This window comes from Staurois parvus, unplaced genomic scaffold (assembly GCF_062004578.1).
Source record: "Staurois parvus isolate SC_StPar_1 unplaced genomic scaffold, SC_StPar_1.0 ptg000401l, whole genome shotgun sequence".
NCBI classification, from domain to species: Eukaryota; Metazoa; Chordata; class Amphibia; order Anura; family Ranidae; genus Staurois; species Staurois parvus.
The window spans coordinates 4,743,697-4,887,875 of NW_028318197.1; the positions used below are offsets into that span (position 1 = coordinate 4,743,697).

Genomic DNA, 144,179 nt, shown 5'->3' on the forward strand with positions numbered 1-144,179 from the left:
ATTAGACCTATGGAAACCAGGAAAGCATACAGTAGTTCCTATTACATACAGCTTGGGGAGCATGAAGGCAATATAATTATTCAGGTTATTTTATGTATATATAAAGCTGAAAATAATTTTCATTTATGATAGAGGAGAGGAGGGTTAAAAGGGCTGTTCTTTTTTCCTCCATTTTTCCAATCTCATTATGGAGATTTCCTTTTACTTCCAGTCCTGTAGATTCAACTGGGAGTGAGAGGATATTTTTCCAATGTAATGGAACAGGTGTCCCCATTGAAATATTTCCTCTCTATTTCTGTTCTGGTGGTAACCGAAAAAATCATACCCTCATTTTCATTCCAGTTGACATTGGTGATCAGGACAATTAGAGAGATTGAATCTCCCTAAGGGTACCTAACAGACAGCAATAAAAGCCTCCAATGAAGAAAGATAGCATCCAGTAGGAACTGGGACTTTGATGTGAGTTCATACAAAGTAAAGAGGACAAAAACATCCAGAGAGCTCACCGGTTCAGGTTAGGTGGCTCACAACAGACAGAGCTACCCTTCTGTGGGTACTTAGTAATTTAGAAAAAAAAGTCAAAAGAGTTAAAATTGATTTATTGGTTTACACTAAAAAGTATCCAACATGTTTCAGGAGCTAAAACAAACTTCCCCTTCATCAGGGCTACAACAAAACACAATATAATATAAATTTGAATGTGACTGGTTTAATCATAGCTCTAAGGTTGTGAGACCTTATGGAAATCAGGAAAATATGGTTCCTATTTCATACAGCTTGGGGGACATGAAGGCAGTATAATTAGTCAGGTTTTTTAAGTATACATAAAGCTATTTTTTTTTCATTTATGATAGAGTAGATGAAGGTTAAAACAGCTGTTCTTTTTTTTTTCTATTTTACCAATCTTATTATGGAGATTTCTCTTTACTTCCTGTCCTGTAGACTCAACAGGGACAGAGGGGACATTTTTTCAAGGTGATGGAACAGGTGTCACCTTTGGAACATGTCCCCTCTATTCCTGTTCTGGTGGCAACCGAAAATGTATACCCTCACTTTCATTCCAGGTGACATTGGTGATCATGACAAATATAGAGAGAGTTACTCTCCCTAACGAGGGCACAGACAGCAATAAAGGCCTTCAATGAAGAAAAATAGCATCCAACAGGAGCTGGGGCTTTGATGTGAGTTCATACAAAGTAGTGAGGATAAAAACAGTGAGCTCACTGGTTCAGGTTAGGTTGCTGACAACAGACAGGGTTGCCCTTCTGTGGGTACCCAGCAACTTAGAAAATAAAAGGGTCCATATGGATTTATTGGTTTACACTAAAAGGCATCCAATGGGTTCCGGGGCCAGAACAAACTCCCCCTTCATCAGGGATAAATCAAAACACAATATAATATAAATCTGAATGTGATTACTATAATCATGAGTCTAAGGTTGATAGACTTATGATTATACCAACTGCATTCATATTTATATTATATTGTGTTTTGTTGTAGCCCTGATGGACGGAGAGTTTTTCCTGCCCCCTGAAACACATTGGCTGTTTTTTTTTTTTTTTTTAACCATTAACTTTGCACTCTTCTACCATTTGATCTGGGGCTCCTTCTGTTGGTGCATGCTCAGCAATACAAACCTGATAGTAGTTCTAACCCTTCACCTCTCTATCCACATCTAAAAAAAATGTTCGCCTTTAGTTATGCTTTAAAATGAGACACAATGAGGTAGATTTACTAAAACCGATGCACTTAGAATCTGGTGGAGCTGTGCATGGTAGCCAATCAGCTTCTAACTTCAGCTTTTTCAACTAAGCTTTGGCAATAAAACACGGAAGTTGATTGGTTTCTATGCAGAGCTGCGCCAGATTTTGTACTTTCCAGTTGATAAATAAACCCCAAAGAGACATCTAATAACATATGAAGTATGCTATTTGTTTTGTAGTTTTAAACAGAGTATGGAAGGATTAAAACCCTATCAGATTATTATTGTTAATATTATTATTATATTTTTTTTCTTGCTGCCTTTGCCCTGTTTGGAAGATTTCACTTACCTTCCTGTCTTCAGCAGGAAGTGAGAGGAAGTCATTGAAAAAGTGAGTGGCATTCCAATTTTAGACAGTTGTCACCAGGATATTTATTCCCATTGGATGAATTCCCCGTATCTTCCTTCATTTTCTGTCCCAGTGACAGTGGTTACTAGGATAAATAGAGGGGAATCTCCTCATCAAGGACACAGACTATAAAAAATGCAAGGGTTTAACCCTTCCCCACACTATCTAAGGCTAACAAAAATGCCTTTAGACAAAAAGCAAAAAGCAGCACTCACAGGAGAATACACCTTAAATTAAATAGTGGAATCCAGATACAGGTGCTCAGTATCTATAGTGTTCTCCAGCCACTGGATACAATATACTGTATAGAAGTAGTGAGAGCCGGCAACTCCAAATTCCATATGAGAACTTTTATTATTTATACAGGAGTGACATAAAAAGCACACTGACGCATTTTAGCGAACAGCCTTTTTCACAACACTATGCTATTTAAAAAATATTAATTGGAGTTCATCTTTAATTCATTAGTCAACACATCTAAATCTGCTAGTGCATTTAGCTCTACATTCTCTCTCCAGAAGGACAATGCTGCTGTCCAAAGGTGTCTTTGATACACCTCCATGGAGTGGAGACACCCTAAGACAGAAAGTGCATTACTGGCAAGATCATCAGGTGAAAATTAAGGGGAAAAAAGCCTAAAAAAGAAAATGCAGCCACCACATTTAAGAATCAGTAAGCTGCAAAATATTACATTTTTGTTTTTGGGGTTGGGTACAGGTTAATGATTGGACCAGTTTAAGCGCATAAACAAAAACACAAAAACTTAAAGGTGGTGTGTAGGGACATAGCACTGGATTTCTGTCTCTGATAGCATTGTTGCGGCAGAATAGAACAACAATTACTCTTCACATGTATTACCACTTTACAATATAGCACAGCTCAAGCTATTGACAGTGATGTATATATGGCATTTGTACTCCTCTTGAGATGATACAACACTGAGATGGTCTACCTGCCAACTGCTCCAGTGCTGAAAGTGTATGGCGTTTATTTACTAAAGCTGGAGAGTACAAAATCAGGCTCACTTCATCATAGAAACCAATCAGCTTCTAGTTTTCATTGCCAAAGCTTAATTGAACAAGCTGAGGTTAGAAACTGATTGGTTTCTATGCAGAAGTGAGCCTGATTTTGCACTCTCCAGCTTTAGTAAATAAACCCCTATGTGTTGTCTCCTGTCTGAGTACATATGAATACCAGACAAATTATATGAGCCCAACATCTGATATTCGTCTATAATAAAAATTGACAATGCCTTACAGAAGCTCTACTGTCTATTGTGACATGCAATATTTTTCCAAAGACTAAACTAGTCCATGTAAAGAGTGGTAACAATGGCACACCTGTGAATGTCATAATGACATGTCATAATTCATATACAGTATTAGAACAAAAAAAAGAAAAAATCCCCGCTGTTGACTACTATAGCCGTAATTACGCCGTAATCATCATCTCATCATTTCACTCACTAATTATGTTAATTATGTGCCAAATTTGTTAATTTTTTTAATGTGCTTTGCAATGGCCACTGACATAGCTGAATACAATGATTGTAGATAGCATCGTGATTCTAACTGTAGCAGTGAAAGCATTTGTTAACAAGCTATAATTATATTGAATCATTTTGTGTTTACACCAGGTAAAAGACTATTCTCTGCTGCAGTTGTGGCTGCTTGTGTATCTGTCTCTAATTGTCTTTGAATCAATATTGACACCATACAAATGTATCTCCTTCATTCATTCACCCTTTAGTGCCCACTCCAATCCAACCAGAAGATGGCAGTATAGACCATGGTATGGATGCTGCATTACATACTTAATATGTGTAATATCTGCCTGTTGGTCTATAAAATGCTATAAAGTGGTTCTAAAGGCAGGAGATTTCTTTTTTACCCTTAAAGTGGCCCTAAAGGCAGATTTTTTTTTTTGTTTTTTTTTTGTACCTTAACGTATTCTCATTACAGTAAGAAAAACCTTCTGCAAGTAGCTCCCCTCACACTTACTTGAGCCCTATCTCGATCCAGCAATATGCACTGAACAGAGGATCTCTCCTGTATCTCTCTCCTGGTTCAGAGACAGCCATTGGCTCCTGCTGCTGTCATTCACAGCCAGTGAGGAGAGAATGAGGGGGTGGAGCCGAGCCACACTCTATGTGCCAATGGACACACAGAGCCAGCTCAGGAGCAAGCATGCACAAGTGCCCCCATAGCAAAGAAAAAAAATTAGATTTACAACCGTTTTAAAAAGTACCAGTTTTCATGTAACATATCTAAAACACTAAAGTATATCTAAGCCATCCAAAATAAATTTAAGCCCAATTACCAAAATCCCATATAAATGTCAAAGCAGAATTCTAGGCAGATTTTAAATCTACAAATTAATGCAGCTCCATAAATCTTACCACATCACTAAATGTATTTTTAAATACAAGCAGCACCAGTATCTGAATTTGACCTGATATCAGCCTCCTTTTTTCAATGTACAGCAGGGCTGGAGTGTACAGGTGCTGAAAAGAAGCATGCTGATGGGAGGAGAGGACAGAGTGACAGAGAGATGAGTTCATTAGTGTGCTGCTTCTCCTTTCACTGTCCAATCACAGGCTGGGGTGGGCTCAGAGGAACTGGGTTGAATGATGTTTAGCCATCAGATTGAGGACATCCTTCAGCACAAAAAAAGTACTGCAGGGGAAATCTCTGCAGTGAAAGTGAATGCTTTTGCTACTTTTTGCTACTTTATATTTTAATGGTTTATTCATTTTTATCTTGTTGTTTTTGGATGGAGTTTTTAACATTTCAAATAAAACCTGGTGATCTTGCCATGAGTGTTCTTGCTCAAACACTGTTTTGGGATGACAACACTTTGTTATCTACCTTCATCACTGTCAGGACATGAGCCTTAGGCATACCATGCAGCCCCCACTGTGTGCAAGCATGCAGTCAAGAAGTGGCTGAAATATTCTGCAGTAGATCAGCAGCACTAAGATACAAAAAAGGATAAAAAATAGATAATAGGTACTGTATAATTTTTTGTTTAAGAAAAAATGTAAATTGTTAATGATACACAGTCATTTAGAAACCTAAATGTCATTCAGTTAGAGTTTACATCTACTTTACTATTTTCTGTAGTACCTTGAAAAAAATAAAATGTGGATGTAAGTTTTCTATGCCACTAAAATGTATTTGTATATTATGTAAAATGACAACATATTTTATATTTAGTAATGTAACTTTTTGTAGCAAAGACATTATGGGGATGATTTACTAAAATTACAGAGTGCAAAATCTGGTGCAGCTCTGCATAGAAACCAATCAGCTTCCAGGTTTTATTGTCAAAGGTTAATTGAACAAGCTGAAGTTAGAAGCTGATTGGCTACCATTCACAGCTCCACCAGATTTTGCACTCTCCAGTTTTAGTAAATCAACCACGGTACGTCTTGTGTGTTGCTTGTAATAGATGTCATTCTTTATTCTACTGTATTTATATTATTATTTGTATCAGCAATTTTTACTCCTGCATGTAGAATATTTTGAATAAATTAAGCCCAGAGGAAAGCATAACTGGAAGAACAGGCTACATGAAGAGAATTTTTGCCTGGGAGGGGTTAAAAAGGCTGCAATTGGGAATAAGGATTTATGAAGGTTTACCTGATTGGATGCCACCAGTCAGATGAGATGAGGAGCCTCAGGGGATGGTTCTGTAAGAAACTGTTCTCTCCAATCACCCTTCTGTTTGTTCTATACTGATTAGGTTTTGATACAGCAACTTATATGTATAGAGAGTCTTTGGAGGTCAGGAACATAGAACGAGAATTGGGAAAAGGCAAGCCCCTCTGCCAGTATTGGGACCCATGTTGTGTGTCTTAGCAGTGGGTATTCTCTGGGCTCGGTCTCAGAAGGACTTGAAAAAGTGACCATTTAGATAAGTATTTTAAAGTCAGCGAGTTGTAATGTAGGATATGAAATGTGGTTGTAGTTGTACATAAGGTATATCCCTGACTGTTAGTATTAGATAATTGCTGAACCAGATAGGTTGGGGACTGTTGAGGGGCTCACCAATAATACATTCACATAAGTGCTAAAATGTAGCCAACATTTATTGAATCACAAAGTTAAAAGTACTATTTTATTATTTCATGACTAATACTTTTTAACTTTGTGATTCAGTAAATGTTGGCTAAATTTTAACACTTATGTGAATGTATTATTGGTAAGCACCTCAAAAGTCTCCAACCTATCTGGTTCAGCAATTATCTGTTACAATGGGATGTAGGTGTAGATGTGTTCATATTGACAACCCACATTGCCAATCTTACTGTTAATATTAGGGTAGTTTGTTATATTTTTGTTCTTGTCAATTCAATAATTGAATAAAAAAATTGCTGCTGTAACTAATTTTGAATCTAAAGTATTGGCTTTATTTTTGGTTAGGTTTATTAGTAAGGTAAGGGGAAAAACAAGGACATATCTTAAGTAATTGCAGACCATTTGAATACTATGGAGCCCACAAGCACAGGGGGCCTGACCTATCTAGCCACACAATGTTTTATAGCAGCAGCATTTTACAAATATTTGGATGACATTGATGTAAATAAAATTTGGCAACCATTATACAACTGCTAATAAAACAATGAGTATTCTGTAGCTCTAGAGCGGAGTCTCAAAACTTTCAAAATATGGGGTGGGTTTACTGCCCTTTAAACTTTAAGGGAGCCAGACTGTGGCCAGTGGGAGCAGAAAATGCCCTGGCATCAATGAGAGTAAACAATGCCATAGGTTTGGTAGTCAGTGGGAATAAAAAAATGACATCATTGGTGTCAGTTGGAGGAATAGTGCCCCATCACTTGTGTCAATGGGAAGAATAGTGCCCTTTCACTGGTGTCAGAGGGAGGAATAGTGCCACATTATTGGTGTCAGTGGGAGGAATAATGCCACATCATTGCTATCAGTGGAAGGAATAGTGCCCTACCATTGGTGTCAGTGGGAGGAATAGTGCCCCATAATTGATGTCAATGGGAGGAATAGTACCCCAAAATTGGTGTCAGCAGGAGAATTATTTCCCCATCTCTGGTATCAGTGGGAGGATTAGTACCCCATTTGTGTTTCACTGAAAGGAATAGTGCCCCAAGGGCCAGATAAAGGCAAACAAAGGGCCACATCTGGCCCATGGGCAGCAGTTTGGAGACCCGTGCTCTAGAGAAATTGCCTTGAAATGGAGATTAGAGAAATAGTGGGCTCTTTATTAAATTGCTTTGGGTCCCCATTATACATAGCTTAGGCCCGGGGAACAATCAATTACCCTAGTCATGTTTTAGCGCATTGAAGGTTCATCCTCTTAGTCTGGAGCTATGTATATTAAAGGACATCTAAAAACTGTAAATACATATTTATAAAAATGATTTCATAGATTTCTCTGGCCCGTGTTGCTGTTATTTAGCCATCCAATAAACTACCTATATATTATAAATATTGTAATAACAGTTATTTACAGAATATAGTGCTTTACATACTGCATATTCACATTAGTCTCTGCCACACAGGAGCTTACAATCTAAGGCCCCTGTCTCACATGCACACACATACTAGGGGCAATTTGGATGGGAGCCATTTGACACACCAGCATGTCTTTGGAGTGTTGGGGGAAAACCAGAATACCCTCACAAGCATTGCCAAATCCATGTACATAGTGTCTTGACTGGGATTTGAAGCAGGGACCCCCGTGCTGCAAGGTAGAAGTGCCTCCATGATTTATTTGTACCTAAAACTAATTTTGATAAATATATTTGATTGAAATGATTATAACATATGCTTAGGTGTTTACAATGCTCTTGGATTCAATTATTTAAGGCTGATTGCAGATAAAATGCATGCATTGCCTCACTACAGAGGGCTATAGGATCTGCACTGGGTTATAGCCAGGTTAGTGTTATTCAATCAGCCATTTTTGCTGGTATAATTTTTCATAAATGACCAATAGCAAGCAGCAACCTTTAAAAGATGTAAGCAGGCACAAAGAGACTCAATAACCTGCAGAATATTGTAAAATTAAAAAGATACCGGTAATTAAAAAAAGATGAGAAATAGGAGCTCACCTAGCAAATCTGTTGTGAAGGTAAATTTGTATTTTAAGGACTTATATAATAAAGTTGTACTTTCTATTAAGTGGTGGTGGGGTGCAGTACGCATATACAGAGGATGTGCTGTAGATACGTATGATGAGCAAAAGCTCACCTAGTCTTCACAGGAGAGTAGCAACTCTGCTCAATAGCCAATCCCTGTACAGCATCAAGGCTCCTAAAACCCACCTGCCTGGAGCCTACAATAGGTTTTCCCTCTCAGAGCCAGCACACCATTCTCTTTATTGTCCTCCATTGATACACACATGTCCCCCTCCTATTTCAACGCCCATCCATGTCTCCAGGCTCAACTCCAAGAGCTTCCTTCCACCAACCACTGCTCATATATAATTCCTATGCATTTAAATACTTTCTTGTACATGTAAGTAACCTAGGCACGTAGGGATTACCTATCATCTTTTTTTCTGTACAATAATAAAACTGATTCAATAGCATCCACACAACTAGAACAATTTCTCAAATAAATGTTTGAATATAAAAAAAATAGATACAAATAAAATGTAACACTTCTAACAATTTTTTCATGAGTTAAAAAAAAAGAGTGTTCAACATGCGCTAGTGGTAAATGAAAATGTAAATTGCATTGCACATTTAAACACATTAGCTGCTATATTCATGAGCACCAACATTTTATGTTGTCTATGTTGTCCTAGGGTCCTTGCTGAGATCTTTGGGTGTTTATTGTGTGAGTTTTAGGACATTATTTATTCCATAATGATATCTGTTGAAAATCCATCACTTTCAACAACTTCACATACCGCTAAACCACCATGTCAGCAATCTAACAACAAAAGTCCCCATTTATTTATTTATTTTATGGCGTACTGTAATGAATGACCACATACTGTGAAAAGGGCATAAGAGCAGGGAAAGAAGAAGCAAGAGATGAAAACAAACAAAATATATTCCTGTCTGTTTTTGCTGATATTAAGAAATATGAGATCTAATAAGTTTATTTCTGAGTTGCCAGGGCTTAAACCTACAGAGAAAATAGAAACTGGGAACCTTTTGTTTTTCTTTGTACTTTAAACACAGATCTAGCTATATATATTTATCTTTATGTACAGCTCTGGTGCGTGGATTTATACAGCTGAGAATGGTTTGATAATTTGACACCAACAAAAATGAAAGTAAATAATCAAAAGAACTCATAATTTTTTATAAAGGAATCAACATTTTGTTTGCCTCAAAGGCATGTATGGATTTTAATTGGCCATTCGTAAAGATTGTGGATGATGGCTCCATTTTTTTTTAGCATAGTGAAGCTTGTCAGCGGGGTTGGGTATCCAGTAGCTGTAGCTATTTCTCTTAAATAACTTTGGAGCTGGGTCTTTGCTCACAGAAAGGCGTGCTTGCATGTATCTGAACCTAGCTTTGATGTCTATGGGCAAATCAGTTAAAAACAAAATATATCAGCCATTTAATACAAAGGCCTCCTTAAGGTAAACATATGATCAGTCTATGAAAATTAAGATAGTTACATATTCGTATTAAGTCATAAGTGAGCTTTAAAACAAGCACTCACTGACCTTTCTAGCTGTAGGTACTTTGGAGCAATTTATCTTTAAAGTTTAAAGCAGAAGCACTGTTAATGTTGTCCAAGTAATTCTTCCAGTAGCTCAGCTGCAGCTTTCTAGTCTTTTAACACAGAACAGGTGCTGTGGAAGGCAACAGCGAGAACTGAGCTGCTAAGAGAAAGGTTTGAAATGTCAGCGAACTTTGAGGAATAATTGTTCTGCGGTGCCTGCAGCTACAAAAGGTAAAATACGGCTTGATTTAAGGGTTATTTACTGCTTGTTATGAACATGCAAATACTTGAATGACCATAGCGTGGCTGAAGGTTTCCTTGCGTCTTACACTTAGCAGGCTCCCTGTAACCCTGATGTGTCACTGTGGACTAGATATTGAGCATGCCCCATTCCCTAGGTGCCTGACCTGGCCACTGGCAACTCAGGCACCCAGAGAACAATTGTGAGAGGCAAGATGAAGTGTCATGTGTACCTCATTCCTGGATTTTCCTTGGGCATTTGTAGGTCATTATTGGCAGATGGGATCAGTAAAGGAGTGAGATAAAGATACCAGTAGGCAGTTTGCCTGCCACAAGGACTCAGATTTAGGTAACTAAATCCATACTAAGAACTTGTTTACTTTAAAGGTGCCCATGCTCAGAAGGGTCCTGCTGTGTGACACAGAACATAATATATTTGTATAGTTGCTTGTAGGGCGGTGGTCCAATGACATGGAAATGATAATAATGATTTAATTGTGTGAGGGATAGTTACTGTAAATAATAGTGTGCACATTGCTCTGGTTATCATATATAGCAATAGGATGACATACATTTTTTCTTACTTGATGTAGATCGTGGGATTTGTTAAACATTAGGACTTTAATTTGATATACAGTATATATATATATATATATATATATATATAAAAAATATATCAGCTGATTTTTGGGTTTTTAGTTGGTGTAATGGCATGGTGTTGGGGTATATATAGACTTACACACTATAATGCCAAAAGTATTGGGACACCCCTTGAAATCATTGGATTCAGGTGTTCCAATCACCTCCATGGCCAAAGGTGTATAAAATCAAGCACCTAGGCATGCAGACTGCTTCTACAAACATTTGTGAAAGAATGGGTCAGTGAATTCAAGCGTAGTGCTTTGGTAGGTTGCCACCTGTGCAATAAGTCCATCCGTGAAATTTCCTTGCTACTAAATATTCCATGGTCAACTGTTAGTGGTATTAAAGTGGAAGCAACTGGGTGCAAGAGCAACTCAGCCACGAAGTGGTATGCCACGTAAAATGACAGAGCGGAGTCAGCGCATGCTGAAGTGCACACTGTGCAGAAGTCGCCAACTTTCAATAGCTAAAGACCTCCAAACTTTGTGTGGCCTTTCGACTAGCACAACAATAGTGCGTAGAGAGCTTCATGGAATGGGTTTCCATGGCCAAGCAGCTGCACCCAAGCCTTACATCACCAAGTGCAATGCAAAGCATCGGGTGCAGTAGTGTAAAGCACACTGTCACTGGAGTCTAGAGCAGTGGAGATGTGTTCTCTGGAGTGAATCACGCTCCTCTGTCTGACAATTTGATGGACTTGGCTGGGTTTGGCGGTTGCCAGAAGAACGGTACTTGCCTGACTGCATTGTGCCAAGTGCAGAGTTTGGTGGAGGGGGGATTATGGTGTGGGTTTGTTTTTCAGGGGTTGGGCTTGGCCCCTTAGTTCCAGTGAAGGGAACTCTTAAGGCGACTGCATGCCAAGACATTTTGGACAATTTCATTCTCCTAACTTTGTGGGAACAGTTTGGGGATGGCCCCTTCCTGGTCCAACATGACTGTGTACCAGTGCACAAAGCAAGGTCCATAAAGACATGGATGAGCAAGTTTGGGAAGGAGAAACTTGACTGGCCTGCACCTCAACCCGACAGAACACCGCTGGGATGAATTATAGCGGAGATTGCAAGCCAGACCTTCTTGCCTGAGATCAGTGCCTGACCTTACAAATGCGCTTCTGGATGAATGGTCAAACATTCCCATAGACACACTTCTAAGCCTTGTGGACAGTCTTCCCAGAAGAGTTGAAGCTGTTATATCTGCAAAGGGTGGGCCAACTCAATATTGAACCCTACGGACTAAGACTGGAATGCCTATAAAGTTCATGTGCAGGAAGGCATCCCAATACTTTTGGCAATATTATCACGTACCTGGTGATGGAGGCCAACGGAGAGAGGGCTTCCTTTGCGGCTAAGTTCCGGACTCCCCTGATAGTGGGACAGCGGGAGTCAGGCCCAAAGTTGCACAGGTCGCCTGTAGGAGTGCTGGTTGGTGGTCCACTCAGAAGCACAGCTGGTGCACGGAGATTGGTCTGCAGACAGGAGGCGCCTGTGAGTGGTATGCAAGCCCTTCCGGGATTTGGATGTTTACTGGGTAGTCTGTTCAAGCCAAGGTCAGGTACCAGGTGGGAATCAGAGTGGACGTAGTCAGATGGGAAAGCCGAGGTCATTCATAGAGGAGCGAGAGAGAGAGAGTATCCATAAGCCAAGCCGAGGTCAGAATAGGGGTAAATCAGATTAGACAGGTCCAGGAGCAAGCCGAGTTGGTAACGGGAAATCACAAGTCAGAAACACGGGAAACAGGAACCAGGAACAGGGCACGAGGAGCTAGAGATCATCCAGCAACCAGAGGAAGTGATGAGCCTCCTTATAAAGGCCATCTGGCACCAGACTGAGGCTGATGTGTACTTCTGCGGCCATGTAGAGTATTGGCAGAAATGCCAGATCTTCCAAATCTCCTGCCGTGGACAGGACCCTGCCAAATATAGTGTATGTTTATTTACCACTCACTTTCTTTGGTGAATGAGTATGGTTACTATATACTTCAAATGAAGGTCAGGGATTGTATCTAGCGTACCCCTTAATTTTAAAGGGAGCTTCCAGATTCTGAAAAGCCTACATCCACAGACCCTCACATCCACTGGGCCAGGGTTGTGGGGAAGGGTCCCTTGCCCTCATCAACAGGGGAACAAGATGTTTTGCCAGAATGTTCACCCAGCAAGTACCACCCCATGTTGAGGGCATGTGGCCTTGTATGGTTCAGGGAGGGGGCTGCACTCCCTTCCCTTCTTTCCTGACCATGCAAACTGCATACTTGGATAAGGGTCTGGTCTTGTTTTTCTGTGTGTGGTTCCTTCTTAACATTCATACCAGGCTCCACTATTTAGTATTGATTATGGGGGGATCCCATGTCATATTTGTTTTCATTGGATCCCCCATGAAAATCCAAAACAGACCCAAGGAGCCTGATATTAATTTTGGGGGGACATCATAGCTTTTTTTTGCACTATACCCGATGTCTGTTTACAATCACCTGTCAGTCAGGAATCCTAGGCTTAGATCAATAATAGTGCCAGTTCTGGAAAACCTATAAATATTTCAATAATGAAAAATTATGAAGAATTGTATATAATCCCAAACAATATATTGTATAAACAGTCCTTTTGTTAAAAAATGTGCCAAATATCAAAGACCTTAGTTCAATGTACATGTATTCTTCCAATCACTTGATAGACCCTTTGCATAATAAACCAAGGAAAAATTCTCACCAGATGATAAGATCCTTTAAAGTGTTACTGAACCCACAACAGTAAAATCAGTCTGTATTTGCAGTAAAGAAGGCTTATTATACTCCCTTGAACTCCCTTACAAGGCTTGCGTAAAAAGGCTGTTTGGTCCTGTTTTCTGTGCCCCTTCTCTTGTTCAAATGTCCACCTGATAAGACAGACTGAACCCATAGTCACATGCACATGCTCAATTTAGTGTGTATTGCTAGAGAGGATTTTTTTTTTCTTGGGAGAGTGCATGTGATCAGCACAGGGCCAATCAGCACTGTCCAGACAGAGGGTCAGGGGTGTTGCATCCTCCTAGAGCAGAAAGAAAACTCCTCCTACAAGCTTTAACCAGTGCTCAGCTGAAGTCACAAGACAGCTCTAACTGCTGATGAGAAAAGATATTCAGCAGTTTATATTTACTAAAATAATTGCATTTCCATGTTGTGTGTACTGTGGAAGACTAGATATAGTGAATGCAGGGTCCTGGGTTTAGTAACACTTTAACATCAATGGATCATAGCAAGCATGATCTAAGTACAACAGTGGCCACCAGATGTCGAACTCCTTCTTCCAAGTCCCTTTTATAAGTGTCCATCTGTGCCATGAATCCTCCAGACAGTATTATAGGGAAAGCCCCCCCCCAAAAAAAAACAGTAGTACTTACGTAATTGCATGTGTTTTTTTTCTATGGGGTAGTATGGAGAAAAGAACAGGTAGCGATTGTGATTTTTTTTTTCTTTTTATGTATATCTTGGGTGCATGTGGTGTTCAGCGATGGTGCCTGGGTTCAATCCTACCAGTGTGCACGGGGGTGATGCTGTGTGCTGTCTCCTGCTTGGTGAGCCATTTGGGCACCCACAAGCTGGGGGGCTGTTTTTCCCCCACCTGGAGGGAGGTGGGTGATGCAACCACACCTGTGGTGGTTCATTGATCCTCCCCTCTGCTTGGTTCACCATCATTTGGGAGGTGTTTTCCAGCATATGTGTCTTATTGCCCTTGCAGGAAGTGATATCATCGGCACCATTTGATGATACTGGTGGATGGACCCATGTCGGAGTATACAGTATATTGGCCAGTCTTGGGCTTCATTTCCTTTTCTTCTGACTATGTTGCATGTACCTGATGGTGGTGGAGGTTGAACATCTCCCTGATGTGTAGGGGTTTAAAAATCTGTTCTTCCTGGTGTGTATAATTTGTTCCATCTTGTTTTTATATCTTAGTACTTGTCTCTGGGGTTGGATGGTTATCATACATTTTATATATTAGATTAAGGGTTAAGCTATTAATGTATTGTTTGACTTTTGGTGTTATTGTGTTACAACCTCAGGCGTTGCTATTGTAAGTTGTAGATAAATATTATATTGCTTGTAATTTTATTATAGACAATGTATATAGTTAGATATTAACAGTCAGCAATGGAATTTGGATAGTTTTAAGGGGATATTACTAGTGTATTTGGTGCATATATTATTAGTAATTATTGCCTCCAGAGACTGGGTATAAGTGGTATGACATGCTTTTTGAGTTTTAATTAGGGATGTACATATCACAGTATTTTTCTGGATATTATATATTTATTCCACCATGTAGGGTACACTGCAAGTGTTGGAGGTTGGTGAGGTGGTGGCCCAGTCTGCCCTACTATACTCCAGTGGTCCCCCTTTGGGGATGGCGCACGATTCCAGGGTGTCTCACCCCTGCTGGAGGGTCTAGGGCTGATAGTCCCGCTGGATAGCCACATGCACCTTGGGTAAGAACATTAAGTAGTAAAGAAAAAATGTGATGTGTATTTGTATCTACATTGTTATACTCTGTCATTTTATACACTTTCTGTTTTTTGTTATATAGCTTGAAATATAGATTCTGATATGTACTGCTCCTTATGAAGCAGCTTGGAACGCGTAGAGCTCATCAGTGACCCTCTTCTCCTCCCTCTTTGTATAGAATTTATTTACAGCATTTGGCTATCTTGACTTACAATTGTAATAAGTTTGTAGAGGGCTGGATGTTTGTTTTGAGTACACCTATATTAATGGTTCAGAGTCTTTTCTTATCCTTTTTTAATGTGTTTATGTACAATCTTTTTTTTACTGTGTAAAAATAAAATTATGTATGTTGATATGTGGTTGTCATTTTTTGATACCTGGTGCCTTAAAAGCAGAACTATACTCACCTCAGTTCCAGCAATGCAGCATCCCTCTGCTCCCCACCTAACCGCTGACATCTTCGAGTAGCCGGCTTCCGGGTCTCGATTACTGGCTCCTGTCATTGGCTGGGCAGGGAAGACTCCACTCCCGCGCATGTGCAGGCGTTAAGTCAGATTTTGCATTGCCAAATTTGTACAGTGAGCTGCGCATGCACGTCTCACTCTACAGGGGCGGACAGGCAGGTAAGTAAGTTTAAGTTTGCCCATTTTTAATATTTTCCTAGTTCCACTTTAAAAGCACAAGCATTTTAGTATTTTGTGATTGTAACTTTACACAATCAAATGATAAATAATTAAAATTGTGCTTACATAAATATTATGGTGCAAAAACCTAAATCACCAGTTGAAATAGCTCCCTGCCCTACAATTTACCACTGTGGTGGAAATGATTTATAATAGGCTATTTTTCTCTTAGGATGGAATACATTTACCCTGGTGAAAGGCAACAAGAAAAATATTGCACCCATTACAAACATCATGGGTATTGTTTGTTACTCTTGCACAAATGTTGAGATGTTTGCAAAGAACATTTTTTATACATAGACCCCCACGTCTTCAGTTTGTGAATGAACAGGAAGCCTCTGTACAGTGAACCTACTGTTCATTCACTGAGTGCAGCTATGGCTGCAGAGGAGAAGAAAAAAGACTGAGGACTAAGAGTCCTCAAAATCTTTATCTTAAAAGTAAAACATCAGAGGTCTAGTTAGAGCCCTGATATTTTACCAAAGCCCACCTGACAGGATGCTGAATAAATGTAAAAAATAACAGTTTAAAAAAATAAAAAAAAATTAAAAACATAATAAAAAAACATATTTAAGACCTGCAGACAGCAACCTGTACAAATCAATGCCAGGTAGACAGATGCCGTGTCTGTAAACCACTCCCAGTCCTGGATACAAATTGAGTCATACATCCCTATATGCATGTAACCACTAAGATGTAGAGTTACATTTGTAGAAACATGGCATCTATCAGCTTGTCAGTAATTTGTACAGTCTCATATACCCATATTATCACTTTTGGACTTAGTTATACAGTATATTTTTTATACTTGATATATGTTATATCACACTTACAGTGCTCTACATACATGACTACACCTAACAGATTTTCCTTTCAGAATCAACATTTTCTATGGGGCACTATACTACAAAATACTCCCACAAATGTGGGCAATTGATTGCAAACAAGATTTGTTAATTTGCAGACACAAAAAAAGTATTTTTTCTGACAAATTCATTGAAGACCATGTTGCAAAAATGAATACACCCCAATAAAAGTCTTAGGAGCAAAGCTAACTTGTAGACAACAAAATCCTAATTAACAAAAATTCAACTACAGGTGAGTCTAATTATTCCATAAACAGGCGTCTGGCTGACAGCTGATTGTAAAAGGGCGTTACTTAACAAAGAAAACACCATTCCCATTTCATGGTGTCAGCAATGGCACCATATGGAAGAGAAATGTCACAAGGCCTGAGAAGGAAAATAATTTCTTTACACAAGAAAGGTGAAGGCTACAAGAAGATTAGCAAAGCTTTACTTATCAGTCAGAATACTGTAGCAAAAGTTATACAAAAATTTAACAAACATGGAACTGCAACCATCTCACCGAGACATCCAGACCTCGACAGAAGAGTCTTCTGATGAGAAGGGTTGAAGTAAATCACCATGTAAGTTCACTGCAGTTAGCTTAAGAAGTAAAAAGCCAAACTGGGGTGATTATTTCCTGTGACACAATACGGCATACACTGCCCACCTAGAACTTGCCAGGGCCCATGCTGAAAAAGAAGACTAACTGGGACTCTGTACTCTGGAGTGATGAGACCAAGATAAATGTTTTTAGAACTGATGGCTTCAAAACTATGGCATTGCAAAGGTGAGAAGTACAAAGAAAAAGTATGGTGCCTCCAGTGAAACATGGTGGTGGCAGTGTCCTTCTGTGGAGCTGCATGAATGCTGCTGGTGTTGGGGAGCTACATTTCATTGATGGTATCACGAATTCACAGATATACTGGTCTATCTTGAAAGAGAAGATGCTACCATCACTCCATGCCCTTGGTCGTCGTGCACTTTTTCAACATGACAATGATCCAAAACACACATCTAAGGTCACTTTCATTTCTAATGAAGAACATGGTGAAAGTGATTCAGTGGCCAAGTACGTCTCCTGATCTGAACACCTATGGGAAATTCTGAAGAGACAAGTTGAGCATCACTCTCCATCCAGCATCCAGGTTCTAAAAGAGGTCATTCTTAAAGACCTCTTAAAGCTCCTTAATGCAAACTAAGAACCCCTGTCTCTGAAGAACGCTACTGTGTGTGCTTAAACCTCTATATACCCTGCCTGCGGTGACAGTGGTATACAGACGATTATTCAAACATCATAGTGTTATTGCTGATATTGCCGAGTTTCCTCTTTCTCTGTACAAAAAGGAGGTGGTGGCAGTGTGAATAGTGTACCACAACTCCAGTGTCTGCCAGATCTTTCTGGAGGGATCGTGCAGTCAAACGTGGGTTTTGAATTGTTTTTCTCACAATCCTGCAAGCTGTTCTGTCTGATATTTTTCTTGGTCTTCCAGATCTTGCTTTAACTTCCACTGTTCCTGATGACTGCCATTTCTTAATTATATTCCGAACAGAGGATATTGACATCTGAAAACGCTTTGCTATCTTCTTATAGCCTTCTCCAGCTTTGTGAGCGTCAACTATTTTCAGTTTCAGTTTTCTAGACAACTGCTTAGAAGAACCCATGGTGCTGATTGTTGGGGCAAGGTCAGATGAGTCCGGGGAGTTAAAACCTTTGAGATTGACATCACCTGGTCTTCCCAGACGATGATTGAGAACAATCCATGACACTGGCAGGTCTCAGCTTTGCAAAGGGGGCAGTGCATGCTATAAATTCTGCAGGGTGCCCAAACATTTGCAGATGCCATTTTTTTGTTTTCTGTTATTTTGAAAGTGTAAATGATGGAAATAAAATCTAACTTTTGTTGACATATTATAAGAATGTCTAATCTGTAATTTGATGCCTTTTGGAGATTTTTCCATCTTTCCTTGGCTTCTTTATGCACATTAATGCAAATTTTTAGCTGGGGTGCCCAAACTTTCGATCCCCACTGTATATATATTTGGGGGTCTTTTACAAACTCTTAAATCTGTAAATGAAAAATAAAAAAAATTAAAAAACTGCAAAATGATTTGGTTGCCTTTGCCTAAGATTAAAAGTGAAATGTATGTAGGGAGGGCATGTAGGGATCTGCTGTACTCCACTGTCTGTATATTTCTCTTATTCGTAACCTCCCTAGCGGTCTGATTATGTTCATATTTCTGTGCTCAAAGCGGTACATTTTTTTGCATGGAAATATGTTTTTTTTTTATTGTAGGCCTGTAATTTTTTAGGAATAACTCACTGAAATCTGTCCGAACAAGAGTCTAGTAAATATCCCAGGTAGGATAAACCTTTAAACACGAAATAATAAATTATAATTTAATAAATAATCATAAAAAATAATAATATAATAATAATACATTTAATTCAATAATATAATCAAACCAAAAACACTGACATTTGAAATATAGCGCCAAGTTCACTCATCACTGAGCAAAGTCGCTAAATCGTTTTCAGTGTCTGATGATGAATTTCCCCACAAGTCATTATCATTCAATTCTGCAAGTGGTTCTAATTTACTATCGCTGTTCTCTAGCTGGTCTAAACCTCTTTTGACCTAAAGGGACGCTTTTTGGACGCCATGGACGTTTCTCAGTTTCCAGGCAGAAAGAACAGTATAAATGCAGGCAGGGCACAGGACAAAGCACTAGGGACAAAATGTATGTGAAATGGTTTGATACAGTAATGTTTTACTATGTGATTTAGTGAATGTCACTTTTTGTCATTTTCAAATTTCCTGCTGTTCTGTCCACCGTACGTCCCGATGCTCGCAGGGAACGGAACCCAGAAGACAGATGCCGGCATCCGCCAGATTACATTGCCGGGGACACTGCAGGAGGGACATCACGGGAGCGCAGGACAAGGTAAGTGATCGAGGGATCAAGGGATCGCGGAGCAGCGCCGCATGGTAAGCCCGAGTCTACTGAAACTTTACCCCGAGCTACACTCGGGAATACCTCCAGGGAGGTTAATGTTCTCCAAGATTATTTATGTACATAGTAGCAATCGTGCGCACAGAGATGGATGGGAACCTCCATTTTGGCAAAGGCCTCCATCTTATATCATTTCTACTCCCAAATCAGTTTCCCTCCAATTCCCCCTCCCTCTCTGTTGAGTGACATGTGGTCTGTATGATGCAGAGATCACAGGCAATCAGGTTCAGCGGGAGAGCTCCAGGGTTATAAATTCCACACTAGCTGGTGCCCAGGTGTCTGTTAGCTTCTCAATCTGAGATATCATAAAGCCATAAACCAAGTCCTTCACTGTGCTTCAAAGACATTCCAGATAAGCAGTAAAATGCACTTTCCCCTATAATTTTATATCTGGAGATATGGAAGACTTACATAAAAACCAAGCATAAATTCAGATCGGTTACTTTAATACAAGTCGCCTGTTATATTACACCCCCTAGTTGGAATCTACAGGAGAGCAGAAAATGATATCTCCTTAACAGTCCCAAACAGGTATGTCATATTTCATATCTAAACATTCAGCAGATGCTTCTGCATATTAATCTACTAGTGGCTAGGCTGCTACATGCACCGGGGGTAAATTATTGATCATGATATAAGTTGAGAGAGATTTTGGTGCTAGCTTTGGTCTTCGTCTGCAACACCCTCCCCAAATGAGGCAATTGGTTCTCTGCTTCAAGGAGACACCCTGCTGAGTTCCTAGAAAAGCTGTTATGCTTGGAGCAGAGGTTGAGTTGAGCTAAGTTGAGTAGGTCGTGAGTAAAGTTGAAGAATCCTCTCTTTTAACATCGGAAACCAACTTTGGGAGATAAGGCACCCTTTTGGCTCAGGAAACTTGATCTGCCTAGCCCAGGACTTTTGGCAAGTACTCTATCTCTCTAACCTTCTTTCTGTTATCTATTTTCTGTGTTATTGCTCTCTGTATATTTATATATATATATATTGGCTACATCTTTTTCTGTAAATATTGTTATTGCACCGTTTTGACCTTTTTAGTAATAAATCCTATTATCTGAAAAGTGTTGAACTGTTTCTAAAGCTCCTTAATGCAAACTAAGAACCCCTGTCTCTGAAGAACGCTACTGTGTGTGCTTAAACCTCTATATACCCTGCCTGCGGTGACAGTGGTATACAGACGATTATTCAAACATCATAGTGTTATTGCTGATATTGCCGAGTTTCCTCTTTCTCTGTACAAAAAGGAGGTGGTGGCAGTGTGAAGGGTTAATTGCGTAATTAACCTGACCCAGTAACAATCGCTCCCAGGCTGCAGGTACACAGATTGTTGTCCATTAGCTGGAAAATCTTTGTGCAGGGTGCAGCTGGGCGTGGCATTGTTACGTGCGGTTTTTGTTTGGCTAGTCCTTCGGTCACGAGTTTGGTGAGAAGGGCTGTGGTCTGATGCCGCGATCGTCACATACATTACTTTCTGTCTCTTTGTGTCTGGGCAGAAACCCATGGAGGACAAGTGGAGAGGGAGACACAGTACTGAGCCTCATGACCTTACACACCAAGGAGCTGCTGTTGCTGTTGTATTTCACCCAGACTAGAAGCAGAGACTATTAGGCAGGTATTCCTATGTTCTAATAGTTTAACTGCAGCTGCCCATAGCTACTTAAGTGTGTATCCTTGACACAGACTTATCTCTGCCCTATTCCTATTATCTCACATGCACAGTGCTAGATAGATCTGTGCTACTGTTTGTGTGTAGTGGGCACCTTTCAGTATATTAGCATGTAAACCTGTTTATCCCAATAGAATTTACATGCAGCTTCTGCTATTTTAGTTACTAATGTCCCTTCTGGTCTGGGATTCCATAGCTTAGGACTCAATAACCAGCATAGGCTGAAGCCAGGTTAAGCATCTGATGGCCAATTCTGGTAGTTAGAGATCCAGTGGCATTATGATACTAGGGACTAAGTGCAGAGTAGATAGGCTGAATGTGACTTCTAGTGCCAAGCCATGGTTTCTGCTGGCCAAAAGCTGCAATCTAGGTGAGTTGAAAAATGTCTGTTGGGTCTCCTTATCACCGCTGATCTTGTCATCAGGTCTCCATTCCAAGATGAATGTTGCATCATGATCATCCTCAGGGGCCGCTACAACTGGACTTTGCTGCAACATTCATCACACAATTCCACCAGGTTTCTTGTTGGGACCTTTGCTGATAATACTTGTTTGTACATTGGATATACATGTATACGCTTGTATTATTTCCATACTTGTGTGCATCTATATACTTTTATACATGACTGATGTTATATGCTGGTTGCAGTAGTGCTCCCAATTACTTTGATTAGAATACTAGTTAATTTACCAGGAAGGGAATCCCCTCTGTTCACCCTCTCCTTGGTGGAGATACTGCCAACTTTATTATCAAACCCATTCTTCCAATTAGCAAAGGTTCTAGTTCTCCCATTTACCTACAGGTTTAGTGCAGTATCCTGTCTGAGGAGGACCATTTGTCATACCTCCTCCTTCCCAAAAGAGGACTACGAGTACATAAACTCAAACGTTTTTTGTTTTCTTTTTAAAGAAAGGTGTGGGGTTGGAACCCACTGTTTTTTATTGTTCTCTGGGTCTTTATTAGAAAAATGTACTTTGATTTGTCCTCTGTCTATGAGTAAATTTTAGTGAATTTGGAGAGATTTCACCTCACTTTCTATTTTGCCTATATGACAACAAGTAAAAGAAAATCCCTCCAATAGGATGAAAAAAGGTTTGGCTTTAGATATAATTTAAAGTACACACAGGTTTTCCTTACAAATGGCTCTGTAAAGATCATGAAAGGCAATTTATGCTCTTTGTCTTCTAGTTGTTTATTGTTATCACTGAAAGTCAAAGTGAATTAACATCCCAAAATTTGGGTTTTCCCCAGAACAGTAATAGAGGGTAAATCTTTCAATGGGGACACATATTCTTGTGACCTTGTTGACAACCAGGGTTTCCCTCACTTTGGTAGGATTTCATCTCTCTTGACTTGGCTAAGGGGCAAGAAATTAAGGGAAATTCCTCCAATGGGAATGGCAAAACAAAAAAGCTGACAGGGGTTATAACCTGCCCTTGCTGTATCCAAAGTGCATTTAGTTATACTTTAACTTTCCTGGTATGCTGAAGGGTGTTATCACGCAAGTCATTGAGTTTATTTACCAAATGCAAATAGGTTGTTCACTTTGCAAGTAAATGAGGTGGAGCCCTGCTGATTCCCATCATCCAATCATGTGCAAGGAAAAATAGAGTGTTCTTATTTTCTTACATGTGATTGGGTATTCTTTGCAAAGTGTACAGCCTATTTGCCTTTAGTGAATCAGACCTCTTGTCTCTAGGATGCCTTTTACTACAGAGGTATATTTTCCAGCTTGTAGAGGACCATGGCAAAATATAAACCCATTGCCTATTCAAAAAAATTAATTGGGCGGTATACACATTTATATTTTCTTTAAATTATCTAAAAGAAGAATTCTGAGTTTGCATTTAGGAGAGCAATACAACAGCGTAATCAACAACTCTATCTAAATCAACTGTCAGAAGTATTTAGACTAGTTTGAATGTTTGAATCCTCTCTGTTACTTGATGGGGTTGGGTTTCTCAAACAGTAAAGATTGGTAACTTTGAAAGTGAATGTTTGCTGAGCTTAGAAGATTTGATGAAGCTGTGTTCATTTCAATCATCCAATCATGCAAAAGGAAATAAATTGTATTTTCTCCTACACAAGATTGGGGTATAAGTGAAACACCACTTTTTTTTTTTAAATAAGCTCAATGAACATTCATATGTGTGACTATGTGTGACAAAGAAAACAATCACTGCCACGTAAATGTCAGTTTGCAAAGTAAAACCATTCAGTTGAACATCTACACAACAAGTAGCATTGCAAATGCCTCTGAGCTAGGTGCACAGAATTTGACCAACAGCTGCCTCTGGAAGCACAAGTATCCTATTTGGCACCTTGCCTGGTGAAGATTAAGGATGAGCTTAAAAAAGGTGAACTAAATAGCCAGATTTGGTCAGTTTGCGCACTCTTCCATCCAAATGTTTGGCTGCTGCAGCTGGAAGTCAATCAATTAATGAAAACATCACGATGGCCACTAAATGACAGCTTCCAGTTGTCTGCCCACTGGGTTGTTTTATATTCAATATTTGGCAAATTACATCAGCCAGCATCCCCAGCCAGTTTGTTGACATCAAGCTGCGGGCCAGGGAGCTATCACTTATGGCAACAGCCCGGCAAGACAGGATCATTGCCATGGGTCTTTGTGTTTTTGTTGGTTGTTGTTGGGACATTGTTCATTATAATTAACACTGAATCTACATCACTGGGGATGTGATTGATGTAGGATCTACATTGTGGGACTCTTTAATTTTGAATAAATTATTTTTCTACAGTGTGTGTGTTCATTTATTTTGTCATTTTCTTGTGAATGAGTAACAGGGGGCATTTAGGATAAGAGTCTGGTTTGGATTTTAAAGGGGACTTCACACCATTAAGAGAAACCCTGGCCATGGAGCTGTGGGAGCTCTCATTTGTGGCAAAAACCCGGCAAGAAAAGATCATTGCCATGGGTCATTGTGCTTGTTGGAATGGTTGTCGGGACATTGTTAATTGTGATTGATGCTGGACATACAGTACATCGCCAGATGATGTGATTGATGTTGGTTCTACATCATGGGACATGTTTATTTTGAATAAAATACTTTTTCTACAGTATGTGTATGTTTATTTACTTTGTCATTTTTTGTGAATGAGTAACATTTTGAATAAAATACTTTTTCTACAGTATGTGTACATTTATTTACTTTGTCATTTAGTATAAAGGACTGGTTTGGATTTTAAGGGGGGCTTCACACCATTAGGAGAAACCTCATCCCCTTACCTCATACCAGGCCATGCCCTGAACACCAGAAGTGTATCTTGTGAGGTGAGCCCCCATGGCATGGTACTTTGCCCCATGTAGGTGGAGACAAATACCTCATCCCCACATTCCTGGCCTAGTAAATGTGGGGGTCTGTAGTGAGATGTATCAAAATATGCCCCCTCCACTGCAAATGACTAAGGGGATGTATCCCTTGTTACTCCTTCATGAAAAATAATGACAGTAAATAAATACAGAGTCACCACAGAAAAAGTATTTGTTATTACAAAACATAAACAACAATACTAATAGTATGATGTCACTTGCTGTAGTGCATCCTACTGGTGTGCCAATTTACGTGCAAGCTTACGGCATCCCCACGCACGTTATCCAAAGGAATTGGGTTTTTTAATGTTGCCTTTTAAGCCTTTATAAAAAACCCATTCCCTGCTGAGCAATATTTTGAAAAAATGTATTTTCCATTGGTACATGTCCGATATAACAGTGCCTAACTATTCATGCCTTTTTTCCATAATTTTGTATTAAATTTAAATTATTCCAATGAACATAAAAGCATTAGCAAATGTAAGTTCTTTACAAAAATCTAAGATTAACCAAATATAATAAGCATTCAGTTTACAACAAATCATTATGTTAACTATCAAGAAAAACATAATACAGACATATTGTAGAAATTATCCTGTTACCCCACATGGGCTTAGACTGTAACAGGAGTTGTAAAAAAGAATAAAAATATATGTTCACCATAACAAAGATAACCAGAGTGTGAAGCAAAACGCTGTGTTTATCAGTACTTCCTAATGTTTGAGGAAGATTAATAATAGGAAAAATCTTACAAAGCATTATTTTTTTATCAAGCTCTCTTAAATAGATACCTGTTTTAGGGTATGTTAACCATATTTGCCATTGGTGTATTAATTTAGAAAATCGTATAGTTTTAAAAAGCTAGAATAATTTCGTATTGGCCTTTAACATTTAGTTTACTTATGTCTACTTAAATATTTGGAGTATCAGAAGATTTCCATTTATTAGTCAAAGTGAGTCTGGCTGTAAACTGAATATGAGCAACTATGGTTCTAAATGGTGCAGCATACAAATCTAATCCTAAATTTAGGACTGCCATTGCTGGTGTTAGAGATACTAAACAACCTATAAGTTCCAAAAACTACATATATTTTTACAATACCAAAAAATATGTAGTAAATTTCCTGCTTGATCATTACATCTCAATCAGAGTGGGGAAGATGATGAGAATTTTTTGAAAGTCTGTATGGTGTTAAATATGCAGTATTTTTGTGATATTTCCCTGTGATTTATGCAGGTTTATGCTTTATTGTTAATAATTATCGCTTTTTGCCACTGTTCCCACGAGAAGTTTTGGGATAAATCAGCTTCCCATTTTCTAATGGATTGACATATGTCTTTTAACAGAAAATCAGTCATTACTTTGTAAAAGAAAGTTATGCCCTTATGCCCTTAATCTGCAATTTATTATATGAGATTAAGAAATTCCAGATTATATCAGGAATTGATATAGTTTTATTGAAGTAGGGTGATAGAAGGGATGCTAATCTAGGTGGTTTGTGTTTTTTTTTTAATTAATATTATTATTATTATACAGGATTTATATAGCACCAACAGTTTTCACAGCACTTTACAATATAAGGGAGACAGTACATTTACAATACATTTCAGTATAGAAGGAATGTGAGGGCCCTGCTCGTGGAGCTGACAATTTAAAGGAAAAGGGAGGTGATACAAAAGATGCTAGCTGGGGGGGATGATCTGGTGGAGGTGATTCAAGTACAGTTCTTAGGTGGAGGTGGGGTAGGCTTCCCTGAATAAGTGAGTTTTCAAAGATCGCCTAAAGGCAGACAGGGTGGGGGCTGACCGTACATACTGTGCTAGGGAGTTCCAGAGGATGGGAGAGGCTCTGGAGAAGTCCTGGAGGCGAGCGTGGGAGGAGGTGATGAGGGAACTAGAGAGGAAGATGTATTTGGAGGAGTGGAGAGGGCGATTTGGGCGATATCTGCAGTTGAGGTTGGTGATGTAGCTAGGGGTAGAGTTGTGGATAGCTTTGTAAGCTGTGGCTAGTATTTTGAATTTTATACGTTGGGTTAGTGGAAGCCAATGAAGGGATTGGCAGAGAGAGGAGAGAGCAGCATTCATAATAGGCTGAAGGGGGGATAACCTGTGTAACGGTAGACCAGTGAGGAGGGAGTTGCAGTAATTAAGGCAGGATAAAACCAGTTCCGGAGGGTGAGGCTGCAGGATTTAGCCAGGATTTAGCCAGTGATTGGATGTGGGGCCCAAAGGAGAGATCAGAGTAGTAGATTTGTGATATGTGAGGAGATTGAGGGGGTGAGCTGGGGAGTGTACAGATAGATCTGGGTGTCATCAGCATAGAGGTGGTATTGGAAGCCATGGGAGGTTATTAATTGTCCCAGGGAGGAGGTGTAGAGAGAAAAAAGGAGGGGCCCAAGGACAGATCTTTGGGGTACCCCAACGGAAGGAGGGAGAGGAGCGGAGGAGGAGTTGTATGTGATGCTGAAAGTACACTGAGAAAGGTAAGAGTAGAACCAGGAGAGAGCAGAGTCACGGAGGCCGATGGAGTGTAGTTTACTGAGGAGGAGCGGGTGGATGACTGTGTCAAAGGCAGTGGAAAGGTCGAGGAGTATGAACTTGGAGTAGTGGCCATTGGTTTTAGCATATAGTAGGTCGTTAGTGAGTTTTAGTAGGGCAGTTTCAGTGGAATGTTGTGGGCGGAAGCCAGACTGTAGGGTATAAAGAAGGTTGTTGTCGGTGAGGTAGCAGTTCATACAGATGTGAAAAAGGCGCTCCAGAAGCTTGGAGGCAAACAGGAGCAGTGAGATGGGTCTTAAGTTATTCAAACAGGTGGGGTCCAGCGGGGGTTTTTTGAGTATGGGGGTAACCAGTGCCTGTTTGAGCGGGGAGGGAAAGCTGCCCATGGAGAGTGAGAGGCTTTCCTCAATATCACTAGCAATAGGTAAAGAAGTATAATAGTATATTAAAATTCATTTTTCTATAGAAACATTACGGTTAGAATGTGTATACGTTCTCTAAGGGATAGGTAATTTAATTAGGTTACCAATAGATTTCGTTTTCTTTATAAGAACTTTCCAGGCTGCCGGTGTTGACCTTTTTAGTTAGTGAGTTAGGAGAGTTAAACTTGGGTATCAAAACTGACACTGCAGCATAAAGGTCATATCCTTTTACAAACTCTTTTTCTATATTTACCCATAGTTTATCTTCAGGTGCAATAAACCAAAATCTCATTTGGTGTAGTATGGTAGCTACATAATAGCTTCTTATAACAGGTAATCCCATATCCCCCTTTTTGGGAGTTATAAGGGTTGAAAATGCTACTCTAGATTTGTGTTCAAGCCATACATAGTATCACACTTTAGATGAGATCTGTGTAAAAAATTTCTGTGGCATCATTATAGGTAAAGCTCTAAATAGATAGAGTATCTTGGACAGAGTTTGCATTTTAAATGCTTCAATTTTACCTATCCATGATAGTTGAATTTTGATAATGTTTTGTAGGTATTTACTGACTTGTTCCAGCATTTGAGGAAAATTAACATCAAACAGCTTGGAAGTAGATTATGCTAGTTGGATTCCTAAATAGGTAATAGATGTACTCCAGCTGTAAGGAAAATACTTTCGTAGTGAATCAAGAGTATCATTATCAATGTTCATGGGTAGTACAAAGCACTTATTAGTGTTGATTTTATAAACGTAGGCTCTTCCAAAGGAGCCTATCAATTTTTCTATTCTATTCAGGGATAAACTAGGAGAGGATAAAGAAGGATAATATCATCCCCAAAGAGGCATATCTTATGTTACATTTTACCTATCTGTATGCTCACAAGTTCAGCAAAAAGTTCAGTGGCCAATAGAAAATTCAAGGGTGATAAAGGGCATCCTTGTCGTGTGCCATTAGTAAGGCCTAAGCTGTTGGATAATGTACCTGATATAAATAGTTTGACTGATGGGTTGACATATAAAGACATTATTGCTGAGTGTATAAACCCTGAGAAGCCAAAACTTAATAGGGTTTGCGATATATACCCCCAATGTATTCTATCAAACACATTCTCAGAATCTAAACATAAGAGCAGAGAAGGCACTCGTTTGTTTTCTACATTTTGAAGTAGATTTATCATTTCACTACTACCATCAGGAGCTTGGCTTCCCTTTATAAAGCCTACCTGAGCTGTCAGGGAGTGCATTACATCTGTTAGTCTATTAGCTAGTATTTTTGAATATATCTTGACATCTGTATTTAGAAGCGAAATTAATATAATAATCACTGTTTGTTTCATGCTTTTTTTAACCAAAACCTTGCAAATTGGCCCTGAAAAGGCCAGAAAAAAATAATAAGATTTGTCTCCTATATATTTCAATGGGGTTTGGTTGCTAAGTTTGAGGTTTGCAGATCCTCCACCGAACTAAACCTAGGCGAGTTTTTTTTTATCACAAGTGAAGATATTTGGATCAGGCATGGAGGTAAAAGTATTACATACCATTACACTTGCTGTTTTGGAGAACCCACAGTCACATGTGCATGTGTGTTTGAGATATGTCCATTGGCTACTTTACTTCTGTGGAAAAATTATTTATTAGGATTATTAGGATATTTAGGATCTAAGAGGTTAGTGAGTGACTGCATTGGAATTAGGAGAATGCAGTGTTCAGGAGATTAGTAGCCACAACTGAGCACTTGGGGCTATTTCTGACACCTGCAAAGTGCTGACAGTTCTGACAATGTGCACTCAGTATACTCCCCCATGTTTGCTAAGTTAAGCGGCTGGTCCAAATATTGCATGCACAGTTCTTTCTGAACCATCCTTTCTGCTTCTGCATGCAGGACCTGTGAAGACCTAATGTCATGTACCTGACAGAAGTCTGAATTGACAAGGACAGCCTTGATTGTATCTCCAGCTCAGGCCCCACTGAAGGTGGAACAGATAGTGCCGAGGGACAGGAAGAACATGAGTGTCTGCAGATGTTGATTGCAGAACTTGCGGCTGGAGGTGTAAACTCGATAAATCAATCAGGGCATCCAGTCAGGAACAGAGGAGATGCAGGAATGACCAGCTGAGGTAAAGGAAGCACTCCCCTGGAACTGCAAGATCTGGGTGCGTGACTTGCCGGAACTTCTAACAAGTGTGAGGCTGAAACACACCGTGACAACCAGAGCTGATCTAATAGATAACCAGGACAAGCACTCGGCAGGGCTGTAGAGCCGAACTGGAGCCTGAAGCGTAGTCAGAGTAATAGCCAGGGTCAGCAATGGGCAGGCGATGAGGTACTGGAACAGCAGACAGGGACGTGGTCAGGAGGAAGCCAGGATCAGAAACCAATGAACAGAGGCATAAACAGGATCCAAGAGCAGGTCAATGGCAAACCGGATCAGTAACGGATAACACACAGGATACAGCAGGACACAAGGAAATAGCTGAAGACCAGTCAACAATGACAGAGAGTAAGAGCCTTCTTTAAATAGTCCATCCAGAAACTGTTGGCACGCTTCCACGTGTGTGCACACATTCTTTCGCGCATGCGCGAGCCTATGCTCATTTTTATTAGCAATGCGCCTGTGCTCATTCCTATGCGTGATGTTGAGCGTAAGTGCATTTCTATGCGCCAGTCACTGTACAGGAATTCCCTTACACCTAACTTCAAAAGCTTTTTCTTCCAACTTCCATAGGCTGGTGGAAGGTGCTATGATTTGCTAGGGAAACTGGTCAAATAGGAGAGCTAATTAAGTGGTTTATCACTGTAAGTATGACACCAGTTTTAGGTCTATTTGGTAATAAATACTGTCTGAGAATAATTAGCCAAGTATTGATCCTATCAGAATGTACAGGAAATGTGAGTATTAATCTTCTGGATCAAAATGAAGAAAACAAAAAATTATTACCATCTTTCTGGTTGCATAATAATCAGTTTTCCTCCAGCAGAGGGTGCATGAAATCCTTTATTAAAGAAGCCATCCTGTGACCTGGAATATATCACGTCAGACATGACCTTTAGACCACAACTAATTGTCTTTTAAAAGACAACAGCTCAGCTACAAGTGTGTGTCATCCTAAAGAAAACTCTGGGTGCTGTTCATTAGTCATGGTGAGTTTAACTTTTGTGCATGTGTTATAAGTGGAACTAACCAGCTAAACAATATATTGGGTATTCCAGGGTATAAAATGTTATCTTTTTAGGTAGTTTAATTCAAAAACATAAGTACTTTTAGCAGCATTTTATGCATTTACTGTTATCATCTCCCTCTTCTAACTTTGTTATATAAAAGTAGATTTTAAAAGTGGGAGCCTGAAATCAGGAATTTAATTAGTTGACCATATTTATCCACATGAAATAAAATATCACTGACATGTCTATACTATTGCTACATAACTTCTAAATGAATGCATTGATTTTGTGACTCATGTACCAGAGTTGGCATTTTAAACGTCATGAAATACTATCAAAAACACAATTATTTTTACACGTATGTTCCTTTTCCTCCTTAGGCAGAAGGCTGCATGAAGTTAGAGGTTTTAAAGCAAAATTAAATAATAAACCTAAATACAAGGGCATAGACTATCTCCTGAGTAGTTTATTTTGACTATAGGCTTGTAAGCAGATATTTGCAGTGTGGGGCAGGAGTAAAGTATTTTTTCTGGTGTAAGGTTTTGTACAAAATCTGTATTATACAGACACTCCTCGCTTAACGACCTACCTGTTTAGCGACCACTCGCACTTACGACCATCTCTTCACCGTTACGACCGCTCACACTTACGACCATCTCACCGACGGTATGTGCTAAAACGTGGTTACGCACTAAACGTGGTAGCGGTGGTAGCGGCCCTGCGTCTCAAAGTCATTCATCATTCATGGCTGAAATTGTACACTATTCTGAGGTCCGGTACTGCTGGTTTCCTGGTCAGTATTCACATTTCAGCAGTACTGTAAATTACTGTATTTTTTGCGATGCAAAGAAAAAAACTTTATAAACAGCTATACTGTACTGTACTGTATACTAGAGATGAGCGAATCGAACTTGGCGAAGTGGAATTCGTTTCGAATATTAGGAAAAATTCGATTCGCGCCGAATCCGAAAATTAGCAAACTTCGGATGCACAAATCGAATTTTCCCCGATCGGCCGATTTTCATCCCTTCTACAGCCGGCAAAAAGTGTCCCTGCAGAGAGCTCCGCTATTTCTGACAGTTCTCTGACAGTTCCTTCACATTTACAGCGGTTGAAACATTGTATCTATTTGTTTCCATTTAGGATACAGATGTTTTTATTCGGAAACAAATAGATACAATGTTTCAACCGCTGTAAATGTGAAGGAACTGTCAGAGAACTGTCAGAAATAGCGGAGCTCTCTGCAGATACACTTTTTGCTGGAATGGAATTCTTCTTATTTTCATCCTACTTCTTCTTCTTCTTCTTCTTCTTCACCCTCATCCTCATCCTCTTCTTCTTCTTCATCCTCATCCTCTTCTTCTTCTTCTTCTTCTTCATCCTCATCCTCTTCCTCTTCTTCTTCTTCATCCTCATCCTCTTCTTCATCCTCATTCTCTTCTTCTTCATCCTCATCCTCTTCTTCTTCATCCTCATCCTCTTCTTCTTCTTCATCCTCATCCTCTTCTTCTTCATCCTCATCCTCCTCTTCTTCTTCTTCTTCTTCATCATCCTCATCCTCTTCTTCTTCTTCTTCTTCTTCTTCCTCACCATCATCCTCTTCTTCTTCTTCATCCTCATCCTCTTCTTCATCCTCATCCTCTTCTTCCTCTTCTTCTTCATCCTCATCCTCTTCTTCTTCTTCTGCTTCTTCCTCATCCTCATCCTCTTCTTCTTCTTCTTCTTCTTCTTCTTCTTCATCCTCATCCTCTTCTTCATCCTCATCCTCTTCTTCTTCTCCTTCTTCTTCTTCTTCTTCTTCATCCTCATCTTCTTCTTCTTCTTCTTCTTCTTCTTCATCCTCATCCTCTTCTTCTTCTTCTTCTTCTTCATCCTCACCCTCTTCTCCTTCCTCATCCTCATCCTCTTCTTCTTCTTCTTCATCTTCATCCTCATCCTCTTCTTCTTCTTCTTCTTCTTCATCCTCATCCTCTTCTTCTTCTTCTTCTTCTTCATCCTCATCTTCTTCTTCTTCTTCTTCCTCATCCTCTTCTTCTTCTTCATCCTCATCCTCTTCTTCTTCTTCCTCATCCTCATCCTCTTCTTCTTCTTCTTCATCCTCATCCTCTTCTTCTTCTTCTTCATCCTCATCTTCTTCTTCTTCTTCATCCTCATCCTCTTCTTCTTCTTCTTCATCCTCATCCTCTTCTTCTTCTTCTTCTTCTTCATCCTCATCCTCTTCTTCTTTTTCTTCTTCTTCCTCATCCTCATCCTCTTCTTCTTCTTCTTCTTCTTCTTCATCCTCATCTTCTTCTTCTTCATCCTCATCCTCTTCTTCTTCTTCTTCTTCTTCTTCATCCTCATCCTCTTCTTCTTCCTCATCCTCTTCTTCTTCTTCTTCTTCTTCATCCTCATCCTCATCCTCTTCTTCTTCTTCTTCTTCTTCTTCTTCATCATCCTCATCTTCTTCTTCTAATTCTTCTTCTTCTTCTTCTTCTTCATCCTCATCCTCATCCTCTTCTTCTTCTTCTTCTTCTTCTTCTTCCTCATCCTCATCCTCTTCTTCTTCTTCATCCTCATCCTCTTCTTCTTCTTCATCCTCATCTTCATCCTCATCCTCTTCTTCTTCATCCTCATCCTCTTCTTCTTCTTCCTCATCCTCTTCTTCTTCTTCATCATCATCCTCATCCTCATCCTCTTCTTCTTCTTCTTCTTCTTTATCCTCATCCTCTTCTTCTTCTTCTTCTTCTTCATCCTCATCCTCTTCTTCTTCAATTGAAGCTGCTTCTGCTCCACCACTCTGCCATTGGACTCTTGATAGTCGTCTCCCCACACTGCTGCTGGGGGGACTTTTTAACATAGGCCTCTGTATGGCCTTCAATTTAAGCTGCTTACGCTTCGCCACTCTGCCATGGGCCCCTGTACCGCCTCCTCATGCTGCTGCCAGGCCCGTAATCTGCCATGGGCCCCTGTACCACCTCCTCATGCTGCTGCCAGGTCCAGAGTGTGTCATGGGTCCCTGTACGGCCTCCCATTACTGCTGTCTCCATCGCCACACTCTGCCATGTGCCACTTTCAGGTCTCCTCACACTGCTGGTGGGTTCCATTTTGTCATAGGGTGCTGTATGGCCTCCCATTGCTGCTGCCTCCACCTCCACACTGTGGCTCCACACTCTGGTTTTGGCCCCGTGACTGCCCAAATGAGTGAAGTGTGCGGTGATTCTAAGATCGACGGCACTCATCTGCATGTCATACTGACTGACAGTATTATTTCTCTTCCCCAGCAGACTCCAAGGGCATTTAAATTAAAGGTACAGTGTTCTGCACTAATATAAAGGCTCTCTGAAGCCTAGAAACCCTTTTAATAAGTTAAATTCGCAGCGAATAAATTCGCATCGAATCGAATTTATTCCGCAAATTCGGCGAATCAGCCGAATCGAATTTTTGAATAATTCGCTCATCTCTACTGTATACAGTCCAGGATCTCTCTCAGGCCCACACAATACAGCACAGTAGTGTGACAATACTGTATACAGTACAGATATAGTACATTACAGTATGTACAGTACAGTGTAACTATTTATAAAGCTTTTTCTTCAAGCATACAAGTTGTGTGTGATCTGGGTGTCTTATTCTGTATTGTACTTTACCCCAGATGTCTCCAAAAAGGAAAAGCAAGGTTGCACCAGAAAATGCCAAGAAACAAAGGAAGGCTGTTGATCTTGAGAAGAAAATAAAGATCATAAAGGATTATGAAGGTGGCAAAAAAGTCCATGAGATAGCACATGACTTGCATCTGGCACATTCAACCATTTCAACAATCCTTAAGGATAAAGATAGAGTAAAAGAGGCAGTGAAAGCATCAACAGGCTTTAAAGCCATAATAACTAGACAGCGGAAAGGCCTAATTCATGATATGGAGAAGTTACTGGCTATCTGGTTTGATGACCAGATTCAAAAAAGAATGCCATTGAACCTTTCAATAATTCAAGCCAAGGCACTCAATATCTTTGAGACTTTGCAAGCACGCAGCGGTTCAACCGAAACCTTTACAGCAAGTAACGGATGGTTTCAACGGTTTTCTCGAAGATTCAACCTGCATAATCGGAGTGTCAGTGGTGAGGCAGCAAGTGCAGATGTAGAAGCAGCAGAAAAATTTGTTGACCAATTTGATAAAATCATAGAGCAAGGTGGCTACTGTCCAGAACAGATCTTCAATGTGGATGAAACTGGACTTTTTTGGAAGAAAATGCCTGAAAGATCCTATATACACAAAGAAGCTAAGACAATGCCTGGCTTTAAGGCATTTAAGGACAGGGTCACATTGTTGTTGGGAGGAAATGTTACCGGGTTTAAGTTGAAGCCTTTGCTTATCTATCGCTCTGAAAACCCACGTGCATTGAGCAGAGTTAGAAAGAACACACTGCCTGTTTACTACCGAGCAAATAACAAGGCATGGATGACTCAAGCTTTATTTGAGGATTGGTTCACCCACTGCTTCATACCCTCAGTGAAGCATTATTGTCAAGAAAAGGGCATTCCTTTTAAAATTATCCTCCTGCTTGATAATGCTCCAGGCCATCCCCAGTATCTTGATGACCTAAACCCAGATGTAAAGATAGTATATCTACCTAAAAACACAACTTCAATCCTTCAGCCAATGGACCAGGGGGCCATAGCCACATTTAAAGCATACTATTTACGCACAACTTTTTCCAAAGCTGTAGCAGCAACAGAAAATGATGAAGTAACTCTCCGTGATTTCTGGAGATCTTACAACATTTTAGACTGCATAAACAACATTGAATCCGCTTGGAAGGGAGTGACAGAAAAGTGTATGCAAGGCATATGGAAAAAATGCCTAAAATGTTTTGTGAACAATGTTGCAGTTTTTGAGAAAGATGAACATGTTGATGCCATAAATAAAACAACTATGGAACTTGCTAAAGTGCTTAATTTAGAAGTTGAGGTGGAAGATATTGAGGAATTAGTGCAATACAGGGAGGGAGAGCTAACTACCGAAGATTTATTAGAGTTGGAAGCACAGCAGAACCTGGCGGAGGAGGAAGAAGAAAATGAAAACATGGAAGAAGTACCAAAGAAGTTTACTGTGAAGGGATTAGCTGGTGTGTTCTCAAAAGTGAATGCAGCTATGTTCCAACTAGAGAGTATGGATCCGAATGTTGAACGATTCACAAAGGTGGAAAGACAAATAAGTCAAGTTTTACAGTGCTATCGTGAAATATATGAAGAAAAAAAGAAAATGACAAAGCAGACCACTCTAAGTGGATACTTTTGGAAAGTTACACCAAGCACTACCAATGCTTCAATTTCTACTCCATCGTGTCCCTTACCTGGGCCTTCAGCAGCTCCTGATAATAGCTCTGATGATGACACAGATGAAGATTTTGAAGGATTCGTTGACTAAAATGATAGCCTGAATTTATTTTTTTTTGTTTGTTTGTTTTGTTTTTTTTGTTTACTGTATTTTAAATATCCTTTTTCCTTCTTGTACACTCTACAGTACAGTACTGTGGTTTTTGGTGCTTTAATGTACCTACTGTACTTTGCTAACTTTATGTTCTGTAATACAACATTCCAGTACTGTGTGTAAATTACACAACCTATGCAAATTAAGACAAGTGGAAGTTTTCAGTTTGATCTTTCTTGTTATTTTACTTATTCAGAATACTGTACTGTATTGTCAAATACTATGCATATACTGTATTGTACTACTGTACTGTAATACATTGCAGTACTGTGTGTAAATTACACAACCTATGCAAATTAAAACAAGTGGAAGTTTTCAGTTTGATCTTTCTTGTTATTTTACTTATTTAGAATACTGTATTGTCAAATACTATGCATATATTGTACTACTGTATACAGTACATGCAGTTCCTCACTTAACGACCAATTCGCTTAACGACCAAGTCGTTGAAACGGAACTCGGTCGTTAAGCGAGGAGTACCTGTATGCTAAACTCATGTTGTTCATAGTTATAGGTCATGTTTAGCTAGCAGGCTGCCATGGGGTCAGAAAGGTACCAATTCTCGGGTATTCATGCTCCCAGACCCTTAGTTGGCCCATAAATACAAGGGGAGGTAACCTCTCAAGGTCCTTAGAGCACATGAGAGAGAGAGAGCAAGCTGATTTGCAGGCTAATGTATCTACCACCTCTCAAGAGAGCTACCCCAATGGACTTTACCACTTGTAGAGATATAAACTGAAAGCCTGGGGTAGAGAGCAGTGGGTTATGCCACCAAATACCTGTGAGAAACTATTAAATTGCCAGAAGCTCCCCAGTAAAAATCCATTAACTGTTGAAGTACCTGGTCTGGAGTTCTTCCCAAAAGGGGTGCATGCAGGTCGTATCACTAATGGCTTGTATGACAAGGAGATGAAGAGGAAATATAAGAGAGCCACTATGAAAGGGTTAAGGAGGAGTCGGAGGGGCATGCGGCTATATTGCCGATGCTAAGGGTAACTAGTGAAGTGGTGTGGATGCAAGAGAAGCTAGCCAGGGGAAAGTCAGTACCTGGCATTGGAGATTGCCACCCTGGTATTGAGGGGTTGGTGAGCTTCACACCCTCCCTAGCGATCAATGCTCAACATGCAGGGACCTAGCCTGGAGGTACAAAAGCAAGAGACATTGAGGAAATGTCTCCATCCAAGTCAAAAGTAAAGCTTGGTTGCAGCAGAGGTCTGCACTATGTATGAATCACTCATACATAATCTCCAAACACGGAAAGGTTTCTTCACAGTGAGAGCTGTGAAAATGTGGAATAGACTCCCTCAAGAGTTGGTTCTGGCCAGCTCAGTGGATTGCTTTAAAAAAGGCCTGGATTATTTCCTAGATACACTGAATATAACTGGATACTAACATTTATAGGTAAAGTTAATCCAGGGAATATCCGATTGCCTCTCAGGGGATCAGGAAGGAACTTTTTCCCCCTGCAGGATCAAATTGGATCATGCTTTGCTGGGTTTTTTTTTGCCTTCCTCTGGATCAACTGTGGGTATAGGATTATAACTTCTTTTTTTTTTTAATGGTTGAACTGGATGGACGTTTGTCTTTTTTTCAGCCAGACTAACTATGTAACTCTGTAACTGTGTAACAGCTACCTATCAGATTTAAACCTGCTTAGGAAGTCTGAGTGTGATTACAGTTGCAGTTAGCATACGGAGAAGATACACAACACAGTCTTTGGAAAGTGCAATCTCACCATTTTCCTACTGACCCTCTATGTAGCTGTATACTTTCATATTCCACAGGGGATTACACAGAACTAGAAGAAAAACGTATTCAGCAAACTTTATGATTTCAGTATAGCTACAGCTTTTCAATGGATAACATTAGTAACTCACTCAATTACCTAGAATTAAGCTATAGCACTGCTCTTTGTCTGGGTACTCCAGATATTTAGTGAAAAACTCTCTGAAATTACCATTTTAACAGAGTAAATAATTGGCTGAATAATCAGACAAGGAGCAGGAGTTCTCTAGATCTGTGAATAAGGGTGAAAAGGTTGTTGCCTTCAGAAACTAAATGCCGGATTGAGATGCAGCAGCACTCTGTGCAATGGCTGCACACAAACTCAACGATTAACTGTGGCCAGTTTGTATGTGGCCAGAAATGCTGTCTGTGTCCAGAGCTCCTAATCAGAGTAGTAAAATGCAAAAGGTAGTGGTGCCAGCCATTCATTTGTGTATGGAACAAATCTGTACCATGCCATTGTTGGCCACAACCGATGTGCCCTAACTGTAATTTGCAGTTTATTAAACAGGTACAAAGTTAGAAACAAAAATGCAAAACAAGTTCAGGATGGCAAACAGCATGCATGCACTGGAAACATCAGAAACATGGACTTTGAACAGCAATGTCTCTGTCGCTCAATCGGGGTAAAATGTGACTACATAGCATAGTATCTATAATACTCTATAATAATAGAAAAACAAGATGTTATCGCTACTTCAGTACAACGGTTCAGAACACAAATGGCTACTTATGACTATCCTCATAGACAACATCCCTCACAGTGAAGTCCAGAGTAGTTCTGGTTACACAGGCAAACAGCTGGAGGGATCCAAAGCCCACTGACAAAGGTCCCCCCACTGGAATTAGAGTACTCTGGTGGCAATTTGAGGCGCTCCCCACAGTAGTTGGGTCTTCTGGAGAAACCGCATGCTATTAAGCTCTGGTTTGACTGCCTGAACACCAGTTAAGACAGTGGAGGACCACTTACCTGGCTGCAGATTATTTGTTCATCTACCTGTAGCACTCTCCTAGTTTCTGATTGTTAGTTTCTGATTGTCAGTTTGGAAGGCAGCCTGGGTGTAATAGCCAGAAGGTCAAATTATGGTCAGGAGCTCAGAAGCTCTGCAGGCCAGCCCCTTTGGAATTTTCCCCTGCTCTAGGGCTTGGAGAAAGACCCTAGAGGCAGTGGGTGGCTCTGAGGAGTGACTGGCCTGCACTCTTGAGGAATTCTAGCCAAACAGGAGGTTGCAAATGTGCTGGAACACCCTTAAACATGTAGGAGGCTGCTCAGCTGCAGGAGAGGTCAGGTGGAAGACAGTGAGAAAGATATGAGGCTGAAAGCAGGAGGCTCTGAGGAGGCCCAGTGGGATCAGGCCTACTTGCAGGCCTGGAGCTGGAAAGGGGGAAGCTCAGAGTTTCACTGGCCCCCAGAACTAGGACCACCTGTATGGCAGGGAAGGAGCAGCCCAGCTAAAAGGCCTGGAAGCAGCCACCAACCCATCAGCAGTACAGGAGAAAATCTGAGTGAGTACTCCTGCACCTCATGTGTGGATAGTAGATTGAGAACTCTGGTGGGAAACCAGATTTTCTGCCTACTTGGGACTTTCCACCTTGAAAGAAACAGGCACCAGATCCCCTGTTCAGGGATACCTCCAGATTGCTATGTGAGGAATAGGAGTTCATATGGGGTCTAGGGTGGTACATTAAAGAGACGCTGGCTAGCTCTCCAACAAAGACTGTGTTGCAGTGAAGGCTTGTATATAGTTCTGGGAAGTTATCCTCACTTCACCAATTCCCCTTAGCATCCTGCACACCCCTAACCTTATCCCAGTTTAAATCCCCTAATAAAAACAACTTAACAAAAGCTCAAAGACTAACCTCTGACTCTGGATGCAGGCCTGTGTGGAGATGCGTGTTGCCTGGCTGTGCAGGACTATAGGGACCCAAATCTTCTAGCGACTTCTAAGGGGGTAGTGCTACATACCTTTGCCTCGTCAGCTGTGGCTTCTTAGAGATGCTGAGGGAGGGAAGCAGAAAAACATATCTTCATGGAAGGTGTCCAACAATTGGGTGCTGACACTGATAAACAGGCACTGCATGTAGAGGGACATCAAGTTTTACAATGTTTTATATTTTGTAAACTGCAGGGCTGTCCAAACAGGCTCTGGATTCAGAAAGGCATCCAATAACATGGTGAGTTATCTGATTTGTGAACTCTTGGACTTGTACACAGGTGCTAGATGCAGAAGCACATCAAGCATTGTGATATTTTATTAATATTTTAAATTGCTGGGTTTACTGTTCAGGGAAACAGTTTTAAAGGAACGGTCACTTTCACTAAATAAAAATAAACATTTGTATTTCAATCTGCAAAATGCTTTGGTTCTCTAAGACTGAAAAATAATTCAAAGGTCCCTTCTTCACAATCATGTTATATAAGGAGCTTCCCAAAATCACTATCCTCCAGTTTATGTGAAAGGTTGACCACTTGGTACTGAAATCTGCAATCTGCATGGAAGTTGGTTTGAAGTTGCAAGATGAGTTTCATGTTTTTTAAAACACTTTATACATATCCTACAAAAAATAGGGATGCTGAGGCAGTGGCATTTTAGTAAAATTGTTTTTACAATTTAAATATATAGTTGACACTATGGCACTGGGAGCACATTGGTGCATTCATTTTTTTGGTAACATGGCGGATGCTGGGCGGATTGGATTTAGAAACAGCATTTCCTTGGTTTTATCTTGCCCAGATTTCTTTTTGCAATTACAGTTAAGCTACAGTTAAAAATTCCTTGCAAGCCACATGATAAAAACCTTTTTTAAAACAGTAATCCAGTGCATTTTTAAATAACGTGTCAGTAAAACAATCCCTTTGTCTGCATAGCTGATTATCACTCTTCCAAAAGATTTTACTCATAAAGCACAGAATATAGTTGTCTCTTTTTGCTTGTCATTTGTCATTCAATCCAAGCTTTACCACAATTTATGATAAGCAAAGGCAAATAAAAAAAATGACAATATACCGTATTAGACATTAGGATACCCTTGTAATCAAACTAATATTGTCTATGTTTCTACAGAGATGGAAATGTGTAGCCATTTAGTCGTTGTAAAATATAACACTATAATATCATCATCTATATTTTGGACGTATCCAGTTACCACTTTATAAATGCTGTGCTGCAGGCATAGGTTACATATAACTATTATGTTTTGAAGGGCCCAATTGATAAAATGTCACCAATTAATGGGGTTTAAAGTTTCAGCTTTTTGTTAACAAATAACACACATTTTATACTTACCTGCTCATTGTAATGGTTTTGCACAGAGCAGCCTCGATCCTCCTCTTCTAGGGCACCCCACCGCCACTCCTGGCTCCTCCCCCTTGACCAGTGCCCCCAATAATAAGCAACTTGCTATGGGGGCACTGGTGTGTGCTCGCTCCCGAGGCCCACTCCATGCATCCATAAGACACATAGAGCCGTGACTTGGCCCTGCTCCGTTCTCTCCTCATTGGCTCACTGGCTGTGATTAGATTCCTCAGCCAATGAGGAAAGAGAAACCCAGGACAGCCAAGACTCCCGTGTACATCGCTGGATCAAGAGGGGGCTCAGGTGAGTATTAGGGGAGCTGTGGGGGGAGCAGCACACAGAAACTTTTTTACCTTCATGCGTAGCATGCATAAAGGTAAAAAACCTTCAACCTTTACATCTATTTTAATGGGTGTAGAAGATTGTCTGATTACAAATTCATGCTGGCTTGATTTAGAAAGGGTGTAGAAAATATTCACTGAACAAAGGTAACAAGTGAAGTTGTGTTTCTGAACTTCAAATCTTGTGCAGGGAAGTAAAAAAAACACATAGTGGGAGAGTTACTAAAACCGGTGCACTCAGAATCTGGTGCAGCTGTCCATAGTACCCAATCAGCTTCTAACTTCAATTTGTTCAATTAAGATTTGACAATAAAACCTGGAAACTGATTGATTACTATGCACAGCTGCACCAGATTCTGTGTGCACCAGTTTTCGTAAATCTCCCCATAATGATTTTATGTTGTACATGATCGTATGTTTGAAACAAACACGTTTTCTACTTGAAATATATGTAAAACCTTAAAATGAGCCTCTTGTATTTGCTCTCTTTTGGTCCATTTAATATACTATTAAAGTGTTTTGTTATATGTGTTTGAGCAAAAAAAAAAGGCCTGCTGATCCTGCAAGAAATCCAGTAAGCTCATATCCTCTGGTGCCCTCTGAAGTGTTCTCTGAAGCAGTCTTATCAGCCTCATCAGTTACCTGACTTTCACAGTTTACCTCTGTGAATTAAATCTCCCATATTATGGAGATGAGGAAAGGAAGAGGTGTTCTGTCCTCCTAATACACTTCTTGTTCTAGGGTCACAACACTGCTCCTCCAGTACATTGAGCAAGCATTGGCACCCTAGGACATGAGGTATGCTCCTGGCAGAATAACCTGGTTAAAGTGGAGCTTTACCCAAAAGGGGAAGTTCTGCTTGTTTGCATCCCCCCCTCCACTGCCACACTTAGCATTTTTTAGGGGGGGGGGAGCATGTACCTGGTTTTGACAGGTAGCTGTTCCCACTTTTGGTCAGATTGCCATGGCGATCTGAGTTTTCCCCCCGCAGCCTTCTGGGACACATCAAAGTCAAAGGTCCCAGAAGACTGCGGGACCATTCACAAAATGCAGTGAAGCTTGCTCATGCGCAGTAGGAAACCGGGAGTAAAGCCTTGGACCTACCTGGACCAATCTGGTTGAAAAATCAGCTTGAGTGAGGACATCGCTGGATCCCCGAACAGGTAAGTGTCCTTTGGGAGGATACTGGAGCTCCTCTTTAAGTAGGAAGTAAAAAAGCCTAAAATATAAAAACGAATAAAGATGCCACATCTAAGAACTGGTAAGCTGCAATTTATTACAATTTTGTTTTTTGGTTAAGTATATAAACTCCCACTTCATCCACTTCAATTTTCAGAGGTGCAGAAATTTGTAAACCCTTTACATGTACAGTATCTTAGAAGAATTAGAAGTATACAATCAGTATACATTTAAAGGTAGTAAACCTTTCTTTTTTCCAAATACAGACTCCTGTCCAGTGCTTCGGGTTGTTGCTGATGACAGCGTGTACATTTGCCTATAGTCAGGTATGTCTTCAAAATAAATATTTTCAGCTTACCTAATTGTAAGATTGCTCTCCTATGAGGGGCCTTATCAGTGAGCAAAATTGGATTCATATCCCTGAAATTTCTGCAAAAAACAGGGGATTTTAGCTAAATTTTGTCATTTTGGGGGATGGTCAATGGGAAGGACAAAAGAAGGTAGTTTTTGAGGGCGCAACATGCTTTCAATGGCACCTGAGTGTTATAAATGCTTAATTCAACCCTCCTTGATCCGTTCTTGAGCCAAAAAAAATCCCATCATTAACCTCATTATTTTACCTTAAAAAGGCAAGGTAAAGAAGTAAAATAAAAAAATAACTAAGAGTTTACATTTTGGCGAAGGTTTCACTAAAATCACTATACTCATTCATAGTGTCCCTACTAAGATATACATGAACTTTCATGACAGCATATTAGCAACAGAATTACCATAAAATGGCCAATTAGATAACAATTTTAATTCTCAAAAACTATGTACTGGCCTTGATGTATAACTGCAAAGATTTGCTTTTGTAAATTATATTGATAAATGATTATTATACAATGCAATGTTTACCATTGCAAAACATAGGTTTTAGTATATTCTCCATAGAGTGGTTTATTATACTTTTGCTATTGCCAAAACTTAATGTGCAGCAGTTTAATAGAACAAACACATTTCTTGAATCAGATTTTTTTCATATACAGTACTACATATAATGAACATGAGAATATTAGGAGGTTTTTCTATATACACATGACTGTGGTTTTCCAGCTTCAGTTTTTGTAACCTGGATTTTTACAAAATGCGTTACTTCTATGGATTACTTTATTTTTATTTTGCTTTTTACCTTTTCAGCCTGGGGAGCTCTATTGTCATCCACATTGTTTTTATTCTTCTTCTGATTATTAAAATAATAATAATTTTTTTTGTTACCTGCATCTTCTAGAGGGCTGTGCAAGTCATACACAAACACGTGAAATCTAACCCAAAAGTGTTGAGAATAATTTAAAAAAATAATGTTGCTCCATTTCAGATATATTTTATGTTCACAATAAATTGTGTTTTGTTCTCCTAAACTCATAACTTAAAATTAACCCAAAGTACTTAGGCAGTGTAAAAATTCCCAATAAGAAAATGACTTGCCCTTCCCCTTCCAGTTATTTTGTTGTGTTTAAATGCAAACTATCACAAGCACAACCATGCTTGAATGTGCAGCAGTTTCCTAACCTGAGTATAATATTGCCATCCATTATCTTACAGTGTGATTTTCTTTATTTTTTTTTTATTTTTAGTATAATCGGTTTTTATTAAAGTTTTACATGGTATTACAAAAACAGAAGGTATAAACCAGACACAATTGGAAAATTTACAGTGTGATTTTAAAGCTACCATATTGAAGTGTGCAGAGTATGTTAAGAGGTGTAGCCTCAAACAGCTTTTCTGCAAAAGTGGTAAAAATTTTAAAAAAGCATCAAAATCAATCAACAAATCCATTTTTTGAAATGTACATGCAAATGCTTGGCTACCTTAATATTCACTATAGCTTTGTGATTTTACACATAAGATAGCTATTCAGTGCTCAGATGATATAAATAAATTGTTCAAAGGTAGAACAGGAATGTATTCAAGGGTATGGGATTTCATATTGAGGTGGCCATGTTTTTATGTAACCTACACTATTTAGTTAATATAATATTCGTTTTTTTTAATTAGATTGGAAAAAAATATACATTTAAAACTTCTATATTCATAATTTTACATATTGGAGAAGACATCTTAGCCTCATTTAAAGATATAAGCAATGTACTATCACGTTTTTGTGATAAAGTCTGTTTTAGGTTTCTGCATAGAGGGAGTAAATGCTTATCTGTATATTTCCGAAAGAAAATAACCGCTTATTTTCTCTGTTAATTACTCAGCCAGATTAAATGAAAAAAAAAGTTTCAATATACTGTGCAATTCAGTAATTTTGCATCATGTGCCAGATTTACTTTAATTAAAGAGAGAGTACTACCTGCAAAAGACAGCTTGGGAATATAGCAATTGGCTATATCAGCAAAGTAACATATTTTCATGGAATAAAGTTGCAGAATAATACATTTACCTTGAGAGACTGTATACTGACTATATCTCTGCTTGGTTTATCCCCAAATGTTGAGCCACCATTACAGGCTAAATAAATACATATAATTTTACTTTAATCCTGTAACTTCAAATACTGTTAAACAAACATTCCAGGTAAAATGTTATCATTTGAGAAACAAATCTAGTTTATAATTTAAGAAAAAATCAGCTATGGTCTTTGCTGCCTGGAATGTATGTCCTCAATAGAAATAATGTTTTCTCAGAAGTCTCTTCTTTCCTCCTGACCATATCAGTGTCTTTCATATGAAGAAATGTGATCTGTATTCTTTCATATTCTGTTTTTTAAAAAAACTGCTATCTTCTCACATATTAAAACTCCAGACAATGCTACATGGGGCTCAGTTATCAACACTGATTTATTCTTTTTTTTCTTTGCTATAAAAGCAAGATTTCTTTTATACATGTATGTTTTGTTATGAACTTTTAATTATTTGTGCATTTGCCAGAAGAATTGGAAAGTTGCACTGATGAAAGATTAAAAGCCTAGAGTAACTTCAAGGCAAGAAATGGAAGAAGGAAAATCAATTTTCCCAGCCACTGAGATTTATATAGCGCTCTTTGTTATTTAGAATCAATAGTGCAGTCCCTGTGAATAGCTGAATAATCACTTTTTGTATAGTGTTGGTATACATGTAGACTGAGTCACTGAACCTTCAGTTGCAACACTTTTTGATCATTAACAGATTTTTACTCTTATCCTGATTTCTCTACATCTGTGAATTTCACTTACTGCCTAGAGCAGAGCAATTATTCCACGCTGTGTGTCCATCGTGCCTTGCTAAAATAAATTGATTCTTCAAATACACATTTCCAGTAAATAGAACATGAAATGTAAAGCACAATAGATCTTGTAAAATGAGCGTGAACCCCCTGGTAAGATGTCTTGGAGTAAAAGGCGTTTTGTGACGTGATTATATTCACAGGGGATCCCACTGATCTTTGCTTTTATGGATGCCGCTATCGCCACAATTTAACTTTGAACTGACATTTTCAACTTTAATCAGGCAGTGCTGTTTTTTTTTTCTTTTATTCCTGATTAATATGCACTCTCTTGCAGAATTTTTTTCAATCAATTGCCTTTTTCCTGTTATCGAACATGTTCAGGGTCTGCTAGGTGGTGGTGGTTTTTGGAGTTCTGCATGACATAAGGGAAGGTCGGGCTGCTTAGGGCAGAACACATGTGATGGAATTTTCAGCAGGGCTGTATTTATTGATTGGATACCACTGTGCCAGGCATGCCTAAATGATTATACCCCTTTGTATAGGCTCCACCCTTTCTGTCTTGTGATTATAGTAGTTAAAAATGTTGCCTAAACGTATTTTGAAAGGCAACTGGCCACCTGCTTCAAATGTAGAGATGCCTTTCGATCATATATCCACAAATCAAGAGATGGGAGCGATGGATTTATGTTTCCTGAATTATATGGAGAGCATTGCGTCAACACATTGGAAAGCATTACAAAAAAAGGACACACACTATTTTTCTGAAGCAAGGCACCACAGTGCAGAGTAGTGCCTTATCACGTGTTGTGGTGCATTAAAAAGAATGGGTGTCAGAGATGCAGGCCTTAGTGCGTTAGGGTATCATTGAAAGTGAATTGCACCATAACACGCTAATACATGTAATGGGCCTAGTAGCTTGTGTGTTATGGCTACACATCACAACTGAGAGAGGTGTGAATGTGCCCTAAAGGGTATAGATCATCAGATGGTTTTTAGAGAAATAGATTTTACCACAAAATTACTGAAGTTACTTATTGCTCAATGAGCAAAAACCAATGTTATTTAGAGAGTGTGTGTGTTTTTTGCAGGGCGTATTTAACCGATTCCTGCCCAACCTATAGGCAAATGATGGATGAGCAGGAGCACTACAGTTCTGACATCCTCCCAGTCACGTGCCTTGCACGTGCCCCAGGCGGTGGATGTCATATGACGTCCTCCCAATCACACACCTCTCATATGCCCCAGGGGCTGAACTGCAACGTGATCTGTCACCCACTTTGTCCACCAGACACAGCAGATAACAGATCACTGTACTAGGCTGACATCAGTACCATATGATTGCTCTGACCAATCAGAGCGATCACATGACAGTTATACACAATGAATAGCTTTCATTTATAGCCATTCATTATGTATTATTTTGATGATCTCTGTGATTGGTTACAGTGATCACATGGTACGGACAGGGCCAGTCATAGTGGCTAATCACAGAGATCATCTCAATAGTACACAATGAATGTCGATAAATGAATGGATGCCATTCAAAAAAGTGTAAAAAGAAATCATGATCATTTCCCCAGAGTAGTACAGTGTTACTATGGTAAACTTGCACTGCTACAGTATGTAAAAAAAAGAAAAAGATTTTTCTAAAAATGAAAAAAAAAAAAATTTTTTTTAAAAATTGAAAAAAAAAAGATTAATAATATACATATACTGTCACCAGTCAGTGTCCCTGATCACTGCTACACCAGTCATATGATGATGCTGTATTGCTCTGGTGACACTATGTAAAAAAAATTGTGAAAAAACACATTTTATTCAATTTCTTTATTTTCCAAAAAGTTGTGAAAAAAATGAAATTTTTACAATCACTATGCCTCTTACTGAACACCTCACATTTCGAAAAAGTGGTAATTTAGGGGGTATTTGTACTGTCCTGGCAATTTAGGATCTCAAGAAATGAGATAGGCAGTCAGAACATCAGGATTGATCAATATTATAATATACAAGAGTTTTACAGACTCTATAACTTTCAGAGACTGAATAGTCCTACATTTATGAAGAAAGATTATTTATTTGCAACATTATATAACAAAAAATGAAGAAAAATGTGTTTTGTTTTTTAAATTTTTTTCAGTATTTTTTTGTTTATATTCCAAACAAATAAAAACAATCAGTGGTGATGAAATACCACCAAAATAAAGCTCTATCTGTCTCAAAAAATTATAAAAATGTCATTTTTGTCCAGTGTTGCATGACTGAATAATTGGCATTCAAAATGTGACAGCTCTGAAAGCTGAAAATTGTCGTGGGCAAGAAGGGGGTGAAAGTGTCCAGCACTCACATGATTAACATAGGTTAGTTTATTATATTTACAATTATTTGTATTTGTGTTAATATTATTATTTAATTATTATTTGTATATCACCACAAATTTTTTTCCACTGATTGTTTTATTTATTTCTATAAAAAAGTAAAAAAAAATAGCATGGTAATGAGGGGCCATTTTTGGCATAAGAACAGGTCCAGAATGGTTAAAAGGAACTTCAGTAATCATCGGGAACCATATATGCTAATATAGTGTATAAGTAGCCTTCTTGACTATATACTGTATATGTACACACATACAGTACATGCCCAGTTAGCGTACTTTATCTATAATTAGGGTTTAGGTAAAGACAACAGAAGGTTTCAATGCAGACAATTTAAATGCATGCCCACCTTTCCTGGTAGTCTTACTACTGGGTAATGACCCCAGAGCAGGGCTCAGAGCAGGTGCCAGTTGGAGTGTCCTGAGAGATATAAGGACATTTTTGTTCCTAGGTGAATCAATACTTACATCTAGCATTGTATTGGCAGCAAGGGCAGCAGCATAGGTTTCTTGTGTGAAAGTTCTTATATGTCCTCTAATGGATGTGTTCATTGCATATTCTGGACCACCATCCTTGTCATTCCCCTGGACGCTGCCTCTCCCGGCCATCCCTTGCCCTCCACTGCTGTTCCTGATAATTGGGTAATCCCCTGTGATAACTGTTTGGTGTGATTAGAAATGTCCATGTTCAACAACATTAAACTCATTGGTCACAGGCCACATCTTGGCTTTCAAGTGTTAATCACTTTTGTGTCATTGTGTCCCCTGACTCTGGGGTAAAGCTCAGAGCCCCTGTCAGAGCTGTCAGTAATGTCCCCTATCACATAATTGAAGACAGAATCATGCAGAATATTGGCGTGTGATGGTTTTCATTGCATACATGTACAAGTTAGGTTAGAATATGGCAATTAGAGAGAGAAGAGAGCACCTGATTTTCACATTGGCTTGGATCATATCCAGGGTGTTCAGGATGAGGCTTGTCAGTCATGTCTTCCTGAGGGATACATTTGTTTTAGACTCTCCTCTGGGACAGCATATATTGATGGAACATCCAATTATTTTCACTGGGAAACTTCTGCTATGTATTTCTCAAACGCAGTCTGGAGAATAGTTGAGTTTGTAATATAACAACTGTGTTCACAATTGTTACAATTATTTCTGAAATGTGGTTTATCATTAGAAGGTTCTGTTTAACCAAACTTTTGTCTAAAGCTTTAAAGTGAACCTTACTCAATTTAAAAACATTTAAAAGTAAATGCCCAGTCCTTAAAGTACCTGCTTGTACCTGCAATAAACGTGAAAGCCTTTTCTGTGCCCTTCTCTGAATATGTTCCATTGTGTAACTTTTGACCTTTCTTGACTTAAAGAGTAACTCCACTTTTGTTGAGAAAAAACAATCCCCTCTGGGTGATCAATGTATAGTGCAAGGATTGTAACAAACTTTGTTGCAGATTTTTACCTGTTTCTGATCTGAAAGAATAAGGCCCCTTTCACATGGGCGGACTCTGCCATCATCTGTCCACTGATCCCTGCTGAGCAGGTGGATGACAGGTTCATGTCTGCTCCACTTATGCAGACATGGAGACTGCCCTCTTTCCTCTATGAGCGGCTGGATATAAATGGGCCTCCTGTGCATTTAAATTTCACTGTTATCCAATCCGCTAGACGGATGGGGAATGGATCTCTCATCAGTCTGTTTTTAGCTGATCGGATCAGATGCAGACTTGTGTAAATGGACACATGTCTGTGTACATCCGTCGCTCCATAGAGGGCAATGGATGGTCTAATTGGGTCCTTCTGAAAAACAGACAGGCAGACCCGATTGGTCCACCTGTGTGAAAGGGGTCTGGCTCTTTTTTAGATCATGTTTTGAGCAGAGTGATGGGAGTGACTCATTCATTTAAGCAGCTGGTGTATTTTCAGGGATCTGATGAGAAACGTTGCAGTGTCTGCGTCCCTTTAGAAGTGATAAACCATTAGGAATTATGTCACCCCTGGTTGAAACTGCTTAAGAAGTCAGTGTTTGGCCCAAGCTGGACTGGATAGAGTAAAGGTGTCTATTTTTGGGCTTCAGTCGGCCCACTTGTGATATAAATAGGGGGAAGGCTTAGGTCTGGGACTATAGAGTGTATCTGTTGCTGCTGTGCCCACAAAACCCAAGAAGCCAAGACAGGACCATTGTATACCATCTCTACCACCAAGGGTACTGGCATACCACCACGTATGGACTTTGGCACTATGGATTCCCACCTGTAGAGGTATGCCAGACAGTTAGTCAGGTCAGAACAGATTGTGCATTGCAGTTTTATATAATGTTACTAAAGATGGTAAGTAAATACTGTTAAACTTTTCCGTGAGCCTGGTCTGAAGTTATTCAAAGGGGTGCATACTTTGGCTGCCATATCCAAAAGAACCTGGGTCTGTAAAGTACTAAAGGGGTATAAAGTACATTACAGTACAGTGTCAAGTCAGCATGTAAGAAGAAGGAAACAAGGCCATTACTAAGGGTAACCAAGTACATATGCATGACACATGGCAACCAGTCGAGGCGTGGTCCCTGGCTAAGGTAAGGTGTCCTTTGGTAGAGAGGAAGTCTCTGCCTGGGCTCTCTCCCTAGTGGGCATCTCCAATGGTAATCGGGAGAAGACCAGCATTATGAAGGTCCTTTGCCTAATTGCGTGGTATGCAAGAAGAGGAGTTAACACAGGACCTGCATGAGATCTGCGCTATGTGTCTGGAGGGATCCCATTCTGTTACTGGGAGCAAGGTAACAGAGGTACTCTGGTTGGTGGAGGTAGCATGATACGGCTCGCTAATCCAAATGCAAGATATGCAAGTCACTGTGTGCAGAGCTATGGGCCCACACTACAGAGAGAAACCTGGCTTCATTACTACATGCAGTATCAGCTCATCTCTAAGTCAGGTCATGTTAGATCACGTACATGACCGCAGTTCCTGCCTGGTCCCCAGCATTGGTGAGAGCACCCTCAGGCAAAGTTACCCCTAGTGCATGGGCTCTATAGGCCCCGCCCACACTTCCTGTGGTTTAATCACATCTATAGGGATGCAGACTTTGCAACTTTTCTCATCAGAACCCTGATGCACCAGCTGAACATGAACCACCTGGAAGTGCACCCAAACAGGAAAGAACGCCTGCAGGTTTCCATATTGCACTGAATTTTATAGAAAACAGTAACAGAGGGGAAATTTTCCAGTGGGGAACTGCTTCTGGTAACTCAGGTGACACCTGCTTTGGAGGAATTTCCCTCCCTTTAAAATGTATCTAAAGTATTTTTTTTAACATTCTGATACAGTGTCAAGGGGTTAGAACCCCTGTCAGGGTTTTATTGTTGTCTGTATCCCCTCTGGGGAAATTCACTTTCTCTCTTTGTCACCATAGACCACTATCCCCAGGATCCCAACATTTTGAGTTGTTACTAGAACAGGAATAGCAGGAACACAATGGGGACACTTATTTCAGTCATAACTGTCTACAAGAGGATATCCTTCACTTTTTTCACAAGATGCAAAGGGAAATCTCCCCAGTGGGACACACTATCAGGGTTTTAACTATTCATAACTCTATCCTGAATTAAAACAAAATGTTTTGCCTTTAGATATATTTTAATGGCAGAATTCCATTACCTGCAATCTCCTGATCCAACAAATATGCAGTTACTGGGTCTGTCTTATCGGTCACTGGAATGGCAGTTGGTAGTAGACATAAGCTGGTCTTTAGATCCGAAACTAAATTCTGACCAAATTTTTGTTATTCAGAGATTTAGATGTATAAGAATCTCCAAGTCACAATAGAAGCGAATTGCCCACCATATAGCAGAAATACTGCTACAGGGTGGCAGGACTGTGCAAACTCACATATATATACATGATTTGCATTTCTGGGTAGGGGGCGCGCGCAACTACGGATGTGAATCACCTGGTCCTGGAGATTCTCCGCTGGCACCCGACGATCACCGAGTAACATTGACAGGGGAAAGACCTGTGTGTAAACAACACAGGTCTCTCTCCTGCCAGCATTGACATGCTGCTGTGTATTTCTCTGCACAGCATAGAAATACACAGCAACATGTTTCCCAAGTAAAACACACACAGCACATGTAAAACACAGCACAGCATACAGTTAACTCTTTGATCGCCCCAGATGTTAACCCTTCCTGCCCAGTGTCATTAGTACAGTGCTTTTGAGTAGCACTGATCACTGTATTAGTGTCATTGGGATGTCAGTGGCAGTTAGTCAGTTTCAACCCAGTGTCAGAATGCCCGCTGCAGTTGCGCTATAAGTGGCAGATCGCCGTCATTACTAGTATAAAAAAAATAAAAATTACAGTATATATACCACCATTTGTAGACGCTATAGCTTTCATGTAAACCAATTAATTTACATGTATTGGTATTTTGTTTTAGCAAAGACATGTAGCAGAATACATTTTGACCTAAACTTATGACAAAATTAGATTTTTAAAATTTTTTACAGGGGATCAAATACCACCAAAAGAAAGCTCTATTTGTGGGAAAAAAAGGACTTAAATTTCATTTGGGTGCAGCGGTGCATGACTGCGCAATTGTCAGTTAAAGTAATGCAGTGCCGTATCGCAAAAAATGGCCTGGTCAGGAAGGGGGGTAAATCCTCTGGAAGGCAAGTGGTTAAAATGAATAAATAAACAAATAAATTATAACGAAACAAAAAATTAATTCGCATTCATTTGGTTCATTTGGATGACATTCGATTGACATGTTTGGGCCTTTTGTTAATTTTTTAAGCATCCGAAATAAGGTAACGACATAACAAATTATCTGAATTTTGGATCCATTTCTTTTTTATTTTGCACTAATATTATTACAAAAAATGCACTACATATGGAATGGAAACATATTGCAATAAATACAGTAAGGTATAAAAATGAAATAAGATGATGATTCCTACTTATTGTGTTTGGGTTGGATGGAGTTGGATCCATCAGAATCTCAGAATCATAACAAATTGAATGAATCTGAAATTAATTTAGTTCCATTTGTTCTTTCAGGTGCACGTGACTCCAGTCAATTTAATCCAATCAGCTCATTCCATTTCTCTTTGTGGGTTGGACTAGCAGGGATGACTCATAGTGCATAAGTAATCTCCTGAAATAACAAATGAACATGTTAAAAGGAATATAGCCAGTCTTCCGAAAAAACTTCCAAAAATAAGAAATCGATTCAGAACAACCGATATGCGAAATTAATATGAATATACCGTGTAAAACAAATCTGAATATGTGAAACAAATCCAAATTTACAAAACAAATTCCAAAAGCTAATCATTCTAACATAACGAATATGACAATCAAAATGATTAACTTAATGAATGAATCCGAAACAAAATGAATGTTGTCGTTGTGCACATCTCTAGTTGGCAAGGCTCAATCAGTTTAAATCAGGACCTTGTAACCAAGGGAAATTGAATCAGAGAGGTGCACAAGTAAATCTGAAATGTTGCATCAAACCAGCAGAAGGAGTCCTAGGCTCCTTTTCTATAAGTTTACCTCAGTCTTCTTACTACCTGTTCTAAAAATCCTATTGTTAGCAGGGATCATTAGTTCTAGGTAAAGTCTGCAAGGACAGCGACCAGTATTTAACACCTTATTGGACAGCACTGACCTAGGTTTCAGTCAGACAAAGCCAACCTTAGAGACAGATAGCTACTGCCGTGTTGTTTCTTTAGATAGGCCACAGTGCTCTGGAAATCCTTTGTATTTAATGTTTATTTGAAAACAAAGATTTTATACTTTTAGGAACAAACAGATATAGAACATCAGGATATATATGTCTGGCAATATTTTAAAAGTGGAGAATGTGCCTATAGAAACCAATTAGATTCCTTCTAACATTACAAAATACAGATAAAAATTAGATTAGTCCCTATAGGCAAGGTCTCAATTTTGTATCTCAATTTCTTTTAAATAAGACCTTTACTGTATGGTAAAGTTATGGCAGTCTTTATATTGTGGTAAATACCTGTAATCATCTACAGGTTAAAACCTATCATTTGCTGCACAGCTATAATGTTAAATTAAGTTCATAGAGGAAATGCCTATACTAGCTTTGAATTAAGAGAGAAGGCAGAAGTCTTTAACCGTCTTATTATTTGCAACGGTAAAACCAAATGTCTGCAAGTCTATATCAATATGAAATATATACTGGGATGCCAAAATATAAAATATGTATTTGCTCACCTGGTAAACTTATACATGCTGATCCAAAACCCAGGAACACAGTTAACTTTTTTCATATACGCTGCTACAGCCAAACTTTTCCAAGGTTTTATTATTGTACTATTTATAATCTGTATTTTAACAACGAATGACACAGTGGCATATTTGCCTCCATTTAAATGTAATAATATTTTGTTATGTAGTGTGTCAATGTTATAATTTTCCTATCATGTAAATTGTAGGGTGAATCTTCCACTAAAAAAGGGTCATTTGAAAGTATAAATTGCTTTCAGAATAAAAATAATTAGATGGCCTCCACACTGGCTTAATGAATAATAAATTTGGTTTGGGAATATAACTTAATTTGTACTACGTATATTTAATCTATTAGCAACTATGGATGAGGTTCAGGTTCACTGCAGATCCTGTGTGTATGAGGTTGGCGGATCCAGCAAAATAATGCAGCAATTTGGAAAGTAGTAACAATAATGCACTGCCTGGCATTTGAATGGTACGTAGAAAGCAAAATGTTGTGTAGCATGGAGAATTCAGGGTTCTGGGGAGTTATCTTTTTTTCATCCATTTTACATCTTAATGCTGTTTATGTCCTGTAGTCTCTTTACAGTATGTCCCTGTCCACATGCATTACCATGAGAACAGGCTGCATGTGTATTTCACAGGGCATATTTCATAACTGTTGCTGACACCAATTGTTTTCACAAGGCTTTCACAAAGTTGACTTTCCATGAAAATGCAAAGCCCATTTTTTGAAGCCCAAAGGTTATTTAAAAATAAAGCTGTGGCTACAAAAAAAAAAAACATACCCCCGGCTTCTGCCATGGTACAGACGATATCATGCCTAACCGCTGCCACCTTGGTTATCCCATTGCAGTGGCAATTTTTTGTGGAATATGCCTAGGCAATGTGCATCATTTCAGAAGCATGTGATAGGGTGATTTATGGGCAGAAGACTGTGGGAGGTTGGGCAGAACATTGTCACCCCATGACAAAAAGTGACATAACAAGGACCTTTACACCATATGTAATTTTCATGAAAACTGGCAATTAAAAAAAACATAGGCTTTCCAAATGACGTCATATTAAAGTTCATCTAATATGACCTTTTTTTCTAATTTTTTTTTTCAAATCTTTAGACAGGAGTGAGAGGATATACAGCAGTTGTAAAAAAACAAACAAAAAAAGAAAAACAGACAAATGCAATACCAAGACTCAGAGCAAAACAGGTAAATGAGACAGATAAAGTGACCTAAATAATATAAGATTGAAGATGACATCCTCCAACTTCTTCAACAATCATTCCTACGTTTGAAATTGACGTCTGTAATTTCTAGGTCCATGAGAGTAAAACCTGATAGCTCCTCCAACTTTACTTAACTTAAAACTTTCCTAATGGGAAGGAAAATCCCAGGCTAAAATAGGCATCCATGTGTCACCACCAACACAGTGTGGTGGGAAAATACAATGTCGGGGTTACAAAAGTAACATATAAATACCATATAGTGACGTACTTTGAAACATGTGCAAGAAATGTAAAAGATAAAAAAATCAATTAAACATTTTGAGCCTATGTGACTACACAGTATACATATACCGCATTAGCAAAAGTGAAAATATGAATCTATCATTAAAAAGTGCAAGTGCATAAATTAATAGCAGACTCCAATATGAGTGCACTTGCACTGTTTTAATAATGGGTTCATATTTGCACATTTGCTAATGCAGTATATGTATATACCTTAGATTGTACGCTCCTTGAGGGTTAGGGACTGATGTGAATGTACAATATATGTATGTAAAGCGCTGCGTAAATTGATGGTGCTATATACGTACCTGAAATAAATAAATAATAATAGTTGACACTATTTTGACACTTTTTGGTAGTGCAGGGATTATTTAAATTTTTTTTCAAAATTAACAGATAATATGTATTGAGTATAACCATGGTCATTTAAATTAATAAGGATACTGGGAGTTTGAAAACAGGGAAGCTAATATGGGCTTTAAGTGGTTTGGTTTACTTCTACTTGCTTAAGTTCCAACTATGCTTGAGGTATTTCATTAGTATCTCTAGGCGTACACTTTCTTTTGTGCCTTGCTTGTGTGCCCAGGTCTGTACGACCAAAAATCATTTTAAGAACCAATACAACAACTAATTCAAAGCTAGCTCTTCAATTGTTAATGTTTTCGCTACCTTTTCCTATTAATTTTTTTTTCTTTTTTAAAATTTTTTTATTGCATGTACTGTATTTATATTTTTTTAATAAAAACCTTTAGTTTGGAATGATTAGAGTGCACCAGGCAGTTATTGCTGATAGTCTGTTCAAGAGTTTTTTCACTGTACCTTACTGCATCCTTTGAAAAAAAAAAACCCTTTTGTTCCTCATGGTCATGGCATTATTTTTTTTAGCAATTGTTTTTTTAAAAGGCTTTTTTAAGGCCTTAATCACACCAAGGTGCAGAGACCTGAGTTTTTCTGCACGAGTTCTGGAAGGGCACACAAAAAAACAATTGTTATCTATGTGCCCTTTTCACACCACAACACTGGTATTATGTGCAGATTTTTTCTGCGCAGGAATCTGCAATGTGTATGCAGTTTTCTGCATGGAAAAAATCTGACATGACATCAACACTGTGGTGTGAATAGGACACATAAATGACGAGCATGAAAACTGATGTCAACGTTCATTAAAACTCACTGAAAAGCACATAAAAACTGATGTAAACTGATGTGAAGCTGATGTAAACTGATGTCTCTGCAAGTGAAATAAAATACAGTAACTTACCTTTCCATCAGTCCAACAGTGTCCTCACCACTGCTGGTTTCACCGGTCGTCTTCTCTCCCTGGAACCGGCATCTTCAGTGTGGGCACCCGGTGTGACAGCTTGCGAATTCACAGCCGGGTGCCCACTGCATATGCACAAGAAGCGCTGTGCTTTGTGAATGACCCCGTAGTCTTCTGGGACCTGTCACGTGTCCTAGAAGACTACGGGGAAGGAGAGGGGAGGACAACTTCCACTTCCGATCGCCTTAGGTGATCGCAGCGGAAGTGGGAGCAAGTAAATTCGGGTACCCGCTCCCCAAAGGTGCCAATCCTTAATGGGGAGCGGGGGATAAAGATGTAAAGTGGAACTTCCCCTTTTGGGTGGAGCTCTGCTTTAAAATAAAGCTGTCGATAAAAAAAAATTACTTAACCCCGGTTTTGCCATTCCCGAGAGGCGCAGGTGATATCACCACACCTAACTGCTGCCACCTTGGATATTCCATTGCAGTGGCATATTCTCGTGGGATTTCAAGCACCCAGCTATCCCAGGAGACAGGGTGAGACTGTGACATCACCTGAACCTCCTAAAAGCACCAGAACTTGGGGTCAAGGTATTTTTTTAACAACAGCTTTATTTGAATGCAATTTGACTTTGAGGGTTTCCAATAGAGTGGAAGGTCTGCTTTAAATTGTGACAAGAGTGGAATATGCCTGGATAATGTGCATCATTACAGAAGCATATGATAGGGTGATTTACAGGCAGATGACTGTGGGAGGTTGGGTAGAACATTGACACTACATATCAAACAGTGCCTTAACAAGGACTTTTACTCCAGTTGTAATTTTCATGAAAACTGGCAATTAAAATAAACATAGGCTTTTCAAATTACATCATGTTAAAGTTAATCTAATATGACCTTTTTTTCCAGTTCTCTATTTTCAAATCTTTAGACAGGAGTGAGACAATCAGGTATGAGAGGATGTACAACAGTTGTAAAAAAAAAGAAAATCGGATAGATACAATACCAAGAGTCATTGCAAAACAGGAACATGGAACAGATAAAGTGATATAATTAATATAAGACTGAGGAACACATCTTCCAATGTCTTAAACAATCATTACTCTATTTGAAATTGACTTCTGTAATTTCTATGTCCAAGACTGTAACGAGTAAAACCCGATAGTTCCTCCAACTTAACTAAACGTATAACTTTTCTAACAGGAAGGAAATACCCAAACTAAAGTAGGCATCCATGTGTCAAAAATAAGGTATAAATATCATAAAGTGAATCACACTTTGAAACGTGCAAGAAATGCTAAAGAAACAAAATCAAAAAGTGCAAGTGCATAAATTAATAGCAGGCTCCAATACGAGTGCACTTGCACTATTTTAATGATAGATTCATATTTGCACTTTTGCTAATGCAGTATATGTATGTGTATAGTTGACACTATTTTTACACTTTTTGGCAGCACAGGGATTATTTTAAATTTTTATAAAATTAGCAGATAATATGTATTGATTATAAGTATAACCATGGTAATTTAAGTGTAAAGTCATTGGGAGTTTGAAAACATTGGGAAGCTAATATGAGCTTTAAGTGGTTGGGTTTACATCTACTTGCTTAAGTTCTTTCAATAGCATCTCTAGGGGTACATTTTCTTATTTGCCTGCTTGTGTGCCCAGGTCTGTACAACCAAAAATCAATTTAAGAACCAATATCTTGCTGCGGCGGCTGATTGAAAGCTACCTCTTCAATTGTCAACGCTTTAGCTACCTTTTTATATTAATTGGGGTCTTTTTAAAAATGATTTTATTACGTGCACTGTATTTATACTTTTTAATAAAAACCTTTCGTTGGAGTGATTAGAGTGCACCAGGTAGTTGCTGCTGACAGTCTGTTCAAGAGTGCATTTTTTCACAGTACCTTACTGCATCCTTTGAAAAAAAAAACCCTTCTGTTCCTCATGATCATGCAATCATTTTCCCCAATATTTGAAAAGAGGAATGTGTGTGCATTGCCAAGACCATTGTAAGTTATTGTGAGATTAAAGTGGAACTTTAGTCCGAAAATTCAGTCCTGATAGATCACTTCAGACTGGCCCCTTTTGCAGGTATAGCTATGTAAAAAATTAAAAATAGTTGCTTCACACATAATTAGGCATTCTGAGTGATCAGTCTACTTCTTTAGTAAATCAGTCTCAATGAGTTTTGCTTAACAAATCCTCCATGTTCAGTCTGTTTTCTGTTCCTTGCTTCCATACCTGTCTCAAACCCCTTAAAATGCAGTCAACAGGTCCCTTCTGCTCATGACCACTGTGCACCACTGTTCCACCTTTGTACTGCCCTAAATAAATGATTCTACATGTTATGGTGGGGATGCGCAACAGGCAACCTTCTAGAGCTATCTAGTCTGGACTGCAATTACAATGTATTTCCTGGTGGTCCACTTGCAACTAGTGCTAGTGAAGATCTCTAGTTCTGGTGGTTTTGATAATCAGGTTTTAGGTTTTCCTCATGTAGGATAATAGATTATAGTACCTCTACATCCATCCACAACATTGTATGGGGGAGACCATTTAGGCTGTCAGTTTATAAATACCTAAAAGTGTACTGTATGTCTCACATACAAGGGAAATGTCTGTACATACATCTAGTGCCTATCCCAGATCTGTATTTGACAGTTAATTTAAATTGCACCTTAAAATAGGAATTTAAACAATAGGCTAAAAAGATCTGCTAAATGTGCCTATAGAAGCTCTGAAAACGAAACCTTCACCACAAGAATCAATATGATCCCCTAACTTGTTTTTGTTAATGTCATTTAATTCTGTAAAAACTGAATGGAAGTAATTGTTTAAAATGTTTGCTAGATTCAGATCACCCTCAACGTAAGTATTGTACATTGAACTTTAGGAAAGTTCCCGAAATAACTGCATTTAATCAGAAACTGATATGAAAAAATATTGTTTACTTTGCATTAACTTGTAAGTGAAATTAAAAACAATAATATGTGTGGTCATTTGAGGGTATGATGCACCATTTCTGAGTTCTTTCAAATCTAGGTGCTTGGTTTAGGCTTGTACTATTAACCAGTGTCCCTGGATAAACAGCTGGCCGTACAGACAAGAAATAATAAGTTTAATTCTTCAACCACTAAAACAATGAAGTCACTTATCTATGGATGTGGGAAGAAGTGATAAAAGCAGCATATTAGATTAATGAAATTAATCTGTTATGACTGTTTTGACTTCTGGGTTCAGCCAAATATGGGTTTGGATTGAACCCAGAGCCGAACCTAAGCTCATCCCTATTCCCCACTTTCTGACTTGTGACAACTCTAAAATGTTCGGTTTCCTATTGATTTTGTACCAGAAACAATTATTATTATTATTATACAGTGTTTATATAGCGCCAAAGGGTGTGCTCAGCGCTGTACATTAGCGTGGGGGACAGAACATGAGACAAAACAGTACAATACAATACACGAGGGGTTCGAGGGCCTTGCTCTTTCAAGCTTACAATCTAGGAGAAACAATGGTTACCAGGATAAATAAAGAGGGGTTAGACAATTTATTTTCCAATGATTTTTATTGTTTTGAGTTCAATAATAGGAAAGACATAACAACAATAAAACATGTACACTTCCATGTAAATCACAAGATTACAAAAGTCAGCAATTTGCTACTGGTCACAATAACCATTTATATGTGCAAGGATGTGTATTATAACATCCCCAAACAGATATTTCTTGCAAAAAAACCCATAATAATGTATTCTATGTCAAAAGTTGCTTGTTTCATGAGAGCAAAATTAGACGTTTCTCAACTAAATCTAAAGGTAACATAAGGGTGAGAAAGAAAAGAAGAAAATGAGTATACAACAGGAAGGAAAGAAGAGCAGAAAACAGGTGGTGCATTGGAGCCAAGCATTCTAAACTACTTGATAGATATAGTATCCAAGGATTCCATGTTATGCTGAATAAAGGCATATATCATTCAAGCCAGCAGTATATTTTTCATTTACCATAATCCTCAACAGTTTTGTACTAAATAAGTTGAATCAGATAGATGAGTATTTCCAAGACCTAATTTTTGCTATTCTAGCTGCTAGGGGTTTAGAGACGTTCTCACTCAAAAAAATAAAAATAAAACAGTTTTGACTTTACATACACTTTAATTGCTTTCCACATTAAATGAAAAGTGTTTAGTTGATTGGTGTAGAACATGTGTTTAGAGAAGCATCCTATCTTTAAATTGGAAAATGTATGCAGCTTTCACTTTCCTTGCACGTTCTCCAACCCTTTCCCAGTAGGCCCCATACCAGAAGAGTGTATCATAGCTGATAGCATAACTGATTGCACTTCTGCACCAGCACTTATTTGAGAGCTCTACTATTTCAGTACCAAAGCTAGATCATACTCATCATTCCTTTTTAATGGTCAGATATTGTCAATCCTATAAAATCTGGAGTACAGTGGAGATGTCCCTTGAGTGCGGTCACAAAAAGGTAAAGGTACTAAAAATCTATTGTTTGTTTTATGGGCAACTTATTTCATTATTGACTGGCAAAGCAACATCAATAAACTTCTCTTTAAGAAGGTTTTTTGACTGAAATAGCTAAATGGTTGCGTTAAATGGATAGGATTGTTTTCCAATGCTGTAGAAATTAGTTACAAAAAAACAAGATAAACTAGGAAAAAGGTTTAATGTTTATGTAAAGCTATGTATTTTTATTAGTTTTTAGTTTTGAATAAAGTATTGAAGGGTTTGTACCCATATCTATTTTTTTTCTTGCTGTCTGTATCCATTCTGTGGAGATAGACTCTCTCTATCTGTCCTGGTCATTTTTGCCTCTAGAATAGAAAGTGTTGGGATATACAACGTTTTTGTATTTTAAAAAGAACAGGGGGTGAGAGAAAAATCTTCTAATAGGGACATCTGTTTTGGTGAGAACTGTCCAAGAGGGGATTTCCCTTTATGTCCTTGGGTGTCTCTGGGACAGGACATAAAAGGCAATCTCACAATTGGGACACAGACAACACAAACAAATCCCCACAGTACTGTTACACAGGTGAGTGTATCTGATGCTTCTCTATACCCCAAAGTGTTCTCCTCCATCCCATTGGCTGAATAGAGCAGCAGAATAGTAGAGCTACAGGTATATAAATGCAACTGGAGGATCAGCCATTTTAATCTACCTTCAGAGTTTTGTTTTTTTAGAAAGCTTGGAATTGTTAACATTTCCCTTAGGTTATTATTTCAGTCTGTGACCCCATTAGGAAGACATTTCCCTAACTTCTTGTCACTGTGACAAGCAATGTTTGGGCAGTAGACTTTGAACCCTCCCCTTTTATTCTAAAAATGTATTTTTGTGTGTGCTACCGTTGCAGAGATTTTCCTTCATTTCCTGTCCTGATAGGAAGTTGGAGAAATCTTTCCATTTGGGACCAGGTTGCAATAGTAACCTGATAGAAGCTCTTTTTCCAAGCTTCCAATCCCTTACTTCTACCCAAATTCAAATAATGTTATGTGTAGGGCTTTAAAGCAAACCTGATTTTTGTTTTTACACCTTTTACACCTGAAATCTTTTCTAAAGTTTCCTTTATGTGTACAATTTTTATGGTGAACTGGAGAGTAATTTAGCCATTATAAAAAACACAGAATAAACATTGAAGACACTATCCCTGACCCATAATGAATCTACTGGTAATGGGTAATAAAACTATGTTTTGGAGGGACAAAAAAACAATTTGTGTGTTAATTGTAGTGACAGAGTGCCCTGTTTATTTTATTTTCATTATGTTCATAGTTATACTTTAATGACTACGCACACCAACTGCCATTCTGCTGTTCAATAAGATTACCCATGTGACCCATAAGAGAACTCTCATTGGACAGAGGTATGGCAGTTGGTGGGACCAGGGGAGTAAAAAAAAAACACAATTTACAATACTGTGCTAAACATACAAAATACATTTCTAAAATAAAGAAAGGTTCCTAAAGTGTAAGTTTAAAAGAAATACTTAGACAACTGATAAGAATGAACAATGTTCATATTTTTTAATTGGATATATAAATTATAATTAAATTATATATTAAATTATTCTAACATGGTAGTCAGATGATGAGCTTTTCCAGTCCCCTTCAAACCCATGAAACATTCAAGTGGGAAAAGAAATAGACAGTTTTTATTCTGTCATTAATTCTCTCTCGAAACCTTTTGCAGCACTAGACGCCTTTGTTTAAATTTGAGATAATGGAAGGTTTAAGTTTTGGCTCCTGTCAAACAAGTTGCAGGAGTGAAAAAGAGAAATCCCCTATCCTCATTGTTTGTTTTCACTGAGATTACAGCAAAGATAAATAAATGAACATTACAGGTGATTCTGTCTTGGCAGAGAGGTATAGGGCTTTTATTAGGACCTATCGAATGTATTAAGCTGGGAGTCAAAGCCCTCTGCTTTCTGCTGACTGCTTGTCTATGCCAGAAGACAATCAACCCATAAGGGTCATTTTCTGCATGAACTAACCTTTTTCCTCTCTTAAGGTTTGAAGTCTTTGTTGACAATGAGATGCTCAGTGGGAACATTAAATTAACACTTCATATTCGTGGCTGTAAATTTACTGGCAGACTGAAGGAAAGTCAAGGAAAACAAACACTCCATCATTTCTGCTTCATTTAGCTTGTGAATGGGGACACTCTCACCTGCAGAGAAAAGAGGTCAGGCCAGACAGGGATAATTTTAATCAGACTCTCAGACTGGTCTTTAGTTGTAGTGGATTGAGTTGCATTCTGTGTTTAACGGAAAGGTGAGATTGAGGTGAGAGCAAGCAAATAGATAATAAGTACTCCGCGGAATATTTAAAAGGCCTCATTGCGGTAACCAAGGCAAGGAGTCACACTCTAATGGGTTGCCAAGGAAACGGGAAGGTCTTAAAGATTGTTAATTTTAATCGCTGGTAGAAGAAAATGTGTTGCAATCTTAATAAGGGTTTCTGATTTGTGCAAACCAGCTAAAATGACAAAAGACGCTTCTTTTCTTTTGTGGAAAATAAAAGCAGATTTCTCAGTGCTTCATTAAATAAGTTCTTCTTTTACTCCTTCAAAAGGCAGGTTTATTAGACTTATACCTTAGAACTTTTCAAAGACTATATATATATATTTTTCTACATTTCAACATTAGGGGGTAATAAACTAAACTAAATAAAAAGATTCTTGTTTGTCAATAGCATGTTTATTGGGAATGATAATACAAATATATATACAAACTCAAGCAACCACCAGAGTAACATGGACAATCAATACAGGCAGCTTATTGCCTCCCCTATAAGTCTGTCTCCATGGAGTAACTTCAAGATGGTATTGATAGTAGTTTGTGCATGGATACATAAGTCAAACTTTACTAATAAAACTCTTAATTATGTATAAAAGATACTTGAACTTTTACCTAAGTTAAGCCTAACAGTGCCCCCTTGTTCACCCAATGCTACATCATATTATTTAGTACCCTCTAACAAGAAGGTGCAACTGCTGTCCTCCTGCTTATCTTGTATAAGCTGTACCCTTCCTTACCTCAGACATGTTGTCCTCTTCCTTGCCACAGCAGGTGACTCAGCTATTGTGGCTGGGCAAAGCTCCATGCCCCTTCTAAGGCAGCCAGGTTACATTTTACCATTGCACACAATGCCCTATTCTCGGTGGGACCTAATGGAAAAGCTATCTACTTGCAAACCTGGGCATCGGGGTAATTGGATCTACCTTGCACTTGGGTAGCGGGGTTGCTGCTGATCTGAGACTATATAGTATAAGATCATATAGGTAGCATGAGGCGGGCAAGAGGAACAATTAGTCTTAGGTTTGGTAAGGGACAGATATCCCTTAAAATGAAAATCAATATAAAATTCTCCAAATTATTATACTGTAATTTAAAGAAAATTAATCTAAAGATAAATTTAACACACAGAGATATTTGTTTCAGCTGCAGCCATAAAGCAAACCAGTGGCTAGGCTGTGGACATTTGTGTATTTACATTTCTTTATCATCTGTTGAGGAACACAGGAATTTTGGAATTCCTAAACAGTCGAGTTCTAGGGGAGATTGGCAAACAAAATATGTTAAAGTGATTCTAAAGCCTAAAATTTTTTATACTCCAATGTATTCCCTGGATTGGCTCCCCTGCTGTCATTCAAATCCTGTGACAAGGGAGCGGGCATTGGGGCCTAGCCATATTGTCTGTGGCTATGGATGCAAGCAGCATGGCTTAGGATTGAGCCTGCAGGTGTTCCACCATAGGAAGTGGCTTCCTAGGGGGCACACTGAGAAGAGGAGGAGCCAGGACTGCCAACAGGGGACTCCAGAAGAGAAGGATAGGGGCCCCTCTGTGCAATTCTTTTGCACAGAGCAGGTAAGTATAACATGTTTGTTATTAAAGAAATTAGACTTTACAATCACTTTAAGCCAGGCCCTAAATAAATCTGCCTGTATTTGTCATGCCTCATGTTTATTCCAGTGTCTCAAGAGATTAGGTACCTTTTTACAGCTTTGCTGAAACTATATTTTGCTACATTTTTATTTTTTTAATGCATTGTTTTCTTCAATGAAGATACTTGTACACTACACATAATTTTTTCTTCAGTGACTTCTGAAAATGCTGCTTGAGCTACTCTATACACAGTAGCTATCCAGATTGGCATATCCTCAGCAACAGCTTTGTTGTACCCAGACTCCATTGGACTGAAGATTGTGGGGCTTGACTGGAACCTTTGGGCCCCCGGGCTCTGCTTTTGGCACTTTCCAGATCTGTGTATGCTGTTAGTTAACTGCAGAGCACTTTCTGGGTCTAGAGCCAAAGCACAGTCTCTGGTGTGACCAAGTCTCTGGGGGATTGTGAGTAGTCCCATCACCAATTTGTCATGCTTAAGGCTGAAGGAACTGAGCACTAACATCATCCATTAGGTGGAGTCATACATGCACATGCTGCATGCTCATTTTTCTGCTTTTTGGCCTAAAGGACACAACATCTTGTTCCTTTGCCTCCCAATGGCCACCTCCAGCCACCTGTGACAATCTTTAGCTCCAACTGCTAGGGTCTGTGACTAAGTGAGGCCTTACCCACTTTTGGCCTAGTTGTTTTTCTAAAAATATGTTGCAACATGTCTTTTCAAAGATGCACAAAGGACAGCCTCACTGCTATGGTGATCTGAACCCATACACCCCTACTATATCTATGGGTAATTTCTCAGTATCCCCCAAAGGAACTGATGCCTGTAACCTAGATCATGGGGCTCCCCTTTTTATAGTTTTATCCTCATCAGAAGTTTGTGGGTGAGGCTGAGACCTTCACTAGCCTCCTTATGTCCACATCAGAATGTTCTTCAGTTTGTGCACAATTAATGAAGCAACCTGCTTGCAGAGGCTCCAAGTATGCTCCCACAACATCCCTGGCAGTATTTCACTGTGACCCTTCTGGGCCTGCATCTTTAAGTGTACCTGATTCAGAGTCTTCATGGTGTACTCCAGGAAATGCTGTTTTGAGGAAACTCCATATGACTTAGATACAGATTTAGAAGACGTTGTTTATAATTGAATTGATGCAGTACTTACTATCCTTTGTTTCAGGATCAGTCTGCTGTTTCAGGCCTAGGGTCTTCTAGAGCTCCTAGGACTGCAAAGACCTTACCACTACACTATTTACCTCTATGAGGACTGAAAACAGCCTATATGATCCTGGGCTCCTCCTGATAATGTGATGAAGCCTTTTCTCTTTAAAAGGGTATTTATTGATAAGTGGTCTTAATAAGCATAAGACCAAAAGGGTTGATGGTGTTTTCAACTGGCAATCAGCTATTTTCCCTATTTAGGTCACAATTTGAATTAACTGAACTGACTTCTTTTGTTGATGGTGACCATGATTTGTGAAACTATGTCACTATGGATAAATTCCTTAAAGTGGACCCCTCCATCAGAAGGGTAAACCCTGACTGTTGGGTACAAATGTCTGGAACCTTGTTGCTTAGCTGTGATGGCCTCTTACAGGCATCTAAGCTTGTTTCTCACTCAGGGGTGATGTCAGTTCATATGTGTAGATCACTTTAGTTATGTTCTACTTCCTACTCCATTAAAAACTTACTGTATCCCACTTCTCCCCACAGAGAAGTCCCTTTCCATCACAGGTGGTTGCACCCCTTGCAGTGCTTGACTTCAGCCCTGTTCCTTAACTGAGGGACTTATTGACCTACACAGTCAAAAGGGATCAATCCATCTGGCTTCCTTCTGTAAACAAGGACCTGGCAGTTCAGAACCTTGATCATAGCACTGGCCCATGTGTCCACTTCTTTCTGGCATCCCTATGGTGGAACTCTTAAGAGACTCAGTTTCCTGGATTCTCACAATTTCAGCCATGCTGAGGGTACTATCACCTGAAAACCTTATCTACATTTGATTTGCAAACTATCTCACACTATTAATCTTGGGTCATCTTTGAGTCAAGTTGTTTGGCTCAAGCCCTCACACAGACAGTCCACTCTCTGTGGACCTCTGACCCTTCCCTTGCGTATAGATTTTTTCATGTTCACCTCTTTTTAGGTCTCTGAGTTAGGGAGTCTGGAATCCGAGCAAGGCTCCAACCTGGTCTATTGGGATCAAGAAATCCTGGATATTTTCAACATTCTGGCCAGGGAGAGGTTTGTGGTTGATAAAGAAGCAGGATTGCTTCAAAATGCGTCCGTGTATTTTGGGGTACACAGTGGTGACAAAAGGAACTTTTGGCTCTTGGACTCCACATCTTGCAGCAACTACATCCATTCTCCTGGCAGTGTAATTTTAACTTCAGCCCATGATTCCCCCAGCCAGTGGCCAAGGCGGGGATCTGGGATACCTCATACACTGACTCTAGACTTATCCTCCAAGCTGCCTGACAAGCCTCTATATTCCACAGTTGTTTGTGAGTGCAACTATTGATTTTATTTTGTCAAATAAACTTCCTTATGCATGCTACACTATGGGGTGTGCACTCCTCTCTCTCCTTTCTTGTTTGACACAGGTTTGCAGCATCAGCCCACTCAGCTCAGCAGCAGCACCCTCTTAGTTATAGCAGCTTTTGGACTGTTTTTTAATCTGGGCTACCCGCTTTTAAATAATATTATATCAATATTGTATTTCACTGTCTGTATATTTTTATCATTTATTAGATGTATATTATATTCTTGGATTGAATAATTTATTCTCAGCCTCATTTTTAGGATTTCATTGTTTTTTCATCAGACTCACACAATCCGTATCAGGCTCTGATAATCACTTAGCTAGTGTAGAGCCTTATTGGGTCAGTGGGAGCGGGTACTTGTCAATTTCAGGTACCCGCTCCCCCCCACTCCCCAAAGGTGCCAATTCTTAACAGGGAGCGGGGGACCAGTCCTTAAAGTAGAACTTCTCCTATTGGGTGAAGCTCCGCTTTAAGAATATGTAATTGATTCAGTGTCCACAGTTCCACTACATACTCATTTAAAAGCAACCCTGCTTGAACCAGGTTTGCTCTGCCATACATAAATTGGTATGTGATTAAAATAGATTAGTAGGAGAGTAGTACCTGTTCATTCCACTGAATTTTTTTACAAGCACAAGACTTGTAATAGTATTATAAGATAGCCATAGATGTTATAAACCAGGCTAATGCTCAATCTGACTGTCATAATCCTTTGTCTGTGCATAGACGTGTCCATAAACAGGCATTCATATACAATGTGCAGACACCTTTGGTACCATCCTCATCTCAGAGGTACAATAAAAACAATTTAGCTAAATTGAAAAATTGTTTACGCAATGGGCACAGATATGCTGTGATCTAATGATGTGGCTATACAGCTAAGGCTCCTCCCTCCACTGGCACGAACATAAATGTGAATATTCAGCTCTGCCTGAGGTTTCATGTTTATGCCTATGCAGAGGGTAGGAGTGGGCAGGCATTTACCACGTTGCTTATCACAGAGGTAACAATAGCACATGGAACAGATTTTCTGATCTGATCATAATCATCTTTTGTCTGTTGGTACTGGCAGTGTATAAGGGTCTATGTGTACCTGTTTATTAAGCAAAATTCTTTCTATGTTTTTGTGTTTTTTCTGTATAGTTAGTACACCAGTAGACCAAACAGTGCTCTAAACAATGATAACAATTGGTCACTTCTATGCAAATGATCATGATGTCCCAGATCTGCATATGAACAATCCTATTACACTAAAATATAGGCAATTGCTTATGCAAATCTGTCTTTTCTAAATCTCTATTCATGTTTGGCATTAAAATTTATCCCTCTAATTTGCTTCACAAAATGTTCTTTAACTACATTGCACTTCTGTGGAGACAAATTGTCTACATCTGTCTAAAATATACTTGCCAATATAAATATGATTTCTATTTGTTAGGAATATTTGTTACACGTTGTTCCTTTTCCATTTTGCTTTATTTGTTCAAAGAAAATTAACCGTTACAATATTAATTTTGTGAGGAGATCTACATTTTTCTAATCTCATGTCAGTATAACATGGTGATTTGTTTTGGATTATGTGTCCTAGCATGCCATCATCAACTATTTCATTTACTTAAGTCTTTAGCTTATGATGCACACAGTTCTTTCGTTACAAACCACAAAATTAACTGTGTTAAGAATCAATGTGTTAAGAAAGAACAAATAAAACCTGTAACAATGGCCAAATAAATCCTGTAACAATGTCTAAGCCAATTTCATAATCTGTTCAAAAACATAGAAGTCATTCTTGACCTGAAAAAAAGTTTTTTGCTTCAGCTGAGTTAAAAAACTTAAAACGCAGTAATTCATGGCCCCTGACAAATTACCGAAATGGAAATACTCTCCAATTCTAGGAATTTATTTTACAAGTTGTTTTTCTTTCTGTATGTAGATTTTTTTTAAGCACAATTAAAATATATATATATATATATATATATATATATATATATATATATATATATATATATAGTATACATATGAATGAATATAAATATGCAAATATGCATAAATTATTAGTTTTAAATTGTGCATTCAAATTTTTATGTAAATAAGTGAATAAATATATTACAAAAAATATAAATATTTATAAATTGTTAGTTGAAAAGTGCCCTGCAAATTGTTATATGATTACGAAAATGTTTTATGAAAATAAAATAAAAAAATATATATTATAATTTGTACAGTATACATAAAATGAATTGTTATGTTGTTGAAAAACCTTTTCTGATCACTTTTTTTTAATCACTGATACGTGTTTGCTGGAAGTGACCAAAGTGCACTTTCCTCTGGATCTCTACATAGGCTGAACAAGAACAGTTACATGATTCACTCATTCATGTTTAGAGACCCATCAGCTGACATGAATGTGCGGGGGTGGTCAGACTGTGCCTGCATATCCAATTGACCTGTAATGTCTACGGCAGCCTTAATAATATTTAAGAATTTGCCGGGAGAACTGGAAGATTGAAGAACAGGTGTGTCACCAAATTGTTACATAAATATATTTTTGTTTGTATGTGTTGGATCTGCTATAGGTAGAGGCAGTATAGTATTCCATTAAGAAGGTGAAAGTCCTTCAAACATTTACCTTGATCTATTGGATCTGTAAGGAAATATTTTTTCTACTATTATGCGAACGTACTTTCCTATGACTGGTTTTCAGCTTAATATACTGTACATATTCATAAAGAAACTTCCTGGGAACCAAAGCATTTGTGTTTTGATATTTTTTTTAAGTGGCATGCAACTTATTTTTTGTCATTTTTTTTTACTTTACTTGGCTGTGGGAGAGTAGAACCAGCACCGTGTTAAAATGAGCCTACCAGGTGGTCTGTGAAAGTAGACACACTGAGTTAAATAAACTGAAAAGCTGCGGCTCTTTGCAGTTGGCTGGCTGCTGTAGAGCCTGGCAAATGTTGCACACTGGGGGTGGCACTGATGTAGCTATTGAGATCCCAGGGAATTCTCTGTCAGGCATGGTTTACTACAATCAGAGCAGTGATTAGATTTCTTTTGATCGCAGGGTTAGTGTTCATCCTATCAAGGGACTGGGAGAGATGGGATACATATTAATGTCTAGCAGTGGACCCACGTAATTTCCCAGAGGGTCGCAAGGTCAGGTTTGTATTTAGTTAGCTGTAATGATCTCGTTAGGTATCTGAATGGACCACCGTCCAAGCCCTTTCAGGGCTATGAACGTGCCTCCCCTTCCCCCTCTTTTCCCTACCTTGTGTGGGCTTACACAGGACATGAACTGTGATTAATGGACTTCCAGTGCTTAATAATTTGCAAAACAGTATTAAACAAGGAGAGTTAAGGACAATTGGAATTGGACACAGGAGGGGCAAGAGGTTGTTGTAAACAGAACCAGTACAATCCCAGCGCATGGAATTAACTAAGATGGATGCATACAATGACACAGCTGGCAACTGGCAGGGAGCCAGTCCAAGGATAAAGCCCCATTGCTGTGTCCAGGTGGTCAGGCTGAGCTGGGCCTTTTAACTTTGCACGTCTTGAAACAAAAATGGCAAGGGGGAAAAAGAATACACTTGCAGTGGGAAAAAAACACAATGGGAAGCCATTGAGCACAAGAAAGAAAGAGATTATGAAGCAAAGAAAGTGACAAGCTGATAATAGAAAACACGTTCAATAGTGCTAATCCTTGACATACAGGCAGAAATATGAATACTTTCTTCTTGAATTTAGATGAACTTTCACTTCAATAGTAAAATAAGAGTAGATGTTTAAGTTGGTGCTCACTAAACAAGTGACGGCTCTGAAAAAAAAAAACTTTCAAGTTCACGATGTTGACCTGTGCAAGGTTCCTCGGCAGACCCAGCCAAAACAAATAAACAAATAAACAAAGGCCATGGAAAAGAGGCTCGGGCTTATGTGTGGGTGTGTAGTCAGATCTTTGACCTGCTGTGTTATAGATACATGATTTATGGTGAGAGATTCAGGGATTCCTAAATGGGAAGCAAATGAAGAGTTGTCTACAAAGTTACGACTACTACTACCTTGTATTGAGAGAACATGTATACACAGAGTATTCATTTTACCAGCTGCTTTCCCTGTCTTTTAAATGCACTTTTAAAAAGCCATAGGAAAAAAATGATCAACATACAAGCAGATAACTAAACAACTGGATCTCAGGTTCCCATTTTTTAATAACCTTTTTTTTACTGTTTTTTATTATTATTATTATTATTATTAATATACAGGATTTATATAGCGCCAACAGTTTGTGCAGCGCTTTACAATATGCCTTATTTTATTTTAATATTGTTAGCAGTTGACCTTTGTTGTATGGGGGTTGTATTTTCCAATCTGATAACTGATACATCAACTGATATGGGACAAGCATTTCATAGAGCAGTAGGAGTAGAATAAAACTATCTTTAACAAATCAGCAGAGATCAAAGAGAAAGCCAACCTGCCCAGCTGATTTCCAGCAATCTGAACTTATATTGCAGTTAATAATCTGTCCACATATGACCTTATCTTCTTATAATTGTTTTGAGATACTTTTCATTGGATCTTGTATACGGGGATCCTAAAGCTGTTCTTGGGGCTCAGATTCCCCTCACCCTGAAAAAGCCCTACATTCGCATCTAAATCAATCATCACTTGATATGCCAGATCCCAGGTCTTTTCTCCTCCTTCAGCAGAGTGGGAGAGGTCTTCCTTGGGTGTCCATGCGTCTGCCCAATTCATGTAAATATTGATAAAGAGAAACAACAAAATGGGCTTGGAAACAGTGGTAATGCACATTCCTCATAAACCTCAAAGTCAAACAAGCACAAATATATGCATGATTAAATTACAATACTTTATTTAATGTATTTACGTCATAAATAATATAACCCAAAACCAAAAAGCAGACACAAAACAAAATGCTGATGCAGACACAAAAACAAACTAAGGATTTAGATAGTTCCTATTGGCAGTAGCGGACCTCTTTCAGTTTCCAGTACTGCAGCGTCATGAGTGTTCCAGAATGGATACAGGCTGCAGAACTAGATAAATTGCCTCTACTCTTAAAAGAGGTGCCTAGGAGATACATGTGATGGTGGACTTAGATGGGTAAAAAGGGATTGTAACCTTTTTTAATTAAAGCAAAAAATGCTGAATAGGTAAGAGAGATGGGAGAGGATTTTAAGTGTATCCAGAGATGGGCTTTAAGTTTTAAGGACATGGATGAGAAATCATAGCTCCTAGGACCTTTCCATTGTTACAGCAAACCTTTGCTGAGAGAAACACAGGAAGCACCACTGACGAGTTTCTTCTTAAAGTGGAACTTCATTCTCTCAATCAGCATGAACTATTTTTAATCCTTATGCTGCTAGCATTAGTATATAGATAGGAAATTGTATCATGTTTACTTGTTTTAAACTATTTTTTTTACATTTCTTCAGTTACTTCCTGGTTTCCATGCCTAGGCAAATAATGTCATATATCCCAGGAGTCTTCAGGAGGGGAGGGAGGGTTCTCAGCTCAGCCAATGCCTGAGCTAAGGGCAGATGGATTCCAGAAAGTAAATGCTACACAAACAGGGGCAGACTGACCATTTGGAAACTCAGGCACTGCCCGAGGGCCCGGGGTCAGTAGGGGGCCCCATGAGATGCCCCTGGTACCTTTTTCATAGGCTTTTTTGAGTTTGGGCAAGGACACAGGGGCCCCATGATCCCCTATTGCCCGGGGGCCCCATGAGTTGTCAGTCCACCCCTGTACACGAAACATCTGCCCTTCTTCAAGATGACCACTGCCAGAAATAACAGGGGGTGCTTTTCAAAATGAATTCTCAGCAAAATAAATCATGGAGACATGGATGGATGGTGGAGTTTGCTTTGAATATTTACAATAACTTGAATAGCATTTTTGGTACTCAGATGCAGTGCAGTTCCACTTTAAGATGCTACTTACATAACAATTAAACTGACACATATCTTCAGTGCTTTTAGTGTCATTTACAACAAACAAGTATGCAGGATCAGGAAAGTCAGATGTTCTATCCTGAGTTGGTGACTCAGTAATGAAGCAAGGGGATGAACATGATAGCCAGGTAACTTACAATTGCATAATATGAGGTCAACATTGGAATGCTCCTTTCGGGAAAGATTTCCTTTTAGCTGGCAATAGAAACAGAAATACGAACATTTGTTTCCAAATAGTAAGAGACTCATGTCTCGTACTCTGTTAAATTGTAAACAATTTCAAGATAAACAGCCTTATGCAAATATCTCTACTTATGTATAGCTAGCTTAACTGTGATTGGACACAGGGTTATCTGCTGGCCACAACTAGATCCTTTCTTTCTAACATTGGTCCTGATTTAGAATCAAGGAAAGTAAAGTGTTATAGCACTCAGCAAGCAGTGAAAACATTTGTTTTCTAACTTGCAAAAAAGAGGAATGGCTGGAAATTGATTTGTTGCTAGGGGCAATATAAGGTGCTAGAACTTCATTTTCTTGTTATGACTTGTAGGACCATGGGTTCAAGCCCTGATATAAGCAATTATTTTTTCAGAGTAGGAATTAGCTAAATACTGTAAATTATACACAGATATTCAACCAACTTACAATTAGTGCAAAGTGTTTGCGAAAGAGAGGTGCTATAAGATGGTCCAACTTAACACAGCTGCTCTGGGAAGTTGTAGAAGTGGTACAGAGAGCATTGGTGTTTCCCTAGGTGTCCCTCCTGGGCAAGTCATTGGGGGGATTAAGGGTGGGGGTGTGTTTAAGATGGAAAACCAGCCATAGGAATCAGTATATGGGGTGACTCAGCAAGGATGGTGGTAGGCCAACAAAAGCAAAACCCTACATTATGTCACATAGGTCTGCAGCTTCAAAACTGATGGCTTTTCAGAGAGCATGCAAAAACCTTGCATGGCCAGACCTCACTGAGATTTTAGTGGATTTGGGCAGTGTACTAACAGCTCTAATGAAGAAATGAATTAGGGACTAATGTTATTCCAACTTAAAACATAACATGGCTTAGAAGTGCTAAAACCCACTTTATGAAAGAAGAAAAAAAAACACTAGGTACAGGTTCCCCCTATGCCTCAGACTGCTAGAATTAAACAGGGTTTCTTGAAATGGCATAGCTGGCAATAGTGGGGTGAGGCAGAGAAACCACAAACCTCCTCCTGACTTCGAATGATCTTGATACAGGCTGGGCAAAGACAAAGAAACTGGACTAGGAGACTGGTTCTTTTACATATTGACAGTTTTCCTAACATTAAAAGCCACAACAAAATTATTCCTAGGTTTTATTTGGAGAATTACACTTTTCTGCCATGGAAATCTATAAAATATTTGAGAATGCAGTTTTGAAATACTAGTTAGGTTGGTGAACAATTGATTAAAAGTAAAGAATAAAAGTGGTTACATTTCATGGTCACATTCAAATTCGAATTATATTAGTTATGTAAGTCTCAAATTTTCTCTAAGATGCAGAAATCCAATAAGATGTACTTAGGAGTTCAAAGGTCATGCGGTATTAGCTGGTCAGTGGTGCAGTTATGATGCACAAAGAGGGCTGTACAAATGGCTCAGAGAGGAACCCATCATCACAAGCTGAACACTGAGCAGATAATATGTTAAAATCTACAGCCTTTGAACATTAGATGATATTAGACCTAAATGTAATCTGTATCTTTCTCTAACAGTATGCGTTTCATTATAATAGGTTACAAGATTTCTCTGAAATAATCTAGTAAGTTGAAGATAACAGTGGCATCTGCATTTCCAAACAATGTTTGAATTTGAAAGGAAAGTTTAAGCGACATTTTCAAATGCCACATTTTCAAAAGGGACATTACCTCATTCTTAACAAAATAATTTTCATTCTTTTGTGTTCACTGTGTGCAAGTTATGTTTTTTTCCATTGCACAGGGCAACACAAGTTGTAACTTTGCACTAAACTACTAAATCTGTTCAAGAAAATGATAGAAGGCCTCCAGTACAGCTCCTGACATTTCCAGAGGGCAACACAATAGCAGCTCTTTTTCCTGCATTGAGATGTATTACACCAAGTTACCAAGTTAGGCAGGCCATGCAAAATAAATGAGCTCATCTCACTTAGCCCCCAAAAATTTAGGTCCTGCTACATTTTTTTTCAGCATAACCTGCTACATATTTTTTCCATCCACTACACATCTGCACCAGAGGCTGGTCAGTAGCTCTGAGGAAAGGGACTCGTCCCCGAAACGCGTCAGCCATTTGACCGCACTGACAATTGGAACACCTTGCTTGCCGTTGTGGCCATCGTCATTATGCAAATGCTTTTTAGATACATGCTTCGCCTGTGAGTATGTTTTTACCTTTCATACCCTTCAATAAACCTTGCATAATGCACTAGGTGTGTGCACCACCTGTTTATTCTCTATCTAGTGGCTATTCTCCCCATCTGAGGAGGGCTGCACCCCTGAAGCATTTCCTTTGGTTGTTGCTGTCCTTGTTCCCTGAGGCGCTGGAGAGTACATACATCACCCAACATTGGTGATAAGTGGCAGTGAAAGTTAGCACCCCTTTCCCCCCACTGATGGTTATTGCCAGATCACACACTCCTGTGTGGCTCTCTCTCTGTGAGGAAGGGACTTTACTGCCTCACAGTACAGTCTCTTTTACCTCCAGATGCTGGAACGCAGAGAGTGTTCCAACACCCAGCAGCTCGCTGTCACCCTGATGCCCAACTGGTGCCCAATAGCTGGCAGGCTACATGCAGAGGACTGGCATGCCAAATTTCTGCATGTTGGACACCAAGGGGTTTATTTACTAAAGCTGGAGAGTCCAAAATCAGACTCCCTTCTGCATAGAAACCAATCAGTTTCCAGGTTTCATTGCTAAAGCTTTATTGAACAAGCTGAAGTTAGAAGCTGATTGGTTTCTATGCAGAAGGGAGTCTGATTTTGGACTCTCCAGCTTTAGTAAATAAACCCCCATGGGTCTAGGGAGATTGGAAGCAGTAATACTTACAATATTTACTGCTCTTGTAGCCGTCAGCACTCCTGCGTGTACAGGAAGTTCGGAAAGCCTGTGACCGGGGAACAGTGAAGAGAAATGTCTTTGGAGGACTGGTCATGCAGCTAGGAGGAAGCCTGCTTGGAGGAGGCCAAATATCAATATCTGGAGTAATTCTAGCCTGCAGGTGGTGCTTAAATCAAAAACAATAAATAACCCACGCATATGTGACAAATCAGTAAACTCAATAAGTGACAATTAATGCTGCTGTTTACAGGGTGAAAAACACCATGACAAATTAATATAATCAATAACACATAAAAATTATATAATAAATACAAAACATTTTTTTGTGATAACGTCCACTGTCCCAAAAATGGTAATTAAGTGCTCAAATCAAGGGAATCTTTGCCAAAACAAATGTGTTCTTAAAATGATATCACCACACAGTGCTCCGTGATCACTTTCCAATATACTTCACACTCACCAGATCGATGGACTCTTAGCTTATAGGGCTTAAAAGTCAACAAGGCTTTAGCTGGTGAGATGTGTTCCCAGGAAAATCCAGGATTCGGAATGGAATAAGAGTAATCTTCCTCAATACTTTCAACAATTCTCATGCAGGCAGAAGAAAAGCAAAAGAGGGGACGCTGATAGCGTAATACTGTAACACTCCTTTATTAAAACCAAAGTTCATATTGCACTCACATATTGTAAACAGTAAATCAGCTTTAAAATGGTATATGCTCCGTGGCCCGCAACAGTACAACGCTGAACATCAAAAATGGCTCCTGACCAACGCTGATAGCGTGCGCTCCACTCACTAGACGTGATGTCACAAAGACCTTGCCAGAACTGGAAATTACATTGGCGCATTTCGTCGCTCCTCCAGGGCATCCTCACAGAGAGCAACCTCCGGTCCCTGCCTGCAAAATATACCCTGCCCACACTCCTCCCACCCTCATGACTCACTTTCTATTAAGTGTACCGGCTACGAGTCCATAACTGAAGATACCACTTCCTAATGTTATCGGTGAGGCTAATAAAATGTAAAATAAAAATAAAATAAAATTAAATTAAAACCTCCTACTAATAGGAAAAAAATTACTTGAAATCTCTAAAATCAAGAAATTAAAACAGTTATATCAAATATATAAAAGGCACATATAATAAAACTCAAACTCACAGCTAGGCAACACGCTTTTTCCACACTTTCATCCACAGTCAGTAAACAGTCCATGAGGTTGTTTTTTGTTGTTTTCTTAGGGGTTAACAACTTGGATAGTTTCTAGGGGTATATGGAATGCCAAATGGAACTGGAAAAACCTGGAAGACAAATACTTTGGCACAAAAAGGGCAAGAATCCAGCAAAATTACGAAATGAACAGATCCTAGGCTATTTACTACTTCAGATGTGGCTCTTATCTTCTGAAGAATCAGCATACAGTCTTTGCAAGGAGCACTTGGTCCCCTTAAATTAACCTCTTCAGACCCCAGATGAAAATCTCCTCATCTACCTGGTTGTCTTTAGAGTATCCCAGGGCAAAGGATTCTGAAATACACAAGTAATGCAGTCCCAGGGAGAACTAGTTGGATATTGCACCTGAACGCCCTCTCCCTTCTTTGGTCTAGTGGGTTTAGAAGTGCTCAAACTGTCCTATTCCTGTAGCTTTAAAGGTTGAAGCTGCTTTCAGGCCTTTACGCTGGGCTGGCTCCTTCCCTGCTGACAGGCTGCCTTTCCCTGGTAGACTGGGGCAGTGGAGGTCCTCCCCTCCATCTTCCAGCCTGCAGGCAGACCTCCCTCCTCTGGGGCCCCCTTTCAGGCTCCACACCAGCAGCACTTCCAAACTCCATCTTCCACCTGACTACCCAGCTGACTAGGCTTTCTCATATTTAGGGGCTTGATAAGTCACCATGCCAGGCCTCCTGCCTGGGGATTGGACAGATTCCCCTATGTATGCAGATCAGCCCCTCCTCACCCCCGCCCATTGGCTTCTAGAAACTTCTCCAAGTTTTTAGAGCAGGAGGAGGTATCAGAGAACTGACCTGTAGAGCCTTTCAGCCTTAAACTCAAGTAACCTCCCTGACCCACTCCTAGGCTGACTCATACCCAGGCTTCTAGCAAGCCTCTAACTATACACAAAAAAAACCTATCTACACTTGAGGACGTAATACGTTAATAACATTAATGCAATACATTACAGTAAAAGAAAACAACATACATTGTAATAGGTGAGGCAAAACACCCATATAAGCTATGACTTGTGGTGTCTTGTGGTGTCTACTAGGCTGTCTCCCAATTTGGTTGTCATCCACTGTCTATAGGTACCTTTACTTTGAGATTTCTGAGATGGACACTGCAAAGTTAATTGTCCCCATGCACTTGTTAATGCTCTTTTATTATTGATATTGTATGTTAACAGTAAAGCTATGTGATCATTGCTGGAAATCCCTGGATTTGTGGTAGATACTAATGAGTTTGTGACAACACATCTTGATCATCTAAGTTGGATTTTTGCAGTCAATCATCGTTTTGCCTCTGAGATAAGGGTGACATCAGGAGTACCTGTACTGTATATAAACTTGTTTACTTGACCGCTGTTCAGTTATAATATTTTACAACCTTTATTTTGGGTCTATTGACAACCTACCAATCATTATGGATAAATGATTTTTTTTTTATGTTCCCACCCTTCTCTTGTGTTCAGGGATGTATAATAAAAAGGAATAAAAAGTAAGTAAAAAAATTTTTTTTTTTAAAAACTTTGATTAGTGAGTATTATGAGTTTTTTGTCCAACTCCTTGGCTTTTGAAGATAATCTTTGATAATTGTTTTTAGTGAATTGGTAATAAATAGCATGTTTAAATTTTTATTTAATTGTTATTGATGAGCTGATTGAATAATTTTATGATATAAGGCATTTTTGTACACATGTTCTTATTGGTTTAGTGCAGAGATAGTTGCATTGGATGTGAGTTTTTCACATTCTTTGTGATTGTACCATTGCAGTAGTGTTAGACATAATTTTTTTGACAAACATGCAAAAGTGTTTTAATATAATTCAGGCTTATTACTTGGACACAACTTTTTCTGCACTCTTCACTGCACTGTCTATTTACTTTATTTTATGTTATATTTGTATGTTGCTCATTGAGATAAAGAAACTGTTGCAGCACTTAGATTTGGATATATGGATTATCTCTCCATGTACTCTTATTCTATGATTAAACTCCTGTGAGGAGTGAAATGTGCCAGTGCTGGATTGGCATCTGGTGGATTGTTGGTGCATCGCTTTGCTTCAATAAACTAAAGTTGACTTTTATGGTAGAGTATTAAAGTGTTATCAGTTAGGATATGTAATGCTGTACAGTGCACATTTACTGTGCCTTTGCATGGCCATGAAATATCCTCATTTATATGATTTCCCACCTAAAAGCTGTGTGAATAATGTCTGTCATTCTGTTGGTGTACTTTGTCAGGGAAGAACAATTAAGGCCCCTCATGAGGCTCTATGTATGCTACTAAATGTCACAAAAGGCTATAGACTTTGAGCTTTCATTTAGAACAAATCCCATTAGAAACATATTCAGTGTATCTAATTTAGCTATGGATTGCTAACAACAAGGGTGAGTTGGGCAGCAGCTACAGACAGAGTGAGGGATGGAAGGGACAACAACTATCTATTTAGTTAAATATTGTAAAACAAATGGCACTTGTACGTGGAATGGATAAATAGGTTGTAAATTAGCAGATGCTTTGGATGCATTTTATTACCTATTCTGCTCTGTTTTATCCATTGTAACAAATAGTACATGTCCTCAATTCACAGGGAAACAAATTATTTCCCTATCTATCTAAGCTGTCATGGAAAACATCAGTTATTGATGATGAAATTATACAATGCACATATATATATATATATATATATATATATATCTATCTATCCCAGCCACGGCACCACGTGCCTGGAGTTTGCATGTTCTCCCTGTGCCTGCATGGGTTTCCTCCGGGTACTACAGTTTCCTCCCACACTCCAAAGATGTGCTGGTAGGTTAATTGGATCCTGTCTAATATGTGTATGAATGTAAGTTAGGGACCTTAGATTGTACAGCCCTTGAGGGTTAGGGACTGATGTGAATGTACATATATATGTGTAAAGCGCTGCGTAAATTGACGGCGCTATATAAGTACCTGAAATAAATAAATATATATATATATATATATATATATATATATATATATATACACACTATATTGCCAAAAGTATTGGGATGCCTGCCTTTACATGCACATGAACTTTAATTGCATCCCAGTCTTAGTCCGTAGGGTCCAATACTAAGCTGGCCCACCTTTTGCAGTTATAACAGGTTCATCTCTTCTGGGAAGGCTGTCCACAAGGTTTAGGAGTGTGCCTATGGGAATGTTTGATCATTCTTCAAGAAGTGCATTTGTGAGGCCAGGCACTGATGTCGGATGAGAAGGCCTGGCTTGCAGTCTCCGCTATAATTCATCCCAAAGGTGTTCTATTGGGTTGAGGTCAGGACTCTGTGCAGGCCAGTCAAGTTCCTCCACCCCAACCTCACTCATCTATGTTTTTATGGACCTTGCTTTGTGCACTGGTGCGCAGGCATGTTGGAACAGGAATGTGCCATCCCCAAACTGTTCCCGCAAAGTTGGGAGCATGAAATTGTCCAAAATGTCTTGGTATGCTGACATCTTAAGAGCTCCTTTCACTGGAACTAAGGGACAAAACCCAACCCCTGAAAAACAACCCCACACCATTATCGCCCTTCCGCAAAACTTTACACTTGACACAATGCAGTCAGGCAAGTACCGTTCTCCTGGCAACCACCAAACCCAGACACGTCCATCAGATTGCCAGACAGAGAAGTGTAATTCATCACTCCAGAGAACACATCTGTAGGCGTGCTTTACACCACTGCATCCGATGCTTTGCATTGCACTTGGTGATGTAAGGCTTGGATGCAGCTGCTTGGCCATGGAAACCCATTCAATGAAGCTCTCTATGGACTGTTGTGCTAATCTGAAGGCCACACAAAGTTTGGAGGTCTTTAGCTATTGACTCTGCAGATAGTTGGCAACTTCTGCAGCATGAGCTGACCCCGCTCTGTCATTTTTTGTGGCCTACCACTTTGTGGCTGAGTTGCTGTTGTCCCCAGTTGCTTCCACTTTGTTATAATACCACTAACAGTTGACCATGGAATATTTAGTAGAAAGGAAATTTCCCGGATGGACTTACTGCACAGGTGACAACCTATCACAGTACCACGCTTGGAGTCACTGAGCTCCTGTGAGTGACACATTCTTTCACAAATGTTTGTAGAAGCAGTCTGCATGCCTAGGTGCTTGATTTCATACACCTGTGGCCATGGAGTTGATTGGAACACCTGAATCCAATGATTTGGAGGAGTGTCCCAATACCTTTGGTAATATAGTGTATATATATATATATATATATATAGTAATATTTGGGGGTTATTTAGTTCAGGATGGCGCTTACCAGTGAGTAGAGTCCACGCCAGAAATTATTGTTTTAAGGCTTGTTGGCCCACTTTTATTACAGAAAAAAAAAAGTCCATACAATGTAGGTTTCCCATTCAGGGGTATCCACCATCAATGCAAAAAAAAAAGATCCAGCCTCCTGGCTCTCTTTAGCAGCACCGCTGCTCAGGGTTTATGCCTCGGTCCTCTTGACCATTCACATACAAATGCTGTACCTTGGTTAGCGCTCTTTCACAGCATTCCTGCTTCTCCAGCCCAGAGGCTGGCCCCCTGTCTGCTCTGCCAGACTACACCATGCCACCATGCACACTTGTGGCTGCTCCCTTGCACCCACATGGACTCCTCGGGAGGGTGGAGCCCAGAACCCTGGTCCTGACACTAGAAGAGACCCACACACACCTGCACAATCAAAATCTTGGCCATTCCCAAAACCTGGTCCCAGGATTGGACATTTTCTCCCACCCAGATCACTGTGAAATCTCCAGGCTCCAGGTCCCAAACAGAGTTTTGCAAAGAACCGAGGAAACTGAAAACACAGTTTCCTCCAACTTAAACAAACACCCTGGAACCCCTCAACCTGCCTTGTTAAGAATTCTGGGCAAAATATCCTTTTAACATCATAACAGATAACAACACTGTCACAATATATATATATATATATCTCAATCACACAATACAATACATTCCTGTATTAAACAGCAACACAGGAACAACAGAAGTAGGCTGTTGATGGTGTTACAGTATTCTTCCTATTCAAGCAATTTCACTTATCACTCCTTCTCCTCCTCATCTACTATTTAAAATATTATTTTTTGTGTTAATGTAATTATGAATTATACATTGGTGTATTTAAAGTGATTTTAAATGCTCAAATGTTTTTAATAAAATAGCAAACATGGTATACTTACCTGCTCTGTGCAATGCTTTTTCACAAAGCAGCCCCGATCCTCCTCTTCTTGGGACACCCTCTTGCGCTCCTGGCTCCTCCCCTCCACTGTGTGCCCCCATAACAAGATGCTTGCTATGTGGGCATTCCCATGGGCTAGCTCCCTAGCCCTGCTCTGTGTGTCCATTGAAACACAGAGCGTGGCTTAGCTCTACCCCGAGCTCCCCCCCTTGCTGTGATTGACAGTAGCGGGAGCCATTGGCTACTTTCTCTGAGCGAATGAGAAGGCCCTTGTGCATGCAGAAGGTTTTTTTTTTTACCTTATTGCAGAGAATGCTTTAAGGTAAAAAAAAAACCTTCTACCTTTAGAACCACTATAAGATATCATTAATTGCTAAAGGGTGTAAGTAGGAATAAAATTATGCCTATGCTACCTATGGAACACAAGTATGACAAAATGACAATATATTCAATTTTAAAAGTACAGAGGTACTTGGCAAAAACACAACCTTGGTGTTATTGAGAAACTTCTATATAACTATTTACACAGGTAAATAGAGTCTGAAAATTCCACAACCTCCATATATGGTCAATAACAGTGCAATATTAAATAGGTTATGAAGCCTAAACACTTTTTACCTTAATATATACCTTGAGTTAAGGTCAAAATGTTTAGTTAGTAGTATCCCCCCTCGCCTCCCCCTATATTTACCTGAGCCCTCATTCAATCATGCACCATTCAATTCTGCATCTCTTCTCTTCCCTCTCTTCCTGGTCTTACAGGATTTCCTGAGGCAGCGAGAGCCATTAGCTCCTGCTGCTGTCAGTCAAAGTCAATGATTCGGAAGCAGGACACAAACAGTGAGACTCGGGAGCTGGAGTCTGCATGAATTCCCCCATAGAAAGCTGCTTCCTTTGAGGACACTTGTCAGAGAGAATGAGCAAGAAGAATCAGTGGGGAACCTGAGAAGAGGAAGTTCGTAGGTTGCTCTGTGCAATTCCATTGCACAGAGCAGATAAGTATACATCTATTTGTTTTTTAAAAACAAACTGCATGCACAATCACTTTAATAACAACAAGAAGATGAAATCAGAGAGAAAATACTGTCTATATGAGCTTATATTCTCCTCACTGCACACAATCAAATATATATACGAAATTGTTGTACCTGCCAAAAGATTTGAAATTCTGTTCTGCCAGTGTTTTTATCCAAACATTATTCAAGTAACCTGCCAGATAGTGCAGCCAGTGACCTTGCTAATCTCCATGGCACTTTAGAAAGATAACCTGGTCAAGGACTCACTCTGCTGACTGGAATATGGCCGAGCACTCGTATGCTGATAAGGTCATTCCAGTGACTTCCCGTTCTGTAGGCTGTCTATCCTAGACCTGTTATTGTGCCTAAAGGCAACTCCTGATGACACAAAAAAGGGTAGATTTTGCCAAAGCAGCCCAATAAAATAAGATCGCTATCTATCCATCTATCTATCTATCTATCTATCTATCTATCTATCTATCTATCTATCTATCTATCTATCTATCACTATCTATCTATCAATCTATCTCTATATATATCTATATATATTTATCTATCTAACCTACTACTTACCAGAGGAGTAACTTGAAGCTTGGGGTCCCGATGCAAAAGTTGACCTGGGGCCCCCCACTACCACCCACCTTTTCCACTGCACGCCAAGATACTCCAAGTGGATAAAAAGCTATTTACATATTGAGAGGGTAATTTAAAAGATATTGTGGAAACTGTTCACATTTTGAGATACCTCTCCAATTCTTTTGAATACCCTGGAGCAGGGGTAGGCAATCTTTGAGAGGTGGAAATATACCTGAAGAACATGAAAGAGATCAAAGATCACCAGGGTTTAGCGTCTTAAAAAAAAAAAGAAATTAATTAGCGAGGCCTAACTAAATAGTAAGGAAAATGAGGGGAAAATATAATAAAATAAATGTCACTGTAAATATATAACTTTAACCTGGTGTCAGTCAGTAGAGCAGTGGATGGAGTCAGTAGAGCAGAGGATGGTGTCAGTAAAGCAGTTGATGGTGTCAGTAGGGCAGAGGATGGTGTCAGTAGCTATTTATTTTTGTTATTTACTTTTTTTATAATTTGTTTTCCATTTTTATTTTTTTTACAATTTCCTTTTTTACACATTGTTTTTATAATCAGTTCTATTGGGGGGTTCTGGTGAGATATCAGCAGACCTATGATGCTTTACCTTTGAGACACAGAAAAAGATTGAGGACACAGCCCTCAATCTCCCTCTCTACAGCCTCAGTTGCACAGAATAAATGAACAGGAATAACTCTGCACAGAGCTTCTTGTTCATTCATGAATGGAAGCATAGTAAACACAATTATGACTGATTAGAGTCAGTGATTGGTAAGGATCACTTACTCTGTCCATTCAGAAAAGGAAGGGGCCAGTAAATGACATATTTACTGGCCCCTTTCCCACTCTCTATGTTGACATATCCCCTGTGGGAAGGGGGGAGTGAAGATGGCAGCACTGTGGGTGGGGGAAAAGGGAGCACACAGAGGCCCTGGCAGCAGACATACACAGGGGTCCCCCTGTTGCCTGCACACTACAAGTCCAAGCATGTCCAGGACTCACACTTCCCCCTCCCCCATGCTGTCTCCTGTCACTCCCCCACACATGGGATTTCCCCAGTAGAGGGGGAGTTCGGGAAATTTTCAGTATCCTTCAATGTGTAGATGCCCCCCAGCCCACTCAGTGTCCTGCACTGTAGAATTTTCTCAGCCCCTCCACATCCCCCCATGCTCCGCTCTCACCTGAACCCACTTAATGAATTTACTGCTCCGTTTTAGAATCTCTGGCAGCCGGCTCTGAGTAGAAAGAATGTACCCCTAGTCGGGCCCCATCATGACTGAGGACAGGTCAGTGGATAATAGGAGAAGAGGAAGGTGAGGAGAGACCAACGGAGACTAAATTGGAGGGAGAGGCAAGATCAGCTCACAAAGCGGCAGGGGCAGGGAGGATGTGGGGCTGGGAGGCTAGAAGGGATAAGTTGGGGAGGAGATGGTTTATGCAGCAGGAAGGAGATCACTGATCTACTCTTATCATTCCCCCTCATCACATAAACGAACAGAACATAGAGAGAGGGATCAGTGTAGCGAGGGTGGGGTGGCAATTAGAGGAACTAATCCCCTGTATGCAGCAGCTGAAAGCAGCAAGAAGTAGAGTAGCAGACGCTGACTTTCAGCTGCTGCATACAGGGGATTGGTTCCTCTAATTGCCCCCCGCCACAAAATGTATTGTGAGGGAGGCCACTTGGGCCTCCCTGGAGCAGGAGCCAGGTCACAATTACGACCTCTCTGAGCCCTGACAGTACGCCACTGCTACTTACTATATTATTTATTCTTTCCCCATCTCTTTCTTTCTTTCTTTCTTTAACATAGGAGGTTACATATACATTTTAGCAGCTGCCTACACAAATATTTATGTCTATCCTCTGTTATATGTTCCTTTCCATATTAAATATGTGTAGAGTAATACATTAACACCCCAGTATAATAGGACAGTGTTACATAGAGCCTCTTCTAACTCTACCTTGGCTTGAGAGGTTTTAGACATGGAACCTGACACTTTCTGTGTGGCAGGTGCATGGAAATTAAATCTCTGTGCATAAAGGATAATTGTGCAATGTGTAATGCTTAGACTCCAGTTCAAACTCAGCATAAATGGTTCATTAATATTCAATGAATAATACTAAGCAGTGTACGTGATGCCATTCTTTATATGTAACACTCAATATATTTAACAGGTATTTTTTTAAATTAAGTCAAAGGTTGCATGAACTTCCTTGTAGTCATATTGGGTATGTGTTAGGAATAGCCCTTGTCTAACCATTTTCACGTTTGAAAAAAGATCTTTGTATTACTTGTACAAAAAAAAAAAAGATGAAAGATACACAAGGTGCCTCTGTAACCTACAGTCCTACTCTAATCAATGAGCATGCCATCAATTAATTGAATTTAGAACACTTAACTAGGAGTTACTTCAATACTCCCTATGGTATTTTCTGCATTGGAAGCCCAGACACAGCAAAACATACTTGGACAGTACACATTGAAAGGGATATTCACTAAGTGCAAAACAATACAAAAATTCTCCTACACACCCTAGAATACAGCAAAGAGGCCCTGTCTAATCTGTTGCAAAACAAAGAAGTACATTAACAAACCTACAGTATATGGAAACTGCAACTATAGGCCTTTGCTGTATGTGTGCCCAGGCACAACAAAACATGCTTGGACAGTACATGTTGAAAGGGATATTCGCTAAGTGCAAAACAATACAAAAGTTCTCCCACAAACCCAGCAAAGTGGCCCTGTCTAATCTAGAAGTACACTAACAAACCTATATGGAAACTGCAACTATAGGCATTTGCCGTATGTGTGCAACTTACAAAATTGGCCCCATATTTTACTTTGCTTGCTTGCTGCAACTCTAATTGTTTGTACTATTGATCTTTAAAACATACTGTCTATGCATGCCCACAATATCCAAAGACAATATCTTAAAAATGGTATTAGTGTCAGGAACCATAGAAAATAGGAGTGAGAGGCTGCAAAGACCCAGACACACAGGAAAGGAAAGGGGGAGTGAAGGACTGCAGAGACACAGGCACACAGAAGACGTAAGAGGATATAAGAGGCTGTAGAGACACAGGCACACAGAAGACATAAGAGGACATAAGAGGTTGCAGAGACACAGGTACACAGAAGACGTAAGAGGACATAAGAGGTTGCAGAGACACAGGTACACAGAAGACGTAAGAGGACATAAGAGGCTGCAGAGACACAGGCACACAGAAGACGTAAAAGGACATAAGAGGCTGCAGAGACACAGGCACACAGAAGACATAAGAGGACATAAGAGGCTGCAGAGACACAGGCACACAGAAGACATAAGAGGACATAAGAGACTACAGAGACACAGGCAGACAGGAAAGGAAAGCGGAACATTCGACTACAGAGACACAGGTACACAAAAGAGGTAAAGAGGAGTAAGAAGCTGCAGAGACACAGGCACACAGAAATGTAAGAGGGAGTAAGAAGCTGCAAAATCGTAAAATCACAGGTACAGAGTAGGGAAATGAAAGGCTGCAAATGCACAAACACAGGAAAGAAAAGATAGAGTGAAAGACTAAAGAAATATAGGAGCACAGGATAGGGAAGGGGGATTGACAATCTGCAGAGACAACAAATCATTTAAGAATAGAGCATAGCAAGAGTAGATATATACTCAAACAACGGAGGGGAACGTATGCCCAGTCACAGGCTACCTGACCAATCAAAGTGCTTAACACAGCACAGTGTGTGATGCAGATATATCATTTGAGTGTTGTTTTAGGTTCATATGAACTAGATCATGCAAAGTAAGTGATTATTTTGTGAACAGGAAGTGGCACAACTCCACATATTTTCCAGGATGTGTTTCTATATGAAAAATGGTGAAGTAACATGTTGGATAGGGTTGGTTTATTTAGACCAGGGGTCCCCAAACTTTCAAAACAAAGGGCCAGTTTACTGCCCTTTCAACTCTAGGGGGTCCAGGCTGTGGCCAGTGGGAGTACACAAGGCCATAGGCTTGGTGGTAAGTAGGAGTAAAAAAATTACATCACTGATGCTAGTGAGCTAGTAATGCTAGTAATAGTGCCCCATTATTGGTGTCAGTGGGAGAATTAATTCCTCCTCTCTGGTGTTAGTGGAAAGAATAGTACCCCATTGTTGGTGTCACTGGGAGGATTAGTGCCTTGTCTTTAGTATCAGTGGAAGGGATAGAGCCCCAAGGGCTGGATAAAGGCAAGCAAAGGGCCACATCCAGCCTGTAGAATACAGTTTGGGGACCCCTAATTTAGACTGAGGAGATTAGGATTAGCTTGTGTATAGCAAGAGTGTATAACCCACAAAACGTTCTCATCCAGAAAAAACAGGATGTCATTGTGTTTCATAATGTATGTACCATATAGGGGTCAAACATTTCTCTTTTCCTAATATATTTAGACTTTAAATTTTAGAGCAGGGACCTCCAAACTGCAGCCCCCAGGCTGGATGTGGCCCTTTGCTTGCTTTTATCTGGCTCTTTGGGCACTCCAGTTATACGAGGTACTATCCCTTCAACTGACACCATTCCCCCCACTGACACCAACAATGGGGCACTATTCCACCCACTGACATCAATGATTGGGGCACTATTCCACCCATGGACATCAATGATGGGGCACTATTCTTCCCACTTAAACCAATGATTGGGGCGCTATTCCTCCTACTGACACCAATGATTGGGGCACTATTCCTCCCACTGACATCAATGATGGGGCACTATTCCTCCCACTAACTCTGATGATGGGGCACTATTCCTCCCACTGATTCCAATGATGGGGCACTATTCTTCTCACTGACACTATTATGTAAATTGTTTTTACCCCCATTTAGTAAACCAAGCCCAGGGAATTTTCTACTCCCACTGGCCACAGTCCGGCCCCCTTAAAGATTGAAAGGCAGTGAACTGGCCCTTTGTTTCAAAAGATTGGAGACCCCTGTTTTAGAGTGATAAAACTATACTCTATTTCTGAAAGTGTTTTCTTAATATATTTAGACTCTATTTCTAAAAGTGTTAACTATTAACATTTCACCAGGCAATCTGCTACTTGTGTGAAGTTTTAATTTTAGGCACCAAGGTTAGCAACTAAAGAGCAAAATAGGATTCTTCAGCCAACAAAAGTAGTGACATCCAGAGAAATTAAGTTGGCAGAATACAAAATCTCAGTAGGGCAAAGATGAGTCAACACTTCTTCCTGTCTCCCAGCAGGGTAACTCACAGGCAGCGCTTGGAGCTCAGGGCAGCTAGAAAACTTAATGCTAAAAAAGCTTATCTTATCTGCATAGCATTTTTCAAACTGTTCATATAGATTTATTTTGATTCTTATCGCATATCTAATTACATACTAAACAGCAACCAGCTCCTGGTTGCCATTTCTTATAAGATATTAGAGTTATCTGCCAGAGGCAGCCTGTTCAGGCTCAATGTAGTTTTTTAGAAAATAATTTTTCTTGTTTTTTATCTGGTGGAATGGATTTTAGTGTTCTACAGTTGGATTAGTATACTGCTGTGTCTAAGGTCAGTGCTTTCCTAGATGTACAACTTGGATATTATTAGTGTCTTAGAATGTTAGTGACAAAGAATGGATATTTTAAATCTATTACTTTATTTTCAAACACGCTAAGGTTCATACAATCTCTCTTAGTCTATAAGGCAGCGTATGTTTAGTGTGATATTATTTTCTTAGCCTGCATTTGTTTCCCTGTGTGTTCACTGCCCGGCCTTTGATATATGCCCAGACATTATACAGATATCTGCCTTTGTGCCTGATATATCAGACTGTCAGGGTTTCAGACTTAATACTTGATGATCTGAAGGTAGAGATGAACAGAGCTTGAAGGAATCGTAGGTTTACAGGGAAGGTTGGTGTTAGGGTTGGTTTTACAGGGCAGGCTGGGTGTTGCAAATACAGGGAAGGTTAGTGTTAGGGCTGGGAATCACAGGGAGACTAGTGTTAGGGTTACAAAGGAAATAAATATTAGTGTTCAGTGAGGATTAGTGTTGAGGTTGCTAGGAAGATTAGTGTTAGGGATTACAGGGAGGGTTAGTGTTAGGGATTACAGGGAAGGTTAGTGTTAGGGATTACAGGGAGGGTTAGGGTTGGAGCTGCATGAAGGGTTAGTGTTGAGCTAATAGAGCGGGTTAGTTTTATTGTTATACCAAGGGTCAATATTGGGGTAATGGGAAAAAAGGGGGGGTTTGTGTTAAACTTATAAGGATGGTAATATGAAAGGGACATAGGATAGGGTATTGCTTTCTTTTATCAAAAACTACAAGAGATGATCTTCCAAACTTTGTACCATGACATGAGGTCTATGTCAGAGGTATATCACTGCCCTTCCCCTTTCCTCTTCTCCATCTGTAAACATGCATACCCAGGGGCGGACTGACCATTTGGAAACTCGAGCACTGCCCGAGGGCCCGGGCTCAGTAGGGAGCCCCATGAGATGTCCCTGGTACCTTTGTCATAGGCTTTTTTGAGTTTGGGCAAGAACACAGGGGCCCCATGATCCCTTATTGCCCGGGGGCCCCATGAGTTGTCAGTCAGCCCCTGTGCATACCCATCATGCACGTTTATAACACATTAAAAAAAAGTAATAATCATACACATGCTGTGCCCACTACAGTCTATTGGAAGTATTAAATGAAAGAAATTTAGAATAAAAATGAATGAGCATTTCTTAACTGGCAAAAAAAAAAAATCTGCAGTCCTGTTGGGAAGCTCAAATCAGAAAGGCTACAAGACATCAAGGAAACATTACATAAAGTTTAAACTACAGATTTAATATTAGGTTAACCTAACTTTAACACATGCCGTTGATAGTACTGTATATGTGGTTCATGTTTTTTATGTAATAGTTCTTCATTGTTAATTAGTGTTTTGTATGTATTTTATTCATTTTTATGTTACAGTACTGAAAAGATAAACTAAAATGAAGCTAATGTATTCTGTTTAGCTTAATATGACATATGGCTGCAACACATAATGGAAAAAATACATAGGGTTTATACTACAGATATAGTATTAGGGTAACCTAACTTTAACACATGCCATCAATAGTGTATGTGATTTATTTTTTTATGGAATAGTTCTTTAATGGTAATATACAGTGTTGTATGTATTTTCTTATTTATTATATGTTACATGACAGAAACAATAAAATACAGCTAAAGATGTTGTAATATTTGGGGGTTGTTTAGCTCAGGATACCACTTCCCAGTGAGTAGAGTCTGTGGCAGAAATGATCATTAAGGGTTTGTTGGCCCACTTTTATTAAAGAGAAAAGGAAAAGTTCAACAACAGTACAGTTTGCCCACACAGGGATATCCACTATCCATACAAAACAAAGATTTAGTCTCTTGGCTCTCTATAGCATCATCACTTGCTCAGGTTTTTGACCATATAACAGTTCCCCTGTATTTGCGTACAAACACTGTACCTAGATTAGCACTCTTTCACAGCTTCCCTGATGCTCCTTACACCCACATGGACTCCTTGGGAGGGTGGAGCCCAGAACCCTGGTCCTGTCTCTACAAAAAGCCCAAATCTCACCTGCATAAGGTGTGTGTCCTGGCTATTCCTAAACCCTGCTTCCAGGTTTGGAGATTTCCTCCTACTCAGATCACTGTGAAATCTCTGGGCTCCAGATCCCAAACAGAGTTTTACCAAGGACCGAGGAAACTGAAAACACAGTTTCCTCCAGCTTAAACAAGTACCCTGGAGCCCCTCAATTTGCCTTGTTAAGAATCCTGGGTAACATAAAATCCTTTTTACATCCGGACAGATCACCGCACTGTCACAATGCCTAATATGATATCTTTCATATGAATAGAAAAAAAATCTTAGTGGTAATCCTACACCAACTATGTAGGAAAGAGGTAATATTAAGTATGATGCGTGTGCGGTGCTGCTGTATAGTAGTACGGGCCGGCTCCTCTAGTTTCTCAGTGCTGCAGACGTGAGAGCAGTGGCTAACCATAGTGAAGGGTTCACTCCATGCCCATCCACAAAAAGCTTTGTGTTTTTTTTTCACAAAATACAAGGCGCTTTGTGATTGGTGGATGAGAAAAAAAGAGTGTGGATGCACGTGATTCTCATCCTACAGTCACAAAACACCTTGAATTCTGTGAAAAAAACAAGGCTTTTTGCATGGCCATGAAGTAAGGAGGGAGGCTAAGTATGAATGGAGCCCTTCACTTGCATTTGACAACTCTTATGCCCGCAACACCTGGAAATCCACTGGAGCTAGCTTTTTAGTATTATTTTAATGCTATACATCATCACTGGAGACACAGAACACCTAATATTACCTATTTCCTACATAGCTGGTGCAAGATTTACAATAACATTTTTTTCCCAGAGTTGGGCTTTAATATTTACTGTTTTGAGACAGCAGGTGGAGCTCCAGGTTTCTTTTCATTTTCTACTAGACTAACCTTTGCTGCTTTGCTGAAAAAAGCTTATTGCTTACAGAGCTAAATAGCTGAAGCTCAATTTTTATGCAGTATAATTTCAATACAAGAGGCAGTCTACATGGAAAAAGCTATTCTGCAAAACTATAAACCATGGTATTAAACATTCATTTGTAGAATAAAAAAATTATACAATATAAAAAATAAAAATGTTCCAAACACCACTTTAAGAAATGTGTAAATTAAAAAAAATATATTTTGACTTAAAATCATTTTAATTTTCATTTACCTGCATTGCGAAAAAACACCAGTTGCTTAACAAGCTCATTTTTTTATAAACTGTAATACTGACAGAGGTACCTTTTTATTTGCATGGTTTATATTATATTTGTATTAGTTCAAACTACTGTTGCAACTGGTCAAGCACCCCAGGCTGTGTCGTAGTTTGTCCTAACCACTGTCACTTTTTCTAGACAGGAACTGTAAGTCTGTAACAATTTGGAGAAAAAAATATAAAGAATAAATGAAAGAATGAATAAAATCACTATAATCATTACATACAGTATATTAACAATTCAGTTACCAGAATACAACATTTTTTGTGATCGTGTTTCTTAATGATGAATTACAAAGTAGTATGTGGAGCCTTCCTTAAGGGCCTGTTCACACCACTTACATTTCTGCATTTCCTGCACCACACAGGAACACGTTGCCCTCTATTAGAACTGTGTGGGAACCATTTTTTGTTAATATCATCCCAAATACATCTAGCAAACTGAGCACATTTTGCAGCCACCAAACCACATGGTAAAAGTCATGCCTGCCATACTTTTTGCACGTTCCCGCACATTTGGCAGCGTATTGAAATGAATGTCAAAAACCTGCTGCACGGGAACATGCTCATTCTGGTATGAACTGGCCCTTAAAGAAGATTTTTGCTTTAGGTCTTCTTCTCCCTTGAGGACAAAAATTAGAGCCTTGAAATCAATTTGCTGGAGTTAGCTAGATCTGAGTGACCCGACACTTCTAATTCTCATCTGCAACCAAGAACATGTTTGGTGTGAAGCAAAAGTACTGATGGGCTGGACAGCCATAGGGGAATGAACCAGAAATGTCAGAGAAGCTGTGGCTGGCTAGACCCAAAGTATTTCCATTTCAGTTAAAAAAAAAGCTTCTTTTAAGGCTATAGCTTTAATTTTTTTCTTTTATGCAAGGTGGGGTAGAAGTGCTCAGGTGCATTTTTTGCATTAGTTCCTCTTTAAAATCAAATAAATATGTAATGTAATCTTGCTCACATGAACCAAACTTAGATTGCATTTTCCATTCATATTTAACTTTCTGTCTTGATATGCATGAGTTATACCTTTCCGACAAACACATAAACAATTATCTCTTTTCTCTTCTTTTACTCAGGGGGGACCGAGCTCTCTGTCAGTGTACGCCCTGCGTTTGGGACCAGGAGAAGAAATAGTCACATCATTGTTTAAATTTGTGCAAGAGAAGAAACTGCGAGCGCCATTTGTTATTACATGTGTGGGCAGTGTCACCAAAGCAACACTTAGACTGGCTAATGCAGATGCGGTGAATAGCAATGAGGTACCTGACAGGTCTGGTTGATATACTGGATCACTTTAAGTCATGCATAGATACAGCAAGATGGCCATGGAGTGTTTCAAGAGAAGTGTACTGTTCCTAATTATGTAATTATAAGATTTTGGTGCCACACTACAAGCTGTTCCTAAAATCTGTTCTTTGTGTCTTGCTCCAGAAATGCAGAGAATGAAATGCATTTCCCCTGAAGGTGTCCTGTCATCTTTAATTTGATATAATCTTTAATTAAAGACATTGGCGGTGCTGAAATGATAAAATATGTAGAATATTTCTTATGTCACAAAGGAAATACCTCTCTTCGCACTCCTCATCTCAATTACTTGGCATACATATTCTTTCCAAGCTTCGGCTGTTGAATAGAATTACTGTATAATGGTTCTGGAAGACACGAGGACCACATTTATGTCTTTCGCTTTATTTTTTATGATTCTCCAGAACAATGGCTGTTTTGTTAATGTGCTGAATAATATACAGCATAGGCAGGTACATGGAGCAGATTATAATTAGAGTTGGTGTGGACTACTAAATTCGCATTTAACCAGAGATACCAATGAAGGCACTAATGGCATTCTTTTGGAGGTTTATGGTGAAGGAAAAATTGCTGCAGTCTGTAGAAGCCAAGTAGATTATAGTATTCATTTACTATACTGTATTAGAAACTGACATCTTAATGATGGCCAGCTATGGATATATCAATGTTGCAAAATAAATAACCAGAGCTGCATGTGATCTTAGGCCACCTGTAGGCTAGGGCTGCGTAGTCACCACAGTGGTGGACAGCAACATGCCATGTTGTTTGTGACTGTCATGTAAGCAGGTTCCAGTATAGAACCTGGGTCCTTGCTCTTGCAATTCGGTACACACAGTGGTAGTAAAATATACCGCACTCCTTTGGAATTGTATGCCTATAAGCAAACCACTACCACGGTATGGCAGCAATTGCAGATATACTGAGGCAAAGCTGGTAAACTGTAATTTCTGCCATTTTGGCTGTCACCTTGCCTCAGTATACCCTATGAAATCTGATGTCATTCTACCAGTAAGTGCTATGCTGGTAATGTAAGGGAGAAAGTGAGCTAGGTGCCTCATAATTACCTGGGTAGAGCTTTAAGAAAAATTGATATGTTAGTTTATGTTGCTGACAGATTGGTGCTGGTATTTTTCAGTCCTGAGAATATGTGTAAATGTCTGCACCTCCAATAACTGACCATTTCTTGTAAACAGTCCCTAACACTAGAGAATCCCCTAACACAAGAGTGTCAAAGTGGCGGCCCTCCAGCTGTTGCAAAACTACAAGTCTCATCATGCCTCTGCCTTTCGGAGTCATGCTTGTAACTGTCAATCTTGCAATGCCTCATGGGACTTGTAGTTTGGCAACAGCTGGAGGGCCGCCAGTTTGACACCCGTGACCTAACACTTAACTCTCCCCCTACCTGACGTAATCTAAACCTTAAAATAATATGCTAACTCCCACTATCAACATTTAACGTATGTCTTAATAGTTAAAACCCAATTGAACCTTCAGTTTAAATGATCTAAATACATTCCAGGTGCTTTAAAACAGCGGTCACCAACCTTTAGGACCTCACGGACCACTAAATTAATAATTTTAAATCCCGCGGACCACTAATATGAATTTTTTAAAAAGATAAATACATTTGTAAAATAATGATCAGAGAACGTCCATTTTATTAATATGAAATGCACCTATTCAATATAACAAAATTTGAAATGCTTATTTAATCATAACAAAATCTTTAAAGGTTGTTTAAGTGTAACAAAATTATTAAAGTTAGTTTAATTATTACAAAATAATTTAAACTTATTTAAGTATTACACATTTTTAGTGTGATATTTGTTCCTTCTTGTTTGAAATAAGTTTTTGGATTTTTGGCTCCAATGACGTTATTGCAAGACAGAGAGCCATTTTTATTTCAAGCCAAGACTGGTACTGACAATACTGAAGCATACGGCTCGGCAACGGTTGCCTCATACAACTTAAGACTACTGTGACGTCACGCTGCGCCTCTCTTGTTTCCTCCTCTCTAGTACAGTTTGTGAATTTAGTGCAATATAAAGTCAAAAATTGTCATTCAGAATATAGGAATTTCTTAGAATATTATTTTTGTTTTATTATCAATAAAACAAAAAAAATGCAAATAATATCCAGATTTTTCTGTGGACCACCAAAATTTCTCGTGGACCACCAGTGCTCCATGGATCATCGGTTGGTGAACGCTGCTTTAAAACAAAAGGTGTGTAAAGTTCTGTAGTATGTTTTCTTTAGAAAACAGCCAAGGCCTTATTAGAAAAGCCTGTCCCTGCCAGCATGCTGTAGAGTGGGGCCGTTGCTGTCTGTGTGGAAGGAGTGGTCTCTCTGCAGAGCTTCATTCAGCATGGAGAATAAACTGCTAATTTCTGAGTTATTGTCAGGAACATTGCACAAGCTGCACATAAGTGTGCACATGTTTAATGGCATAGAAGTCTAACTACAACGCTTGTACTGACTTTGTTAGTGGCCCAGCTTCCACTTGACCTACTTTTGGATTATGTGGTTATCCTTGTCTATCTAAAATTGCTACTCATTTCCAACCTTTGCCTGAACTATTGACCAAGATTCTACCTATCAACTTGGTACCCTGCTGCTTGCATGTTGCCGACCTCTCCTTATTCTTGACTCTTTTTATGCACAAACCAACATTTGTGGCTATTGTCCCTCGGATAATACACTCTAATTTTTATTGCAAGAAAAAACCCACCTTCTCTCTCCCTCTTATATTGTGGCTTAACCAACTTGCTTACATGCACTCTAGCCATCATGCAATATTGGTGGCTATTGTCTCTGTAATAATACATTCAATTTCCAGAACAGAAACTGCCTCATCTCTCCCTATTATATTACTGCATTAACAAGCTGCTTACATACTGTCCAGCCACTGTACAATTATCATACTTCCTATTGTTTATTTAAGATAAAGTCTGTCTTGTCTTTACCTCTTATATTGCTGACTAACCAAGCTGCTTACATACTGTACAATGGCTGAAGGATATTGTCTCTCAACTAACACACTCTAATTTCAATTTCAAGATAAAACATCTTCCTCATTTCTTCCTCTTATATTGTGGCCTATTCAAGTTCTTTACAGGCTGCTCAGCCACTGAACAATATTGTCTCTCAGATAGTACACTTTAATTTTTATGCAGTATAAAACATGCTTCTTTTTATTTATTACATCTTCAAATGCTGGTGTTTTGTATTTGTACTGACACTAGCCAGTTCCAACAAAATACATACCTGAAGTCTATATTTTGAATATTATGGGAATCATTGGGGATACAGGAATGGGAGCAGCTCTTTAGAGAATGTGGGATTGTGGATTTGAAGTTTTTTATGCACTCTGTTTTGACATTTTATTAAACTTTGAAGATAATGCAGGGTGGTACTATGAAAAAATTAGGTAGGAGGTTCTTAAGAAAGGGGATTGTTGGATCCCTGAAACGTTGTTTTTTTCCTCCTCCTCTCTCTTTTCATCAGGGTCTGGCTCAGTTTTCCTTTTTTACTGTATTCTGAGTACTGCATTCCTGTATGTATTTATGAACATCAGCTCTTACAATATATACTCACTGGCCACTTTATTATGTTCACCTTACTAGTATCGGGTTGGACCCCCTTTTGCCTTCAGAACTGCCTTAATTCTTTGTGGCATAGATTCAACAAGGTGTTAGAAACATTACTCAGAGTTTTTGGTCCATATTGAGATGAGTTACTGTTGCCTTTCTATCATCTCGAACCAGTCTGCCCATTCTTCTCTAACCTCAACAAGGCATTTTCATCCACACAACTGCTGCTCACTGGATATTTTCTTTTTTTTTGGACCACTCTCTTTAAACCCTAGAGATGGTTTTGCATAAAAATCCAAGTAGATTAGCAGTTTTTGAAATATTCGGACCAGCCTGTCTGGCACCAATAAGCATGCAACATTCAAAGTCACTTAAATCCCCATTCTTCCCCCTTCTGATGCTTGGATTGAACTTCAGCAAGTCGTCTTCACCACGTCTAGATGCCTAAATTCACTGAGTTGCTGCCATGTGATTGGCTGTTTAGCAATTTGTGTTACCAAGCAATTGAACAGGTGTATCTAATAAAGTGGCCACTGAGTGTACATTTTAAATGTAGCTCATTGCACCCACTGTATATGCATGCATGTTCTTTGCTGTAATTCAAAAATGGAGTGCACATCTTTGTCATATAATGCTTGATGTTAGGTGACATACTTGGTTATCTGTACTTACTGGGTGATTGTATGTACTGTGTATGCCTAACACAAATGTATTGCTAAAGAAGTTTGGCTTACTGTGTGCTTACTCTATACATTAATAACTATTGTACTAACAGACTGATACACTGTGGAGAGGTTTATTGCTAATTACATGAAATAGAAATGAAGCCTGATGGCTGTAATTACCTACCTTACTTTTAACTTACTGTTAATTTGGATAAGACCAGCTCTTTTCTATTCTTTATCAGATTGAGTCACATTGGCTTCAAGGGGTGTTCAACTGTGCAGACCTAATCCAACCACATTTCAGGCATTCTGTCATCTGAGCACCACAGGTCATTCTGTACAAGTATCTTCTAGTAAAGAAGGAAGAAAAGCAGAGAATTGGCTGAGTATCATTCAGGGGACACTCTTTTAGGAGTTAGAAAACTACTGGGCAGATCTCTCATCAGTTATAGTGAGATCCTTGTTCACTTAAGGATGCTGCAAATACCATCAAGTGGTTCCATTATATGTATGAAAAAAAAAACATAGAGAAACTTTTTAATTTTTTTTAAATAATAGAGTGATAAAACAATAAAGCAATCCAAGGAACTTTTGTAATCACCTTCCTTTCAACCCATAGAAAATCTCACCATGAGTAACAAAAGCAAAGAGAAGATTTCTGATCAGTGGCTATAGAGTATTGCACTTTTCACATTACAGTTGCTGGTTGCCCCCCAACTCAATCCAATGCATTTCTCCAAAATTTCACCTAAGAAAAATCTCAGTTTCACTTATCCTTCTAAGATGAAAAATTTTGCTTGGAATATTTTCATCTAAATTGATTAGGGCTCATGTACACCTGGACTTTGAGACACCTGTTTTACAGGCTTTTAACTTTTCTGCCTCTAAACTCCCCTCTACGTCAGGCTTTTCCAGGCATTTAGAGAAATCTGAACACACCACAATTGCATTCAGGAATGGAGCATTTGGGCCTAAAAATGCCCAACACATCTAAACACGCATAAGCGCGCCTAAGCACTAGGTGCATTAAGCGCTTGAGAGTACATTATTTTAATGGGAAGAATAAATTACTATTCTGGCCAATGAAATGAATGAACACCCAAACACTTGATGCATCTGAACACATCTAAACGCCTCTAAACATATTTGAAAAATGTGGCTTTAGGTGCGTCTGTGAGGAGAAAAGAGTTCAAAAGAGCCTAGTGTGCATGAGGTCTTACAATCAATTGGAGGTGAATTTAGCTGAAATGTCAGTCTATTTTTTTGTAAATCTCTGCTGGTGATGCATGATGTGTGTTCATTTATAAATATTGTTTTCTGTCTTGTCTTTCAGATAATACATTTAAACCAAAGATTAGAAATCGTTTCTTTGGTTGGAACACTAAATGAGCATGCTCACCTGCACATCTCCCTGTCTGATAAAGATGGAAGGACCATCGGTGGGCATGCTATGGGAGATCTGGAGGTCTTCACCACTGCTGAGATAGTGATTGGGGAACTCAGTGACCTTCAATTCACTCGGGAGATGGATGAACGCACGGGCTTCCCAGAACTCGTCATTAGTCCGCGAACAGAAAACACTACCTCTGCCTAGCTTCTAAATTGTTTACCATTTTTCCTTCCCAGCCACTGAATGAGATAAATTTGCTTCAGAGCATGTCCTTAGACTGCTCTTTGCATTATTGTATTGATTTCAACCATCTGATCACTCACAACATAATCAGTCATGTATGAAATATACACGGCAAAATCATCTCAATAAATTCTTTAAATGTCTTGTCATTAATTTCCGCTGTTTATCAACACGAGCTGCCTTTAATGTTAGGGGATTTTTCTTCCCATGCCAGCCGATCTGCTGGGATTTTATGAGACTGATTGCCCCAGAGAGGGTATAGGACAGTGTGAATTGCTCAGAGGGCTAATGAATGTACCGTTTGCTCATCTTTATATGGTTACTAGCACACTAATTGGGAGGGACAGAGTGAACAAATGCACAGGAGCAGTTATCTGATATGCGTGACTTGGATTTAAAGCAAAAGCTGTAACACTGTACTTCCTAGCCCTGCAGTTTACTATTTATGAGTACAAACTACGCTCTTATTAAAGGTTAACAGCTGGAAGAGAATGTCTACCTGTTCTTCATAATACATTACATCGTATAAATAATATTATTTTAGTTGTAATATGAATTTAAAGAACATCATGTTTGATATATTTGGCATTAATAACAATTATACATGCAATCATAAAAATGGAAATAATTCCTTATCACTATTATTATAAAAGCTGAACTTCAGGCAGTTATTTAAAAAGTCATTGAATGCAAAAATTAAAAGTCTCATTCTATGCATTGTGATAGCTCAACATGTTACCTTGGGTTAAGGTGTGCTGTGTTAAAGGAGCCTATTAATTTTGCATAGGCTGACAGTGGACTTTTTTTTCCCACCATGTCATATGTATGCACATGCAAGTGAAATCAAAATTGCTGACTGGAGCAAAGTGACAACCAGCTAGGTATGAGATTTGCAAAATTTGCAACTAATTTCCAGACTCTGAATTTAATTTAAACTTCAAAATCCACATGAAAATCATGCTTGGTAAATTTTGGCATTGATATTTAGTGCCTTTTACCCTGGTAAGGGATAAATAAGCCCCTCTCTATAAAAAAGGGTGCTGAGAGCAGTCATAGTGTCAAAATATTTACGCTGGTAACAGTGGCAGGAGAAGAAATGTTCATTCAACAGGGATAGATTAGTGAAGGTGATTTAGAGCTTGAACTGTGTTTGAGTTCTATGTATTGAAGTGGTGGGGTACTTTCTTCTTTGTGCCCCCTGTCTTCACAGATCTTTAGTAAACCCAACAGTCTTTTATAACTATTAATATAATTTAACAAGTGAACAATTGCTATCTTTCAAACAGTTTCTCTCCTTAGCTGATGTTTTTTTCCCTAACAAGTGGGCTCTTTTCTTTTTTAAAAAAATATTTCTTTCAAATAGGCAGAGTCACTTTGTGGACTTTTTTTTGTAGGGGTAAGAGTGAAGAAATTTGGTGATTGTGCATTTTTTTTGTATGGTAATAGAATCTTTTTTGTTTGAAGTCACTTGCTGCTGATTGTACATATCTCTTGGAGAAGAGAGGGAACCAAAATCACCAGCGAGGAGATAAGGAACCACTCTGTGCAATACCTTTTTTTTGTGGGGGGGAAGTAGTTTGGTAATTTAGCATTTAATTTTTTTGTATGGTGATAAGCTCTTTTTTTTGTTTGGAGCCACCTGCAGCAGACCGTCCACTTGTATGCTTGCTTTTTTCACAGCAACCCAGCATGGTTTGAAAAGGTAAAGGACAAGTTCACTCTTGGGAACTTGTTAGGGTGTAACATGTAACACTGTCACAATGAAAAAAAATTCTCCCCCTGCCCAACTGCGTCATTCATTCATTCACAGAATTCTATGAATGGGAAACTACAAGTCCCTACAGCCTTTGCTGCTGTTGGCTTACAGTTCTCAATGAACTACCACTGTGCTGCTAAGCACTGTGGTAGTTCATTGTGTCTTCCTGCCAGAGTGTATCTGCCTGCATACAAGGTACTGATACACTGACAAGTCTGCAAGAGTCCTGCATGACATGTACGAAAGCAACAGGAATGACACAGACTGTGCAGAGGGAACACAGATTAGGGAGGGAGAAAAGAAAAGCAAGAGAGGTGACAGGACAAACTCTGCTGCCGTGGAGACAAACAAAAGCTAATATTTCAAGGAGAGTATCTCATCTTATCTCCCTAATATTCTCTCCTTTCTTCCTCATTGGCAGCCTGTCAACTTCAGCACTGTAAATCTTCTGTTAACCTTCATCTCTAACTGAGCCAAGACATAAAAGCAAGGCTGGAATGTAATTTTTTTCATTGCAGAATGTGACATATAGTTTTTGAGACTATATGGAGAGGGGGAGAGTTTTCAATAATAAAGTGACTTCTCTGGGCCTCAACAAAATGGCTGCCTTCAGCTAGAAGAAACAGGGACAATGCTGGAGGCAATTTACAGCACACACTAATTTTGGTTGCATAATTATTAATGTGAAATGTATGTTCTTTTGTTAAAGACTTTCATTGTTATCAAACTGTTATGAGAAAGGTTCTGTTTCATTGCTGTTAGCACCGCTCAAAGTAGAGGTGAAAGCATATCCCTGTGTCCCACAACATGGGTGCAGGCTTGTCCTAATACCAGTCCAGGGGGCAAGCAAATGTATAGAGGAAAGGATTGACCCTCCTCCCAACCAGCCCAGATGAAGAAATGATGAAGAGTGGCCTCAGCCTACATGTTTCCAGCCAACCACACACTCTGATGCATTTTGCCCAGCCCACTTAGTCATAGGGTAATATGTTCTACTTTAAAGTGGTTCAATTCTACGCATTCTCTACAAACAAGTACAAAAACAAAAACCTTCCAATGCCTGTTCCCCCCCTTCCCTTCAACCATCCCTAAACTCTCAATTCAGCACTGTCCCATGTGCAACAGTGCTGATTCTCTCCTCTTGCATTCACAGGAGTTCTGAGAGCAGCAGGAGCCATAGGCTCCTGCCTCTGTCAGTCAAATCCTTAGAGGAGGGCGCAGTGGGTTTGACTGAGCCACACTGTATGTCTACGGAAGCACACAGCCCTGTTTGGGAGCCTACCCACATGAGTGCCCCCTCAGCAGCTGGCCAAAAAAATTTCAGAAAATCCGGGGTATGTGCAGGCAGAATCTTCTACTTGCTGTCCATTAGATGCAGCTTTTTACTTGATTTTGAACACTGACTCTTGTGTGTTTAGATCCAAAGTACTCACACTGCAATGTCCTATACTCTTTTGTGATCTGTCATGTCTAGGGATACTATTCGGTTATCATTCCTATGTTTGAAATGGCACACTACACTTTTGGTTTTTGGTTTTCATAGTTTCTCAGCTGATCATATTCTAATTACAGTGAGAAACAGAAGTATTTGAACACCCTGCGATTTTGCAAATTCTCCCACTTAGAAATCATGGAGGGGTCTGAAATTCACATTGTAGGTGCATTCAGCATGGGTCCCATTCAGAGAATGCTTTGAATTTTCTTAATAAAAGCAAAACATTCTCTGACTGGATGAGGTGGAGAATGTCACTTCACCATCTTGCATCTCCAGCTTGTCTAATCAAAGAATGATTTACATTCATTCAGAAAATGCAAAGCAATCTTTGAATGGTGCCCATGCTGAGTGGCCTGCCTCCTGTGTTCACAATGCATTAAGCCAGGTTATCAGCATTACACCTGGAAGCAAGTGGAGATCAATGGAGTAGCAGTATCTTCTTTAGTGATTTCTGTCTTCCAGGGTTATTGGCCAGGTATGGTATATACATAGTTACATTGGTCTAAGCTGGATCAATGTAACTACAGTATGTAAAAATATACAAGGCCTGGAATTCTTCTTTAAGAATACTATTAATATATAAAATACATTATGCTTGTAAAAGAAAACTGAAACAATATTTTTAAACTTTGTCAATTTACCTGCTAGTTATTATAAATAAAGAGTATTTTAAAAAACAAATGGCCAGTCAAAGGCCTCATATGTGTTTAAAATGGTGTGAAATAATTTTAATGGGATAAACAATAAAAATGTTATTGTTTTAAAAATAAAATTAATAAAAACAATAAAATAATAGGTTGAGGGAATGTCAGGTGAATGTACAGTGACGGTAACACTCACCTTTTCCTTGCATTGGGGTGAATATTACAGTAAAGACTTTTTTTTTTTAAAGAACTGATGTTGCCATATTTCAGTGTCATTTTCACTAGGTGAATCTTGGGCAAATTTCTACTGATTTGATCTGATAGATAGGGTGAATGTTCACAAAAGAATGTTTGGCTATTATTGAGCAAAGTATTTGATAAATACATTCCTTTAAGAATATATACAATGTACATAAAAATGAAAAAGTGTGTCTTTATTAAGGCAGTAGATAAAAAGTAGCATTTAACTAAATGTTTGAAGAAATTCAATAAACAGGAGATATTTTATATAATTAGTAGAATTTTATCCCCACATAATATTATATGCTGCACAAAATGACACTTGTATATATGCACTCAAATAAAGTATTTATTTTATTATTCATACTGTAAACAATACTTTTGATTAATTGTACTCTACAGGCAGAACATTAGTCAGTTTAGCTAATAAATTGTCATTAGTATAAATCTGGCATAATCGTTTTGCTGTGATAGCTTTATTTAATAAAGGGTGAAAAGTGCCAATTTAAAACATCTCCATTCATGTCAATTGAAAAATGAAGAGCTTTCAATAAAGACTTCACTTCTTGCTGTGACCCAGATTTTTCCAAAACACTCTATTAAATAGATCTTTTCTCTATGGTCACTTTAGGTCTGTGCAGCTTTAGAAGACCAGCAAGCCAGGGCTAATAATTCCCAAACATTCAAGCTAAGGTGGATCTACACAGAAGAAGTAATGTATGGCCTCATCTATAAAGCGATTCTAAAGGTTCATTTTTTTTTCTTTTGTAAAATAACAAACATGTCTATACTTACCTGCTGTGTGCAGTGGTTTTGCACAGAGAAGCCTGGACCCTCCTCTTCTCGGGTCCACCGCAGGATCTCCTGGCTCCTCCTGTCTATCGGGTGCCTCCATAGCAAGCAGCTTACTATGGAGGCACCATGTGTCCGATGGCTCCCGCTTGCTATCTCAGCCAATGAGGAGGCAGAGACCCAGGGCTGCTGCACACAGAAGGTTTTTTTTACCTTAATGCACAGAATGCATGAAGGTAAAAAACCTTGAGCCTTTACAGCCACGTACAACCATTGCATTGCCAGATGATACAACTGGAGCTCAGGTACTTCTTTGGATTTCAGAGAGATGCACCATAACTGTCTGGTGATGGCAGGGCCCTCAAATAGCTGCAGAACAGATTAGATACGGGTGAAAACAGATTGACAGGATAGCCCTCCCTTTAAAAAAGTATCAGACTTGAGACATTAAAAGAGAACACATTCCAAAGTTGCGACTGGCAACAGGTACACAAACATGCCTGTATCATCCAAGTTGTTTGATATCTTGATGGGAAATTCTCTTTATTGTAATAAACTAATAGTTTAATAAAAGAAAAGGCTCTTTCTAAAAAAAAGGGCAGTAGATATGAAATTACTGGCAATAAAAGTAACATCTAACACCTCTCTTAAAGTCAGATATCTATATGGAGCCAATTTTATGATAAACATGAAACATTCTCCTCACTCCTCACAAATTTTAAATATTCCTCCTCCCAAACTTTGTCACTCCTCACATTTCTTCTCCAGCCTTCCTCTAAATCCTCTTTTAAGCACCAGAAGTCAATCTTGCTCCTCCAAGTAATTTTCAGCTCTGCAAAAATCTGTAGCCTTTAGATACCATAGTAAATGTCTTGAGTACAAGTGAAACGGGGAAATTTGGTTTCTCTGACAGTCATGTGCTCTACATAACATAGACTCACTTTCTCCACCACTAACCTTACATGTTCTTATCTGCTCTCCTGTTCTCCAAGCTTTCTTTTGAATGCTTTCCATAACACAAGTCTGCCTTGATCTTTGCCTTGCAAATTATCCCTCCCTCTCCAAGCTCAAATTAACATTGCTTGATCCATCTTGCATTCTCCCTTTCCCCTCCACCATTATCACACATGCCTATACTGTCCTGCATCCACCAAGATGAAATTTCCATGTGTTCTTTTTCTCCTTCGCCATCATTAGCTCCCTTCCCCCCACACTTCTTCCATCAGCTTCCATCTTTCCCTCTCATCAACTTCCACCCAATATACCACCAATAACTCCCAATAACCACCAATACCTCCTACTGACATTCAGCATCCCCAGTCTACCATACCATTCAACATCAGCTCCTATTGCTAACCTCACCATTAACTTCTGTTCTCTCTCCTCACCATTTCCCCCCTTGCCTCTGTGATGACCTTAAAGTGAATAACTTGGTTTGGAGGTAGGGTCCTCACCAGGGGCGGACTGATAACTCATGGGACAATAGGGGATCATGTGGCCCCTGTGTCGTTGCTCACACTCAAAGTACACCCAAAAAAGTCTCAATTGTGATTGTACTGTCTCCCTTATATTGTAAAGTGCTGCGCAAACTGCTGGCGCTATATAAATCCTGTATAATAATAATAATAAAAGGTACCCGGGGCATTTCATGGGGCCCCTTACTGACCCCGGGCCCTCGAGCGGTGCCCGAGTGCTCAAATGGTCAGTCCGCCCCTAGTCCTCACAGAGGACAAGTGGACACTCTTTACTTTTTGGAGTAATCCAAATGGAAAGGCTTCTTCAAAGTAGGAGCTGTGAAAATGTAGAAAAGACTCCCTCGAAGGCTAGTTCCAGCCACTCAATATTTTGTTTAAAAAAGGCCTGGATTCATTCTTAGATGCACAAAATATAACCGGATATTATTATTTATAGGTAAAGTTGACTCAAGGAATATCCGATTGCCTTTTGTGGGTCAGGAAGGACTTTTTTCCCTTGCTGGAGAACATTGGATCATGCATTATTGGGGGGGGGGGATTTTGCCTTCCTTATTAAAAATACACATGGGCATGATCCGATCACTGTCAGTTCTCCTAAGATCAAAACGAAATGGAAGTGAGTGGTCAGATTGGAGAATTGTTGACATTTTTTAACAGGGTTTTGGCATTTGTTGAAATCAGTAAACTGGGAAATATTTGCAACTGGAATTAGAAAACAAATCTGGAAAAACACTAGTAATACATTTCTTTAAATTGTTTAAAAAATTGTTAAAAATATCACATTGTTGTGTATTTGGCAAGCCTAAGCTCAGTATTTGTCACAGGCAAATATTGACTGAAACAGTCTTAATGGATTATGGTGGTGTTGCACTCTGACAAAATTACTTACACTGTTCATGAATTTGTTTGTAATACAATGTAAAATGTAAACAGGTTTAAAGAAAACAGGGTTGAACATGGAGTGTAGCTTTAAATGTTTGACCCTTTAGTCATACCTTGCATTTTATATATATTTTATTACACTTTTGGCTTAGTCCTGATTCAAAGAACAACAAACTTCAACTAACTGTAGACATTGATGAATAAAGTGTCTTTCAGAAACAAAAATGGAATCAAAGCGGCGAGGCATCATAAAGTGATTTTTTTTTCTGTTTTTTTCTTTTTTTTTTTTTTTTTTTTACTGTAGTGCAGAATAGTGGTAGAATACATTCCACTCTTGCTGCTATGGAACTGAATGTCAAGAAACTCATTCTAGTGATAAACGATCATACTTAATATATCTGGAAAAAAGGAGCAAGTTCACAGAGTTCATCCCTCTTTACACAGCCATACAGTTTTATGTTAATCCCTGGAAGGTAAGACATGTCAGTTCAAAAGCCCATTGGTTAGAAGGCCATAAAACAGCGATGGTAAAAATCTAAGGGACAGTAACTCCCTGTGCTTGAATGAATTACATGCTGTTCTTGTTTCCTCCTTGTGTCTTCTATAGAAGAGCCTAGCATTTCTTTTTACTACACCATGACACAGTGATAACAAATCCATGACAATGGCAGTCTGGCACCAACATAATGCTGCACTGTAGTACTGAATTTTGACACTGATAGCTGAAGACAATCATCAATTGTATTTTAAGAAGGACACATCTTGCTCTCAGTATTCCTTTTAAACAAGTTAAAATGCTAAAAAAGGAATTTGATTTAAATAAACTGTAGTAAAACATTTTTTTTATATATTCAGATTAGAATAAAACAATATAGTTGATTGATGTTTTTCTTGCAAATATGCCTGTTATATTAAATTGAATTAATTATTTAAATTAGACTGAATTGTATAGGGGTGGCGATACACTATTATGTTCTTCCCTTTTAAAATAAAAAGGGAACATAAGGTAGTTCAGCATGTATATATTATGACTTAAAATAGGAAAAACATACATTTTAAAAATAATTTTCTTTTGTAAGTTATGTGGCTTGACAAATATTTCAAGAAATGGACCTTACTGCTCCTGCTTTGCCAGGCAGACAAACCTCATTATGGCACCTTAGACACTCTAACTAACCTCTGACTGCTAGTCTGAGGCCCTGTAATACAAGGGTCCCCTGTTTATACCTCCTTTATTCTGTAGAACTGTGCCTCTTGCCTCTTATCTTACCTGCTGTTTTTTATAATTACCCTACCAGCTGCTGTGGGCAGCTTTGAAATGAGGAAGCAAAGTCCTGCTCTTCCATGAAGATGGCTGCCTCCACAGACAGACATCATGTAGAGCAAGGCATGGAAAATCAGTATTGAAAAAAGAACAGCTTGAGAGAGCCCACATGCAATACTGGCCCCTCACTTCCCCTTTTTGGTCTCAGCTACTACAATAAGGGGTATCTGGGGGTTCGCCTGAAAGTACATAGCATTTTGTTTTTGGCACCCTTCAAAACAAGTAAAGCTTGTATTGTATGAAACTGCAAAGTCTCTCTGTGTGATTCTTGGCAACTGGCTATAAAAAATTGTGGATAAAAGCATCAAAGTGTAAAAAAGTCCAGGAAAACAGCAATGTTAATAGAAGGAGTCATTCAACCAGAGCTGAAGAACAGGCAGTAGCTGGAGCTGGCGACACTCTGGGAAGATGCACTGCCAAAGAACCATAGCAGGGTCACAGAAATAGAAGAATGATCATGGCTAAAGGAGACGTTCCACTTTATACCCTCCTGCCCTCCCCCTCCTCTTCTGTGTTTGACACTTTTTTCAGGGGGAGGAGTGAGTACGTGGTTTTGACAGATATCCACTCCCATTTCCTGTCAGATCACTAAAGAGATCCACTGGAAGATCTCCCCCTTGACTGCAACCTTCTTGGACATGTCACAGGTCTCAGAAGACTATGGGACCATTCACTGCGGATGCGCAGTGGACAGCCAGTTGTGAAGCTGCAAGGAGTAATAGCCGGATGCCCACAGTAAACATAACGGTGTCTGGGACCCAAAGACCAGTGAAGAACCTGTATGAGTGAGTATGGAGCTGGACCCCTTGGACAGGTGAGTGTAATTTTATTAAACTTTTATTAAATATACTCCAGAGCAAGGAAGGCGAGCCGCTCACATAAAATCCAAAATTGTGAATAATTGAAGCCAAACTGTACACATACAAATTCATCTGGTGCCTAGACAGCTCCAACGCATTTCACTTCTCACAGGAGCTTCATAAAATGGTCTCTATGACTTGAATAAATCAGAATGTTGGCTTTTATGTGAGCATCTTCCCCCTCCTTGTTCTGGAGTATTTAAATGTCATATGCACAGTGGCTCATGACTGTGGAGAGCCAGCTCCTACAGCCGGGGGACGAGAGAGACAAGCACAGCCTGTAGCGCAGTATGATATGTTTATGGTACTTTGTACCTTTGCTGCATTTTGATAAATGGCCAGTGGATAGTAAATACCCATCCAACCAAGCACAGGAATAGAAGAATTATAGCTAAATAGATAAAACCTTACAAACCCACAAACATAACTAAGGTTATACATTGACTCGTGTATGCATAAACATTGTAATTATAAAGCTACTCCTCACACTCAGTATTTCATAAATGCTACACATAATAGTTCACTATAATTGTTTTACTTTATTGACAAAAAAAAAAGAACTGTGTCATTCTTCTCTATTTTTTTTTTGTTTCTTAGTACTTGGGTAGAATGACTTCTGTTGTACCCTGAAAGCTTTTAAGCAATGGTGCTGTACAGGGCAAGTACAATGGCCCCTTCACTTTTGCATGAATGCTTTCTGTTATTTTCCACACGCCCGGAAGTCATCTATTTTGTCCTCCTGACATCTGTAAGCCTTGTTTGTTTATAATGCTTTCAGGGCACTCAGCTAGAATAAAAATGTTGTAAAGCTTGTTTATTATTAGTAAAGATGCTTTATATACAGCATTGTTTGTAGGACATTGTCCTTTACCCATTGTTAAACAATGGAAGCACATGATATGGTGCATCAAGGCTAATCTGGAACCAAAGAGTACAAATGTTAATATAAGTATCAATCTATACTAGTGTAATGCACTGATAGGCTTTGACAAATAAAGTAGATGTAAACTCTCAAAGGCTGATGTTTAATTTGCAAAATCCTGTGTACCATAAACAATAATCATTTTCTTGAAATAACCTTTTTTATCCTTTGTGCATCTTATCACTGCTGCTCTCCTGCAGTCTTTTGCAGCCACTTCCTATCTACATGCACTCCATTGATGGCTGCTTCAGAGCAGGTTTCTTGATGGTGACAACAGTGGACCACCTCCAGACATACTTGCTCTTAATCTATCCATGCTTATACAGTGGGGCAAAAAAGTATTTAGTCAGCCACCAATTGTGCAAGTTCTCCCACTTAAAAAGATGAGAGAGGCCTGTCATTCACTAGGTCCCCCCGTGTGGTCCTGGGTATTTGCTCACCGTTCTAGTGATCATTTTGACCCCACGGGGTGAGATCTTGCGTGGAGCCCCAGATCGAGGGAGATTATCAGTGGTCTTCTATATCTTCCATTTTCTAATTATTGCTCCCACAGTTGATTTGTTCACACCAAGCTGCTTGCCTATTGCAGATTCAGTCTTCCCAGCCTGGTGCAGGTCTACAATTTTGTTTCTGGTGTCCTTCGACAGCTCTGTGGTCTTCACCATAGTGGAGTTTGGAGTGTGACTGTTTGAGGTTGTGGACAGGTGTCTTTTATACTGATAACAAGTTCAAACAGGTGCCATTGATACAGGTTGTGAGTGCAGGACAGAGGAGCCTCTTAAAGAAGAAGGCACAGGTCTGTGAGAGCCAGAAATCTTGCTTGTTTGTAGGTGAGCAAATACTTATTTTCCACCATAATTTGCAAATAAATTCTTTCCAAATCAGCCAATGTGATTGTCTGGATTTCTTTTCTCATTTTGTCTCTCATAGTTGAGGTCTACCTAGGATGCCAATTACAGGCCTCTCTCATCTTTTTAAGTGGGAGAACTTGCACAATTGGTGGCTGACTAAATACTTTTTTGCCCCACTGTATGTGCTCCTACTATGGAGGCTCTAGACATTTAGAGTTAGGATCACAGTATATAGAGAGGTCCCTCAACATGGGCACTGCAGCTTACGCATATATTTGCTAATGTGTGCAAACAAAACCCTCTGTTTTTAATGCAAACTGTTGGACAGAGCCACTTTTTTGTGATGTGCATTGCTCTTCCATGTGCACCTTGCTGCAAGGGCCAGTTATACTGTAGGTTGGGGTGATTGCCCATTTTTTTTACAGTTGGCTGAATTGGGTGCAGGGATGCACTGGATGCCTTCACTGCCATTGTGCTTTTGCTGTGCATCCCTGTGCCTTTAAGGAGGGGTGGGCTCCCACCAGGCATACCTGCCCTTAATCTAGCCATTCTAATATGTGCTCCTACTATGGAGGCTCTGGAAATTTAGAGTTAGGGCTGCAGTATATACAGAGATCCCTTTATGTGGACACTGCGGATTACTCATATATTTGCAAATGTGTGCAAACAAAACCCTCTGTTTTTAATGTGAATTGTTAGACAGAGCCACTTTGGTTGGTTTGCAGGCTGGTTGGTAAGTGTGCTGGGAAATCCTTTGTTTGTTTGTGATGTGCATTGCCCTTCCATGTGCACCTTACTGCAAGGACCAGTTATAGATAAGGGTGGTTGCCAATTTGTGTACTGGACCACGCCTTAAAGAATTGTGTTGTTATTATTCTGAAAAATGCTAAAGGTTTGCAAATATTGAAAATCACATTAACATGTTAAAACTTATGTGGGATTGTGGTAATACATTTATATATACTCTGACCAGGGGCGGACTGACAACTCATGGGGCCCCCGGGCAATAGGGGATCATGGGGCCCCTGTGTCCTTGCCCAAACTCAAAAAAGCCTATGAAAAAGGTACCAGGGGCATCTCATGGGGCCCCCGGGCAGTGCCCGAGTTTCCAAATGGTCAGTCCGCCCCTGACTCTGACCCATTTAAGTGAAACCGCACCTTAATTGCAGTTGTGCTCAGTTGGATTCAATCAATGGAGAGTTGTTTGGCTTCCTGCACACTGAGTCTTTTGTAAACGCTTTTCTCCTGGCATGAGAAAAGCAGCTTCAAAAATGCACTTAAGCCACATTTTTGCAAATGCGTTCAGCTGTTTTTGGGCGTTTAGGCGTGTTCACATGCATTTAAACCAAACGCCAAAATGCTCCTCTCTTGAATTATTTTTTATTTCTGCCTGTAAACATTCCTGTCTCTGAACGTCTATAAATGCCTATGTGTGCATGGACACATAGGCTAATATGGAGAGGCATTCACAGGCAGACCCCCCCCGTCAAACGCCTATAAAACAGATGTTTTTGAGCTGCTGTGTGCATGAGGCCTATGTATTCTGATGAGCATTTTCAAAAGTAGGCTTTTAGATATTGGTTCCTAATAGTAACAGAGAGGCTGCAGTAAAATGTTTCAAATAAAAACCTATGATCATGCTTTTCAGTGGGCAGGATGTTATCCAAAATTAAATTGCAATTTAAGCTCTGTGGGTCACTCAAAGAGAAGTCTTTTAATTTTTTTTAGATACAGCTGATAAAGAGTCAATGTAAACAATCGTATCAATACATGTTAATGCCTTTAAAGCCATTTTTCCATCTATAATCTGTAATTATATATGTACATTGTGGCAGCAATATTCAGTCATTACATGCCCTCTTATAACATCGTGAAATCATGCAGCTCCAGTGAATATAACAAAAACATACAAATACAAAAATAAATAAAAAAACTGTGTTCAATGTGCCAAACGTGAAGTCTCTCTTAAATTAAAGTCCATATATGCTCAGTTATAAAAAGATCTTCCACCATCCAGTAGATCCTTGTAGTGTAACAAAAACAGAGTGCCACCACCTTAATCAAATGCACAATGGCCAGACCATAAGCTGTGATACGTACAGCAGACACAGCATGTTTCTCAGGTACAAATCCTTCCCAGGTATATGCACTTCCACTCTGGAATCAACGCTTTTAGGTAGCAGCAAAAGACAACGTCCACTGGAACAGATAGAGCGCACCAAAGAGCCAACAGAAAGCCAGTTATAGTGTAGTAGTTTAAAAAAGGTTTACTGTAAAACAGAGCCAGTCCTCCAGTTAGAACAACATGACAGCAAATAAAAAAAAACAGCAAAAACTCACTAAGAGAGCTTCCGACGACCCAGATTCGGGCGAAACTAGTTGGGACAGAATCTTAGAGAGTGTTGACATCATGCCGCACTGCACTGTGTAGCAGGCAGAAAACAACAATGGTAACAGTGGGTTTTAAGTGCAGACATAATATGATAAGCTTGTAGTTAGGATTATAACATGATGGTGCTAAAATAATAATTTGTTAGAATAATGATAAGTTTTATATTATATAGACATTTTTATATAAATACATTGTAGGTCTATTTGTAGAGATCAGGATTATTGTTTTAGTATAATACTAAATCATGGTAATAATTAATTTTAAAATATAAATTGCATAATTTTGAGATCAGAAAGAAATATGGAGGCTGCCATTGCTAAGCTTCCTTCTGACAATGCTAGACGCATGGCAGTCACATTAATTCTATTACCAGAACAAGCATATAGTCTGGTAATTTAGAATGAAGACACCTTACCCATACTTCTTCCAAGTTGGTGACTCAAGAAGTTTCAAAGATTAATATGGTAGGTAGGCAACTAGCAATTTTAAAGCAGAAGTTACTAATGGCCTTCATACAATTACTCTCAGTACATTTTCCTTTGAACACTACCTCTGGGAAAAGTAAAAAATCTCCAATGCAGTGGGGCCTGCTCCCACGCAGGTTTAATACTTGTTTAGTTGTAGGAGACCAGCAAAAATACTTTTACCTACCTGATCACTAACACCCCCTATGGCACCCTGGGATCCACTGAGCTGCAGCGCTGGAGTATCCCTCGATATTAGCTCTTGATGATTACAAAGGGTATGCAACCACTGGAGCGCAGGACTCGAGAAGAGGCTTCAGGGACCAGTCTAGCAGTTTTGAGGGGGCCTGCATATGCTGAGGATTGGGGAGGCAGAAATGCTTTTCTTGGTCCCATAGACATAAATAAGTATTTAAACCTTGCAATGTGTGGGCAGTCCCACTGCAAGGAAGGATTTTTATTTTCCCTGGAGTTCAGCTTTAACATTAGCCTGACACTATGCCCATTCAGGCAAAGCAACAGTCCCAAAACATATGATACCTCCCTCCTGCTAATACATACCTCTTCTACGTCCTTCTCCCCTACTCATTTTCATGTTGGAGGCTTCCAGAGAGAGTGAGAGAAAGAAAGAGATAGAAAAAGAGAGACTGAGGGATAACATGGAACATATGGAGAGCAAAATGACCTGGTGGTTGCGCCAACCTCCTAGAATGGCATTGAATACCATTGTTTTATCTGTATTGTCCACTACTATTACTACAGTATTATTATTATTATTATTACATCGAGTTTATATAGTGTCAAAGGGTTTGCTCAGCGCTGTACAATAGAGGGGGGGACAATACATGGCACAGTACAACAATAACAAACAACGTACGAGGGGTAAGAGGGCCCTACTCTTTCGAGCTTACAATCTAGGAGTGTACAGTATGTATAGTATACGACAGTCAGTTCCTATATATACAGAATCTGCACCAAAACAAAGTTATTTTCTATACCAACCAAGCATCTTATATCTTTCAAATCAAGCAAGGAATTTGAGTGGTTTCTATATGCAACTGTACCTGGTTTCCTTGTCTAAATGTGTGAAAGGTCATTGTGTACTTAGAGTGATGTCACTGCAAACATTATGGTAATGTAACTGAGCTGCATCTGTGGTAAAGATATTGCATTATGCAGACGCAAAGGAGCTAAGGTACACTTATATTTCTGATTCATAAATACAAATCTTTGATACAAAAGCCTGCAAGAATACCTTTCCATCTTTTTACATTACCACTCCACTCCATCTCTAAAATAATACAATTCTTTTTAGTGTTTGCTTAAGTGTCCACTTAACATGATGAATTAATTTCAGATTTATTATCCCACACCAGCCAAGAGAATTGTTTAGTATGCATGTCCATGTAACATGCAGTTTTTAATTTTGCTACATAATTTAGAGCACGTTAATAGGCATTATAAATAGCCACTTGTATGCTGTGCTTTATCTGTATTTAAAAATAAGGATAGGACATGGAACAAATTAACATTATTAGAACCTGGATAAAAAAATGTTCTGTTTGAAATCTTAACTTATAAATTGTTGCCGTACAAAGTCAGCAGGAGGACTATTTATCTTCTAAAGTCCTTCTGTTTTTTTATTTTTATGTAAGTTGTTCTGTAGGATTAAAAAAGGCTATAATTTAATTTTAGGATCTTGGCTGCTACTAGGGCAGGACAAGTACTTTCTGTACTGTTTGTAACCTGACTATTCCTCCTAAAACCAACATAAATTGGCAAAAAAGTGGTCTTGCTTTTTTGGATGAATGTTCCAGCTGGCTATAGTAATAAACAGCAATGCTCAGCTTGTATTGGAATATGCATACTGATGCCAATACCATAGTTCCCAACTGTTCCTGATTTGGAGGGACTGTCCTTTTTTTGGAACAAAATCCATTTGCCCTTTTTTTAATAAAGAAATGTACTATTTAACTACCAGAAGTGCTATACTGCAGTACAATGTACATCCAACCACTAATGATTGAATTTTTAGAGAGAAAAAATCACTTGCCGGTTTAACCAATCAGTTTTTGAGTATCAGTTCTTCTTAACGTGGAGCATCACAGGGATGTTCCCTTTACCCTCCTACTTTATACTAAAATGTGTCCCACTTTTTCATCACAGAAATTTGGGAGCTGTGGCCAATGTAAAAGACCCCCAATGGCTCTCCAGCCTGTCCTGGGAGTGGTACATCTCCTCAAGCCAAACCCCCCACACAACACATATACCAAGGGGATGGAGCATCCAAAAAGAAGTCACAACGAAAAACCCATCACAATAAAGGATAAAGCACCTCAATGGCTAATGAACAGAATATATTTATTGGACATAAACAATAAACAATTCAGTGCATAAACCCATCAATCCCCCCATCCCCCACAACAGCACACCTCCACCCAAAGCGACTCCCCCCACACACAATGGAGCCCCCACACAAGGAGATTCTACCCCAACGTCCCACCCACACCACCCCCCCAGGTCACCCCCAACCCCCAGAGAGAACCCCCCCTACACCCCCTCCTACCTTCACAGGAATGGAGGGATCCAGGTGACAGGCCAGCCCTCCACACCTCTCCCTGTCCTCCTTCACTGTGCTGATGGAAACTCCCTAGAGACCCTGCTGTGATATGTGCTAATAAAAAATCTCAATGAGCCAGTGATAGTGTCAACTCCACAAGGTGTTCCTATAGAGGAAGGCAATAAAGCAAAAAAGTGCCTATAGACGTTCACATGTAACTCTGTGTATGGTATGCTCAAATCCTCCTTTGTTCACATCACTGTAATCAGACCTTCAAAAAGGACATATAGTCAGCACTAGACAGGTCCAGCTACACCTTGGTAGCTGACTGACTCTGTCGTCCATAGGCCGTAGAATAAGTCCACCATTCAATCCAACAGGTAAATGGAACAGTCTCACCATGTGGCTCTCAGGACATCCGTGCTAGTAGAGTAGAACAAACTGACATGCAGTCCCAGGTAGCAGTATTCAGGGATGAGACAGCACAACTTGTAGTGTAGTATGCAGTGTTCACACAGCAGGTCAGGAGAGCAGGCATGCTCTCCAGCTTCTCGGCAGGGGATTGCACGTGGAAGGAGGACGTGATCCCTTCTGCCTACATGTTTCGCCCCTCCCACTGACCAGGGCTTCTTCAGGGTGTAGTTAAGGATTGTATGGCTGACATGTCTATATATCTACATCATCACACTATGTCGCACCTCTTAAAGCAGCCACCTGGGATGAATCTAAACAGTGTGTGCCCCATGGGTGCCCCCTCCTGGTTGGTCTACATGTAGAATCCTAAAAGGAGCTAATCCTCCAAACTTAAATATATAACAGATGCAAACAAAAAACCTAGTTCCCTGCATGGGAACCCTAATGGTACTTGTTTGTCTCTTCTCCATATTCCAGACTCCACACATCCACCAACGTCACAATAACATTGATAGGCAAAAAATCTCTTTGTTTCTAATTTATTGTTAAGTCCAAAGGGACTCATAGTATTTATTAAAAAGATCCAACTTGCTTCCTTTTGTAACAAGATCTTGTCCTTATCACCTCTCCTCTCTGACAGTGACAGCTGAAAGATGGCTGCACATTTTATTCCTTTTAGGGATGAGTTATGGTATTGTTCAAAATGGATGGCTAATGGAGACTCATCATCTTTACTTGTAATACTAGCTAGATGTTCCTCAATTCTACGTCTAAATTCTCTTTTTGTCTTACCAATATAGATCTTTTTGCATGGGCATACAATTCTATATATTACCCATGATGATGAACAATTAAGAAAAGAGTTGATGGATTATGTTTTCATGCCTGTCAACATGTCCACATATGGAACAATGTCCACATGGAAACATGTCCTTTATAGGTGGTTGTATATACATGGGTTCACTTCTACTCCTTCTATATTCACTGCACACCAAAGTATCCCCTATGGCAGGGGGCTTTTTAGCTATAATCCAAGGCCTGTTCCCTATTATGTCCTGTATTCTCTTATCCAATGTAAGGATGTGCCAATGTTTGTTTAAAACAGATTTTAATTGACTCCAATGAGTTCCATACCTAGTAACCAACCCAACTTTATCGTGTTTTTGTTTCTTTTTATCTTTGTTGTTTTGTAGTAGCTGTATCCTATCTTGTTTTAGTGCTCTTACTCTACCTGCCTCCAATACCAACCTGGGATATCATTTCGCTTTGAACCTTTCCTGCAGTTCGTGGCTCTCAACATGATAGTCATCTATATTTGAACAGTTTCTCTGACTTCTGAGAAACTATCCATAAGGGATCCCTTTAATTAGTGGCCAGGGATGATGACTAGTGGTGTGGAGAAGGGTATTGCCCACTGTGGGTTTGCGGAAGGTGGTAGTTTCAATCCTATCCCCCACCTTTTTTATTTTCAAATTGAGGAATTCCATTTCACATTGATCCAGTTTGTATGTTAAGTATATATTTTTATCATTAGAATTGAATTAATGTATAAACAATTTGAATTCCTCCGATGACCCTCTCCATGCCACTAAGACATCATCCATATGGCGAACCCACATAATCTTGATATCTGGGGTTAGTATATTTTTATTTTTGGTGCATTTGCCCATAGGGGAGGGACCTGCCCATAGGGGAGGTCACTCCCCTATGGGTAAATGCACCAAAAATAAAAATCGTCCTGTACCACTCTACCTGGACCAAAAACTACTATGTAAAAGACCCCCAACAGCTCTTCAGCCTGTCCTGGGAGTGGTACATCTGCTCAAGCCAAATCCCCTACACAACACATACCAAGGGGGAGGTGCATTCAAAAAGAAGTCACAACAAAAAACCCTCACAATGAAGGATAAAGCACCTCAATGGCTAATGAACAGAATATATTTATTGGACATAAACAATAAACAATTCAGTGCATAAACCCATCATTCCCCTCCACAACAGCACACCTCCACCCAAAGCAACTTGCCATACACACAATGACCAATACCTACATTAAGATATATAAATAGTTTCTGTGTGGGTATGTGCCATGGGAAGATATACTACTTTGCACCCTGTACTGCTCCACTGGGGACAGTAGGGACAAAAGTGTCCATTAAGTTTTAGTGCAGCAATGTGAAATGTCATTTTAAACCTGATAAGTTTTCTATGTGCATTTGATTAAAAAAAACTCCTATACACATTGTAATTACTGGAAAATGTACCGTATTTTCCGGTGTATAAGATGGCTGGGCGTATATGACGACCCCCTACTTTTCCTGTTAAAATATAGGGTTTGAGCTATACTCGCCGTATAAGACTACCCCTCTTCCAACGCACACCAAATAAAAATGAAAAAACATCAGATTTGATTTCAATATGGTATGCTATTTCAGTATGGTATTCCAATGATGGGGTGCTATTCCTCCCACTGACACCAATGATGAGGCACTACTCCTCCCACTGACACCAATGATGGGGCACTATTTCATCCACTGACACCAATGATGGGGCACTATTCCTCCCACTGATACCAATGATGGGACACTATTCCTCCCACTGACACCAATGATGGTGCCCCATCATTAGTGTCAGTGTGTGAGGAATAGTGCCCCATCATTAGCCAGTGGGAGGAATAGTGCCCCATCATTAGTCAGTGGGAGGAATAGTGCCCCATCATTGGTGTCAGTGGGAAGAATCGTGCCCCATCATTGGTGTCAGTGGGAAGAATAGTGTCCCATCATTAGTGTCCGTGGGAGGAATAGTGTCCCATCATTGGTGTCAGTGGGAGGAATAGTGCTCCATCATTGGTGTCAGTGGGAGGAATAGTGGCCCATCATTGGTATCAGTGGGAGGAATAGCACCCCATCATTGGTATCAGTGGGAGGAATAGCACCCCATCATTGGTGTCAGTGGGAGGAAGAGCACCCCATCATTGGTGTCAGTGGGAGGAATAGCGCCCCATCATTGGTATCAGTGGCAGGAATTGCGTCCCATCATTGGTGTCAGTGGGAGGAATTGCGCCCCATCATTGGTGTCAGTGGGAGGAATTGCGCCCCATCATTGGTGTCAGTGGGAGGAATTGTGCCCCATCATTGGTGTCAGTGGGAGGAATTGCGCCCCATCATTGGTATCAGTGGGGAGAATAGTGCCCCATCATTGGTGTCAGTGGGGAGAATAGTGCCCCATCATTGGTGTCAGTGGGGGAGGAATAGTGCCCCATCGTTGGTGTCAGTGGGGGAGGAATAGTGCCCCATCATTGGTATCAGTGGGGAGAATAGTGCCCCATCATTGGTGTCAGTGGGGAGGAGGAATAGTGCCCCATCATTGGTATCAGTGGGGAGAACAGTGCCTCATCGTTGGTGTCAGTGGGGGAGGAACAGTGCCTCATCGTTGGTGTCAGTGGGGGAGGAACAGTGCCTCATCGTTGGTGTCAGTGGGGGAGGAACAGTGCCTCATCGTTGGTGTCAGTGGGGAGGAGGAACAGTGCCTCATCGTTGGTGTCAGTGGGAGAGGAACAGTGCCTCATCGTTGGTCTCAGTGTGGAGGAGGAATAGTGCCCATCGTTAGTGTCAGTGGGGGAGAGGAGCGGCTGCTCCTTCTTCCAGTGCGGCCGCTCGATTTTCGCGGGGCCGCTCAGCTCCGCCTCCTCGCCGGTGATTGGTCACCTGTGTGCCTTTCCAGTGCTGGCGCCCAATCACCGGTGAGGAGGCGAAGCCGAGCGGCCGCGTGACCATCGAGCGGCCGAACTGAAAGAAGGAGCAGCCGCGCTTCCTGGACTGGATCGTCGTGGGACCGGAGCCAGGTAAGGTACAGCAGCCCCTCTGCCCACCCCTGTACTTGGTGTCCGTTGGAGGAGGAGGGGGGGCGGCGCCACCCCTCGAAAAAGTGCCGCCCTGACACCGGCTCGCACCGGCGTATAAGACGACCCCCGACTTTTCAGAAGATTTTCAGGGGTTGAAAAGTCGTCTTATACGCCGGAAAATACGGTAATTAAAATGTACTGTACTAACACCTTATTTATCCCAACTGAACAAAAAATGGCCAACTGCTTTGAACAAAAAATGGCCAACCTCGGACACGGCCGATGACAGATCCGAGTACCGGCCCCCGTTGCTGGTACCATGTGACCTGCTGTGACCAATCACAGCAGGTCACATGACAGTTGTATACAATGGGTGGCTTCATTCATGCCATCCATTGTATACTAGTGCCTAGCTGTGAATGGTCACAGCTAATCACATGCACATGTCATGTGATTAGCTGTGACCAAATCACAGCTAAGCACAAAAAAAAAAAACCTGAATGAATCGATTTCATTCAGGTAAATGCTTGCTTATAGCAAAGTAATTCTTTGCTATAAGCAAATTGTGTAAAAAAAAAAAAAAAATACTGATCACTTCCCCAAAGTAGTACAATGTTACTATTGTAACATTGTACTACTTTGGTCATAGTAAAATATGAAAACAAATATTAAAAAAATATTTAAAAAATGTAATAAAAAATTAAAAATAATAAAAAAATAAATAAATAAAAAAAAATATATATATATTTTTTTTCATACTGTCACCAGTCAGTGTCCCTGTTCACCGCCATGCCAGTTATATGATGATGCTGTACTGCACTGGTGACGGTATGTAAAAAAAAAAATAGTGAAAATAATTTTTAAAATTTTTTAATTTTCCGAAAAATTATGACAAAAAAAATACAACTTCAAAAAACTTGCCATTCCTCTTATGAAGTACGTCGGACTGTCTACTTTGCAAAAAGGGGTCATTTGGGGGATATCTGTACTGTTCTGACATTCTTGGACCTCAAGAAATTAGATTGGCTGTCAGTACTTCAGGATTGATCAATTTTCAGATCTATACCATAGTTTGTAAACGCTATAACTTTCCTACAGACTAAATAATACATCCTAATTTGGTTTTTTTTCACCAAAGACATGTAGCAGAATACATCTCGGCCTAAATTTATGAAGAACAATTATTTATTTGTAAACTTTTATAACAGAAACAAAGAAAAACGTGTTTTTTTTCAAAATTTTTGGTCTTTTTTTGTTAATTTAGCAAAAAATAAAAACCCCAGTGGTGATTAAATACCACCAAAAGAAAGCTCTAGTTGTGTGAAGAAAATGATAAAATTTTAGTTTGGGTACAATGTTGTATGACCGCGCAATTGTCATTCAAAGTGTGAGAGCGCTGAAACGTGAAAAATGGCCTGGGCAGGAAGGTGTAAAATTGCACGTTATTGAAATGGTTAACCAAACTCACTGGTTACTAATAATCCTCTGAAAATCGCTCTGTAAATGTATAATCTAACTGATTTGGCCTCATATAAAGCATACAGTTGCAAGAAAAAGTATGTGAACCCCTTGGGATTACGTGGAGTTTTGCATGAATTGGGCATAAAATGTGCTCTGAACGTCATCTAAGTCACAACAATAGAAGAACACAGTCTGCTGAACATAATACTACACAAACATTAGATGTTGCCATGGTTTAATTGCACATAACATGTAAACATTCACAGTGCAGGGAGGAAAAAGTATGTGAACCTTTGGACTTAATAACTGGTTGACCCCCCTTTGGCAGCAATAACCTCAACCAAACGTTTCCTGTAGTTGCAGATCAGACCTGCACAACGATCTGGAGTAATTTTGGACCACTCCTCTTCACAAAACTATTTCAGTGTAGCAATATTCTTGGGATGTCTGGTGTGAATTGCTCTCTTAAGGTCATGCCACAGCATTTCAAACGGGTTGAGGTCAGGACTCTGACTGGGCCACTCCAGAAGGCGTATTCTGTGCTGTTGCAGCCATTGTTTTGTTGAATTACTTGTATGCTTTGGGTCATTGTCCTGTTGCATGACCAATCCTTTGCGGAGCTTCAGTTGGCGGACAGATGGTCGTACGTTTTCCTGCAAAATGTCTTGATAAACTCTGGAATTAATTTTCCCATCAATGACAACAATCCGTCCAGGCCCTGGGGCAACAAAGCAGCCCCAAACCATGATGCTCCCTCTGCCATGTTTTACAGTGGGGATGAGGTTTTGATGTTGGTGTGCTGTGCCTTTTTTTCTCCACACATAGTGTTGTGTGTTCTTCCCAAACAACTCAATCTTGGTTTCATCTGTCCACAGTATATTTTGCCAGTAGTGCTGTGGAGCAACTAGGTGCTCTTTTGCAAACTTCCAACGTGCTGCAATATTCTTTTTGGACAGCAATGGCTTCCTCCGTGGTGTCCTCCCATGTACTCCATTCTTGTTTAATGTTTTCCTTATTGTAGATGTGTCAACAAAAATGTTAGCATGTGCCAGAGATTTCTGTAGGTCTTTAGCTGACACTCTGGGATTCTTCTTTACCTCATGCAGCATTCTGTGCTGTGCTCTTGCAGTCATTTTTACAGGACAACAACGCCTAGGGAGAGTAGCAACAGTGCTAAACTTTCTCCATTTGTAGACAGTCTGTCTTACCGTGGACACATGAACATCAAGGCTCAAGGAGATACTTTTGTAACCCTTTCCAGCTTCATGCAAGTCAACAATTCTTGATGGTAGGTCTTCTGAGAGCTCTTTTCTGCGAGGCATGGTTCACATCAGACAGTGCTTCTTGAAACCAGTAAACCCAAAACAGGTGTGTGTTTTTTAAGGGCAGGACAGCTGTCAGCAACACATCCAATATCATGACACTGATTGGAGTCAAGGTTGGCTCACTCCTGGCTCCAATTAGCTCTGGGAGAAGTCATTAAGCTAGGGCCTCACATACTTTTTCCTCCCTGCACTGTGAATGTTTACATGTTATATGCAATTAAACCATGGCAACATCTAATGTTTGTGTAGTATTATGTTCAGCAGACTGTGTTCTTCTATTGTTGTGCCTTAGATGACATTCAGAGCACATTTTATGCCCAATTCATGCAAAACTCCACGTAATCCCAAGGGGTTCACATACTTTTTCTTGCAACTGTATATGACACTCCATGAAGGGCTTGATAAATTACCAACTGTCACCCAATCACGTCTACTCCCTCCTTTTTTTAAATGTCTTCTGTTTCTGTGTTATGTACTATTAAAATATAACATACAGTATGTAGTACAGGGTGTGATTTACATATTCAATAAAAAATATAAACTAAAAAATACATTAAGGTGAGAAATGGTATAACTGGACTTTATGTACTTTATATATGTGGTTACTGTTCAACAGATTGGATACTACTCGTAACAAAATGGAAAGTGGCATCAGGTAGTACACAGCTAGTGTGAGAGGAGCACTCAGTGGAGGCATGTCGTGGAAAAAGGAGATGAAAAGATTTAAAATTATATGCATTTTGAAATGAGCCCTGAATAGTGATCCAAGCAGCACCCTGCCAAGATGGTACACAGAGACTTTAGCCCACTGTTATACATTTTAAAAGGGCCCAAATAGTCCCCCAGTGTAGGGGTTCAATACCATTCATAAGTGTGTATAAACAATTACAGAACAATTTCATCAACAACTGGTGGCTCCTGTTCCTGAGCAAAGCCCTCAAAGTCATGTCCAAGAGCACCATCAGGCCACAGTTTTTTCCAAGCAGAATTTTGGGTTGTCTTGGTGATCCCATCCCAGGCTTTATCTTGAGGCAGCTCACAATGTGGAAATGATTTTTCCAAAACTCTCCGAGGGTAAGGTTTGTTCCTTCAGTCACCTCGAAGCATAACTGAAATAGTGCTTTGGTATAGTGAAGTGGTGTTAGGAGGAAGGAACGTGACCTTAATGAACTCAAATCCCTCCAGTAAGTCGTCCTCAAGGCCTGGAGGATGAGCAGGGGCACTATACATTACCAGCAAGACTTTGAGTAGCAGATTATTTTCTAAAAGGTAATTCTTCATTGTAGGACCAAAGACCTAATTGATCCACTCAACGAACAAGATACAAGTGACCCAAGCCTTGCTGCTGGGCCTCCACATAACGTTTAACTGGCTCTTCTGCACCTTGCATTTCTTGAAGGCTCAAGGATTCTTGGAATGATACACGGGCAGGGACTTGATTTTTATATCTCCGTTTGCATAAGCACAAAACAAATGGGTGAGACGGTCTTTCATGGGCTTGTGACCAGGCATTGCATTCTCTTCTGCTGTAATGTAGGTCCTCTTTGGCATCTTTTTCCAAAAAAGACCCATCTCATCACAGTTAAAAAGTTGCTGCGGCAGAAAACACTTGGAAACCATGAGCTGCTGGAACTCGGCAGCGATTGCCTCAGCTGCTTTAGCGTCCAAACTAGCAGCCTCTCCGTGCCTCACAATACTATGGATGCCCCTTCTCCTCTTAAGTTATCAGACCATCCCCTGCTCGCCTTGAAGCCTTCTTCATTTTCTGTTGATGTACGTGGCAGTTTACTTACAAGGTCAGCATATAAGGCCTTTGCCTTCTCGCAGATAATGTTCTCGGACACAGTATCACCTGCTAGTTGCTTCTCGTTTATTCAGACAGGAAAGCAACTTTTCTACATCTTCCAGACCATGTGGCCATTGCTTTGATACTCTCATGACTCCTTTTACTGCATCTAGCCCCTTTATTTCTTCTTTAATATTGTGCAAATTGTCGATGTAGACTTGTTATACAATCTTGCGATGTCGGCCACTCACATACCTCGTTCATGCTTCTCGATGATTTCATTTTTAACTTCCACCATAATCATCTCCTTCTTCTTGCTGCCTTCTTTTCTACCTTTTTTTTTCTTAACCACTTCCTGTCCGGACACTTTTACCCCCTTCCTGTCCAGGCCAATTTCCAGCTTTCAGCGCTATCACATTTGAATGACAATTGCGCGGTCATGGTGACACTGTACTACTTGTGGGGGATGATGAAGATTTTTTTTTTTTTCTTTTTACAGTGATTGCTTTTACACCCATATAGGATGTAAAAGCAATCATTTCTCTTTCTCTCTGACTGCATTCTTGCAGCCATTGAGAACTACTGAGTGAGCTGTGATTGGTCACAGCTTGTCACATGGTACAAGGCTGTTGTGAATAGCCTTGTACCATGTGACCTCTGTGATCATTCACAGATTTTACACGTAGTAAGCAATGATGTCACAAGTGACATCTTGCTTACTACTTTGCATGTGATCACTGATTGGCCAATCAGTGATCACACGATCGGGACCTCGTACAGAGGTCCCATCCGACGATTGGTGTTTCACTGTGTCCGGAGGACACAGCGGGCACCGGATCGCGGTGATGCGCGCTCCCAGGGAGCGCGCACAGCTTGAAATGGCGGGTGCTGTTTATGAACAGCAACCCACCCCTGGAGGTCCACCGTCCTGCCATTTATAAACAGCAGGCGGACGGCAAGTGGTTAATCGAGGGGCCATTGTTGCAGTACAGAGGTGAGTGAGACACACTGACCGAGACCGGGAGACAATTGCCCACAATCCCACAGTGAGAAAGAGAGAGAGAAGAACCATCCGCTCAATTGTGACACTCAGCGACTACTCGTATTGCAAGACCTCGCTCGTTATCAAGTTAAAATTTATTAAACATTTTTGCTCATTATGCAAAACATTTGCATAGAAAGTTACTCACAATCCAAGGTTTTACTATATATTAACCTAAAAACGAATTAAAATTGACCCAAAGCCTTACTTTGACGCAGTTGGCCAGCTTAAACATGTATTGCAATATGTGTGAACAAAAAATCCCTATTTTTTTATTGCAAAGTTTGCTGGAAAGGGTATAGAGCAGTGTGCAGAGGGTTCTTCCAGAATTTCTAGCAGTAATATGTGGTTACACCCCTTTAGCACCTGATGGATAAATGCATGTACAAGCTATTGGGATCTGAACACAGGTATATCTTATTTCAAATATACTGACAAGACTGCAGGAGTCCTGCGTGGCACCTACAAGATCTACTGATCGTGGTTGAAATGCTATACAGGCTCCAAGTAAAAAAAATAATAAATGCACATTTATTTACCTGTTTAAAGATGTGCATTTTTTATTATTTTTAAAAAGGTCAACTTATCTTTTTAACTGCAACTACAGTACAAAAAAAATATTGACAAAAGTTTTAACCCACATTGTAGACTGATGATCCAGAGCTACAGCCCTGGCCTATCGCTGTGTCTCTGTTGATGGACTTTTACCCAACTTCTTGTCCCAGATGACATAAAAGGAAATTAATATAAATCATCCTTACAACAAAGCCGGTGACAGACTCCTCGTAGAAGCTTTATCCTATTCCCCACTTACTCAAACAAAATAAAACATTTTGGCTGGATTTTCACTGTAAGCTGGCAGTCTAAGAATGTGGTCTTTTTACCTATACATTTATATTAGCTACTAGGATAAAGTAAAGCTAATATTTTCAAAAACTAGAATTAAAACCTGCTCCAATGCATTTTTAATGAAGCTCATTACATACCCTTTTGAAGTTTACTATCTTAATTAGAAAATTAATTTTAAAAATACTCCATAATTAATATATTATGTTGATGATGTAACAAGAATGTATAATTACTAAAAATACATTAACTACTTCAGTTTTTTATATATTTATTTTTGGATCCACTCTTAAAAGACTCTTGTAAGCATGTTTGATTTTCCTTACCATTTCAATTTCAAATATTCTGTTTTCTTTTTTTCTTCAGAGCAAATGATATACATATATATTTAAAATATCATCCTCCACATCTGCAGATTACAATTTGCATTTTGAAATTGCCTTATTGAATTGCGCTGGGCTTGTTCTGGCAGTGTTTTTTTTTCTAATGATTTATTTAATGAAATGCTATAGGTCAACCCTTTGTCCTTAAATTAGTTTCTCTAAAAATACATTTTCCTGTATTTGTGTGCTTTCTTGCAACATTTTCTGAGTGAGGAAAAGAAAAAGGAAAGAGTGGCTTGCATTAATTAAGTCTTTGTTAATATGGATATCTGCTCACAGTTAGTTAAACAGTTTCAAATAAAATTAGCAGTGAGAAACTAGGAGGCCAGCTTTAGGTTTCTTATCTGAAAATTTTCCTTTCAGTGAGAGAATGCTCCTCTGTGAGTATGCATTATCTAATATATTCAGCCCTCATTCGCTGCTTCTTTTCCCAGATGAAGATGGGCCTAATTGAGGTGGCGCTTTCATGTTTGTAGAGCTCTTGAGGATCTCATACAAAAGCATCTAGAGTCTTCTCATTTGTCTGGAGTATGTTTTAGATGTATAAATATTATTTACTTTAAACTCTGAATCAAAAGGTAATGTAATTATTGTATGTGAAACATACTGCAGTAAGGACATTTGTTTATTGTTTTGGTGTCTTTAGCCCTACCTCCTCCACCGGGTGGATACTCCAGGTGGTACGATATGACCATGGGTGCACCCTTGATTTTTACTTTCTGGTTTAGATGAAAGTAGCCTTATGATGTAACCCCTAATTCAATTTCATAAACATAAGAAACATCCCACAATGCATCGTAGCCACTCGTTTAACCTATTGGGAATTGTTTGTAATGCATTGCAGGATATTGGGGTGTGTCTTTCTGTAAAGTCAACACTTGCATACTACCTGTCCCTGAGGTTCAGGAGTGCTGAAACTAAAGTTTTGACAGAAAGTCTGTGCCAGTACCTTAATCATAGGCATAGTGATCTATGCAGTTATAATGACAGGTTTACTTTACAGTGATCCCATGCAGACTATGAGCATACAAGTAGTTATATAATCCTAACAAAAGTAAATTTGCTTTTAAAACAAGCCCTTACTGACTCGTTGAGCTGACCCAAGCTGTCGAAACTATGAAGTAATTCATCCAATTCATAGCAAATGCACTGAAGTGGTTCAAGTTGTTCTCTCAGCAGCTAAGTTCATCCTGCTTCCCTTCCAGAAGTCACTCAGCAGTCTTTCAACCTTCTAATCTCTAATATAAACTCAGAGCAGGTTCTCTGGTAAGGGGATGGGGTGACCTGATCTGTTGAGAGAATAACTTGAATGACTTTGGTGCTTTTGTTGTAATGTTGAGAATACATTGGTCAACAGAGCCTGCAGCTATAGAGATCAGTGATTTGTTTTTAATATTAACCAGGACACGGTCAGAGCAAAAGCTAAGTTACTCTATAATGTACAGCATAGTTACCATCACAAATATATTTCAACTAAAAAAATGACTCCTTATCTGCTACTACACTATATAAATTATCTGCTAGTATGTGGCCATATTAGGTCAATGATGTCACAAACATCCCCGCTCTTTTGTATACATGCAACTGCGGACCAGGGGGGGTCTTCCCCCGCAGCTCATAGGCCCAGCAAATTAACTAACTTTGGAATACTCTAAATCCAAGCACATCCATACGTATAGGGGGCCTGCAAGAAGATATAAAAAAAAAACAATTAATGTAGTCATGAACTTTTTAAAAAGCATACAAAGGCATTTTAGTCACCCATATATAAACATTAAAATCGCTGGTGTCACAAAGGAGCTGGCTCTACATAACCCGAAGCATGAGAAGCTGCAGATCTCAGACTTTGCTTGGTCCTGGTACATATTAGAAATCCAAAACAACAAATCTGATTAGTTTTTTGCCCAACCATATCTCAACTAAACATATTGTCAATAGAGCTGCTGGAAACCACCCTTTTGTTGTGAAAACGCTTGCTTACTCAAGCCCCAGCCCCCCCTTTCCTGAAACTGACCTATGCTCAAAGGCCAGGAATATATTATGGCTAGATGATTTCTATGGGTACTAAATCCAGCTGTAGCATCCTCCTAGATGCTAGGATTAGTTACATTTAGTGCTGGCTCACTGTGTTCAGTGGAGCTGGGTGTGTTTTGTTAAGTAAATTTAGCTTGCCTCACTATAACCAGTGTTGTTGTAATTAGTGTGGTATGCAAATTTAGCTTTGCTCACTGTTTCCAGTGTAGCTGATTGCTTAGGTCAGCTCAGTGTTCTCACCTTCTGTTAGTCTGATAGCTTTCTTTGTTTTCTAGACAGTTGTAGAATTCTCTGGAACATAGGTGTGGAGCTATGCAGATGGCAGTACGAATATTTATGCCACCCTGTCCAATCCCAGGGCACAGGGCCTGGAAGAATTCTGGAATGTTTTATGATGGAATAAACATTTTCAGATTGGTGTGGTACTCTTTCTCTCCCAAAGCCCATGGATTCCATCCTTTGCAATTGCTAGAGGTGCTTTTATGTATATGAACTGCATAAATACACTGAGAGACTGGGCTTCTAGATCTGTTCCTGCTGAGGATTATTCCAGCCTGGAGAGCGGCTGCCCTCCAAGGCTACACTGTCATGTATTTGTTGCTCGAGAGGCCTCAGGTGGGCGAGCTGAGGGCCCAGGTGCTGAAGCTACAGGAAGCTCACTGAAGGGGCTGTCTACTGAAGATCTAGTCTGGTATCACTGGAGAAAGGTGTCACTTGGAAGTTGGATGGAGGTAACCAACTGTCCCAAGGCAGTCTGTGAGTACAGACTGTTGTGAGAGATCTAGGGACTTTTTTGGCTGCTGCTACCCCTCTAGTGCTAGAGAGTCATCTGTAAGTTTGTCTAAAGGGAACATCAGCTTGCGTTCTGAAGAGCTTAGTCTATCTAGTTCTCTGTGAACTCTAAAGAAAGAAGCCTGCATTTAACTGCTTCTACTACAAAGCCAAGTCCATGGTTTGCTAAATGCAAGGACTTTTGCTTCAACTTTATAGAAAGGAGATCACTGTCCTCAACTTGTACATGGTTTCTGCTTTTGGAGTATCCCACTCAATTCCCTCAATCCTATCCAAGCTCTCCAAAAAAAAAAAACAAAAACAACACTCCTAGACTGGTTATTCAGGAAAAGAGTGACTGTTTTCGTGTGCCTGGCTGCAGGGCAATCCACTGGGAAAGAACCTGAGCAAATTTACAGTGACTCCTACAGGAGTAAGCGCTACACAGCATTATTTTGGCATGTCCTTGAACCATGAATGAGCAGGTTTTGCTTCAAACCCATGGTAGACTCGAACCCGAATCTCATCCATATCTTCATCTGAGATCTGATATTCAGTGGGTTTTTTTCATGAAGAGGGTGGGGGTATAGTACTTTTCTTTTCAAAAGCACACTTGATCTTTAAACCTAAATTGCTTTTTCTCGTGCGTGATGTGCCAATAAATAAAGCAGTTATTATTTTTTTCTAAGAAACAGACAATCTTTGGAGAAATAAAAAAAAATCCAAGACATAACCTATAGGAGCAATCAGAAAAAGGTTATTCAGTGCTTAAAAAGTTACTTTTGCTCAATTTACCAACTAAATAATATATTCCACACCCAAGTGGCTGCAAATAACTGATTTTAATGAGCACTTACCATGTTTCATGAATTCTAGTTTGATTCTGAAAATTGTCAATGCTGCTTGAAGGAAACTATTTCTATTTCTAGTTCCTGAATGTCCCAGATGACCTCTGTTGTTTACACACAAGCTTGAACTTTAAAGATGAACTCCAGGCATATATTAAAACGATTCTGTCACTTAAAAATAAAGATGTTAGCAGGTATGAAGTGTAAGCACCTAGAGGTTTCCACAGATACCTGCAGCAGTTCTCATTTTCCTTTGCTATGGCAAAATACCAGCCCATTATGAACAGGCAGAGCTCCAATTCTTTCAGATAGTTACAAGGATTGCCTGCCTTCTCCTATACCTAGAAATTCTTATTCTCCCATTACTGTGATGAGATGCCTTGTTGATTAAAATCAACATGTGTGAGCTGGGATGGGGTGGGCATGCTCTGTCACTACTAGGAAATGCCAGAACTTTGCCCATTCAGAATGACATGACATTTGGCTATAGCAGAGGGCAATGGGAGCTGCTACAGATAAACACAGGAACCTCTAGCTGCCCACACTTCATACCTGCTAGCAGATTTTTTTAAGGTTTCGAGTCGCTTTACAGAAAAAATAGGTGTGGGTCCTTGATCCAAATTGTGTATTTATATTTTCAGTGCAGGATGGGATATGAATGAACACAGTGATCCAAGCTAAGCTGCTCATATACACAAAAGGACCACTAGCAATTTCATAAGATTGAATCTATGGGATTTTGGAGAGAAATAGTACCACACCAATCTGAATATGTTTATTTCATTATAGAACATTCCCCAAAAACTTTTCCCCAAAAAATTTTGGGGGGGTTTAATGGTCTCCCTCATCAAGACTCATTTTGCTACAAAGATATCAAATTTGCAAGATGCATACAAAATAAAATATGTGTGACCATAATATGGAAAGGTTCGCAGCTGCTTTTTGTAGGCTGCATCTGCTCATGTTATGTTTACTAAATAGCGATTCCTACTGACATATTCTATATAGACATTGGAGTAGTTTGCTTCCATGTTAGCTGTTACTGCTAGGGATGAGCTTGAAATTCTGTCACTTTGGAAAAAAATGGAGAAAAATGTGAGCTATGTAAATGAGAAGCCCTATAAAAATCTTCTTATATCTTTAAGACAATGGCATACCATTATTTGTTCTCCCCACTGCTAAGCAAGCAGCCTTTGTTGGCTTTACAAAGATTTTTTGCTTCTTTTTAGCTTCTGTTTATCAACAAACCCATTCATTAAACTGAGTGTAAAATGACTACATGCTGGGGTAAATTTACTAAAACTGGTACACTCAGAATCTAGTGCAGTTGTGCATCGTAGTCAATCGGATTCTAACTTGACCTTGTTCAATTAAGCTTTGGCAATAAAACCTGAAACCTTATTGGCTTCTATGCAGGGTTGCCCCTGATTTTACACTTTCCAGATTTAGTATATAACCCTCAGTGTGTCACTCACCATGTGCTTTCTAAACAGCCCAACTATAGAGAAATTAATTCATCATCTTTTTTTTAATTGATTTTTTTTAATTGATATCTTTTTTTAATTGATTTTTTTAAATGAATAGTTTGTTGATAAACAGCAAAGACCATTAATTCACTAAAATAAAAGTGCAAACTAAAAAGTAAATTATGGAACGATTTTGTTCTAATTTAATTCAATTTAAAACTTCATTTTGTTGTTTTTTTCTATTTTTTGTCTATTTTGTTGTAGAATGGGTTTTTTTAGGCAGTAGGAAAAAAAATAAAGTTTAAAGACTGTTAGAGACAGTAACACAAGTATAATGTCAATGTTAAAGCTGCTAATTTGACTTTTTTCCTATTGTCTAAAAACATTCCAAAATGCACCAAAGCATGTGAAAGAACACAACAAATGCAAAAAGAAAATGTATCTATGTTTTGGGATATTTGTTTCTATGTATTTATTTATTTTGGTCACATCATATATGATAATTATTAGTGATTGTGATTATGCATGCAAGAGGGTAAGATTTACAAAAAAATGGGCCTTTACTGATTTTTCTGCTATTTTCAGTTTTTTTTAGTCAAGGGAAAAACTGAGTCTGAACGGCAACTTGAGAAAAGAACACTTAGAAAAGAGTTAAACGGCACTTAGAAGCCATTCAAAACCCTTAAATGCCTTAAAACCAGCCTTAACCACTTCAAACCCCGTGTATCACATGCTGAAGTGCCCATTTGTTATATTATGTGCGTGTGTAACCAGTCAAAAAGTGAGGGATTGGGTGTCCCAACACATATTCTGTTCACTCCCATCAGCAAGAACGTCCAGCGGCAAGGCACTGTACTGAGATGGGCTATAAAGATTCAACATTTCAAAATGGTCATTGATCAGTTCCCAAAATTCAGATAGGGTGGTGATTGTAATATAACATGAAAAAGGAAAGAGTTTTTTTTAATACATCAGCTGGGAAAAATGTCTTCACATAACTTAAAAGAGAAGTTGAGTTTTTTTTTTTCAGAAATCATATTTACATAGGTAGATGCAGCATATTGACAAAGAATATCGCTCAGTTCTCAGTGCTCCATGAGCAGAGAGCTGGTGACTGTCAGTCACCTCACTCTGCTTTGCCTCCCTGGACTGGCTGAATGATGCCAGCTGACAGCGGACTTTAGTGTACTGTCAGCTGAAAACAGGTCACATGAGTGCAAAATGAACTGCACTACTGTGATCCACAGGAGAAGTACAGCCAAACTGCCTTTGGCTGTACTTCTCCTTTAAACTTTGATTGATTTGTAGTTATATCTGTAATTTTGTTTACTGTTTATTCCAATCTCTGGAATTTTTAACCAGGATTCATCTCCAGCTAGCCTACTTTGTTTTGAATCTTTTTGGTTGTTACTTTGGAATTACAGGGTTTATTGTGTTTGAAATATTGTTGCACCTTTTCTTGTCTTTATTGTTAAATCTGTCTTTAGTGTATAACCTTTGTAAAGCTCGAGAAGAGGCAATGATGCCTAAAAGCTCACCTTTGAAATTGGTCTTGGCACCTTTTATACCCCAATTTTGTGTCTTAAAGTATATATGAACCAAAGTCTTGTGTAACAGGCAGAGACAGAGGTACACTGTGGCGAGCTGTTCCTTATGACATGATGGGCATGGGGGTGTGTCAGCAGAAGACTGACTACAGGAGTACAGGCACCCTGTGCATGAGCACAGCCTCCTTCCACGTAGAAGGCAAATATGCAAACTGACCATGCTAGGGTGGATGTGCCTTCATATCTGGTGTCACTAGTTTGGGAAAGCAAGGGGATCACAAGTTACTTTACACTAAAAAAACTTTGCAAAGAGAACATATACAGTACTTTTTCATACAAGTACATGATAACACGTATACATATCAGAAACATAACATGTTGGGATAAAATACACTTTACATTATTTTATTTTGAAACAAAAACTAGGGCAGTTTCCTTTCCAGTTTCTTTGTGTCGAGCAGTGGTCTCCAAACTGTGGCCCAGGGGCCGAATGTGGCCCTTTGCTTACTTTTATATGGCCCTTGGGGCACTATTTAATCAATTGGCATTAATGATGGGGGATAATTCATCCCACTGACACCAAAGATGGGGTATTGTTTTTTCCCACTGATGTCGAGACCTTTTCTACTCCCCTTGGCCACCATCTGACCTCCCTAAAGTCTTAAGGACAGTAAACTGTCCCTTTACTTAGAATGTTTGGAGACCCCTGGTGTAGAGGATGTAGATTTGTTTAGAAATTTAACATTCTAAAATTTTAGTGACTATCCAAATACAATTGACACATCTACATTCTAGTTTGCCTCCCCAATTTCACATATTGAAGTCTATGTACCGTATTTGCCGGCGTATAAGACGACTGGGCGTATAAGACGACCCCCTACCTTTCCTGCTAAAATGTAGTGTTTGGGCTATATTCGCCGTATAAGACTACCCCTCTTCCAATGCACACCAGTGGGAGGAATAGTGCCCCATCATCGGTGTCAGTGTGAGGAATAGTGCCCCATCATTGGTATTAGTGGAAGGAATAGTTCCCCATCATTGGCATTAGTGGCAGGAATAGTGCCCCATCATTAGTATCAGTGGGGGGAATAGGTGCCCCATCATTGGTATCAGTGGCAGGAATAGTAACCCATCATTGGTATCAGTGGGAGGAATAGTGCCCCATCATTGGTATCAGTGGCAGGAATAGTGCCCCATCATTAGTATCAGTGGGGGGAATAGTGCCCCATCATTGGTGTCAGTGGGAGGAATAGTGATCCAACATTGGTGTCAGTGGGGGGTGGAATAGTGCCCCATCATTGGTGTCAGTGGGGGGTGGAATAGTGCCCCATCATTGGTGTCAGTGGGGGGTGGAATAGTGCCCCATCATTGGTGTCAGTGGGGGGTGGAATAGTGCCCCATCATTGGTGTCAGTGGGGGGTGGAATAGTGCCCCATCATTGGTGTCAGTGGGGGGGGAATAGTGCCCCATTGTTGGTATCAGTGGGGGGGAGGAATAGTGCCCCATCGTTGGTGTCAGTGGGAGAAATACTGCCCCATCATTGGTGTCAGTGGGAGGAATAGTGCTCCATCATTGGTATCAGTGACACCAATGATGGGGCACTATTCCTCCCACTGACACCAATTACACTTGCTGACCCTGTTCTAGTATGGTGCTCCTGCAGCCAGCATATGTGGTTGCAGCAGCACCTCTACACTGAACACTTACCTGCTGCTCCTGCACTCGATTTTCGCGGGGCCGTTCGGCTCCGCCCCCTCGCCGGTGATTGGCCGCCTGTATGCCTTTCCTGAGCTACAGTTCTGGCAGCCAATCACCGGTGAGGAGGCGGAGCCGAGCAGGCGCGCAAACATCCAGTGGCTGAACTGAAGGAGCAGCCGCGCTTCCTGGACCGGATCGTCGTGGGACCAGAGCCAGGTAAGAAACAGCCCCTGCCCACCCCTGTACTTAGTGTCCCTTTCATTGTAAGGGGGGGGCAGCGGCGGCACCACGCCACCCTCCTAAAAAGTGTCAGTATGCCGTATACCGGCGTATAAGACGACCCCCGACTTTTGAGAAGATTTTCAAGGGGTAAAAAGTCATCTTATACGCCGGAAAATACGGTATATCTTTTTGAGAACAATATTATCATATACCTGATGGAGTAGCTGTGGGGGCTCCATTTGCACCTCCTGTTCAACACTCCTGAAGATGGTGACAGAGAGTGTGAGGGCACAGAGTGGTGCAAGTGCTGGAGCTTGCACACTGGACTTGGTCTGTGCTGTAGCCGAGTGAGTAGTATTAGAAGCTGCAAAACACTGGGTGGAAACAGCACACAGATACTGCTTGGTACAGGAACAGCAGACATTAGTGGAGTTAAAAAAATGAGCCAAGGTCAGCAACAGCCAGGCAGCATAGTAACAGAATCAGGAGGCAGTATCTAGGAAGCAAACTGAGGTCAGTAACAGCTTGACAAATGATAAATAAAGCAGAAGGCAGTAGCAAAGTCCAAAAAAGAATCATACACAGGAAGATAAGATTACCAGGTCAGGTCACAGCAAAGTATCATCTTTCAGTTTATATAGGCCACTGGGTGCCAAACCCAGTGCCAAGTGTTCAATCTAATGCTTGATCACACACGAGTCTACACCTTCCCACTGTGGTAGTCCAGTGTTTCCCTTGTGCCTGGAAGTGTGGGTAGCATAGTATGCATGTGCATAAGCTTGTACCAGAATCCTGCTGCTGCCGAGAATCCGGTCTTCCTTCCAACTATAAAGTACTCAGCACAGTATACTTTGATAATGCTGTTATACTACTGGCATGCTAGGTATATAAATTATTTTTTATATTGCAATACACATCATTGTATGCAAAATATTGTTTACTTGGCTTCTATACTTGAGATTGGTTTACTACACTAGTAAAGAAAGTTCACTTAGAAAAACGAATGCTTATGTGATTGGTTTATTAAGCCAATACAGCTTCACATAATTCATTGAAATGCAAGTGTACTTTTAATAAAAACTACATTCCTGAAATGATGTTCACTAAAAATGTATTCTCCCCCCCAATCCCAAGCTACGCACTATTTACTGTAAAGCTGATTGATAGAAATGAATGCAACTGCACAGCCTATTTGCCTTTAGTAAATCCACCCCTGTTTGTGTCAGAGCCTGGGTCTGAACCCAAGCCTTCTGCAGTGAGTGGCAATGTTTCTTTTTGCTGAGTCACCTGGAATTCTGTACAGCTTCCTTGACAATTATTTGAATGATCCTGCCTTGACCTTGTTTGTCATGAACCTTGAAGCCCTTGCTCCTCCGATTAACCTCCTGATATAAGCCATGTCTCTGCCCTCCTGTTTGGCATATTATTGTGCTCTCCAGCCAGTATCTCGCTTCTTGCCTTCTCTGCTGTTATCCATATTTTGCTACCACTCGTTATTGACCCTTGGTTTGTTCTCGACTACGCTTCTGCCTGATCCCAACCTGCATGTGCTCATTACCAACCTTGGCTTGTTTACTGACCACACTTCTGTTTGATCCTTACCTGCTTAATACACTACTGGACCTCTGCTAGCTCACCTCCTGATGGGGTGATCCTGAGGACCACGACCTGGTGTTAACACACAGCAAAATCCATCTCCACCATCAGGAGCTCTGGTGAACACCGGTTAGTACTCCGCATCTCAGGTGAGCCCACTCCTCCGCCACAGTGACCTGCCTGTGTACCTATCCTGTTGGTTTCGGCGTGAGCCTTTCCACTGCTATAGCAACTGGTCTTCAAGCCTGACCCCTGATTGTGACAGTTTGTTAATTATGGGGCTGTTAAATTCCTTCTTTGATGTTAGTATAAATTTATATGGGAACAAAGTTTTTAGGATTTCTGGGTATTTTTTATTGGAATAGCTTTTGCCTAAAAAGAATATGTTGGTTCAACGCTTTATCCAGTCTGAGTTTAAAAGCAAACAAAATATAATGTTTATTATACAAATATAATTATTTCTTGGGCCATTCAATTGCTATTTTTTCTGTTTTGTGCACTACTGTCAGTCTGATACTGTGACTATGCTCACTGGAGAGCTAAGTGTTGACCCTGACCAATGTACTGCTGCTGCTTATTTGACTAATCAACAGTTGACCAATCTAAACTGTTTATCTAAACTTGAAGCCAGGGATCTGCCTCTGATGTCTGGCAGGGTTGCCTGGGTTGCAAGTAATCTGTTGATGTTTCAGCCATTTGTTTAACTGTTTGCATTGAGTTCAGCTTTAAGGCAAATCTGTGCGTAAAACAAGATCACGCAGTTCTAGATCAGGAACAGACACTGCAAAAATCAATTTTACCTTTTAAATTCATGTTGCCTTGGCTGAATGCCCAGTAGTTGAAATTCAGCAATTTTTGTTTTCTTTTTGTTAAAAACCCTCAGCTTTATTTTTTAAATGGGTCATTTATGGTCTATGAGTCCTGAAGTCCTTACATTTGAGTGGCTTAAGTACAGCGGTTGCTATGCTAATACCAACATGTAACTGAGCAGATTTGTAGAAGATGTTGAAGAAAACCTGGATGATGGGGGGCTGCATTTGAGGCAAAGCAACATACATATGTTTTAACCCTGGTAGGCTTATTGAGCCTAGAGTTGGGCTTTAAACACTTTAGCAGAGACCAGTCTGTTAAGTCCATAAATGAAGTGTGGATTTGACAGTGCTCTGTGCCTTGAGGAAGTTTTTTTTTTTTAGCATGGATTATAACAGAGATCATTTACAACTACATTGTGACATTAAAGCTAAAGTCTAGGCAAACAGAATCCTTGGCATGTCTACTTCTCTTAATCATTGTTGCTTCTCAAATCCCTACCTAAATTAGTGCCTCCCCTTCAAGGAAAATAACTCCTACTTTAAATATCTTGTAATCCAATTACCTGCTAAACTGAAAACTGAATGTTCTCCCCTTAACATAGATAGTTACAAATTCCCTTCAATTCTGGCAAACAACAAACCCTTCACCTGGTACAGAACAGCTGTAATTTAAATGAGCATGCATCCCAGACTGCTATTATCTCCTACATGCCTTGCCCATTTCTGTTTCATAACCTTTCACACAGGAGTTGAATTTGAATGCAGCCTTTAACCCACATTAATGAACTTATAGAAATAATGAGCAATTTAAATGTGTTGTTTAGGCTTTCAAGTCACATCAGGCAATGCTCCTCAAATGCTCTGTGAGATTTAAAAATTTTTTTACAAGGTGAAAATGGAAAATGATCACTTTTGATGCTTTGCAACCATACCCTAAACATGCTGTAAATGACATAGACCAGGGTTTCTTAACCAGGGTTCCATGGAGTCCTAAGGTTCCTCCAGAGGTTGCTAGGGGTTCCTTAAGCAATGATCAATTTCTGCCTCTTAGACAAGTTCCCATTGACATCAGTGATCTTTTTAGCTGTCTGTATGAGGATAATTCTTCCCAATGTCCACAAGTGTAAGGAGTATTCTTCCCAATGGCTATCACACTAATGTATCATGAGTTGTAGATATAGTAGTTTTTAGCCGGAGTTCACTGAAACCAGAAAGTTATTTCAAAGGTTCCTCTGTGTTGAAAAGGGTGAGAAAGACTGCCATAGACATTACCGCTTTATTTAAAAAAACCACGAGCAACCCATCATGAGCCATACTTTAGGCTGCAATTGTGGTTCATGGCGTTTGTTTGTTGCTTTGAAAAATAGAAGAACTTGATGGAAGTTACTGCTTCAGCTTGCATCAATTTAAAGAACCCCTTTGCACTTAGAGTATTTTGCTTTGCTTGTAATACACTCCCAAAGAGTATTTTTAAATTGTGAAGCTGCTGTACCCTATCATATGACCCAAGCTGTGAGAAGGCAATTAAACTACCAAACTGTGCGGCACATAATAATTTTTGTTTTATTACACATTACTGTAATATTGGATGATGCCTATTTAAGGGAGCACCGAGTTCAACTATGAACACAAGCATTTTTTAAAAGACTCACAATGCCTCTTGAAAATTCCTTGAGGGGTTTGCGCTACAAAATGTGGTTATTTGTGGGTGTTTCTAATGTTTTCATACTTCAGGGCCTCCAAAAATGTAGTCAGGAAATTAGATGTGTCATTTATGCTCCTAGTAAGCGTGAAGACGCTCCGTGAATTTTGGTATGCCTATGATGTGTTTTAGAAATATCTTGGTAACTGACAATTTTTATAAAAAAAAATTTTTTCATTTTCTTTATGCATTTTCCAAACACTTATGGCAAAAAAATTACATAGAAACATAGAAAAAGTGATGACAGGAAAAGCAGTCCATCAAGTTTGCCCTTTTTTTTGGGGGGAGGGGTGTTTGTTTGTTTTGTTTGTTTTCTTTTGGGGGGGGTGTTTTATTTTGGTTTTTTTTTTTTTTTTATATTTTTTTTCTGTCTGAGTATAGATCTATGCTTGTCCCACATGTTTGAAGCTATTTACTGTTGACTGGCTCACCACCTCTGCTGGAAGTTTATTCCAAGCATCAACTACTCTTTCAGTAAAATAGTACTTTCTGAGATTAGTGTTGAACTTTCCTCCAGTTAGTTTAAGATCATGTCCCCGTGTTCTTGATTTTGGTTTCATGTTGAAAATATTGCTGTCCTGAACCTTATTCACCCCCTTGATGTATTTAAAGGTTTCAATCATGTCTCCCCTTTCCCTTCTTTCCACCAGACTGTACGTGTTAAGTTCCTGAAATCGGTCTTGATAGGTTTTATCCCCCAGACCTTTCACCAATTTTGTTACCCGTCTCTGGACTCGTTCTATCTTATCAATATCTTTTTGTAAGTGAGGTCTCCAAAACTGGACACAGTAATCTAAATGAGGACTAACTAAAGATCTATATAGGGGAATCAGGACCTCCTTTCTCCTGCTGGTGACCCCTCTAGTGTTGCATCCTAGAATTCTATTTGCTCTCCACACTGCCTGGCCACACTGTTTGCTCATATTGCAATCATCTGAAATAAGTACCTCCAAGTCCTTTTACTCTGAAGTGCTGGCCAACAATGTACCCCCAATTACATTTTCAAAAAACTCACAATGCCTTGCAGAAAATACCTTGGAGTGTTTGCTTTCCAAAATGGGGTAATTGTCAGGGCTCTGTCGTTAGCAGAGGTGTTAGGAGACCTGGCACCCCTGCCAGTACCTTGCATGGCTGCAGAAGTTCACATTGGTTCAAATTCGGCTTCAATCGGCCTTTATAAGGAAACCCTGCCCTACTCTCAGGTGCTGGTTGATCTCTGGCTTCCCAGAACCTTGTTCCTGTTTCCTGTGCTATTGTGATCTGTGATTTCTTGATACCGACTCAGCTTGCTTTTGGACCTGTCTGCTCTGCTTAACCTCTGATCTGACCTCGGCTTGGCTAACGAATATTCCCTCTTTGCTCCTCTGTGTATGACCTCAGCTATCCCATCTGACTATGTCTGCTCCGATTCCCACCTGGTACCTGACCTTGGCTTTAAACCGGCTATCCAGTAATCCTCTGTTCCCCGGAAGGGCTTGCATAATTTGCACAGGCGCCACCTGTCTGCAGACCTCATCTTAGTGCATGAGCTGTGCTCCTGGTTGCACCACCAACAAGCACTCCTACAGGCGACCTGTGCCACTTTGGGCCTGACTCCTGCTGTCCCACTCTCAGGGGAGTCTGGAACTTAGTCGCAAGGGAAGCCCTCTCTCCATTGGCCTCTCACACCAGGTACGTGACAGTAATTTTGTTGGTGTTTCTATACTGGCACTCAAAAAATATGATAGGTCAGAAAATTAGATGGGAGATTATGCTCCTTAAAAGCCCAAAAGTGATCCTTGGATTTTGGGCCCCTCTATGCATCTAGGTTGTGAATACGTCTCATGCGTGGTATCCCCATACTTGGGAAGCATAGCAGGATGTGTTTTGGGGTATAATTTTATGTATGCCTATACTGTGTGTGAGAAATAACTTGTTTAAATGACAACTTTAGATAGTGAAAATAAAAGAAAAATTAATAGCACTGCCTATATGTGACATATAAGTACAAAAATGCCACATATACTGTAAGTGCAAAATTGACACATATAGAGTCCACAAAACGTATACCTGTAATTGTGATTACTCCAACGACAAATGTGACACACTATAGTGCTTCAAGGAAAAAAGTGCTTCCACAAAGGAATGTTCCTCCAAAAAAGACTCACTCACTGGATAGAGTTGACCCCTTGTTTTTAGCAAATGAGTCAAAAAGGCTTGTGTGTATAATACCAGGACTAAACGGCTTTCAATTTCTCCCTGAATCCTCCTTCAGCTCTATGGTAAGTATACAGCTTTGCCTCACAAAATGCAGTCTTTCTCCATATAGATAATACAAAGCAGAGGAGCACCACATAATGAAAGTATATTAATTAAAAAAAC

The 144,179-nt window shown here is 39.6% G+C and overlaps 1 protein-coding gene across 1 annotated transcript; it reads left to right on the forward strand.

Moving 5' to 3' along the window:
- Positions 1–30,643: 30,643 nt before the first annotated feature.
- Positions 30,644–101,513, forward strand: LOC149455291 (uncharacterized). The gene is made up of 5 exons (XM_089686488.1): positions 30,644–30,730; positions 43,089–43,148; positions 55,752–55,841; positions 95,248–95,430; positions 101,065–101,513. The coding sequence occupies exons 1-5, from the start codon at positions 30,728–30,730 to the stop codon at positions 101,323–101,325; spliced, it is 597 nt and encodes a 198-aa protein (XP_089542614.1). The 5' UTR covers positions 30,644–30,727; the 3' UTR covers positions 101,326–101,513.
- Positions 101,514–144,179: the final 42,666 nt, after the last annotated feature.

Coding starts and splice junctions, on each gene's coding strand:
- LOC149455291 (XM_089686488.1), top strand. Junction 43,149..55,751: donor GTACATTTGCCTATAGTCAG/GTATGTCTTCAA, acceptor TCAAATCTTTAG/ACAGGAGTGAGAGGATATAC. Junction 95,431..101,064: donor ATGCGGTGAATAGCAATGAG/GTACCTGACAGG, acceptor CTTGTCTTTCAG/ATAATACATTTAAACCAAAG.